The sequence below is a fragment of the Salvelinus alpinus genome, chromosome 21 (genome assembly GCF_045679555.1).
Source record: "Salvelinus alpinus chromosome 21, SLU_Salpinus.1, whole genome shotgun sequence".
In the NCBI taxonomy this organism is placed as follows: domain Eukaryota; kingdom Metazoa; phylum Chordata; class Actinopteri; order Salmoniformes; family Salmonidae; genus Salvelinus; species Salvelinus alpinus.
The window spans coordinates 23,055,520-23,163,077 of NC_092106.1; the positions used below are offsets into that span (position 1 = coordinate 23,055,520).

Here is a 107,558-nt window from a genome sequence, read left to right on the forward strand (position 1 = left end):
CAACTTGTTTGTAAATGAATGAGTCTAAACTTCTCATTTGATAGTGCTAACTACCAAATATTTAGCAGGTGTCTAAAATACATATTTACTGTACATGACAGAAATCAACAAGGTTTCCATAAGACATTTGATTAAGTCGATTTAGTTATTTTGGTCAATCAGTGAGTCACTGAAAGTGAATTTCAATTAGTCTTATCTTTGATGATCACAACGACTCAACCGTTCCCTATAGAAGATTCTATAGGCCTTGCTGTGGATTGTGACTGCTCCCTCCAACACCCAATCCTCCCATTGTCTGACCAACACCATGTCAATATGATAAGAGCTGCTACAGGTTATTATGAACACCACTGGACGGATCCCTGATTATTTCACCATCATTATTTTGTTGCTGCGCTTTAGACAAAAGATGTTGATTTAGTAGGACACTTACCGGGCAGAAGCCTATTCGTGTCTCAGCCAACGCGTGTTGTGGTATTTCAATCACAATAGCAGCTGACAATCTTCTGATCCAGGGTCTTCCTCTTGGTATTATCCAAGTTCAAGATGCTGCTGGCTGCTGTTTCATTAGAGTGGTCAAAGTCACTCGAGGCCTCGGGCCTAGCTTGGTGGAGAGGAGAGAGAGGAGAGGAGGTATTGTCTCTCACTTCCAGGTTCCCATGATGAACTGTTGATAACCTCAGTCACAGTGGTGGGCAGAATGGAACCAGACAAGGATATGGGCCATCTAAGGATCTGTGAGAGAGCTTCGATACATTTTCATAGTATAGTACAATAATATAACATGGGAATACACCATTTTATTAATTCAAATGTTGTTGTTTTGTTTTGGTTGTAAAACACATATTAGTATTTGTACTGAATATCACAGCATAAGAAAAAACAAGACTGTCAGAAAAAGTGGGTTGTTGGGTAGGCCAACATTACATTTCTCACTTCTCTTCCTACTCTGGCTGGTTTGGTTAGGTAGACCTAAAGTACACTTCTCTCTTCCCTCCCCTCTCTTCTCTCTCTGTTTGGATATAACAGTGATCTTCCCAGACAGGGCCTTATCTGAGATGTCAAGCACTCTCCAGAGGCCTGCACTGGACATTTAACTTAAGCTTTTTAAAACACAATTTACCATAATCTGGTGTGCGACAAATCTAAAACATTGAACTCTTAATGAACTGAGAAAGCTTCCAAATTGCTGGTGTAAGCAATGATTGAATTAAGGACTGTGTTTGAGGAGTGCTGAGCTGGAGGGAGGGAGGGAGGGAGGGAGGGAGGGAGGGAGGGAGAGAGAGAGAGAGAGAGGGAGGGAGGGAGGGAGAGAGAGAGAGAGAGAGAGAGAGAGAGAGAGAGAGAGAGAGAGAGAGAGAGAGAGAGAGAGAGAGAGAGAGAGAGAGAGAGAGAGAGAGCGTATGCAGAATACATGGCCACATCCTCCAGGACCACACTTAGGAACCAGACCTGGAGATAAGGCAGGCTGGCTGCAGCAGCTAAACAGCTACAGGCACTGAAAAGTCAGCTGTCACCTTAATCACACACCTCCAAACTTACACTGAGTGTACAAAATATTAGGAACACCTTCCTAATATTGAGTTGCAACCCCTTTTGCTCTCAGAACAGCCTCAATTTGTCAGGGCATGGATTCTACAAGGTGTCAAAAGCGTTTCACAGGGATGCTGGCCCATGTTGACGCCAATGCTTCCCACAGTTGTGTCAAGTTGGCTGGATGTCCTTTGGGTGGTGGACCTTTCTTGATACACATGGGAAAATGTTGAGTGTGAAAAACCCAGCAGCGTTGCAATTCTTGACAGACTCAAGCCTACTACTATACCCCGTTCAAAGACACTTAAATATTTTGTCTTGCTCATTCACCCTCTGAACAAGTAACATCAAGAAGGGATCATGGCTTTCACCTGGATTCACCTGGTCAGTCTATGTCATGGAAAGAGCAGGTGTTCCTAATGTTTGTGCACTCGGTGTATTTACGACTGTGTCAGGGCTGCAATTTTGTGTTTGTGTGTGTGTGTTTTTAGAGCAGGGTTGGATCAACTTGGATGGATGTAGACCCAACATGAGTTAGGATTTTTTTGCAGACAGTTGTGAGGAGTAGATACGAGGGCGCCAGCCCTCCAAGGCTCAGAGCACCTTGTTTCAATTTGCGCTCAGAGTGACTAATAACATTCCAATCAAGTTATTATTGCTCCATTATTGTCTGGCAGGTGGCCTGCTGCAGTCAAGACAGTACAGAGCATAGCAGAGTGGGAGGGACCAGGGGATAGAATGGTTCGCCTGCAGCCATCTTAGCAGTTAGCACCCCACCACCCTACACCAGACACCAAGACCAGATGAAGCTATCGTCACTCTGCTCCCAGTCCAACCTTCCAAGGGTCTTTCTCTCCCACTTTCTCTATTTTTCTCTCTCAGGGCAGTCTGCTCATTCTCTCTCTCTCTCTCTCTCTCTCTCTCTCTCTCTCTCTCTCTCTCTCTCTCTCTCTCTCTCTCTCTCTCTCTCTCTCTCTCTCTCTCTCTCTCTCTCTCTCTCTCTCTCTCTCTCTTTGACCCAGGCTCATCATCCCACTCTCCCTTCTCTCCTGCCCTCCCTGCAGACATGGCCACGGTCCTTATCAAATGCACTCCCCCTGGAGAGCCAACCCTACACCAGAGATTTAACGGTAGGCTCAACATTGAATCACACCCCTCTCTTAAGTCAATGTAATGAGCAGCTTTGCGACAGTTTTAGAGGATAGGCATGCAAGGCATGTCATTTGAATGTCCTGAGCTGTTGTGTGTTGTTTGGTCGCTATTCTAGTTCTGTGGTGAGCAATTATCTTGCCATAAAAAAATTCAGATTAGAAATACTCATGGATGAGTTATGATAATACAAGGATAGTAGGGGATTCACGTCTCAGAGAAATGGCTATGGTAAGAGTAAATTGGTGGCATTGAAATGTCTCTGCAAATCATACTGCAGATGTGTGAAAATGTATGTTTATCATAACATATACGTTTGATACGTTTATCACTCAAGGTGGAAGTGTTGGTTGGGGTAGCTCCAGAGGTGTGCAGCTGCCAGTCCTGTCCCTCAGGGCTGCCCCAGCACCTACAGTTTGTTGGTTCCTGTGGACCATCATGCAGGGGGAGTATATTGGTAATCCCAATGAGTGTGTGTGTGTGTGTGTGTGTGTGTGTGTGTGTGTGTGTGTGTGTGTGTGTGTGTGTGTGTGTGTGTGTGTGTGTGTGTGTGTGTGTGTGTGTGTGTGTGTGTGTGTGTGTGTGTGTGTGTGTGTGTGTGTGTGTGTGTGTGTGTGTGTGTGTGTGTGTGTGTGTGTGTGTGTGTGTGTGTGTGTGTGTGTGTGTGTGAGCAGGCCAGCCTGCTGGGTGTCTGTGGTGCACATGGCTGTCCGCTGAGTGGTCTCTGGTCCTCATTAGCCTCACACAACATAGCCCTTCCCTTCTCACCCCCTCTACCTCTCACCCTCTCCTTCTGACCCCTTCTTCTTCTCCTCCTCTCCTTTTACCTTCCACTATCAGAGCAAACTTTTGTTTTCAGTGTCCTACGCACACCACACACCCGCTCCACCCCTCCTCCTTTTTTCTCCTCTCCTCTCGGCCGACTAAATCTCTTTTCCGGCTTGATACTCGCTGAAAACCATATGGTGTGTGACATCATGAGGGCAGGAAGCAGGGAGAGCTAGCGAGAGCAAGAGGAAAGGGGAGAGCAGAACAGAGCAGGAAAGAGATTGGCTTGCCAGGTCTCTGCTTAGTGATGTCAGCAGATAGGCATTCTGGGAGGCCCGTTGGGGGGTGAGGAGGTTGGAAGTGTTTTTTTTTTTTCACTCCCACCTGGATAATCAGGGAAGAGAGGGGGGAGGGGCATGGACTGGAGGAGGAGAGGGGAGGGAGGGGAGTTGAAGAGGGAGGGCGGAGGGGCATGGACTGGAGGAGGAGGGGGGAGGGAGGGGAGTTGAAGAGGGAGGGCGGAGGGGCATGGACTGGAGGAGGAGGGGGGAGGGAGGGGAGTTGAAGAGGGAGGGCGGAGGGGCATGGACTGGAGGGGGAGGGGGGAGGGAGGGGAGTTGAAGAGGGAGGGCGGAGGGGCATGGACTGGAGGAGGAGGGGGGAGGGAGGGGAGTTGAAGAGGGAGGGCGGAGGGGCATGGACTGGAGGGGGAGGGGGGAGGGAGGGGAGTTGAAGAGGGAGGGCGGAGGGGCATGGACTGGAGGAGCAGAGGGGAGGGAGGGGAGTGAGTTGAACAGGGAGGGCAGAGGGGCATGGACTGGAGGGGGGGGGGGGGAGTTAAACAGGGAGGGCGGAGGGGCATGGACTGGAGGGGGAGGGGGAGGGAGGGAGGGTCTCATGGACTTTGTATGAACTGCTTTCCTTCAGGGAACCGTCCCTGTATAATGATGTCTGTACTTTCTTACCTGTCGTACACACTTGTGTCTTGTCCCTGATTTGCACTCTGCTGCACACACATGAACATTCTCAAAGTGTTCGTGAAAGGTATTTAAAATGTTATGTTGGTCTTGGGCAGAAGAGTCATTCTGAGGATAACAGACAGTCCCATCACTTCTCTGCCTGAAGAATGTGGGTCATGTACATACGGAAAGGCCTGGACCATCTCTGCCTCTGTAGATCATCTAGCTCGTCCTCTGTCTCTCACTGGCAGTCACAATCTGTACACCAGGCTTTTTGTCTGTCAGCCTCCCTCCCTTTCGCTCGCTGGGTGAACTCTTCAGCTTTGTTGGGAGGTCCTGGTCTCTGTACCATCACCCCCATTCCATCCAGCTCTCTATCAGCACACACAAACATACGCATAAACACACACATTCAGCCACATGTGCGCTCACACACACACACACACACACACACACACACACACACACACACACACACACACACACACACACACACACACACACACACACACACACACACACACACACACACACACACACACGCTGAACTACCCCTCACTCCCTGATTAATGGCAGAGCTGGGGAGTGTGCCAGGCCAGTTCCTTACAACGTGAAGGGAAGGGAAAGAGGACAGGAGAGAGAGAGAGAGAGAGAGAGAGAGAGAGAGAGAGAGAGAGAGAGAGAGAGAGAGAGAGAGAGAGAGAGAGAGAGAGAGAGAGAGAGAGAGAGAGAGAGAGAGAGAGAGAGAAGGAAAGACTGCTGCAGCTGTGGTTTTGGAGCCTGTCTCTGCGCCCCCTCGCTGCCCCCTCTCTCCATCTCCTTGCTGGCTCCTCCAGGGACACACGCCTTGGCCAGGCCCCAGGAATCAGGGAGTCAGGACCAGGCTAAGGGGGAGAAAAAAGGGGAACAAGAAAGAGAGGGTTGGATATCATAAAGGAAAGAACAAAATAAAGTGTGAGGTGATAGAAAAGTTTGGGAGAGTATATTCAATCGGGGGGAAATACAGGATTTGTGATAAGATATTGTGATATCTTAATTGTGAGAGTGGTAGTGTGAGGTAAGAGATGTGTCCGGTGTGATCCTCTATCAGCCCTAGTCTGTTATGTTCGCAGTGTTAAAGTGTTGAGGATGGATTGATAATAAGAAAATAGACCGTGTAAGAATGGGTCAGACCACATGTGGGTGGCCTACTTTCTAGCATCGCTGTAACAATTCTGCCATGAGTTCAATACAGAGCTATGGTGTGGCTGAACATTCCCAGTCTACCCACATTATCAAATGATATGTTTCACTGTATGGAGAACCTACCACTGAGGGAACATTACTGATCCATTTGACATAAGAAATCTGTGTCATTACTTAACTGTTTGATGCACTGATAATTTACGAGTTTACTAGGTTTCTAGTGGTCTAAGACTGGGGTTTTCAAACCTTTCTTTCCCAGGGACCCCCGCCCAGGCAAACCGGCGACCCAGGGACTCCCATCATCTGTTATGAAAAAATAATAATACACTGAACAAAAATATAAATGCAACATGCAACAATTTCTAAGTTTACCGAGTAACAGTTCATACAAGGAAATCAGTCAATGTAAATAAATTCATTTGGACCTAATCTATGGATTTCACATGACTGGAAATACAGATATGCATATGTTGGTCACACCTTAAAGAAAAGAAGGGGCGTGGATCAGAACACCAGTCAGTATCTGGTGTGACCATTTGCCTCATGCAGCGTCACATCTCCTTCGCATAGAGTTGATCCGGCTGTTGATTGTGGCCTGTGGAATGTTGTCCCACTCCTCTTCAATGGCTGTGCCAAGTTGCTGGATATTGGCGGGAACTGGAACAAGCTGTCTTACACATCGATCCAAAGCATCCCAAACATGCTCAATGGGTGATATGTCTGGTGAGTATGCAGGCCATGGAAGAACTGGGACATTTTCAGCTTCCATCATCATGCTGAAACACAAGGTGATAGCAGCGAATGAATGGCACGACAATAGGCCTCAGGATCTTGTCACGGTATCTCTGTGCATTCAAATTGCCATCGATAAAATAAAAATTGTGTTTGTTTTCCTTAGCTTATGCCTGCCTATACCGTAACCCTACCGCCACCATGGGGCACTCTGTTCACAACGTTGACATTAGCAAACCGCTCGGCCACACAACGCAATACACGCTGTCTGCCATCTGCCCGGTACAGTTGAAACCGGGATTCATCCGTGAAGAGCACACTTCTCCAGCGTGCCAGTGGTCATCAAAGGTGAGCATTTGGCCACTGAAGTCTATTACGATGCCGAACTGCAGTCAGGTCAAGACCCTGGTGAGAACAACGAGCATGCAGATGAGCTTCCCTGAGACGGTTTCTGACAGAAATTCTTCGGTTGTGCAAACCCACAGTTTCACCAGCTGTCCGGGTGGTTGGTCTCAGACGATCCCGCAGGTGAAGGAGTCGGATGTGGAGGTCCTGGGCTGGCTTGGTTACACAAGGTCTTCGGTTGTGAGGCCGATTGGACGTACCGTATTCTAAAACGACGGCTTATGGTAGAGAAATTAACATTACATTCTCTGGCTATAGCTCTGGTGGACATTCCTGCAGTCGGCATGCCAATTACATGCTCCCTCAAAACTTGAGACATCTGTAGCATTGTGTTGTGTGACAAAACTGCACATTTTAGAGTGGCCTTTTATTGTCCCCAGCACAAGGTGCACCTGTGTAATGATCATACTGTTTAATCAGCTTCTTGATATGCCACACCTGTCAGGTGGATGGATTATCTTGGCAAAGGACAAATGCTCACTAACATGGATGTAAATACATTTGTACAAAACATTTTAGAGAAATATGTTTTTTGAGCTTATGGAACATTTCTGGGATCTTTTATTCTGGGATCATTTTACATGTTGCATTTATATTTTTGTTCAGTATAATTGTGTCTTATCATTAGGTGAATGTCAATGGCAAGTAGAAGTAATCAATATTTTTAAATTAACATTTTTTGTAGATAGTTTCATTATTTTGACGTCTCCAGAGTTCACTCTAACATAGTCTATTTGCTCGAACGGGAAAGGTATCTTGTCGGCGTAGAGAGCATTTTGCTGTTGTAAAGCAAATTTTTGCCAATTCTACAGTTTGGCATGGAGCTGAGAGACAATTTAGCAGTTTTAAAGCTAATTTCCTGCGATTCTATGCATTTTGCCATTCGTAAGGCTATGTTCTTCTGCTCAAACATTATAATAAAATCAATGGGTATGTGGCCTGAATGCCCGTTTAAATTAAACAATTAATTATTATCCCTGACTGTCTAGCTTTTATTTTGATTGTTTGTTCTCAAAGATGGTATTAATAAAAAATATATATAGTTCAATATCTTTTCTGCATGCTTTCTATCTGGTTTTGGTTGTTGAAGTTGACACAAACTGTTTTTCAGTGTCAACTAAATTACCACTTAGACGGCCAGCCTCAGAATTGTCTATACAGAAAAACCCCTGTAATTAATAGCAATAACTGTAATTTCCTCCATATTAAAGGGATAGTTAGAAAATTTGGCAAGGAAGCCCTTTATCTACTTCCTCAGAGTTGGATCAAAGGAATAGCTAGCATGCTAACTTTTCCTGTAAACTCGCAGCCATTGCGCTAACGCTAGTTTGCATTGACTCATGAAACTACCTGTACCGTCCTTCATACTGGACACAGACAAATACAAATTGTATCCACAATGGTATGTATTCTGTTGCAGCTAGCGATATTCATAAAATCACTATTTTCCACTATCGTGGACCCCTTCCTGTACCTCAGGCCAATTTTAACATCCCTGGTCTAAGAGATCATTGTTTTTTCTCAACCTAAGAATGCATAGTGTTTGTGAGTGTGATTTGCTCACCCTCACAGCCTTGGAGTCCCAGGCTGGTGTGTGAGGCCCAGGCAGTCTTCCTTCTCTCCCTATCTTCCCTCTCTGTGTTTTATGGGCTGTGTGCTGCGGTGCAGTGACCTCCCTCTCACCCCGGTGCCACCCAGCCGGTGCGGGATTCAGGCGCGCTCGGCCCCTGCCAAAACCCCACAGCACCACATCTGCTATCCATAAACGCCAGACACTCTCGCTTTCCTTCTCCCTCACCCACACCACCTAGCTCTCCCTCTTCAGCTCTTATTCTAATTTCCCAGTTCTATAGATCCCTTTTGCATTCTCTCTCTCCATCTCTGGTTTTATTCAGTTTGAACACCCCTAGAAGGGTTCTTCCCTTATCTCTCTCTCCTTGACTAGCCCCCCCTCTCTCTTTATATGCATCCAACGGAAAAATCTCACCCATTATATCTTCAGTGGGAGCCAGCTAAGTGTGGTGGCAGTGAACTGGGAACCACAGGACATTCCTGCAGCAAGCAGAGCAGGCCTCAGTCAGTCACGTTAGTTAACTCCTTCTGACCATGCCCAGCACCCAGCAGTACCAAGCACACACTTCACTTATTTTTAGGCTGGATTCCACCGCGTTACCACATCGCCGTTGGTCCCTAAACAACTGCATTTTTATGTTTCAAATTAATAGTGTCGGCGGGAAATTTTGTGTACGCTGTCTATAGACATAGTCCTATTCTTTTACGTGTTACTTTAAGGACATTCTCCATGGCGGGTGGGGATATTGCCCCCCCCCCTGATCATGAACAGCTAGCTAGAACAGCCACACCCCTTCCTTCAGCTTTAAACAAGATGTGTTCAACACATCACTGTTCAGTGCCCTTGCCTCCATCCACACGAGTAAATCAAAAAAAGCTGATAATAAATGGAGTGTTTCAGCAAAACTGTCCAGGGCTCCCGGCGTGCCCCCCAAGGCAATAGAGGCATTACTCGTGCGATTGTTTAATCTTTCTTTTTCAACTTTTTCCACACTGTAATCAAATTCGCAGTATGAAAAAATGTACACAGTGAACTTTTGATCCCCTCCATTTCTTGGATCATGTTCCGCTCCTCCAACCCCAAGTCTTCACCTTCTAGTTTCCCAGACATATTGGCATGCCTCTTTGGTGCAGTCCCAAAAGAGACCCCGGATGAATAATGGGAGCTGCAAGCATGCAAGAGCGCAGTTTTATGATAAATATTACAATTCATAAATCACTGTTTCTCTGAGGAGCACAAAGCATGAGATGAGGATGGGGAGGGATGTAAAACTGTTGAGCGTTGGGGATCCAGAGAGACCAACATGGGGTCACGCGCTCTCTGCTTGAGTCTGACTGGTGATGAAATGGAGTCTTCAGGTCGGGGAGAGACAACCGGGGAGTTGGGGGGGTGCACTGTGTAAAGGTCTGAGACCGTAGCTAGTGTGGAGGATATAAGCAGTCGACCAAGTGTTTAGAATAAACTTTTTCAATCAAATAAATTAATTGAACAGGCAGAAATTGTTTCGTCAGAAATGTACACTATCTACATAAAATAAACAAAAAAACTATTACAATATGGGAATAAAACGTAAAGACCTAAAGGAATGGCAGTGGAAAGAGCTGGAGAAGACTTCCCCAAACAGAGTGAGCACTGGACCTAAATATGAAAGGCAAGCTAGTTCATCCAAAATTGTGATCATTGTTGTTCAGATGATATATTTCTGTGTAATTCATGTGCCAAACATGTTGAAATTGAGAATGGAATCTGTACAACAGTATTATTGATCTGAACATGCTCCCTCTGATTATGCCTCAACATTTTCTTCATGTTTTTTCAAGTTTTTATTGTTTGAGTCCAGGGACATGACAGTGCATGGCTCTCAGATAATCAGTGAGTTTAGTTCCACCCAGTTATCAGTCACTGCAACAAAGAGCCTGTTTCCTCTTACACAATGCTGCCATCTAATGGCCAGGAAACAAACTAACTGGACCACAAGGACGTTTTCTAATGAAATAAAAATAAACAAGTGATTTGGTCTGATTGGTTTTATTTAATACAAATGACAATGCATCTCTTGGAGTGAAAATGTCATCGCCACAGTCCATCAGAACAGACTCCAAAACCCATATAGTACACCTGTATGTGTACATCCCCACTGAGCTGTACATAGACCACTGAGCCACTCGGGAGCGCAGGAGAGATACAGGCTCAAATACAGCTAGAGATACTAATTCAGCCACACATCAGATACACAAACATTTATATGAACACAGAAGCAAAGAATGGCAGTGTGTTCCTCTGGCCTTCCCCATCTTCAAACAGATAGAGACATACTAATTCAGCCAAACATCCCTCTATCCAGGCCCTTACCATCCTCCCTCTGTCTGAAGAGCAGTACCCCAGCGGTGGGGAATGTAATGGGGGCGTATACAGAAACCACCGTGGGGGCTCGAAGGAAACGCTCCAGCTTGTGCTTGTCGGGTGGAGAGAGAGCCAATCACAGGTTAGATACAACACTGAGGCGAACACTGACTGTAGACATGGTTCCATCACTTGCTTTGTTAATGCTAAAGTGCTGAAAGCTAACCAACACACAATACTCCAGTCCCCACAGTGTCAGCATATTTGCCATACTTTTTATTCAATAGATAATTTTGTTCAAGACATAAATGGTGCAGTTTAGCCAGGTCCCCCAACCTGATGTGTGCTGGGAGAAGATGGGGCAGGCCCTGAACCTCCTGAATCCACAGTGGAACACCAGCTCCTCTTTAGACTTGATAGGGTCTGTGTTGCTGGGGTGTCTCCTCACCACAATGTGCATCACTGACATCTAATCACAGAGGATAGAAAGAAACCAAGGGGTAAGGAACTGGAAGAATAGTTTCTGATGAACTATAGTGTTAATAAGACCATAAGCTAGGGTTGTTAGAATTATAACTTCTATCTATCTATATACAGTGCCTTCGGAAAGTATTCAGACCCATTGACTTTTTCCACATTTTATTAAGTTAGCCTTATTCTAAAATGTTTCTCTCATCAATCTACACACAACACCCCATAATGACAAAACAAAAACAGGATTTTAGAAATGTTATCAAATGTTATAAAAAATAAAAAATGAAATATCACATTTACATAAGTATTCAGACCCTTTACTGAGTACTTTGGTGAAGCAACCTTGGCAGAGATTACAGCCTCAAGTCTTCTTTGGTATGACGCTACAAGCTTGGCACACCTGTATTTGGGGAGTTTCTCCCATTCCTCTCTGCAGATCCTCTTAAGCTTTGTCAGGTTGGATGGGGAGCGTTGCTGCACAGCTATTTTCAGGTCTCTCCAGAGATGTTTGATTGGGTTCAAGTCCGTGCTCTGGCTGGGCCACTCGAGGACATTCAGACTTGCCCCAAAGCCACTCCTGCGATGTCTTGGCTGGAGGAGGTTTTCATCAAGGATCTCTCTGTACTTTGCTCCGTTCATCTTTGTCTCAATCCTGACTAGTCTCACAGTCTCTGCCGCTGAAAAACATCCCCACAGCATGATGCTGCCACCACCATACATCACCGTAGGGATGGTGCCAGTTTTCCTCCAGAAGTTGACACTTGGCATTCAGGCCAAATAGTTCAATCTTGGATTCATCAGACCAGAGAATCTTGTTTCTCATGGTCTGACAGTCTTTAGGTGACTTTTGGCGAACTCCAAGCGGGCTGTAACCCTTTTACTGAGGAGTTACAGAGTTACTCTACCATAAAGGCCTGATTGGTGGAGTGCTGCAGAGATGGTTGTCCTTCTGGAAGGTTCTACCATCTCCACAGAGGAGCTCTAGAGCACTGTCAAAGTGACCATCGGGTTCTTGGTCACCTCCTTGACCAAGGCCTTTCTCCCCCGATTGCTCAGTTTGGACTGGCGGGCAGCTCTGGGAAGAGTCTTGGTGGTTCCAAACTTCTTAAATTTAAGAATAATGGAGGCCACGGTGCTCTTGGGAACCTTCAATGCCGCAGAAATGTTTTGGTACCCTTCCCCAGATCTGTGCCTCAACACAATCCTGTCTAGGAGCTCTACGGACAATTCCTTTGAATCATGCCAATCAATTGAATTTACCACAGGTGGACTCCAATCAAGTTGTAGAAACAACAAGGATGATCAATGGAAACAGGATGCACCTGAGCTCAATTGAGTCTCATAGCAAAGGGTCTGAATACTTATGTAAATAATGTATTTCTGTTCTTTACTTTGAATAAATGTACAGAAATGTCTAAAAAACTGTTTTTTTCTTTGTCATTATGGGGTATTGTGTGTAGAAGGCTGAGGATTTTTTATTTAAAATCCATTTTAGAATAAGGCTGTAACGTAACAAAATGTGGAAAAAGTCCAAGGGTCTGAATACTTTCCGAAGGCACTGTACACACGCACAAATACACGCACACACGTTCAATAGTATGTGGACACGTTCTCGTCGAACATCTCATTCCAAAATGATGGGTATTAATATGGAGTTGGTCCCCCCTTTGCTGCTATAACAGCATCCACTCTTCTGGGAAGGCTTTCCACTAGATGTTGGAACATTTCTTTGGGAACTTGCTTCCATTCATCCACAAGAGCATTAGTGAGGTCTGACACTGATGTTGGGCAATTAGGCCTGGCTCGCAGTCGGCGTTCCAATTCATCCCAAAGATGTTTGATGGGAATGAGGTCAGTGCTCTGTGCAGGCTAGTCAAGTTCTTCCACACCGCTCTCGACCAACGATTTCTGTATGGACCTTGCTTTGTGCACGGGGGCATTGTCTTGCTGAAACAGGAAAGGGCCTTCCCCAAACTTTTGCCACATAGTTGAAACCACAGAATCATCTAGAATGTCATTGTATGCTGTTGCATTAAGATTTCCATTCACTGGAACTAAGGGGCCTAGCCCGAACCATGAAAAACAGCCCCAGACCATTATTCCTCCTCCACCAGACTTTACAGTTGGCACTATGCATTCGGGCAGGTAGCGTTCTCCTGGCATCCGCCAAACCCAGATTAGTCAGTTGGACTGCCAGATGGTGAAGCGTGATTTCATCACTCCAGAGAACGCATTTCTACTGCTCCAGAGTCCAATGGTGGCGAGCTTTACACCACTCCAGCCGACGCTTGGTATTGCGCATGGTGATCTTAGGCTTGTGTACGGCTGCTTGGCCATGGAAACCCATTTCATGAAGCTACCGACAAACAGTTATTGTGCTGACGTTGCTTCCAGAGGCCATTTGGAACTCAGTAGTGAGTGTTGCAACCCAAGACAGGCGATTTTTACTACGTACTTCAGCACTTGGTGGTCCTGTTCTGTGAGCTTGTGTGGCCTACCACTTTGCGGCTGAGCCGTTGTTGCTCCTAGACGTTTCCACTTCACAATAACAGCACTTACAGTTGACCGGGGAAGCTCTAGCAGGGCAGAAATGAGACAAACTGACTTTTTGGAAAGGTGGCATCCTATGACGGTGTCATGTTGAAAGTCACTGAGCTCTTCAGTAAGGCCATTCTACTGCCAATGTTTGTCTATGGAGATAGCATGGCTGTGTGCTCGATATTATATACCTGTCAACAACGGGTGGGGCTGAAATAGACACTAATTTGAAGGGGTGTCCACATACTTTTGTATATATAGTGCATATTTATAATATACAAATATATATATTCAGAATTTCTATTATTCTGTAGTTTGTCTACACTTTTAGCAACATATTTTACAGCAGAAATGGGTTACAATTCTTAACTTTCAGACTTAAGACACGTTCATTCAGGAGTATGCCAGTACTGTATACCTTCTGTTCATGTGGCAGTAAGGAGACCAGCACCAGAGGCCTGCCTGTCTGGACACTCTCCATCACCGTGGGGATAACATCCACTACATGGAGGGTCACATACCAGCCCACCTAGAGAGCAGAGCAGGGTTAATGGATGGGGGCGGGGCACAGAGAGGGGACAGGGATGAAACAGAATGTCACACACACGGCAGACTCTTACCATGGCCCCCTCTTCCTCCTGCGCAGCCTCAGCCAGTACGCGGCGGCTTGTGCGCTCAAAGCTCTGGAACTGGAAGATGCGGGAGTAGTCTGCAGGCAGGTTCTCCACGGGGTCCCAGGGGGAGGAGCGCAAACTCTTCAGGCCTCTGTAACGCTGGAACCTGAGCACACAGGAAATTAGCAACGTCAACGTATAGCTAAATAATTACGCTTGGCCAGGACGTCCTGGAAAGTAAAGTTTGGGCGTTAACGGCTCGACGGCATTGTCTACTACATATGACCAGATGTTTCAGACAAGTTTGGTACATTCCTCCCTCCTCAGACTTTCCCTTGAGTGTTGCTAAAGGAAATGTTACATCTTGGAGTGCTTTGACTCTTTGACCAGAGGCCAGGATCAAGTCACTGGCTGGAAATGAGCTGTTCATCAAGGTTATCACATTCTGCTTGACCATTTTTCCAAATGTAAATATAAACTCAACGTACAGGTAACCACCAAAATAACGGAAACACTTGAGTAAATGAGGGACACAAAGTATATTGAAAGCAGGTACTTCCACACAGGTTTGGTTCCTGAGTTAATTAAGCAATTAATATCCCATCATGCTTAAGGTCATGTATAAAAATGCACAAATTGCCATTATTTTGGCTACTATGGCTAGAAGAGATCTCAGGGGTCTCAAAAGAGCATAGAGTTGTTTAAACGGTGTGTGTGTCTCAGTCACCAGATCTCAACCCAATCAAACACTTATAGGAGATTCTGGAGCGCCTGAGACAGTGTTTTCCACCACCATCAACAAAACATCAAATTATGGAACTTCTCGTGAGAATGGTGTCGCATTCCTCCAATAGAGTTCCAGACACTTAGAATATATGCCAAGGTGCACTGAAGCTGTTCTGGCTCATGGCGACCCAACGCCCTATTAAGACACTTTATGTTGGCGTTTCCTTTATTTTGGCAGTTACCTGTATGTGAGCCATGGGTCGACTGTGGATGTTACATGTCTTTTTCATGGATCGTTTGAATGGTTTTGCTTAGACAGCCCCGCTGTGTTGTAGCCTACATTAAGAGCAGAGGGTCCTATACAGTACTGAAGGAAAAGGGGCCACTGTGTATTTGATAGACAATACGATAGTCATGCCCTTACCTGTTCTTAGCCGATTGGTCTAGAGGTGTGTCCACTTCATCTGGGAACCTCTCATTGGCCCGAGCCTCCCAGTAGCGTTTTAACCCCTCCCCTTCCTCTGCCTCGTCCATGTGCTCATCATAGCGCTGGTCTGATCCACCCTTGTTTGATGTGGAATTCAGCTCCTCCTCCTCATCCTCCTCCGAGCCACAACCTGAGGCAGCATCCTAAACAAAATGGAAAAAGACAGGATGTTTCTACTAGGGCTGGGAATTGCCAGGGATCTTATAATACGATATTATCACAATACTTGGGTGCTGATACGATATGTATTGCGATTCTCACAATTCTATATGTATTGCGATTAGATACTGTGATTTTATTGTGATTCGATGTTCCAAACATATTGCTCACTATATGTCTGCTGCAGAAGGACAAGAGAGAGCCATGAGAAAACAAGTTTTGATCAGACATTGAAATAAAAGTGCTGAAAACAAAATTGGCTCCCTATTAAACAAGCTATGAAGTAAATATGCTGGAATTCTGGTGAAAGTACAGCCATCTGGCGCAAAAATAATATTGCGATATTGTCAATACAATATATCGTCAAAAATAATATCCCGACGATATGCAACTGTATCGATCCCCCCATCCCTAGTTTCTACTGTAGAGCTACTGTACATACTACATCATATACATGACTTTTTCCACATTTTGTTAAGTTACAGCCTTATTCTAAAATTGATTAAATTAGTTTTTCTTCAATCTACACACAACACCCCATAACGACAGAGCAAAAACAGGTTTAGAAATGTTTGCTAATTTATAAAAAATATAGAAACTTAAATATCACATTTATATAAGTACTCAGACCCTTTCCTCGGTACTTTGTTGAAGCACCTTTGGCAGCGATTACAGCATCAACTCTTCTTGGGTATGACGCTACAAGCTTGGCACACCTGTATTTGGGGAATTTCTTCCATTCTTCTCTGCAGAGCCTTTCAAGCTCTGTCAGGTTGGATGGGAGCGTTGCTGCACAGCTATTTTCAGGTCTCTCCAGAGATGTTCGGTCGGATTCAAGTCCGGGCTCTGGCTGGGCCACTCAAGGACATTCAGACTTGTCCCATAGCCACTCCTGCGTTGTCTTGGCTGTGTGCTTAGGGTCGTTGTCATGTTGGAAGGTGAACCTTCGCCCCAGTCTGAGGTCCTGAGCGCTCTGGAGCAGATTTTCATCAAGGATCTCTATGTACTTTGCTTTGTTCATCTTTGCCTCGATCCTGACTAGTCTCCCAGTCCCTGCCGCTGAAAAATATCCCCACAACATGATGCTGCCACCACCATGCTTCACCGTAGGGATGGTGGCAGGTTTGCTCCAGACGTGACGCTTAGCATTCAGGCCAAAGAGCTCAATCTTGGTTTCATCAGACCATAGAATCTTGCTTCTCATGATCTAAAAGTCTTTAGTTGCCTTTTGGCAAACCCCAAGCGGGCTGTCATGTGCCTTTTACTGAGGAGTGGCTTCAGTCTGGTCACTCTACCATAAAGGCCTGATTGGTGGAGTGCTGCAGAGATGGTTGTCCTTCTGGAAGGTTCTCCCATCTCCACAGAGGAACTCTAGAGCTCTGTCAGAGTGACAATCGGGTTCTTGGTTACCTCCCTGACCAAGACCCCCGATTGGGAAGGGAAAGGGGATAACTAGCCAGTTGTACAACAGAATGCATTCAAATTAAATGTGTCTTCCGCATTTAACCCAACCCCTCAGAGAGGTGCGGCGGGGCTACCTTAATCTCAGTTTGGCCAGGCTGACAGCTCTAGGAAGAGTCTTGGTGGTTCCAAACTTCTTCCATTTAAGAATGATGGAAGCCATTGTGTTCTTGGGGACCTTCAATTCTGCAGAAATGTTTTGGTACCCTTCCCCAGATCTGTGCCTTGACACAATCCTGTCTCGGAGCTCTACGGGACAATTCCTTCGACCTCATGGCTTGGTTTTTGCTCTGACATGCACTGTCAACTGTGGGACCTTATTTACACCTTATACAGGTGTGTGCCTTTCCAAATCATGTCCAATCAATTGAATTGACCACAGGTGAACTCCAATCAAGTTTTAGAAACATCAAGGATGATGAATGGAAACAGGAGGCACCTGAGCTCAATTTCAAGTCTCATAGCAAAGGGCCTGAATACTTATGTAAATAAGGCATTTCTGTTTTTTCACTTTGTCATTATGGGGTATTGTGTGTAGATTGCTGAGTATTTTGATTTATTTAATCCATTTTAGAATAAGGCTGTAACAAAATGTGGGAAAAGTCAAGGGGTCTGAATACTTTTCGAAGGCACCGTATGTAATGTGAACTACTGGTGTTAATGAGGTTCAAGCCAAGGGCATTATACTACTTATAAACCTAATGGTGTTGGCCCAAGGAAGTTAGAAGAAGTGTACAAGTGGTTCTCACAGAAGTGGCATTACAGTAAGCAAGAGATACATGAGAGGGAAATCCACACTGCATGGGGTCGATTCACAACCTTCAGAACAAATCCAGCTGTAATAATAATAATAATCATGATCATCCCCAGCACCCTTTCCTCCATTGTTAACATCTCCTAGATGTTAAAATCCTGTCCAACCCCAACATCAAACACATTCTAGTAACGATTAAAGAAAATAAATGGAGCTGAACCTTTTCTCCAAAGACGAATTTCCCCCTTTCTTTCAAGCAGGGCTGCTATAAATAAATGGCCGTCCCTCCCTTGGTCCAGACAGGAAGTTGTGTCCGCGGAGCAGGAAGTCAGGTGGCTTCTCTCGGGACCCTTGCTCCAAACACTATTGTTGCCACGGTGAGCAGCCTGGCACTACAGCCCAGAGGCAGACACTGAGAAAACAAACAGTGGTGCTGCGCTGCAGACCAACCACGGGTTACGTATACACTGTTTTGTTCCACCCCCAACCACACACCGTCCGGCGCTGCAACTTTTTTTCTCCACCAATCACTGTCCTGTCTGAGCTGCTTCCCCCTGACGTCTTCCGTATCACCCCACATCAGCTCAGACATCTCAACAATCAACTCAGACTGTAGGATCACCCTCTTCTCCTTACACTACCCTGTCTGCTTACACTTTCCTTTAGTGGTTTCACTATTGCAACAGGCAGAGGGTAAACAAACACGTAAACAAACACCTTAGCAGTGCACCCAATGCCCTGGGACAGGACGAGGTCAGCGTAACAGTTGTCACTCTTTCTTCTGTATTAATGGCTACACCAACTGAGTTGACCTTCACATTCATTTATGCACTGTCTCTATGAACACTCACAGGACTCCACACACTCACACACATAACATGCACACACATTTACACTAACTCTACACACACATAATCTTAATTTACACTGCTACTACTCTGTCATACATCCTGATGCCTAGTCACCCTACCCCTATACATATCTACCTCTATCACTCCAGTATCCCTGCACATTGTAAATATGGTACTGGAACTGACCCTGTATATAGCTTCTTACTTTCTCCTGTTCTTATTTCTAGTGTCTTTGCTCTTCCTTATGTTATTTTTACTATTACATTGTTTTTGAATACTGCATTATTGGGTTTAGAGCTTGCAAGAAAAGCATTTCACTGTACTTGGGCACGTAACAATAAAACTTGAAACTAATGTATGTGCTGGAAAAATACATACATAAGTATTCTTCTGTGCAGACTTTTCAGTTTCCTAGGCTGTGGATTGTATTCTCTACTCACCACCTGAGAGTTAAGGTCCTCTCCATCTATGGATTCGTCCATCATCGCGTCCTCATCCTCCTCATCGTCCGTGCTCACTTCACCCTCCTCGCCATCCTCATCCTCCTCATCCACAATCCACGTGGCCTGGTAGTCTGATGTCCCCTTCGGCACCTTCATAGCACGCTTGCTCTTTCTGGCCTCTGAGGGAAGGACGAGGGAGGAAGGAGAACATTTATTTAAAAAGTTCATTACATTGTAAACCCAAAGACAATAATAAACTCAATGTGTTGACATGAACCAGTTCAAAGTACCCATACAATGGATGCCAACAACAGCACTGCGACCATAAATCTATCATGTAATTCAACGTAACGACCCTCTATAACTCTGTCCACTCTCTCCCTTCACCTTCAGCCTCCAGCAGTTCAGTATCAATGGGCCAGGTCTGCTCTTCATCCATGGGGTCTACCCCTGCCTCGGCCTGCAGACTCTCCCTGCGAGCTGGGTCTGCCTTCATCAGCACCCGCACTGACGCCACCTCATCAACACCACCATCCTGAAAGAGCAGTTAGCACGTACTGCCAACAAGCAGAAGCAGCACTGATAAATGCCTTCACTATAGTTTGTAAATTATTCATTAAATCACTGTCAATTTTCTATGTAATGATATCAGCCCGTGATAAGCTGTGACCATCTTTGTAACATTGCAAAAATCTGAAATGTTGTGCCCAAAAATGCAGAAAAGCTAAACGATGCCTTTGTCAATTCTAGATTAGACTACTGCAATGCTATACTCTCCAGCTAAACTGATAAATAAACTTCAGTTAGTGCTAAATACGGCTGCTAGAATCTTCACTTGAACCAAAAATATTTATCATATTATTCCAGTAATATTACTCACTTCCTGTTAAGGCTGATTTCAAGGTTTTACTGCTAACCTACAAAGCATTACATGGACTTACTCATACCCATCTCTCCGATTTGGTACATAGCTACACGTACGCTACGGTCACAAGACGCAGGCCTCCTTATTGTCCCTAGAATTTCTAAGCAAACAGCTGGAGGCAGGGCTTTCTCCTATAGATCTCAATTTTTATGGAATGGTCTGCCTATCTATGTGAGAGACGCAGACTTGGTCTCGACCTTTAAGTCTTTATTGAAGACTCATCTCTTCAGTAGGTCCTATGATTGAGTGTAGTCTGGCCCAGGAGGAGCGAAGGTGAACAGCAAAGCACTGGAGTGATGAACCGTCCTTGCTGTCTCTGCCTGGCGGACTCCCCTCTCTCCACTGGGATTCTCTGCCTCTGACCATATTACGGGGGCTGAGTCACTGGCTTACTGGTGCTCTTCCATGCCGTCCCTAGGAAGGGAGCGTCACGTCGTGCAACGTGGTAGCTACGTTGCTATACTCAACTTGAGTGGATTGAGTTACTGACGTGATCTTCCTGTCCGGGTTTTGTGCTCCCTCGGGCTATAGATCTTTGAGGGCTATACTCAGCCTCGTCTGAGGGTAGTAAGTTGGTGGTCTGTTGATATCCCTCTAGAGGTGTGGGGGCTGTGCTTTGGCAAAGTGGGTGGGGTTATATCCTGTCTGGTTGGCCCTGTCCGGGGGTATCGTGGGACAGGGCCACAGTGTCCCCCGACCCCCGCGTCTCAGCCTCCAGTATCTATGCTGCAATAGTCTACAGTTGAAGTCGGAAGTTTACATACACCTTAGCCAAATACATTTAAACTCAGTTTTCACAATTCCTGTCATTTAATCCTAGTAAAAATTCCCTGTCTTAGGTCAGTTAGGATCACCACATTATTTTAAGAATGTGAAATGTCAGAATAATAGTAGAGAGAATGATTTATTACAGCTTTTATTTCTTTCATCACATTCCCAGTGGGTCAGAAGTTTACATACACTCAGTTAGTATTTGGTAGCCTTGCCTTTAAATTGTTTAACTTGGTTCAAACATTTTGGGTAGCCTTCCACAAGCTTCCCACAATAAGTTGGGTGAATTTTGGCCCATTCCTCCTGACAGAGCTGGTGTAACGGAGTCAGGTTTGTAGGCCTCCTTGCTCGCACACTTTTTCAGTTTTGCCGACAAATTTTCTATAGGATTGAGTTCAGGGCTTTGTGATGGCCATCCCAATACCTTGACTTGCTTCTACACCTGCATTGCTTGCTGTTTGGGGTTTTAGGCTGGGTTTCTATACAGCACTTTGATATATCAGCTGATGTAAGAAGGGCTATATAAATACATTTGATTTGACTTTGTTGACCTTAAGTCATTTTTCCACAACTTTGGAAGTATGCTTGGGGTCATTGTCCATTTGGAAGACCCATTTGCGACCAAGCTTTAACTTCCTGACTGATGTCTTGAGATGTTGTTTCAATATATCCACATAATTTTCTTTCCTCATGATGCCATCTATTTTGTGAAGTGCACCAGTCCCTCCTGCAGCAAAGCACACTCACAACATGATGCTGCCACCCCCGTGCTTCACGGTTGGGAGGGTGTTCTTCGGCTTGCAAGCCTCCCCCTTTTTCCTCCAAACATAACGATGGTCATTATGGCCAAACAGTTCAATGGCCAATATAGGGCTCGTTTTACTGTGGATATAGATACTTTTGTACCTGTTTCCTCCAGCATCTTCACAAGGTCCTTTGCTGTTTTTCTGGGATTGATGTGCACTTTTCGCACCAAAGTACGTTCATCTCTAGGAGACAGAACACGTCTCCTTCCTGAGCGGTATGACGGCTGCGTGGTCCCATGGTGTTTATACTTGCGTACTATTGTTTGTACAGATGAACATGGTACCTTCAGGCGTTTGGAATTGCTCCCAAGGATGAACCAGATTTGTGGAAGTCTACAATTTGTGTTCTGAGGTCTTGGCTGATTTCTTTTGATTTTCCCATGATGTCAAGCAAAGAGGCACTGAGTTTGAAGGTAGGCCTAGAAATACATCCACAGGTACACCTCCAATTGACTCAAATGATGTCAATTAACCTATCAGAAGATTCTAAAGTGATACAGTGAAGTTATAAGTTAAATAATCTGTCTGTAAACAATTGTTGAAAAAATGACTTGTGTCATGCACAAAGTAGATGTCCTATCCGACTTGCCAAAACTATAGTTTGCTAACAAGAAATTTGTGAAGTGGTTGAAAAACTAGTTTTAATGACTCCAACCTGGGTGTATGTAAACTTCCGACTTCACCTGTATGTGCCGGGAAGCTAGGGTCAGTCTATCCTATCTTTTGTCCTGTGTGAACTTAAATACGTTCCCTCTAATCCTCCCATTTCTCTCCCCTCCCAGAGGACCTGAGCCCTAGGAAAGAGAGAGAGAGAGAGAAACTGACCCACCTGCATGCCTACGTCTCCTTCCTTCCCAGGCTTGGCAGGACGAGCGGTCATAGAGTTGAGGGGAAGGGGGTCTATGGGCGCATCGATCTGACTGAGCTGGAAGTCTCCAAACCCAGAGATGTGCACCAGCCTGTCCACCTGCAGAGGGCAGCCTCGGACATACCCAGACACACGCAGGGTCCCCAGGCCCGTGGGGGCTTCCTCTCTCCCTTTCTCAGAGCTGTTGGGGGTGTAGGAGACCTGCTGGGCCAGGAGGTGAGGCCGACGGGAGCGGAAGCCCAACCTCCTCTGCCTCTGTGTTCCCAGGTGTCTGAGGTCAGTGTGGCATCCTGGTCTGAGTCCAGAGGGAAGAGGCGCGCCCCAGGGAAGCGGATTTCGGATATCTTGGCTAGCACCCGTCATGAGTCCACACGCTTCTTTACTGCCAGGTCTGAAACACCCTTACACACCAGAGCTGGGGGAGAGAGAAGTGGAGGTTATATAGGATAGAGATGACAGTGTATGCAGAGAAAAAAGGGATGGGGTAGTTGAGATTTGGAATAAAGGAATCAGTATAATATCTACAGTATGTCATCTGCTAAACATTTATCTAATCAGCAAGGGGAGAGGACAAGTCGAAAAAAATAAAGTGCACTGTGAGCATCTATTTTGGATAGCTTGTATGGAAGCTCACAATGGGCTGGTAGCCCCTGTGCAAAGAGACAGGAGAGGCAGTAGTCTCCATAACTGTCCCAGCCTTCTGTAGAGTCCAGCACAAACACCAGACTATCTGCTACCTTCACCACATCCAGTAGAGAGTGCATGTCAGATAGAGAGAGAAGGGAGAGGGAGGGAATAGAGTCAGAGATTATGTTGTCGGATTAGTACTAGCGTCAGCATCGAATGACGGCAGGTAGCCTAGCGGTTAAGAGCGTTAGGCCAGTAACCTAAAGGTAGCTGGTTCGAATCCCCAAGCAGACTAGGTGAAATATCTGTCGATGTGCCCTTGAGCAAGGTACTTAACCCTAATTGCTCCTGTAAAGGAGTCAGCATGCTTCAGTTCGGCTGGTGCTTAGCCAAACTCGGCTAGCCGAACCAAACGAGTGCGCTCGCATACTCCCTGAGAAAACCTCTGCTTAAAAAATATAAATATAATGACAATAGTACTGTTTGTCCATTTTGAGACGCCATAGCAAGTATACACTTCCTCAAAATAGTCGAATTTATCTAAGATATCTCAAGAAATCTATAATTAAATGATGTTTTTGCAGAGATCTTAGTAGCGCAATTTAACATCTACCTAAGATATTTGGTGCAGTATTTCTCAATTAAAAAATGTGCATGAAAGTGAGTTGTCTCTCGTTGAATGACAGAGTTTATAGAAGAATCTCTACTGTTGACCAATCACCAACGAAGGAGCGTACACTTCGGCTCCGAACTTCAGCTTGCCCCCAGAAAATGCCCCCTCCCAAGTCCAAAACTAACATAAACGTCATCATAATATATGCACAAACACATCGGATGGGAAGCATGCGGACGCCTTAAGTCGCTCTGTATAAGAGCTTCCGCTAAATGAATAAATATCCAATGTAGATGAATGACTCAGAATGCCCCTTATAAACGTTCAGTACATCCAGACATGGATTACATTTACATAAACTATAGTCAGTATCTATAGAACTTTAGTTTTCACAACATAAACACATTGTTGTAGCCAAGTCAGTGAGCTACCTGTGTCTGGGTGGAGGAAGGTGAACCTCTAAAGCGGGACATGACCAGGCTAAAGCTGTCACTGACCCCATACACACTCTTCTCCTCACGCACCAGCCCGCCAGCCTCACACCGCAGCAGCCTGGTCACAGCCTCAGCATCTACACCTGCATGGAGGGCCACCACAGCCACCAGGTGGGGGGGACCATCCCTGATGCCCAGATGACGTTTCTCTGCCAGGACCTGGACAGGACAGACACGTAGCATTTAAGGTAGACTCAGCAATGTACGAAGTAATAGCAATAACGTGCTGATTTCCAAAACAACTAAGAGTGCATTGATGCTGAACTTCTCATCTATTTTGGTCCCATAGCTACCACGTTGTAGCATATACTCTGTGTGACTGCAAAGTCTTGCATCGCGTTCATCTCAATATGTGCGGTGCTGCTCGTTGCAATGTCATAAAGCTGACTCTACTTTTAACTTGCCTGATTTATACCGCTGTGGTTCCAAAGTGACATTGTGTCAAATGTAAGAGCATCTTACCAGGTCCTTCTTATTTTGCCGCAGCTGGTTGGCTTTGTGTCGTTTGTCCAGCTTTCTCGCCTCTTTCTTCTGTTGTTTGGTAAGAGCCGTCACCGACACTCTACCTGTTTGGGATGACATCATTCAAAGGTGAATGACAGATCAGGATGGAAACACATGAAAGGGCATGGCTACCAACATGTGCACTAGCAGATAGACAATTACAGTTGATGTAAGGGTAATGGACTAAACGCCTCTCCATGGTGAAGGGGGTTTCTGATGATCCACAAAAGGTGTGGAGTAGAGACCAGGCTTTGTGGAATCTAGCTCCTACTACATGGACTTGCCCAAGGTCATTACTTCAAAAATGTAAATTATGAAACGCCTACCATGTACCTATGTTCGTCCTCTGTAGTTCCGTGCCTTTCATTGTTTGCTGAAATCTATACATTTTCAATAAGCGTTCATCAAATACAACCACTGTTTGCTCATTGCTGTTGCTCCTGAGTGGCGTAGCGGTCTAAGCCACTGCATCTCAGTGCAAGAGATGTCACTACAGTCCCTGGTTTGAATCCAGGCTGTAGCACATCCGGCTATGGCTGTATCCATGTGAACATAGCCGGATGTGAACAAAGAACAAATTCTTATTTACAATGACGGCCTACCCCGGCCAACGCTGGGCCAATTGTGCCCCGCCCTATGGGACTCCCAATCATGGCCGGATGTGATGCATCCTGGATTCGAGTAAGTATGCAGTGAGTATGCAGTGATGACCCGTCATTCAGGGCAGGGGGGGGCTCGTTGTTATTTTGTCATTAATACGTGTCACATATCAGTTTGCAAACAAAGTAAAAAAATATATATATACACAGTACCAGTCAAAAGTTTGGACACACCTACTCATCATTCAATGGTTTTTCTTAATTTTTTACTATTTTCTACATTGTAGATGTCACGACTTCCGCCGAAGTCAGCTCCTCTCCTTGTTCGGGCGGCGTTCGGCGGTCGACGTCGCCGGCTTTCTAGCCATCGCCGCTCCATTTTTCCATTTGTTTTATCTTGTTCCCTGCACACCTGGTTTTCAATCCTTAATCACACTGCATGAATTTATTCCTCTGTTCCCCTCCATGTCTTTGTGTGAAATTGTTTTTGTTACATGTTCGTGTGTACGCGCCAGGCTGGGTTTTTCCGTTATTCCGTGGCTTTTCACGAGGGATGTTTATTGTACAACATTTGCTCCCTTTTTGTGACTGTTTCGCGCATAGCACTTTTACCTTTGGCTGGAGGTTTTGACGCAGTGGCGTCTGTCTGTTTTATTTGCCTCTGCCTTAATAAAGTGTGCGCCTGTTCACAACTCTCTGCTCTCCTGCACCTGACTTCTCCACCAGTAACGTACAGCGTGACAGTAGAATAGTCACCAACTTGTCTAAATTGTCCACCCCTCCTTTTGTGGCATTGTAATCCATTATGATTTCTGTTTTTTGATGTTCCTGGCCACAGATTCTCCCATCCCTATGCAGCGTACTCATGACTACCACATTTTTGCCTTTCTTTGGCACGTAGGACACTAGGGATGTGTCGGCCGTGAACACAAACTTAGAGGAATTGATAGGCCTGTTACGTGTATTCAACAGCTAAGGTAGGAGCTCTGGCTTGTTTTTTCGTTCTGTTCCTATCATCGTCAGCTTCCTCTTGAGGAGCTCCTGTCCCAGCTTGTGCGAAGTAAAACATTTATCCCATGTGATGTTGTGGCCTCAGAGTCCCTGTGTCAAGTCCAGGACAACCCACATCCCTTGGTTTTCTCAGGGGCTCCTCTATCTGGCTTCTCTGTATACACTTGCAAGTTCCACGCATATGATGAAGCAGCATCACAGCAGCCCAGATCTTGATTCCATATTTTGCGGGTTTAGACGGTATGTACTGCCTGAAGGGGCAGCGGCCCCTAAGTGGCATAAGGTGTTCATCAACAGTAACGTTGGGCCCAGGGTTGTAAAACAAGGGAAGGCGGACCACCCACTTGTCCCACACTGACCTGATTGCAGCTAGCTTGTATCTCTGCAGCCAAGCAGGTCTGGTGTCTCAGTTATCAAAGCAGATAATCCTGGAAATAATGTGGAATTTTTCCTGAGACATTGTTGGACGGAAAAGTTCTCTGCCAGTTTCTGCATCCCACAGGGATTCTGTTGATTCCCAATTGGATCTTAACACCAGCAAGGAGAAGAACCCCAAAGTATGCATGTAAATTAGTTTGGTCCATCTCCTTCCATGTCTCTCTCCAAAAGCACACCTTCCCTCCAAATTAGTGCAGTCCAGAATGATTTTCTGGATGGTGTCTGGGATGAATAATTCAAAAGAAGACATGAGTAACCGCCATCCGCGTCGGCCCTGGTTGCATCCTTATCATATTGGCAGCCATGCGGGGTGGCTCATTCCTTGGGCAAGAAGACCTTTTCATTTGAGAATTTTTTGATGTCCACATTTCTTCTCCTGCAGGCTGCTGATGAGCTGGTTGCCAACGGGTTGGTCCTGGGCTGGCTGCTGACGGGCTGGCTGAGGGTCAATCTCATCCTCTTCTTCCAACATGAGACATGATCCTCATATTCGGAAAATTCTTCATCTTCCAAAGTGGAAGATGCTCTTTCCACACTAGCTCACACCAGCTCTCTCTGCAAAAATTATTTCTAAGGCCCTCTGAGGAGAGATTACTTTTGCCATACTGATTGATTTTGGTAAGGAGCCACACATGCAAAGCTATATATTTGTTGTGTCCCTCCCCCAATTTGCACCTGGCTAGGGTAGTGTGGGAAAACACAGATTTTTTTTTTACAATGTATCAAAATAATGTACTGTAATAACATTGTGCAGGTTCCCACAAGACATTGTATAGTTTCACACACTACAAAGGGTACAGTGTGCGAGAAAAGCAGGAGACAGGTTATTGGCGATATGTTGAAACAGCAGGCCCAGGGAGGAGGAAGACAGAGTGAAGGCACTCAGCAAACCTTGTTTCATTTTTACTGGTTTTCATCCACACACACACACACACACACACACACACACACACACACACACACACACACACACACACACACACACACACACACACACACACACACACACACACACACACACACACACACACACACACACACACACATAAACACTTTTATTACCCTCAGGTCCACATATGTAATATACATTTGTAGGGGGTGCGCAGTGTGCACTCAATGAAAATGTGTTATTTAACATGTTCTTCCCAGAAAATGAGCAAAGGCCAATGAGTCTCAGGTTGGAAAAATTATTCATTTTATCATTTTTCTTTTAGTAAACATTGAAAATGGGTCCCACGGACCGGAAAACAACCAGGGTTAAGCAAGTCAGCCATATCAGCTGTTTTTTTAAAGGAAGTAAATTAGGCTGAATGAACTGTTTTGCTGCCAGACAAGGCTCTGTTGTTATCCTGGTGCGGCAGTGGTAATGTGTTGGGACTGCTGTTGGGACAGTACGCCCTAACAGTATGTGAGCACCGTTTGTCACCGTCATAGCGCAATTATTATTATTTTTTATTTTTCACCTTTATTTAACCAGGTAGGCCAGTTACAACTGCGACCTGGCCAAGATAAAGCAGTGCGACAAAAACAACAACGCAGAGTTACACATGGGATAAACAAAAGTACAGTCAATAACACAATAGAAAAAAATCTGTACAGTGTGTGCAAATGTAGAAGAGTAGGGAGGTAGGCAATAAATATGCCATATAGGCTAAATAATTACAATTTAGCATTATCACTGGAGGGATAGATGTACAATTAATGTATTGTTTAGTGTTGTGCCTTTGCTGTCATGTATCCCCAAAACATTTTTTGTGTTTGCCCCAACAAGCTGTACATACTAAAATCGACCACTGAAAGTATGGAGTTTCCACATCTGATGATATTAATTTGTCACAGCTAACGTTACGTTCGAAACAGAATTTGAAGCACGTGTTCGGCAGCACAGCAGCAGCACGTCCATGGCTACAACCAGCAACAGAAAGGGACACATTCCTCCGTCACAAACGTACCCTTGTTCTCCCGTTCGATTTCTCCTTTCGTCCGATGCTTGCCACGTTTATGTTTTTTGTTTTTCTGTTTAAAAACTCCGGCTCTGTGGCCCTGTTGTTGTTCTCCACATGACACCAATTTCTCCACGCTCGTGTGACGGCATGCCAACTTTGATGACGTAGTTCACTTGCTATTGAGAAAGGCCGCTGTAGGCAGACCTTGAAGACATGCTATGTGAACACTGCCCACAAAATGAGGGGGAAATTGAGCTGCACTTCCTAACCTCCTGCCAAATGTATGACCATATTAGAGACACATTGTCACGCCCTGACCTTAGAGATCCTTTTTATGTATCTATTTTGGTTTGGTCAGGGTGTGAGTTGGGGTGGGTATTCTATGTTCTATTATTTGTATTTCTATGTTCTATTTCTATGGTTCTCAATCAGGGACAGCTGTCTATCATTGTCTCTGATTGAGAACCATACTTAGGGAGCCCTTTTTCCCACCTGTCTTTGTGGGAAGTTGACTTTGTTTATGGCACTTAGCCTTAAGCTTCACGGTTTGTTTTGTAGTGTTTATTGTTTCGTTCTGCGTCTTTTTCTAATAAAGAGAACATGTACGCCTACGACGCTGCACCTTGGTCCTCTTCCTTCAACAGCCGTGACAGAACTTCCCACCAACAACGGACCAAGCAGCGTGGTAAGGAGGAGCAGCGTGTTCAGGATTCATGGACTTGGGAGGAAATCCTGGATGGTAAGGGACCCTGGAGGCAGGCTGGGGAGTATCGCCGTCCACGGGAGGAACTGGAGGCAGCAAAAGCAGAGCGGCAGCGTTACGAAGGGACACGGCTAGCAAGGAAGCCCGAGAGGCAGCCCCCAAATTGTTTTTGGGGGGGGGGGGGGGGCACACGGGGAGTGTAGCTGAATCAGGTTGGAGACCTGAGCCAACTCCCCGTGCTTACCGTGGCGAGGGTCATACTGGTCAGGCACCGTGTTATGCGGTGGAGCGCATGGTGTCTCCAGTGCGCGTGCACAGCCCGGTGCGCTACCTTTCAGGTCCCCGAATCGGCCGGGCTAGAGCGGGCATGCAGCCAGGTCGGAGGGTGCTGGCTCAGCACATCTGGCCGCCAGTACGTCTCTACGGCCCAGGGTATCCTGCGCCGGTGCTGCGCACTGTGTCTCTGGTACGTCTGCACAGCCCAGTGCGCCCTGTGCCAGCGCCCCGCATTTGTGGGGTGAAGATAACCACCCAGCCAGGACGGGTTGTGCAGGCTCCAAGCTCGAGACCTCCAGTGCGCCTCCACGGCCCAGTGTATCCGGTGCCTCTGCCAAGGACAGGGCCTCCTGTATGTCTCTCCAGCCTGGTGAGCCCTGTGGCAGCTCCACGTACCAGACTGCCCATACGTCTCCTCACTCCAGTGATGATCCATGGCACGAAGCCTCCAGTGATGATCCATGGCACGAAGCCTCCAGTGATGATCCATGGCAAGAAGCCTCCAGTGATGATCCATGGCACGAAGCCTCCAGTGATGATCCATGGCACGAAGCCTCCAACGAAGGCCTCCAGTCCGGAGCCCCCAGAGACAGTCTCCAGTCTGGGGCCCGCAGCGAGGGTGCCCAGTCTGGGGCCCGCAGCGAGGGTGCCCAGTCCGGGGCCCGCAACGAGGGTCCCCAGTCCGGGGCCCGCAACGAGGGTCCCCAGTCCGGGGTCGGCGAAGAGGGTCCCCGCACCAGAGGTGCCACCAAAGTGGGGTGAGCCAGTGGTGGAGTGGGGTCTGCATCCCGCACCTGAGCCGCCACCGCGGATAGATGCCCACCCAGACCCTCCCCTATAGGTTTAGGTTTTGCGGCCAGTGTCTGCACCTTTGGGGGGGGTACTGTCACGCCCTGACCTTAGAGATCCTTTTTATGTATTTATTTTGGTTTGGTCAGGGTGTGAGTTGGGGGTGGGTATTCTATGTTCTATTATTTGTATTTCTATGTTTTGGTCGGGTAGGGTTCTCAATCAGGGACAGCTGTCTATCGTTGTCTCTGATTGAGAACCATACTTAGGGAGCCCTTTTTCCCACCTGTCTTTGTGGAAGGTTGACTTTGTTTATGGCACTTAGCCTTAAGCTTCACGGTTTGTTTTGTAGTGTTTATTGATTTGTTCGGCGTCTTTTTCTAATAAAGAGAACATGTACGCCTACCACGCTGCACCTTGGTCCTCTTCCTTCAACAGCCGTGACACACATATTTCCCTCAGATTACACAGATCCACAAAGAATTCGAAAACAAACTCAATTTTGATAAACTCCCATATCTACTGGGTGAAATACCACAGTGTGCATCACAGCAGCAAGACGTGTGACCTGTTGCCACAATAAAAGGGCAACCAGTGAAGAACAAACACCATTGTAAATGCAACCTATATTTATGTTTATTTATTTTCCCTTTTGCACTTTAACTATTTGCACATCGTTGCAACACTGCATATAGACAGAATATGACTTTGAACTGTGTAATGTTTACTTGTAATTGTTATTGTTTATTTCACTTTCATTTATTATCTACTTCACTTGCTTTGGAAATGTTAACATATGTTTCCCATGCCAATAAAGCCCTTAAATAGGGCAGAGGCAGCCCACTCAGACCTATCTCAGGAAATGCCTAGAGGCAGAGATAGGACGAAGGAAGTTCTAGGCAGGATAGCACTACTGAGCTCACAGTTTTCTTCTTCTTAGCAAACACTTGAACAGCTTTGGGATAGGCTACATCTAGCGCCCTATCATCCAGCCTCTTTCTAAATTGTGTCCTCTTGTAAAAGGGTACATTTAATCGGATTATCTTTCAAAATCCTCTTTATCTTAATCTGGATGCACCTTTCATATACAGCATTGTATTCTTCATGATCACCTTTTTTTCTTTGGCATCAGAATTTTTACTTGCAGTAGCAATACAGCACTTTTGTATCTCCCATTCATGACATGGCCTGAAAGGCTTCCTGTTCATTTGGATAAAGAGATGCTGCAGCCTTATTGGTAGGGCTGGCCATCTGGTTGGGAGCCAATCAAGAGTATAAACTGCTTATCTGGAGCACCGATTGGTTCACTGTAGTTAAGAAGAGAAAGTTGTCCCCAGCTTTTTTTACTGTTTCACATTCCGTATAATCATGAATTAGTCAAAGGTTTTCTTAATGTAGGATCAACTGGATTAGCCTGTAATGCAATTAATTCTAATTTGCTATGGTATAACTAGTGTGATTACAGTGTTATTACACAAGACCCTAATACTCCATTAGGGTGTTTTCTTGTAAAATGTTACAGACATTGACTTCACTTTACAAACCTAATTTGTGAAGGCTGACGTTCAAGGATGGAATAATGTGTTATAATATGTCATATGATCATAACTCATTATAAATTGTTGCAGACATGTATAAACATGATATGCGCTACACATGAAAAAAAAATGCTTCAAGAGCAGCAAACCAAGAAAAAGTCTTACCCTACATCTGATCAAATCAAATTGTATTGGTCACATACACATGGTTAGCAGATGTTAATGCGAGTGTAGCGAAATGCTTGTGCTTCTAGTTCCCGACCGTGCAGTAATATCTAACAAGTAATCTGACAATTTCACAACAACTACCTTATACACACAGGTGTAAAGGAATGAATAAGAATATGTACATATAAATATATGGATGAGCGATGGCCGAACGGCATAGGCAAGATGCAGTAGATGGTATAGAGTACAGTATATTCATATGAGATGAGTAATGTAGGATATGTAAACATCATATAAAGTGTCATTGTTTAAAGTGACTAGTGATACATTTTTTACATAAAATTTTTAATTATTAAAGTGGCTAGAGATTTCAGTCAGTATGTTGGCAGCAGCCACTCAATGTTAGTGATAGTAGTTTGCCCCCGGTGATGCATTGTGCAGACCTCACTACCCTCTGGAGAGCCTTACGGTTGTGGGCGGAGCAGTTGCCTTACCAGGCGGTGATACAGACCAACAGAATGCTCTCGATTGTGCATCTGTAAAAGTTTGTGAGTGTTTTTGGTGACAAGACAAATTTCTTCATCCTCCTGAGGTTGAAGAGGCGCTATTGCGCTTTCTTCACCACGCTGTCTGTGTGGGTGGACCATTTCAGTTTGTCCGTGATGTGTACGCCGAGGAACTTAAAACTTTCCACCTTCTCCACTACTGTCCCGTCGATGTGGATAAGGGGGTGCTCCCTCTACTGTTTCCTGAAATCCTTGATCATCTCCTTTGTTTTGTTGATGTTGAGTGTGAGGTTATTTTCCTGACACCACACTCCGAGGGCCCTCACCTCCTCCCTGTAGGCCGTCTCGTCGTTGTTGGTAATCAAGCCTACCACTGTAGTGTCGTCTGCAAACTTAATGATTGAGTTGGAGGCGTGCATGGCCACTCAGTCATAGGTGAACAGGGAGTAGAGGAGAGGGCTGAGAATGCACCCTTGTGGGGCCCCAGTGTTGAGGATCAGTGAGGTGGAGATGTTGTTTTCTACCCTCACCACCTGGGGGTGGCCCGTCAGAAAGTCCAGGACCCAGTTGCATAGGGCGGGGTCCTGACCCAGGGTCTCGAGCTTAATGACGAGTTTGGCGGGTACTATGGTGTTAAATGCTGAGCTGTAATCGATGAACAGCATTCTTACATAGGTATTCCTCTTGTCCAGATAGGTTAGGGCAGTGTGCAGTATGATTGCAATTGTGCCGTCTGTGGACCTATTGGGGTGGTAAGGAAATTGGACTGGGTCTAGGGTGTCAGGTAGGGTGGAGGTGATATGATCCTTGACTAGTCTCTCAAAGCACTTCATATTAGGCCTACTAATATCACTGATACAATACATTGTCTGTTTTCCTTTTCTTTGGGGTGTCGACATAGAATAGTAGGACTCAAAATTGGACAATCTGTAATAGCCTAGTTATGACCATTGGCATAATTAGTTAGATATTCCAATAATGTTTCTGTCTGAAACTAAATTGCACTAATTGAACCCAACTTCAGTGATGTTCATGGAAATGCTTTGCCCTTAGCGTTGCTCCAACTGCATCGCATTTGGGACCGGTTGTAAACCACCTTTGGTCTGATTGGGTTCTCGAGAGCTATGCTATGGTGTTGTCTTAGGTCTCTTTATGTAGTGTTGTGGTGTCTCTTTTAAAATTTTATTTAACCTTTATTTAACTAGGCAAGTCAGTTAAGAACAAATTCTTATTTACAATGATGGCCTACCAAAAGGAAGTCTCTCTTGTCATTTTTATTTTTAATCCCAGCCCCGTCCCTGCAGGAAGTATTTTGCCTTTTGGTAGGCCGTCATTGTAAATAAGAATTTGTTAAATAAAGATGAAATAAAATAAAAATGTAAAAGAGCTACATCATGCTAAGCAATGCTGGAGAAAAGTTGTAAAAAACAATGTCCATAGCTTCAATAACTTGTTATGCTATATGGGCATGACATTTTATTTTGTCCATAGTAATTAGAGAAACTATTTAGTCTGCAGACCAGTAACTGCATTGTCACCGCTCATTGGGGTTTTGGTAGCTTTGCTGTTCTATGCGTTTAGGTCAGAGTATTGGGTCAGAGCAATGACTGTATAATTATGAATGGGTCAGAGGGAGTTTACAGCGATAGGGCGGAACTGGCGATCCAGGAACAGACTGAATTGAAAGAGGACGGGAGAGAATCCCAACATAAACACTGTGAAATATTGAACATATTCCTACTCTCATTCAAAGAAAAGGCCTCTCCAATTTTCCGACGATATCAAGGGTGCGGTCGCTTTCAGTGTAGTTGTTTTCGTGGTGCTCCCTGAGCGTCCCTCACAATTTCCCCCGCCGTATTTGTCACGGAGGGAGGCGGTGGAAAGCACGGCCGCCATCTTTGGGATCTGCCTGTAGTACGGGATTCGACAATCTGGGCCCCCGTTAGTCCAAGGCAAGGGTGGAGATTTTTTTTGCCAACTCTACACAACCAATCTAAATCAACAAATCGCTTGACAACTTTGAAAAACATCAGAAATCAGTGTAAGGAAAATATAATACAGGAAGAAACACACGTCCAGTACTCTTCCTGTCCACAATTGGTTGAAGCACACGACATTCTCTGCTCGGCTCAAACCAGCCAGGCCCGTCGGAAGGGTGAGTTTAAACTGGCTAGTAGCAGCTAATGATAGCTAGCCTCACATTTTTAACGGGTTAAAATGTGAATGATACGGTGGTAAACAGTACTTGCAACGTAGCCCTAAAATGCACTTATACCTACAACACTTGTCATATCCCCATGTATTGCTTGCACACCACATAAGAAACTAAGTTGGCTTCTATGGCTAGCTAACGTTACTAGTAACATCGTTAGCTAACAGTAGTGCTAGTTAGCTGCTTCACGTTTTCTTGGCTGCATCGACCGAACTACTCGAATGGGGTGTAGGTAACTAGCTACCGGTAACTTCCAGTTTGTTGACATTAGTAAAGCAACTAGCTAGCTGGCTACTAAAGTTGGCTGCATTGTCTCGTAGTAAGTCGCTCTGGATAAGAGCGTCTGCTAAATGACTTAAATGTAAATGTAAATGTAACGTTAAATGTTTTGTCGATTGGATTTTGGGGAGTTCTGACAGAACTTTAAGCAATGTCCTGGTTATAGCTAGCTAGGTATGTGTTAGCTATGCCACTACTAGCATTGGCTGGGCAGCTTGCCAGCGAGCAAGCAAATGGTTAGGGAGTCTAGGGACGTTTCTCAATGATGAGTTTGCCTTGAACGTCAATTTACAATCTTGCTACTGTACTGTCACATTAACTAGGGTACATATTAGGTGTATGTTGCATCTATTGCAAAGATCAGATGGTAAACTGTTTTGTTATGTTATCTGTTTCTTTGATCCACACAAAATGTGTTTACAAATGCTGGGTGTTCCAGTTCTTATGCAATAGGTACACATCATTAATAAGAACAGAACACTACTATATGCATTTGAATAAACCTACAAGTGCACAAGCCTGGCTATTATTATTGTTAAGAATGAGACAGCACTTGGCAACAGCTTGCATTCCCATCCAGCTGCTATTACCCTAGTTTAGACCCCTCTATGATTGGATTTGTTAGCTGTGACATTCATATGCCCCAATCCGTTAACGTTGGCCTAAAAGGCTCCATAAATGCTGGAAGGCACATTAAATATGATGTCCTCCTTGCATATTGATTAATAATTGTCATTTCCCTGGTTCAGTTTGTGTGTGTGTGTGGGGGGGGGGTCAATTAAGTGGGTGCCACTTCACCGTGTGAACTGAAATGAGTTGGCTATGTGTTCATACTCATTTGTTTTGTTTATGGGGCTCTTACATAATCATGAAAACAAAGGGGTTGGGTCAATTCAGTTTTCATATCAGGAAGTTAATTGAATATTGCTAATTGTTTTCTACTATGAGGATTTATCAACTCATGAATTGCATTTCAATTCACTTCAAAAACAGTGTACTGGATACTCCAGAGAGAGACACAAGTAGGTCCCAGGGATAGGCAATAAGGATGGCCATGTTTGTATCCACACCCTTGCATTGTGAATACATGAGTTGATTGATTAGCCTATCACAGACCACATTACACTTACACAGATAATACAATACAGTTTTCCCCTCTAAGAGCTCCAAAGCAACACCATTGCTAGGGCTGTATAAGCTACAATAAAATAGTCTTACTGCCTGAAACAATTCCCAGCAGGGCCTATAGCTGAGCGAACAGGAAATGCTGAGAAGTGCAGTGACAGTATGCAGAGGGAATTCCATCCCTCCAGCTTTGTTGTCCTGTCCGGCTGTATTCTTGCTGCCTCTCTCTCTCTCTGTGTGTGTGTGTGTGTGTGTGTGTGTGTGTGTGTGTGTGTGGCACGCCGAGGTGTTTCATTAAATGTATCAGTTACCATCGCTGTCACTGCTCTCACATGCATCCTGCCGTTCAAAACGTCATCACCATGAAAGATAGGCTACAACAAGGCTCATTCATGAACAACAATGTAGTAAACAACAATGGCAATAAAGCCACAGTCCCATGCCGTTAATGACACTTTATTTCAGGGCTGTGGCTGCATCTGTACAGCAAGGTAGTGAGTGAGTCGTCCAGTGGGACAAAGGATGTCTGGCTGCTGTGCCTGAGGGACTGGAGTCCGGCTGTGCTGTTCCTCCCAGGCCGAGAAGGAAAGGAACAGTCTTGTGACTCTGGCGTCAGAGAGGGAGAGTGTTGCTCAGTGTGTCTGTGTGTAGCTGATCATCTGAGCTGGCTGGGCACAGTCAACCTTCCTCAGATAACTAGTTAGCTATCAACAATTACATCATGTTTAAGAGCCAGCGATAAGTTACATGTTTATTGAGGCATACAGACAGTGACATATTGTGTTACTGCCAGAAATGTTTTTGAATTATATTTTTTTTTTGTCACTGTAGCCTAGTCAATGTTCTGGTGTTGTCGAGGAGTGGCTATGTTACACAGGCAGCTATGCAACCATAGGAGCAACATGTTACTACCACACTTGTTGGTATTCCTCTGGCAATGTTGGAATAGGCCTAGTAAAAAACATAGTTTTTTTTTTTTTTTAGGATGGAAAATACCCCCTAAATATATATTTGAACCAATTGACTGAGGAAATGTGTCTGTCTTGACCGTACAGGTCTAACAACTAGCCAGTTTTATGTTATGGATGGTATGGTGCATAGCTCATATCATCCATTCCTTAGTCACCTACTGTGTTGTAATATTGGGTTTTCTTTGTGTGAGGTTATCAGCTGCAGGGCTATTTTCTTTGTTTTCCCCTTACATCTGTCTGTCTGCATACCTCTGTCTATCAGCCAGGACACAGCCCACTGGCTTTCTTACACTAGTTGCTGTTTCTATGGAAACAGGAGACTGGTCTCTTCCTACTTCGTTTGCCGGAATGGACCGAGAGCTATAACTGGCCACTCACTCTCCAGAGCTCAGCCTGACGTCACTGGCCAGCGTGCCCATCCCTCGCTCCTATTATTAGGCTCTCCTGTGGCAGCCAGGGATGCTCAGAGGGCCATGATCCTACAGTAATGGGCTGGACATGGCAGGCACACTAGTTTCTTTCTCATCGTCTGCCTAAAGCAGCCCATGGCGTGCGTCATATCCGAGGGAGAGAACACTGGACTGAGCCAAAAAGTTGAAAGCACAGCACTGGTGTTTTTTTCTCTCAAACCATTGATGACACAACTGAATTTTTACACCTGAGGAAACCCTTGAGACCGAAGACTGCACACAACTCTGCTACTCGAGGGTGTCTCCTTTGCACTTCCTCTCCCTCATGCAAAAATAGTAATGACATGAACCATGTTTCCATCTACAGTTTTTATGCGAGTAAAGTCATACCATATATATAATGATATATTATTTTTTACGACAGCTGTGATGGGAACTGGAAGTTTCAGTACAATTTTATAAATGTAGACATATTTTGTTTGTTTGACATGGTGGGATCTTTTTGTGTCTGTAAAATATATTATGTGAGAAATGGTGGTGGAAACACCTTTATGGGCAATATTAACCATCATATCGAAGTAATCTTGGAGTTGGGCGATGATATGGTGTTGAGTCGTAGTTTTTATTAGGCTACAGATGAAAAAATGTATGAACTTCACAGGGTCATGAAACTGCACAATGATCTTGATGCTCCTTTCCAATAAGTATCGAGGGTCTGATTCTGGTGAAATGATGATCGATGCATGACTGCAGTTTGACTAATAAATATTCTTGCTCGTATCCATAGTAATCTCATGTAGACTAGCCTACCCGCACTGTATCTGCGAGCTGTTGGTTTAAACACAAGTGACAAGACCAGAGTAACAAAACTATTGGTAGAGTTGAAAATGCGATGGAAACACATTCAACTTTAGATTTTTATCCGGTACGCGAAAACTTAAGCGAAAAAGTACCTTTTGTGTCTATGTCATCACGCACTGATTTTTATCCTCAATAAGTCAGTTTGATGGAGACATCACTGGTGGGAAAATGCATATATTTTCTTTATGCAGATTTTAGAATATTCGCATGAAAATCTGTCGCCAATTGGATGGAAACCTAGCTAGAGACAGTGGTTTTTTTCAGAATAGTGCCTCTTTAGTTATCATGGTTACATGGCCCGATGCTGACTGCAGGAAAAGGGTTGAAAGGAGGCTTATTCTGAGTGTAGGGCTGCCCCGTCCCCCATGTAGGCTTTTCAGCATTAGTTAATCGGTATTAAAAGTCCTATTCACTCTCTGTTTAGGCTGTTGTATCTTCTATGTCACGGAGAATCAATTTCACCATTCACCCCCTCTCAATATCATAACTTGATTGATTTTGGGTCCCAGTTGGTTGAGCATGTTGCAATGCCAGGGTTGTGGGTTCGATTCCCACAGGGAAAAATTATGAAAAATGTATGCACTCACTACTGTAAATCGTTCTGAATAAGACATCTGCTAAATAACTAAAATGGGGGGAAAAGTATGATATTAATGTGCTAGTTCTCGCTCTCTGTCCTCTCCATCCCCCCAGGTGTGTACACGTATGAGGCCACTGTCCTGCAGATGAACCGTCGGTGGGGGCTGTCACGTCGCTGTCGCATATCCAGATAATCCCTGGCCGCGGCGGTGGCGGCACTGGCACGTCCCCCCCTCAGCATGCCCAACACTAGTCGGGCGGGGAGCCTGAAAGACCCCGATGTTGCTGAGCTCTTCTTCAAGGAGGACCCTGAGAAACTGTTCTCAGACCTGCGAGAGATCGGACATGGCAGCTTCGGTGCAGTCTACTTTGTGAGTACTTGGACCCGCCACTCTGTGCTCAGTAACAGAGCTGGACTTACATTCAGAACTGTTTAAGATATAGGGCAGGGTGTTGACTGTATTTTTCTTCAGGCACGAGATGTGCGGACCACTGAGGTGGTGGCCATCAAGAAGATGTCTTACAGTGGAAAACAATCAAATGAGGTAAGAGACTGACTGTGCATCAAATGCCGTTGGTGTTACATCAAACAGTTTTAACCAGTGTTGTACGGTATACCGGTAATATCACTGCACCAAAACGTTATGATACCTCATTTTAGAATACCCTAGTACTGTTTCATATGATACTACTGGTCCAATGATATCCACTTCACTTTCATGCGCATATCACATGTGGCAGCTGTAATCAGCCAGCCACATCCCCTACCAGCCCTGTCATCTGCTTCTCTCCGTCCGCCCTCCATGCACATCTATTCCTCCGTCAGGATTTTAAAATATAATTTAGCCGTGATGGCGAGCGGGGATGCAGACCCAGACCCTGATGAGTCTTCTGTTGTTAGATTTGTACATTTGTTACATTGGAGCAGCGTGCAAAGCGAGCAATGTTGGTACATTATATAATTTCATCGCATGTTATGACCAAGAGCACACAGACCAGTCTGAGTAGACCTTGAAAGTTCACTGTCATGCAGCCTCTGAGTGTCGGAGAGGGGAATGGAGGAGCGCTTCGCCCCAGGCATGCTTGCAGCTTTACAGCAACGAATATGGCTTGTCTCTAGCCTAAACAGTTCAAAAATATCACCCATATTACCAGTTTTTCTTTCTATCAGGATTCACGCGCATTTTAAATTATTTCACAAACCATGTCGCGGGCTGTTAACTAATCCTGGGTTTCTAATTATTGGTTTGATAACAAACAACGTTGTTCAGTCATGTTACCTAGCTAGCTAACAACCTGGTAACTTGACTGTAGGTTTAAGCAAATGTGATTGGCACAGGAAGAAAGGAAAAGGGTCTGCTACTCATGAGGTGTGCTTCAAAGGTAGGATTCATATAGGCCTAATGTAAGAATAAACTATATCAACAATCTATTTCTTTCTGGTGCTCCTTAAATTCTGTTTGGTGCCTAATGTTTTAAAAGTTGGGAGCAGTGTGTCTGGGAGAGAGAGAGAGTGGTGTGTGTTTTGTTTGGGCTTCCAAGTGGCACAGCGGTTTATGGCACTGTATCTCACTACAGACACCCTGGTTCGAATCCAGGCTGTATCACAACTGGCCGTGATTTGGAGTCCCATAGGGCGGCGCACAATTGGCCCAGCGTCGTCCGGGTTTGGTCGGTGTAGGCCGTCATTCTAAATAAGAATTTGTTCTTAACTGACTTGCCTAGTTAAATAAAGGTTAAATAAAAATATAAAACAATTATGAGAGTAAGGGAGAGAGTGTGTGTGTGTTTATGAGAGTGAGGGAGACTGTGAGGAAGGGAGAGAGTGTATGTGTCTGTGTTAACCGAAGAGTAAAGAAGGTTTCATGCAGTGTTTTCCCCTTACTGACACACTGACATGCAGATCATTATGCAGTGTTTTCCCCTTACTGACACACTGACATGCAGATCATTATGCAGTGTTTTCCCCTTACTGACACAATAACATGCAGATCATTATGCAGTGTTTTCCCCTTACTGACACAATAACAAGCAGATCATTATGCAGTGTTTTCCCCTTACTGACACACTGACATGCAGATCATTATGCAGTGTTTTCCCCTTACTGACACACTGACATGCAGATCATTATGCAGTGTTTTCCCCTTACTGACACACTGACATGCAGATCATTATGCAGTGTTTTCCCCTTACTGACACAATAACATGCAGATCATTATGCAGTGTTTTCCCCTTACTGACACAATAACAAGCAGATCATTATGCAGTGTTTTCCCCTTACTGACACACTGACATGCAGATCATTATGCAGTGTTTTCCCCTTACTGACACAATAACAAGCAGATCATTATGCAGTGTTTTCCCCTTACTGACACAATAACATGCAGATCATTATGCAGTGTTTTCCCCTTACTGACACAGTGACATGCAGATCATTATGCAGTGTTTTCCCCTTACTGACACAGTGACATGCAGATCATTATGCAGTGTTTTCCCCTTACTGACACACTGACATGCAGATCATTATGCAGTGTTTTCCCCTTACTGACACACTGACATGCAGATCATTATGCAGTGTTTTCCCCTTACTGACACAATAACAAGCAGATCATTATGCAGTGTTTTCCCCTTACTGACACAATAACATGCAGATCATTATGCAGTGTTTTCCCCTTACTGACACAGTGACATGCAGATCATTATGCAGCGTTTTCCCCTTAGTGACATGCAGATCATTATGCAGCGTTTTCCCCTTACTGACACAGTGACATGCAGATCATTATGCAGCGTTTTCCCCTTACTGACACAGTAACATGCAGATCATTATGCATTTGTATTCCTTCCTCCCATTCCTCCAGACAAATCACAGGTAGGCCTTTGCAAATATGAGCAAATCAGCCAGTCTATGCAGTATTCTATTATACACTGAAAGTGTGACGTTAAATTCAATATGTGTTGTATTGAGTAGAAGTGTGAATTTCAGTGAAAACGTGAACAAAGGGCTGGGGTACAGGGGGAAACGGGATGCTAGGCCACAGATTTTTTTCTCTCCACATGGTATCGTCACAACACTAGTTATAACACAACAGATTCAGCCCAAAATGTCACACTTGTTATCAGTTACCAGGTTCAGCTTACTTTGTTATAGATACAATCCAGCACCTTTCATAATTCTAGTTTTGTTAGTAAGCATCTCTCACTTACTTGCAAATAGCATTATTTTTTCTGAAAAGTACACAGTTAGCTCAAAAATATGTAAATCAGATAATTGTGTGACAATGTCGGCATGGAGTACAAACAATATGATCTATTAATCCCATGACATTTTATTTAATCAGTGGTGTGATGACACATCGTGTTCTCCAGGAAACAGTTGCCTCGTTTTAAAGGTTACCCAACTTCAATGAGTTGAGACAGTGCAGGGCTGTTACAGATGTTTTGTTTGTTGTCTCAATATTGGTTTACAGTGAAAAGACTCAATAGCATCTAATCTAACAAGGCCTATTCCTTCAAGATCCTTTCCTCAGTGAGTTTGGAGCTTTAGGCCTATAGTTTCTCTACATTTTGGTCTTCAAAGGGATTTGTTGTGTTTCTCAGCAGTTTCGAATTAAAACATCTAGCTTATTTGCTTAAAGTAGTGGAACTGCAAATCAGTGGCCTGTTCCCTGAAGCGCAGTCTAAAAACAGTTGATAATCAGATTTGAATCTGTCAAAATGACTGGATTGGGTAATTCATTAACCCAAAGAAGTAGAGTGGAACTCAAAGGGAAGTAACTAAAGTTCCATGTAGAACACATAGTTCCAGCTTGCATCTTTGTCCTTATTGTTTAAAGGGGCAATCTGCAGTTGCTAGATCCATTTTTGGACTTATAAATGAATGATATACCTATTGATTCTTGAAGAATATAACTTTTATAAATACTTAATGAGCTTAGTTTAACTGTCGTACCCCATCAGAACCCCAAATATTACCTTGTTTTACTCCAGTATTTGTAAGCATCGTAATTGTAAACAAACTATAGCGTCAAAACATTCTTAAAACTATAAATGTGATATCTTGGATGGTCAGTCAATGCGATGTAGGTGGTTACATTTCTCCAGGCTGGAGAAATGGGTGACTGCTAATTGCTTCAACTGCAGATTGGCCCTTTTAGAGCTTGTTACGCAAGCATGATGTAATCGTTCCACTGTTTTACTTTACAGAAATGGCAAGACATAATCAAGGAGGTGAAGTTTCTGCAGAGAATACAGCACCCAAACAGCATAGAGTATAAAGGATGCTATCTGCGAGAGCACACTGCCTGGGTAAGAGTGTTATCTGAATGGAAAATATAAACAATAGGTCAAAATGCTATGGTGAATAATCTGAAACAGGTACATTAATTAACCCTGTATAACACTCTCTCTTTCTGTCTCTGTAGCTGGTGATGGAGTACTGTCTAGGCTCTGCCTCTGATGTCCTGGAAGGTAAGATGGGAGTTTTTATGACACAGTGATGATTTATAAGATGAGTTCTTCTTTGTGGTTTTCACCATGATTTGCATCTCTACATCTTCTGTAGTTCACAAGAAACCTCTACAAGAAATGGAAATAGCAGCGATTACCCACGGTGCTCTACAGGGGTTGGCTTACCTTCATTCCCACAACCTGATTCACCGGTGAGTAGTGCTAGTAGCTGTATGTGTGGACGTGCTAGACTGATTTCTTTGTGCCCTTAGGGGGGGAGTGTGCCTGTGCCAGTGGAACAAAGCTCTAATGCCATAATCGCTCTCCTCTGTTTGTCTGTCTGACAGAGATATTAAGGCAGGGAACGTCTTGCTGACAGAGCCTGGCCAGGTGAAACTTGCAGATTTTGGTTCTGCCTCCATTGTCTCTCCAGCCAACTCTTTTGTGGGGACGCCATATTGGTGAGTGGCAGAATTTCAATGTACAAGAAAAATGGATGGTGTTTGAAACATGGGGAAGAATTTAGAAATGGGGCACCCTCTATAGTCTCATTCAATATTTTCCATCAAATCAAAAGCGGTGTAACGGTCATTAAAATGTGTATGTTTCCTCAGGATGGCCCCAGAGGTAATCCTGGCTATGGACGAGGGTCAATATGATGGGAAGATTGACATCTGGTCTTTGGGAATAACTTGCATTGAATTAGGTAAACTCTTTAGTCCATGTACTCTGCTCTGGTTCAACTCTAACTCTCCTGTTGTTTTAATGTTCTCCTTTGTTCATTCCATATCTCAAACCAATATCTGGCCAGTAAAGAAAGTATACCTATTTTTCTTTTTTTCATACTGGTTGAAATAATACATGTGCTAGGTTTTGTCTGTCTTCCTAGTTCTTCTCCTCCCCACTGTCCTCCTTGTTATGTTTGGCTGTTAGTGGATCCTGGTAACCTATTGTTTTCTCTGATCTTTTTTTCTAGCTGAGAGAAAACCTCCACTGTTCAATATGAATGCGATGAGTGCCTTGTATCACATAGCGCAGAATGAAAGCCCCACACTCCAGTCAAGTGAATGGTACGTCATGTAGCTTCATCAGAGTTGACTTATTCTTTAGGAGAAGGCATTTGTCCGCTTTTAAAGTGTGTCATGGTGAGAACGAAACTAACTCTTCCCTCTTTTCCCCATCTCTCACTTCAGGACGGATTACTTCCGAAACTTTGTAGATTCTTGCCTTCAGAAATTCCCCCAAGACAGGCCCAACTCTGAGGAACTTTTAAATGTAAGACCTTTGATATACACTACATGACCAAAAGTATCTGGACACGTGCTCGTCATTCTAAAAATCATGGGCATTAATATGGAGTTGGTCCCCCTTTGCTGCTTTAACAGCCTGCACTCTTCTGGGAAGGCTTTCCACTAGATGTTGGAACATTGCTGCTGGGACTTGCTTCTATTCAGCCACAAGAGCATTAGTGACGTCAGGCACTGATGTTGGGCGATTAGGCTTGGCTCGCAGTCGATTTTCCAATTCATCTAAAAGGTGTTTGATGGGGTTGAGGTCAGGGCTCTGTGCAGGCCAGTCAAGTACTTCCACACCGCTCTCGACAAACCATTTCTGTATGGACCTCGCATTGTGCACAGGGGCATTGTCATGCTGAAACAGGAAACGTCCTTCCACAAACTGTTTCCACAAAGTTGGAAGCACAGAATGGTCTAGAATGTCATTGTATGCTGTAGCGTTAAGATTTCCCTTCGCTGGAACTAAGGAGCCTAGCCCGAACCATTATTCCTCCTCCACCAGACTTTACAGTTGGCACTATGCATTGGGGCTGGTAGCGTTCTCCTGGCATCCGCCAAACCCAGATTAGTCAGTCGGACTGACAAAGAAAGCGTTTCCACTGCTCCAGAGTCCAATGGTGGTGAGCTTTACGCCACTTCAGCCGACGCTTGGCATTGCACATGGGGGATGTTGGGCTTGTGTGCAGCTGTTTGGCCATGGAAACCCATTTCATGAAGCTACCGATTAACAGTTATCGTGCTGACGTTGCTTCCAGAGGCAATTTAGAACTCGGTATTGAGTGTTGCAACCGATGACAGACAATTTTTACGCGCTACAGCACTTGGCAGTCCCGTTATGTGAGCTGTTGTGGCCTACCACTTCGCGGTTGAGTCGCTGTTGCTCCTAGACGTTTCCACTTCACAATAGCTGCACTTATAGTTGACCGGTGCTGCTCTAGTAGGGCGGACATTTTACGAACTGACTTGTTGGAAAGGTAGCATCCTATGTTGGTGCCATGTTGAAAGTCACTGAGCTCTTCAGTGAGGCCATTCTATTGCCAATGTTTGTCTATGAATATTGCATGGCCGTGTGCTCGATTTTTATACACCTGTCAGCAACGAGTGTGTCTGAAATGGCCAAATCCACTAATTTGAAGTGGTGTCCGCATACTTTTGCTTATACAGTGCATTCGGAAACTATTCAGACCCCATGACGTTTTCCAAATTTTGTTACGTTACAACCTTATTCTGAAATGGATTCAATAGTTTTTTTCCCTTACATACATCACCCCATAATGACGAAGTGAAAACAGTTTTTACTAACTTATACAAAATTTAAAACAGAAATCAAATCAAAGTTTATCATATCAAATCAAAGTTTATTTGTCACGTGCGCTGAATACAACAGGTGTAGTAGACCTTACAGTGAAATGCTTACTTACAGGCTCTAACCAATAGTGCAAAAAAGGTATTAGGTGAACAATAGGTAGGTAAAGAAATAAATCAACAGTAAAAAGACAGGCTATATACAGTAGCGAGGCTATAAAAGTAGCGAGGCTACATACAGACACCGGTTAGTCAGGCTGATTGAGGTAGTATGTACATGTGGATATGGTTAAAGGGACTATGCATATATGATGAACAGAGAGTAGCAGTAGTGTAAAAGAGGGGTTGGCGGGTGGTGGGTGGGACACAATTCAGATAGCCCGGTTAGCCACTGTGCGGGAGCACTGGTTGGTCGGCCCAATTGAGGTAGTATGTACATGAATGTATAGTTAAAGTGACTATGCATATATGATAAACAGAGTAGCAGCAGTGTAAAAAGAGGGGTGGGGGGCACACAATGCAAATAGTCCGGGTAGCCATTTGATTACCTGTTCAGGAGTCTTATGGCTTGGGGGTAAAAACTGTTGAAGAAGCCTTTTTGTCCTAGACTTGGCACTCCGGTACCGCTTGCCATGAGAGAACAGTCTATGGCTGGGGTCTTTGACAATTTTTAGGGCCTTCCTCTGACACCGCCTGGTGTAGAGGTCCTGGATGGCAGGCAGCTTAGCCCCAGTGATGTACTGGGCCGTACGCACTACCCTCTGTAGTGCCTTGCGGTTGGAGGCCGAGCAGTTGCCGTACCAGGCAGTGATGCAACCAGTCAGGATGCTCTCGATGTTGCAGCTGTAGAACCTTTTGAGGATCTCAGGACCCATGCCAAATCTTTTTAGTTTCCTGAGGGGGAATAGTCTTTGTCGTGCCCTCTTCACGACTGTCTTGGTGTGTTTGGACCATTCTAGTTTGTTGTTGATGTGGACACCGAGGAACTTGAAGCTCTCAACCTGCTCCACTACAGCCCCGTCGATGAGAATGGGGGCGTGCTCGGTCCTCCTTTTCCTGTAGTCCACAATAATCTCCTTAGTCTTGGTTACGTTGAGGGAGAGGTTGTTATTCTGGCACCACCCGGCCACTTCCTCCCTATAGGCTCGTCGTTGTCGGTGATCAGGCCTACCACTGTTGTGTCGTCTGCAAACTTAATGATGGTGTTGGAGTCGTGCCTGGCCATGCAGTCGTGGGTGAACAGGGAGTACAGGAGGGGACTGAGCACGCACCCCTGGGGAGCTCCAGTGTTGAGGATCAGCGTGGCAGATGTGTTGCTACCTACCCTCACCACTTGGGGGCGGCCCGTCAGGAAGTCCAGGATCCAGTTGCAGAGGGAGGTGTTTAGTCCCAGGATCCTTAGCTTAGGGATGAGCTTTGAGGGTACTATGGTGTTGAACGCTGAGCTGTAGTCAATGAATAGCATTCTCACGTAAGTGTTCCTTTTGTCCAGGTGGGAAAGGGCAGTGTGGAGTGTAATAGAGATTGCATCATCTGTGGATCTGTTTGGGCGGTATGCAAATTGGAGTGGGTCTAAGGTTTCTGGGATAATGGTGTTGATGTGAGCCATTACCAACCTTTCAAAGCACTTCATGGCTACAGACGTGAGTGCTACGGGTCTGTAGTCATTTAGGCAGGTTGCCTTTGCGTTCTTGGGCACAGGGACTATGGAGGTCTGCTTGAAACATGTTGGTATTACATACTTAATTAAGGACATGTTGAAAATGTCAGTGAAGACACCTGCCAGTTGGTCAGCACATGCCCGGAGCACACGTCCTGGTAATCCGTCTGGCCCCGCAGCCATGTGTATGTTGACCTGTTTATTAAAGGTCTTACTCACGTCGGCTACGGAGAGCGTGATCACACAGTTGCCTGGAACAGCTGATGCTCTTATGCATGCCTCAGTGTTGCTTGCCTCGAAGCGAGCATAGAAGTGATTTAGCTCATCTGGTAGGCTCGTGTCACTGAGCAGCTACAAAGGCTGTGCTTGCCTTTGTAGTCTGTAATATTCAGACCCTTTGCTTTGAGTCTATAAACTGAACTCAGGTGCATCCTGTTTCCATTGATCATTTGGGGCGGCAGGTAGCCTAGTGGTTAGAGCATCGGACCAGTAACCGAAAGGTTGCTAGATCGAATCCCCGAGCTGACAAGGTAAGAATCTGTCGTTCTGCCCCTGAACAAGGCAGTTAACCCACTGTTCCTAGGCCGTCATTGTAAATAATAATTTGTTCTGAACTGACTTGTCTAGTTAAATATAGGTAAAAAAAATTAAAAATAATAATTTATTCTTGAGATGTTACTACAACTTGATTCGTCCCCAAGAACCGAATGGTCACTATGACAGAGCTCCAGAATTCCTCTGTGGCGATAGGAGAACCTTCCAGAAGTACAACCATCATCCACCAATCAGGCCTTTATGTTAGAGTGCCCAGATGGAAACCACTCCTCAGTAAAATGACACTCCTCAGGCACATGACAGCCCGCTGATCATGAGAAACAAGATTCTCTGTTCTGATGAAACCAAAATTGAACTTTGGCCTGAATGCCAAGCGTCACATCTGGAGGAAACCTGGCACCATCCCTACGGTGAAACATGGTGGTGGCAGCATCATGCTGTGGGGATGTTTGGAAAGATGAACGGAGCAAGGTACAGAGAGATATTTGGTGAAAACCTGCTCCAGAGCGCTCAGGACCTCAGACTGGGGCGAAGGTTCACCTTCCAACAGGACAACGACCCTAAGCACACAGCCAAGACAACACAGGAGTGACTTCGGGACACGTCTCTGAATGTCCTTGAGTGGCCCAGCCAGAGCCCGGACTTGAACCCCATCGAACATCTCTGGAGAGACCTGAAAATAGCTGTGCATCAACGCCATCCATCCAACCTGACAGAGCTTGAGATGATCTGCAGAGAAGAATGAGAGAAACTCCCCAAATACTGGTGTGCCAAGCTTGTAGTGTAATACCTAAGCAGACTCGAAGCTGTAATAGCTTCCAAAGGTGCCTCACCAAAGCACTGCGTAAAGGGACTGAATTCTTATGTAAATGCAATGTTTTAGTTTTTATTTGTAATAAATTAGCAAAAATTTCTTACCCTGGTTTTTCTTTGTCATTATGGGGCTTTGTGTGTAGATTGATGAGAAAAATATATATTTAATCAATTTTAGAATAAGGCTGTAATGTAACACAATGTGGAAAAGCGGTCTAAATTCTTCCCGAATTCATTGTATAGTGTGTCTATCTTGTTTATGATTATCATGATCTACCAATGCCAAGACAGATACAGAGCTCTGTTCACTTGATTTTGAGTTTACCTTAAATTAACACGAGTCATACCCACCCTCAACTCAAAAGAAAATGATTGGTCCCTCTGCCTCCCTCTTTTTTAGCATGCGTTTGTGCAGCGCGAGCGGCCCGACTCTGTCCTAATGGACCTGATCCTGAGGACCAAGGTTGCGGTGCGGGAGTTGGACAACTTGCAGTACCGCAAGATGAAGAAGATCCTCTTCCAGGAGGCTCACAACGGCCCTGCAGCCGAGGCACAGGACGGAGACGAGGAGGTCAGTCGCCCAATCTGTCTCTGCTCTCCTGTGGAGCTTAGTTTGAGAGCATGGTTTATACCAGAACCATCGTAGTCTTTTGAAAAAAGCCTAGGTAGGAGAATAATTATATTAATAATAATTATATTCAATTTGTAAAAGCGTATTTCTCACACTCAATAAGGTAGAAAACAAGACACAAACAAAATTCATCAACAAAAAGAAGAAAAACCAGGGAAAAAAACAGTCACACCACATCAAACCACTTTAAGCGATCAAACATTAAAAGCTAGCTTGAATAGGTAGGTCTTCTGTTGTTTAAAACAAGGAAATTGTTTAATAGAAGTTTCTCTAAATGCACTCTTAACCTTATAATGTTATGGTTAATTATTATATTAAGGAAGACCTGGTGGGTCTTAAAGATTTGCTCAATATTCAGTTGTTCCTTTTTATCCTCTGCTCATAACCTGCTGTAGTTGACACACTGTCATTCAGAAAGTATTTCACTCACCTGTGTCTTGCTGTTGTTATGGTGTTGTCCCCAGGAACCGGAGAACAGTGGCAGGACAGGCACAGTGAGCAGCGTTGGCAGTAACCAGTCTATCCCCAGTATGTCGATCAGCGCCAGCTCCCAGAGCAGCTCTGTCAACAGCTTGACCGACGCCGGAGATGACAAGAGTGAACTGGACATGATGGAGGGAGACCACACGGTCATGTCCAACAGCTCCGTCATTCACCTCAAACCGGTAGGTAGAGATGATCTTAGAGCTGGACCCGCAGGCAATTTTCCCTCAATTTATCTGGGGTACGAAGCACATTTCTGGTCTGCTGAGCGCAAACTTGAACGTTGTGAAAATTCTGTGCAACTTCTGGCACATGTTTACTGTGAACACTGAGGCTGTACCCGCATTAAGTTACAGTGATGATAGTGACCAATTAGGCTACTGTGGCTGTTTATCATAATGTAGGCCTATCAGAGTGGCCTACCATTAAAAAACAGTCGAGAAAATGCATCTTATAACATTTTAACATGGAAATAGCTGTTCCATCATTCAGCCTACAGTAGCAGCCAATGTGTGGTGTTCAATGTAGGGATTGACAACTTGTTTATCCATTTGTCCTTCACACAAGGAGGTGACTGAAAATGTTGTTGTTTGATGCAAGAAACCACTTTACAAAATAAAATGCATTATAATTCCCATACCATTATTACAGAGAATCAGACAAATTATGCTACCCTCTGTCTATTGGCTACTTAGCTTATTCAAGCCTGTCTCAAAATACAACACTGCCCCTTTAACTCCCGGGTGGCGCAGTGGTCTAAGGCACTGCATCTCAGTGCTAGAGGCGTCACTACAGACCCTGGTTCGATCCCGGGCTGTATCACATCCGGCTGTGATTTGGTCGTCCCATAGGGCGGCGCACAATTGGCCCAGCGTCGTCCGGGTTAGGGGAGGGTTTGGCCGGGGTAGGCCATCATTGTAAATAAGAATTTGTTCTTAACTGACTTGCCTAGTTAAATAAAGGTTAAATACAAATTATTTGCAAATAGGGATACCGCAGCACTGATTGGTTATGGTGCACCGGCCTGTGTAGAGTATCTCTTGCATAGTTTGTTTTGTTTCTGTAATGTTGCGTTGAAAGTGGCTAATGTTGTGTTGATTTGATCACATTTCGCACAATAGAGGGAAACGTTGCTAGTGTTAACTAAAGGGGAACACTAGAAAGTTGAGTGAAGTTCACTCTTGTGCTTCTCGGTGTGGGCTGATATTTCTTCTGCGCTGCAGTCCCAGGGGATCTTAGAGGGAACATTGCTCGCAGGATAACTGGACACTGCGTTAATAATAGTGAGATGATTCAGTGATATACAAGACATAGTGTTTCCTGGTGCCTTTCACAGATTATTTGTAAGCGGTATTTTTCTGCTGTTGATGTGCGGCGTTGTATTTGTTTCTTCAGGAGGAGGAGACGACTTATCGCGAAGAGTCGGAACCTAACAGCCGGCCGCCCACTGAGCCCCAGTCTCCCCCTGCACACACTCCACGGCCAAAACACCACCGCAACCGCGAGCACTTTGCCACAATACGCACAGCCTCCCTGGTAAGAGCCCTAGAAATACAATGATACTGTAGATAACATGATTTTAAAATGGACCCTTAAATGGACCCGGCCAAGTGCAGTCAAAAACATGATTTTTCCTATGAAGATGGAATAATACTGTTAAATTGTAATAATTAGTATAATGCCCTTTTAGTGTAAGAGCTGTTTGAAAAGACTGCCTGACATTTCTGCCTGTTTTGGTGAGATGGAGTTGGCATGCCTGGTGACATAACCAGGCGGTAAATTGATTAATAGACCAATAAGAAAGAGTTCCAAACCTCTCTGCCAATAACAGCTAGTTTTTATTTTTCCTCTCCCTACTCAGACCCTCCCAGACAGTCCTAGCAAAAATCTTGTTTGAGAAATTGCTCTTTGCTAAGAAGCTGTTTATTTTTCTTTTTAAATATTTTAATTGAAAACAATCACGGTAAGGTACTTAATTGTTACCCAGAAATCATTTGATATTGAGATAAAGGCCCAATTCAGCTGTTTTTTAAGTGTCTGCTCCTGTAGGAGATAATAAGCTGAACCTAGAGTTCTATGATAAGCCCTATGTTTCCCCCAGGTGACCCGTCAGATGAAGGAGCATGAGCAGGACAGTGAGCTGAGAGAGCAGATGTCAGGCTATAAGAGGATGAGGAGGCAGCACCAGAAGCACCTGATGGCCCTGGAGAACAAGCTGAAGGCTGAGATGGACGAACACCGGCTCCGTCTGGACAAAGAGCTGGAGAACCAGAGGAACAGCTTTGCCCAGGAGATGGAGAAACTCATTAAGAAGCACCAGGCCGCCATGGAGAAAGATGTACGGTCGTTTGCTCTCTTACGCCATACTTACTTCATAATTCATACTTTGCCTAGATTCTACTACTGTTCCCTAGGTCTCTGTTGAATATTCTTGTTTGAAATGTTTAATTTGTGTCTCTCTGCAGGCGAAGACCTTTTCCAATGATGAGAAGAAGTTCCAGCAGCACATTCAGAGCCAGCAGAAGAAAGAGCTCAACAGCTTCCTAGAGTCCCAGAAACGAGAGTACAAACTCCGCAAGGAGCAGCTCAAAGAGGTAGAGAATCACAGATGAACACACATTATACAAAGGCTTCAATCATTGCTATATCTTTTCAAGAAAAAACACGATATGCACCATTGCTCGCCTACATACTCCTCTCAGCATGTCAGACAGACTCAATGAATGACAAACCTCTACAGAAAATGTGCAAATATGGACAGCAAGCTCCCATGTCGACTTGCTTAAAGCGGCAATCCGCAGTTGAAACGATAACAAAGCATACTCCCACTGAGATTGAGGGATGTGGCTGGAAAAAATGTAACCACACTTAAGTTCATAGACAGAGTTATGGATGCAAGGACTGACCATCCATGATATCTAAATTATAGTTTTAACCATGTTTTGAGGCTATACAGTGTTGTTTACATTGACGGTGTTTGCAAACATTGAAAAAACAAGCTTATATTTTGGCTACTGATGGGGTACGACAGTTGAACTAAACTAATGTCCGCCCTTGTTCTTCCCCCAGGAGTTGAATGAGAACCAGTCGACCCCTAAGAAGGAGAAGCAGGAGTGGCTGTCCAAGCAGAAGGAGAACTTCCAGCACTTCCAAGCTGAGGAGGAGGCCAACCTGCTGAGGAGACAGAGACAATACCTAGAGCTGGAGTGTCGACGCTTCAAGAGGAGGATCCTCATCGCTCGCCACAACGTGGAGCAGGACCTAGTGAGAGAGGTCAGCTGTAATCACTCAGCGCTCCTCATTCATACAGTCCCTTGTTCCTCTCACTCTCCTCAAAGAGGGTCCCCTTGCCTGCTCTCGGTCTTCGTTTTGTAACCATGGCTCAGCTGTGGGTTCTGCTCATTTTCCTACTTCCATACATAGTTCAAACATTCCTTTCGAATACTGCCCTTTGTCTTATAGAATGCAGTTTTCTCCTAACCTGTATGGTTTCTCCTCCCTGTCTGTCTGTCTGTGTGTAGGAGCTGAATAAGCGTCAGACGCAGAAGGACCTGGAGCATGCCATGCTGCTGCGGCACCATGAGTCCATGCAGGAGCTGGAGTTCCGCCAGGTCAACACCATCCAGAAGATGAGGGCTGAGCTGATCCGCCTGCAGCACCAGACAGAACTCACCAACCAGCAGGAGTACAACAAGAGGAGGGAGAGAGAGCTCCGACGCAAACACGTCATGGAGGTCCGACAGCAGCCCAAGAGCCTCAAGGTGAGCACACATTGTATACTAACAGACAAATTGTTGTTTTCTGTTACTGTTAACGACCGTTATGTAAGGAACCTGACCCCTCACTGTTCTGTTTGTCCTCCCTCCTCTGTCCCAGTCCAAAGAGTTCCAGACCTGACCCCTCACTGTTCTGTTTGTCCTCTCTTCCTCCCTCTGTCCCAGTCCAAAGAGCTCCAGACCTGACCCCTCACTGTTCTGTTTGTCCTCCCTCCTCTGTCCCAGTCCAAAGAGTTCCAGACCTGACCCCTCACTGTTCTGTTTGTCCTCCCTCCTCTGTCCCAGTCCAAAGAGTTCCAGACCTGACCCCTCACTGTTCTGTTTGTCCTCCCTCCTCTGTCCCAGTCCAAAGAGCTCCAGACCTGACCCCTCACTGTTCTGTTTGTCCTCCCGCCTCTGTCCCAGTACAAAGAGTTCCAGACCTGACCCCTCACTGTTCTGTTTGTCCTCCCTCCTCTGTCCCAGTCCAAAGAGCTCCAGACCTGACCCCTCACTGTTCTGTTTGTCCTCCCGCCTCTGTCCCAGTACAAAGAGTTCCAGACCTGACCCCTCACTGTTCTGTTTGTCCTCGCTTCCTCCCTCTGTCCCAGTCCAAAGAGTTCCAGACCTGACCCCTCACTGTTCTGTTTGTCCTCCCTCCTCTGTCCCAGTCCAAAGAGCTCCAGACCTGACCCCTCACTGTTCTGTTTGTCCTCTCTTCCTCCCTCTGTCCCAGTCCAAAGAGTTCCAGACCTGACCCCTCACTGTTCTGTTTGTCCTCCCTCCTCTGTCCCAGTCCAAAGAGTTCCAGACCTGACCCCTCACTGTTCTGTTTGTCCTCCCTCCTCTGTCCCAGTCCAAAGAGTTCCAGACCTGACCCCTCACTGTTCTGTTTGTCCTCCCTCCTCTGTCCCAGTCCAAAGAGTTCCAGACCTGACCCCTCACTGTTCTGTTTGTCCTCCCTCCTCTGTCCCAGTCCAAAGAGCTCCAGACCTGACCCCTCACTGTTCTGTTTGTCCTCCCTCCTCTGTCCCAGTCCAAAGAGTTCCAGACCTGACCCCTCACTGTTCTGTTTGTCCTCCCTCCTCTGTCCCAGTCCAAAGAGTTCCAGACCTGACCCCTCACTGTTCTGTTTGTCCTTCCTCCTCTGTCCCAGTCCAAAGAGTTCCAGACCTGACCCCTCACTGTTCTGTTTGTCCTCCCTCCTCTGTCCCAGTCCAAAGAGCTCCAGACCTGACCCCTCACTGTTCTGTTTGTCCTCTCTTCCTCCCTCTGTCCCAGTCCAAAGAGTTCCAGACCTGACCCCTCACTGTTCTGTTTGTCCTTCCTCCTCTGTCCCAGTCCAAAGAGTTCCAGACCTGACCCCTCACTGTTCTGTTTGTCCTCTCTTCCTCCCTCCTCTGTCCCAGTCCAAAGAGCTCCAGATTAAGAAACAGTTCCAAGACACATGTAAGATCCAGACCAGACAGTACAAGGCCTTGAGAAACCACCTACTGGAGAGCACACCAAAGTCTGACCACAAGGCTGTCCTGAAGCGTCTAAAGGAGGAGCAGACCCGCAAGCTGGCCATCCTTGCTGAGCAGTACGACCATTCTATCAACGAGATGCTCTCCACACAGGCTGTGAGTCACACAGAGACCTTGAAAACACTGCAGGGAAGGAGGCAGGAGAGGGATAAGTTTCTAAAAAGCTGACTACTGATGATGGGCCTTTTGGCAATGAGGTCCTTTATCTACTTCCCCAGAGTCATATGAGCTCATGGATAAAAAATGTATGTCTCTGCGTGCAGTTTGAAGGAAGTTGCTAACTAGCACGCTAGCAGATACCCATAGGCTTACAGTCATTGTGCTAATGTTCGTTAGTGAAACTACCTCTATCTTCCTTCATACTGGACACTGAGACAAAAAAATGGTATCCACAAGTTCATCTGACTCTGGGGAAGTAGATACGGGCCTCGTTACCAAAATCCCGAAGTATCCCTTTAACATTGTGCTGACCCCCTGTCTGGCTCCCCTCGTCTCTAGCTGCGTCTGGATGAGGCTCAGGAGGCTCAGTGCCAGGTGCTGAGGATGCAGCTGCAGCAGGAGCTGGAGCTACTCAACGCCTACCAGAGCAAGATCAAGATGCAGACGGACGCCCAGCACGACCGCGAGAGGAAGGACCTTGAGCAGAGAGTGTCGCTCCGGAGGGCCCTACTGGAGCAGAAGGTCTGATCTTCCATACTTGGATTTCTTTTTACATGGTGTGCATCTCAAATGGCACCCTATTCCCTGTATAGTGCACTGTGGTCAAAAGTAGTGTATTTTAAGTGGATAGGATGCCATTTGGGATGTAATAATGGTGTATTAGTAGCAAAAAGCTTCAATTGAAATTTTGGTTTTATTTAATTTCAAGCTCCAGTTTGCTCTTATCATTGCTAAACCAGTGCTATTTTTAAATAAAAATATTATGATACTGAGCAGCTGTATGTATCTTCAGATTGAGGAGGAGATGCTGTCCCTTCAGAACGAGCGTTCGGAGAGGATCCGAAGCCTGCTGGAGCGCCAGGCCAGGGAGATCGAAGCGTTCGACTCAGAGAGCATGCGTCTAGGCTTCAACAACATGGTGCTGTCCAACCTCTCCCCAGAGGCCTTTAGCCACAGCTTCCCTGGGGCCCCAGGCAGCTGGGCCCACCCCCAGACACAGCACCACTCTGGGGGCTCTCAAGGGCCACACTGGGGCAGTGGAGGGTCAGGGCACCAAGGCAGCCATCACCAACACCACTATCACTCTGGTCAAGGAGGGTCCCCCATGCAACAAGCCTGGGGCCAGGGCATGCAGGGAGGCGGGGGTCCTCAGCCGTGGGGCCACCCCTCGGCAGTGCCCCTGGGGGCCAGAGGCAGTGGAGGAGTGCAGAACAGCCCCCAGGCACTGAGCAGGACAGCCTCAGGGGGGCGCAGTGAGCAGGCTATGAGCAGGAGCACCAGCGTCAACTCTCAGATATCCAACGGGTCGCACCTGTCCTACACATAGACTCCCAGTCCCAGAGTCAGAGTAGGATGCTGCCAAGTTCACAGAGCAGAGTGGGACAGTATGGGCTGAGCTCTACTACACCTCCACCTCTCTTTCACACATTTCTCATCCCCTCTCTCCTATTCCTCTCCTGTCCTGTGTACAGATGTGAATGCGTGTGGAAATAAATGTTGCTCAGGTCAAAAGGGCTGAAAGAGGCACACCCCCTCTACACAGCAGTTTATTAGCACACATACAGATCAGTTCTTCTGTTTCTATAGAAACCATTCAGTGTCAACACTAAATACTTATTATTTAGTGTTCTCTTTCTCTTAGAAATCATTTTCATGTACATTTATGTGTTATCCATAGCCACTGCTCTCTTTTTGCACCATTGAGACCACTGTCAAAAAGCCTTTTGAGGTCTGCCAACTGCTTTTAATTTAAAAGTTGCTTAGTGTCTACCAATCACAGCAAACTAAGACAGCCCAGGAAATGCCCCTGCTCCAAATTTGATAATACATTGGCCCATCTATCTATCCAGTTACTTTATTATTATTTATTTGTTTACTCTCCTTATGCTAGCCTGCTTTTATGGTCATTTTAAATCGCAGAGATTGTTTCTTTTTTCCAAATCTGAAGAAAGTTTTGCATTCTAAAATGTCTGAACAGGGAGAGGTTTAATAAACTGCTCAGATACCGTATAGAGCTGCTTGACAATACCTGAAACAAATTAAAGTTGGTTTTACATTATCTTTTAGGTTTGAGATTGTGAGGGACACTGGGACACAATGTTGTTGGCTTGTATTTTGGCCAGCTTCCATAAAACTTGCTTTTGTTGTTGTAACCAAGACTACTTTCAGCCAGGCAGTTGTTATTAAACATCTCACAAACTTATTTACTATCAACCCCTGTTGCAGGAATGTGGTGAAATTTTGTGAATAGGATTTTTTTTTTTACAGTTTTTACATACAAGAATCTGGGGGTTTTGTAGAATTAGATCAATTATATTTTGGCTGTTCTTATTTGTCTGTTTTTTATTAAGAAAGAAAGATAATCGTTTTTTGGAATTGCAGCTGGTAAGAGCAAGAGAAGTTTGTGTTTTTAGCAATGTCATATCATCGAGGTAGGATTTTTGTTGTGAATTTCACAGTTACCCTTGCAGTTTGAAAGTTTTAAATGTTTACATTTAATATATTGAAGAAGCAGTAACAGACAGTGAACCTTTTTATATCAATGAGCATTTTGCCAACATTTAGTGATCTGCATTTTTATTTTATGCCTCCCTGTGGGAGTTTAAGCTGCTAATTTATCCATTTGCCAATAAGAACACTAAAGCAGAATATGAATGTTTTTAGATGCTATTCTTTTTATTTGTCTGTTTCGGATGCAAAGCTAGGGGTCCAGGCTGACCATAGCTTCAACTATGGCCATATTCAGCTGTTCTGTACTACTGTAGTGTGTGGCACTGGCCACTAGGCAGCAGTCTTCAACCGTTCCTTAGGCCATAATAGCCCACCTACGGTAGATCCAAATCTTCACTGTTGTTTAGGGTTTCCAAGTGGGTGGGTGTCTCTCATAGCATTACTACATCAGCCAAAACCAGAGGGACATGGCAGAGCCATAATAAACCATAGGCTTAGCTAACAGCTAAAAGTTTATATGTATGTTAATACTCAGTAAGATGGTGCCTTTGTATGCCCTGATACTGATTATTTATTCTCAGTGTAAAACTGGCATATTTTTTGTTTTAGTTTAGTTTTTAGTTTTGTTTTAGTTCAGCTCAAATTGATTAAATAGTTTACCAAGTTTGTATTACATTTGGCATCATTCAATGAAAATGATGTACTTCAGGAAGAGAGGATCCTAACATCTGTCCTCATGTACCTCTGAAAATGATGTCCATATCAGAAGTTTTGTGAAGTGATCAATTGAACAGAAGTTCTAAAGGTGATAATATCATGCATACAGGTACTTGAGGGCTGGTTCTGGGTGTCTGCTTTGCGGAGGATGACAGATTGTGAGTTCCATCTTAGTTGGCTGAATGATCGAGGAGGGGATCAGTATAATTAATGACGGGCTACATGATTGTCCGATACAAGAGCCAAGACTCTGTAATACCTTTAATAAGAACCCAGACATTTATCAGTTGATTTTATTTTAGTGCCTTTAAATACTGCTGCCTTGTCAAAGAACTTTGTACAGTACATACAATGTATACAGTAAAACAGATGGTAGTTTGACTTTGTTTTAGGCACAGCAACCTGAGGGATGAATATTGTGTGTCTGTATTATGTGGTTCAGGTGGGGAAGTTGAAAAGTTTAGCTAATATTTGACCTTAAAGTCAGATATGTAGTGAGGATTTGAATACCTGGGGTTAATTACAAGTGCATTAGCAGAGTCATACCAGTATGTAGAACTATTTCTATGGCTCTGTGGAGGATTCATGTTGGACAAGAACAAACCAGATTATGGAGTATGGTGACAGGGATAGTTAAAGGACTTCTATTGTATGCTTGTTTAAAAAACGCCTTTTGCACAAAATGTTGCAGGCCAGGTTTAACATGAATTAAGTGGGCACAGTAGAGCAGAGCTTCCATAAGTAGGAAAAAAATATATGATTTCAGAATGTGTTTGAAAGGGAAAGATTTAATCTCAATGTAATGGCTGTTTTTGACCATGACAGCAGGCTTGGCAAGGAGTACATGTTGTGGGAGCTGGTTAATGTAATGCAGTCTAAGTTTTTTAAATGATAATGGTCCACAACTTGAGCAACACTAAAAGCTCTGCAATCAGGAAAAACGAGACCATCTCATCACCCTTAAAGTAACAATGGCAGGTAAATGAAGCGCATATACTTGTTAGTTACTGGTGTTCGGCATGTAAATATAACACTCGCACTAAATGATCATTCTACACTTATGTTGGTGAGTGTTTAAAAAGTGGTTAAAGCTGGAATCGTTCATGGTGAAACTGCCACGTCCGTTTGGGATGTTACAACAACAGAAGTTACTGCAAACAACGAACACTGTTTTTTTCCTATCGGACATCAATGCACGCGCTATTTTTTTTACCACACTGCTCAACGCACCTCTCAGTTTCGTCCACAAATGAATAACCAAGGTGCTGGGGCGGACAGTGGCACTTCCCCCTAATGCGGATTCCATCTTTTAAAGGTGGCAAAGCACTTATGTAGTTATTTACTCGGACACACACAGTGGGTTCTATACGTGAGCGCGTTCTCTCACCCATGAAATTGCTTCTTTCATGGGTGAGTTTATGCCATTGTGGTTCCCCTCTTTATTTTCTCACCCTCCATTCCCTCAATCACCAAGTCTGCATTTACTATGAGGGTAACTCTGTATGGAAATCTGAAACACTTTAAAAACATATATATTGAAAAGGCCACAAGGCTTAAAAATACCTAATGTTGCAGATATCTTAGGATATTAAAGTCGGGTGAAATGTTAATATTGTGTATATCTACAATTTAAGAGATTAAACGTTTTAACTAAACTTGAGTTGTGACGAAGAACATTTTTTTTTAAATTATCTATAAGACTAACATTATTTAACTTTACAGACACTAACCAAATATTAAACAACGTTGAGATTGGTATGGAGGTCTGTAAAAGTAACTGATGAAAAGTGAGCTTGGTTGTGTGTACACTGACTCTTACTGCTTCCTGTGCATGCATAGCCTACACTGTCATTTTCCTTTACTGTCACACACTTTGTTAGTCATTGCACCTTTCATGACGCCTGTCATTGCAGTGAGTCTGTACTTCCTGTGTTTCCTTCTACTCCACCCTCTCTACATTCACATCCACCAGAGTAGTACCTATTCTGATGTTTGTTCTTGTTGAATGTGATACTACAATTGTGCAGCAAAAACTTGTTAGATTTTAGGGGCACAAAGAGGTGCAGGAGAAGTTTGTTTTAAATGGTTGCAGACTCTAATCCCCCAATACAATTCTCCAATATCTGCCTCAGAATCATATCCAACTGTCCTTTCCAAAAAGCAGGCATGGGTTTCATTACGTTACAGTACATAGGGCTGTAAGTGTGTCCCAATACTCTCCAAAACCTTCCACCTCATGTTTCCTTTCATTTGTTACCACAGAGAGTTGAAACGCCTCAATAGGTTAATTTACCACTATAATGCTTATACCCACTAAGTCTTCTATGATCAGTGGTCAGGGGAAAAAAGGTATTTCTGATTATTGGGACCTAGCCCATGTTACAGCTTCTTAGGTCAATGGTTCATTCACATGTCAGGCCAATGAAAGGTCCTTGCTATCCATGGTCCTTGGGACGTCCCTACTCCATTGGAGTTGACATTTTAAAATACTTAGGGTTCAGGGTAGGGATGCCTCAAGGATCCCGGATAGCACTAACCGCCAATGAAACCTCATCTCATACGAGATCGATTGCCAACCCGTCACACCTTTTTGTTCATGTTTTTAAAATATTTTTTTGTGAGGGAGACTACTTAGATATTTTTATTCATTTTTGTTTTAATGATGTACAAGGCTTCTCCACCAACCTGGATAATGTTTTTAATTATAATTTAGCATTGATGGTGTCAACTTTTGTTCTACTGACAAAGTATGGGATACTGAGTAAGAAACAGGCTAAAGAAAAATGGAGGTCCTCCCTCTGGTCAAACACTGTGCCATCCCAGAGCTGTCAAGCCCAGACACCACTGCATTGTTTCATCTCCAGAGTTCCCTTTGGCTTGGGCTGATGGCATGACATTTTTTAAAATAGCATGATGTGAGCCATTTGGTTCTGGTCAGATGGCCAATGTAGAGGCTTGAAAAGATTGAGTGGTGATAGGCTACTTATGAAAACAGAGGGTCCATTTCTATGAGGATGTCAGTATTCTTCCTTGGCACAGCATTACCACTACAACTCATATATAACCTGTATTAAAATGTATAAATTGTGAAACCTGTTATTGAATGTCTGAAAGATTATGAAGATTATACATACATTTTCACCAAAACAATATACAAAAAAGTGAATTGAAATGTGTAAAAAGATTCATGAAACAGAAGAATAAAACTAGGATCAAATGTACTATTTTGTTTGTATTATAATGACTATTGTGCTGGCAGAGGGATATTGAACAGAAATCAGCTGTAATAAAGTAATTTTAGTATATAACTTGTGTCCTGTCTTTTCAATTTGGAGCATAAGAAATTTGAACATTGTGTTAGAAAATGTTCACTTTGTACATAATCATTGAGCCTGGTTGCCATTCTTTGTTCAGTTATTACATTCCACTACCTGTCCTGTCATTTGCCAAATTTGGAATATGTATGGTGCAATTTCAGTGCCAACAGACATTGTATTTTAATTCCATAATTTTTGAATTTATATTATATATATATATACACTATATATACAAAAGTATGTGGACACCCCTTCAAATGAGTGGATTTGTTTATTTCAGCCACACACGTTGCTGACAGGTGTATAAAATTGACCACACCGCCATGCAATCTCCATAGACAAACATTGGCAGTAGAATGGCCTTATTGAATAACGCAGTGACTTTAAACATAGCACCGTCATTGGATGCCACCTTTCCAACAAATCAGTTTGTCAAATTTCTGCCCTGCTAGAGCTGTTCTTGTCAACTGTAAGGGCTGTTATTGTGAAGTGGAAACGTCTAGGAGCAACAATGGCTCAGCCGCAAAGTGGTAGGCCTCACAAGCGCACAGAATGGGAGTACTGAAGCACATAGCGTTTAAAAATCTTCTGTCCTTGGTTGGAGCAGTGGAAACGTGTACTCTGGAGTGATGAATCACGCTTCACCATCTGGCGGTCCGACAATACGAATTTGGATTTGGCGGATGCCAGGAGAATCCTCCTCCCTGCTAATATCCTTAATTTTGTGGTTAAATTTAAATACTTCCTGCGGCACACATCAGAGTCAAATACTTTCTATAGAACAAACTTCACATCAGCATAGGCAACCGAAATGAACAATTAATGTATGTGTGTTATATTAAAGATAGAGGAGGGAGTAAAATGTAGGCAAGCAATAAACATTTCAGAACAACTACTAGTCGAATAAAACATGGGAGAGATTACGAATTTTGGCAAAGAGATTTATTTATAGACTAATACACTTGAAACAAATTGCCAAACCAAAAACTGCAGACATTACTAGTGCCTCCTCGCGATCAAACCGTCATAAAAAAAATACATGAAACGCTGCCTAAAACGTGATCAGAAATCTCAACTAACAAGCAAGTCGCAGCAATGAAGAGTGCGTGCGCGTTCACGCGAAGGGGGGATTTTCGGCACAACACCGGAAACTCAACTCACTGGTAACTTTGCTGGTGCATGCAGGCAAGCAGGCCAAGCTGCCCCTGAACAATGAAAACATGCATGTTAGCTGGCTAAATAGCTATACAATGTTATATTTGATCAAGTAAAATCATATTAACTTCTCAAATAAGTTATTAAGCAAGCTAGCTAAGTGTTCTAGCTTGTCAACAATAAAAAAAAAACTCAGTCAGCTGGTGCTAATTGCTATCTAGCTGTAGCATTGCGTATAGCTAACGTTAGCTAGCTAGACCAACCTAGTTTAGCTAAACATCTTGCCTCCATGAATGTTATTGATATTCACGGACTTGGATACCATTAAATCTGCTCCCATCACGATTAAAAGGTAAGATACTTTATTTCCAATATTTCTTGTTAGCTGGCAATGATGTATGTCACCAAGATTGAGAGTTAGCTAGCAGCTAGCTACCCTCTCACTGAACACAGCTGATCAACGTTCCTCCCTACTTAGCTAGGACATCTGCTAGTTTGCAAAGACCAACATACTGCTTGTTTGGTTTGGGCTTGAGTTCATGTGCTAGTGTTGATAATCCCTGAAATGTCCTTGCTTTCAACCAAAAAACAAACCGTGTTTGCAATCAAGATATAAAATTGGCATTGCTTAAATATTGTTATCTTTCTTCAGGACTAGCAGTTCTCATGTTGCTCCCACCAGTACCGTCACTATTTGTCTGTATAGGACTGTAGTGTTGGTATGTTCCCCTATGGTTTAACTCTGCTCTGCTCTGTCTCATTGTAGAAGCCCCAGGATGGTGTGTGAGCTGCTAGTCTCCTCACTATGGTTCCTTTTTGTAATATTTTGGGTGGAGACCATAAGCGTGTGGCTGTTCCTATGTATCTTTTACCAGGACCAGGCATTTTATCACTGGGGAGATGGGTATGAGTATCTAATCATATTTTACACACAGGCAACTTGCTGATTTTCAATCGTCTTTTCAATCGTCTTTTCAATATCCAGGTGAAGTATCAAACAGACCTTCCTTTCTCATTGTGTTACTACAGGGTATTTGCAGATGACCCTGGCCAAATGCTGTACATGTTGAGCAGGTGAGTACTCATTTAGATTTCAATCTGTTCTTAGGTGTGATCAGATTAAATGCAGTACTATAACTTGTATCTGAAATGGGAAACTATACTGTTGTTAATAGTTATTACCATGTAGCATGTCACAATAATGTGTTTACAGATACTGACAAGTGAATAGGCATGATCCCATGATCCGGTTGAGTTTTTGACACTTTCATGAATAAAGTCTCCATTGTTCTCTTTCCACAGGGTGGATCCCTCTGGACAGATGCAGACCTGAGATAGGGAAAGAATATGAGGAACAGCACATCATGGATTGTTGGATGGATCTCATGGATCTCCCCAGATATAAAATGATGGGAGCTGTATGTTTGAGCCACTCCTATAAAATAATGAGAACAAGTAGTCGTTTTCTACCTCCCTGCTACTGGTTCCCTCTTAGCTTTAGCGCATGGTCTTTGTCAACATGAACACACTGCATTGAATGCAGTTAGATTGTTGTTGGATATGGGTAGAGACACCCAGCTTGGCAGGAAGAACCAGGGAGGTGGTCCTGCAGTAACTGGAATTGATGCATAGTGAGGCTGCTAAGTGTTCCCCACCAAAGCATGAACCATCATACATATGTTCTATTTCTATTGTCTGTGTTAATATGTGATATAGGTCAAACAATGTGAAAAACACTTGGCAGATGCTTTGATTGTTTTTTTAAAACTAAGGTTTAGTCCATAGTCAATGTCATTTTTGTGTATTTTGGCAGACTTGCACATTATCATGGTTGTACATGTTTGTTTTCACAAATCTCTATATACATAATCTGCTTCAGTCTGGGCACTTACATGACAGTGTCACTGGATTGTTTTGTTATGTAAAACACTAACATTATTGACATGACACACATATTTAATGAAAAGCTTTACTCTTGGAAATGTTACAACATTATGAAATAATAATTTGCACTCATCAGTATTTTGCAAGTTTTGTAATTTGCGCTCAAACTAAAATGTTGAATGTAGCTTTTTTTGATGAAGACCACAGATCTGGGTTTCCTTGTTTTTTTGTTGCTGTTGTAAAGCTCACACCTCAATAATAATGTCATGAATGCTCTAATAGCAAATGAGGAAAATTATTAGAATCCATAGATTAATTCCACATTTCGATTTGTACCTGTTCATAACATGTAAATTGTCTTAATTGAACGATTGTCCTTCTGTAATGTCAGGCATAGCCTAACACAAGTATTGTCTTTAATGTCGACTTCTTGTTTAGGAAAGTGACATGTCAGGTGTTAAACTGAGCAATCAATCAATTTTATTTTATATAGTCCTTCGTACATCAGCTAATATCTCGAAGTGCTGTACAGAAACCCAGCCTAAAACCCCAAACAGCTAGTAATGCAGGTGTAGAAGCACGCAATGACATCAATGGTACGTTTGTTTTTATTTCTTTGCATCCGAAGACGGAATAAATTCAAACATTTTCCAAGCTTGTTGTTCCACTTATATTTCAAACAGTTTTTTGCTACAGATTGGTTGTCAGTATGTCATACAGTAGAGGGCGATGATATTTTATTTTTGTAGCTTGCTTTCCGACGTAGAATCGTATAAATTGATACTGTCCAGTTTAAGGTACGGCCTACCACAAATCCACATACGATATATAGCAAATACTGACGGTAGATCTGCTACGCAATTATATTCAGGCCGCTCCGAAGCTACCCATGAAAATATTAGGGGTCCTACTAGTAGTAAGATGCCGCCAGCCAAGACAGAAAAGCAAAAAGAGCGCAAGCTCTGAGTACTTTGGAGTAAATAGCTAGCTAGGTAGTCAACGGAGTTTCTTATTCTTTCAGGTATAGTGTTTTAGTAAGGAGTTTCTTGATCGGTTGTCTGAATTTACGTGAAGCTGTGCTTCCAGTCGTGATCATTATTTTAAGAGAATGGCTCCAACTATACAAACACAAGCCCAGCGAGACTCAGACGGTCACAGGTAAATCTTTTCTCCGATGTATTTGCTTTGCCGCAACCTAGCTAATGACGGCATGGCTAGTTAGCGATCATCATAATTTACATATGTTCTGACTGTGCCATCATAAGTTACTATTGACATGGGGACTGTGTTACTGCCTTTTTATTCAGTCTCAGCTGAGTGTGTAGCTAACAACACTTGCTTTTTCTATCAACATGTCTAGGAGTTCATCACACAGAACTGTTCCAGAGAGGTATGCTTGCAGTTTGATGTTTCAACAAAAGATATTCAGTTACAATTCAATAAGTATTTTTTAAATGCAAAGGGGGTTGGAGATCTCTATTTTTTTTAACCTTTATTTAACTAGGCAAGTCATTTAAGAACAAATTCTTATTTACAATGACTGCCTACCAGGGAACAGTGGGTTAACTTCCTTGTTCAGGGGCAGAACGACAGATTTTTACCTTGTAAGCTTGGGGATTCGATCCAGCAACCTTTTGGTTACTGCTCTAACCTCTAGGCTGCCTGCCGCCCGCCCCGTCATTGACAGATCAAAACCCATATGACCATTAGGTGGTTATCTTTAGATTATGAGGATATGTGGCATCAGTGGTTAATAGAACATGTATTTGATGATGACTTCTTCTCTGTACATTTTTTAGATGTGTGCTTCCATGTTTGTCCCAACCATTCTCCCAGGTCCGGCGTGGTCTGTCGGGTAAAGTACTGCAATAGCCTGCCTGACATCCCATTTGATCCCAAATTCATCACATATCCATTTGACCAGCACAGGTAAACACCCTTGTTACTACCAAGTTCCTTCTGCTATAAAGGTCAGTCCAGATTTTGCTGTCTATTAAATGTATTGTTGTTGGAGCCACAGTGTGCAGCTTTTCTTTTCTAAGCCTTCTCCCATAAATACCGATCTGCCACTGACTCTGATGTGACTGGATGTTGCTCTGTCTGGTGTTGACAGGTTTGTGCAGTACAAGGCTACATCGTTAGAGAAGCAACACAAACATGAGCTGCTGACTGAGCCTGACCTTGGCGTCACCATCGACCTCATTAACCCAGACACCTACCGTGTCGACCCCAGCAGTACGTTTCTGAACGACATACACACTGTTATACCACACAGTCAGTATATTTTTGTGGTGGTTACTTGAAGCTTGTGTAGTATTGAATTAGAATCATCCCATCCTTATTTTTCTAGTTCTTCTGGATCCAGCTGATGAGAAGTTATTGGAGGAAGACATCACAGCTCCATCCAGCTCGAAAAGGTTTGGATACAGACTGTGTACCAGTCAATACAGTATATGTGTGACAAATGTAAACTATAATGTTAAGAATGACTTGGAATCTGTGTTATGAGCTCTTTGTTTGTTTTCCTGTAGATCTCAGCAGCACGCCAAGGTGGTCCCGTGGATGAGGAAGACTGAGTACATCTCTACAGAGTTCAATAGATATGGTGTCTCCAATGAGAAGGTGGAAGTCAAGTAAGTGTGACCTAACAAGCTAGCTAACCACCACATTCAGCATATACACTTACCATTTTGTAGTGTTTTCGCTGTTTGTCCCACCCCTTCTATAACCTATGTGTCCTGTCCTTAGGATCGGTGTGTCTGTCAAACAGCAGTTCACAGAGGAGGAGATATACAAGGATCGGGACAGCCAGATTGCTGCTATTGAAAAGACCTTTGAGGATGCCCAGAAACCGGTGAGAGTGCCCCGTGTTTGGCTCTGCACAATTTACTGTGCAATATTCAGTCCAAATAGGTCTTTCAGTAACAACTTCAAAGTCAATGTCCAGCTACACAGAGATGACACAGTTCATTGTATGCTCCTTCTAGTATGATTCATTCCATCACAAACAAAGTTAATGTCGGATCTTATTTGTACCTAAATTGTCGCAGCAAAATAATCCTGCAGCAACAGGATTTTAATGTTTAGTCCATAATGTTGTTTGATTGGTGGTTAGGCTATTAGTTGGTCAAAATGAGGCTACATGAAAAGTGGTACACTGTTAATATAGCTGTATAATATAACAGGAAAATTCTCAGCAACAAAAGTGATCAAATTAAGATCCTAGTATCTGTACATCACACGCTGTGTTCCTCCTCTTTCCCCAGATTGCTCAGCACTACAGTAAACCCAGAGTCACTCCTGTGGAGGTGATGCCTGTGTTCCCTGACTTCAAGGTGAGCATCCATAGCACTCAACAGGACATACAGTATCATTGTGCTGGTCTTGGCTTCCTATCTGCATTATGCCCATGGTCTTTGTTCCTGGGGAGTCATTGGTTCCTGTATCTGTTTCAAGCTGGATGTGTTTCACTGTTGTTGTCTTGCCCTAGTGTGTTGTGGTAAAGAGTAAGCATTTGAATGTTCTGTTTTCTTCTCCCCAGATGTGGATCAACCCGTGTGCTCAGGTAATCTTCGACTCTGATCCTGCGCCTAAAGACATGTCAGCACCCCAGGGTGTGGAGATGATGTCACAGGCCATGATTAGGTGAGGAGAAAACATTGCCACATTGTGTGCGTGTGTCTGTGATTTTCTGTGACCGTCCTGCACTATGACAATTTACATCATGTTCTGAATTGCTTATTGTTGTGACCTGCAGAGGTATGATGGATGAGGAAGGAAACCAGTTTGTGGCCTACTTCCTGCCCAATGAGGAAACGATTCGCAAGCGCAAGAGAGACGTGGATGAGGAGCTGGACTACATGCCTGATGATCTGTGAGTAATCCAAAAAGCATTTACACACTTGAGTAGACAGGACACCAACAATTCTACTGATATGTTAACTATACTATCCCAATAATATTCAGTTTTCACATTGTCATTGTCTACTTCCTCACACCTACTTGGTTCACCTTGTCCAAGTACAGAACCTTTATGGTGTTGGAATCTCTGAAACACATTTAATGTAACATTGAACTAGATGTGATGAGGATGGTTTCTTTGTATTTTCTAGGTATGACTATAAGATAGCCAGGGAGTACAATTGGAACGTGAAGAACAAAGCCAGCAAGGGCTATGAGGAGAACTACTTCTTTATCTTCAGAGACGGAGATGGAGTCTACTACAATGAACTGGAGACCAGGTAACCACTGGCTGGAGTGGGGGATCTCAAAGTGGGGGTCTGTTGGGTTTACTGTAACAGGAGGTGACGTGGGTTTCTCTTGGAAGAATCACATGATTCTGGTAGATTTGTATTTTCTAGGGTGGGTTTAGTTAGTTTGTTTTGGCCTGAGGACACCACCTGTGAAGGTTGTTGTTCTGACTGTGTTGTCCTGGATTGCAGAGTGAGGCTGAGTAAGAGGAGAGCTAAGGCTGGAGCCCAGTCTACTACAAACGCTGTGCTGGTGTGTAAGCACAGAGACATGAACGACAAGGAGCTGGAAGCACAGGTGAAACTGCTAGTCAGGCCCTCCTTTGGGGGGGGGTCACCTTCCTTTGATTACTTTTGTTTTCTACACTGAGCATTACTTTCAATCTGTGGAAACTACTGTGTTTACTTAATAAGTGGACCTCAACGCTGATAGAGATGAACAGGTAGTGCTGGACATAAGCAGAAAAGTGTACATTTGCGAACATCTAAATAATCAGAGTAATAACGACATCTGTCTTTGTGTCTTAGGACGCGCGTAAGGCTCAGCTGGAGAACCATGAACCAGAGGATGAAGAAGAGGACATGGACTTGGGTAAACTGCAGGACTCTGGTCAGTCTCCCCCCTCTCTGTCCTCCCCAATGTTTACTACTGTGTCTGCAGAGTCTCTGTTTACGACTGCCTCTTAGATCCATATGAACTAATTGTCTGTATCTCTTTGTCTCCAATCCCAGGTGATGAGAAGGAGAAAGGCAGCGAGAGTGAGGCAGACAACTCTGACAGTGACTCTGACAGGGAGGATGAGGATCGAAAGCGGAGTGGAGCTGAGAATGATGATGACGAGGAGGGAGCGAAACGGAGGAGGAAGGCCAGTGGTAGCGGCAGTGAGAGTGGCGAGGAGGAGGTCAAGCTGGCAGATGAGGTGGAGATCTTCGGTAGCGATGACGACAGTGATAACGATGATAACGAGCCCAAGAATGGAGCAGCCCGGAGCAGTGGGGAGGAGGGCAGTGGGAGCGAGGAGGAGGAGAAGGAGAGCCATAGGGAAAGGAGTAGGAGTGGCAGCGTGTCTCCGGCCCACAGTAGCGGTAGTGACCACTCAGAGGGTGGCCGTGCCCAGAGCGGGAGTGGCAGTGAGCAGGCCTCAGATTCCAGCGATGGCAGTGACAGTGAATAAGAGCCTAGGCCTTCTTACCGTGACAACGCTGGCACTCTATGCCTTACCCCCGAGCTCCAGCCAGCCCAGACTCACGAGTCCCACCCTCAGAACAGCCCTGTCTTTACAGAGGCCAGCATCTCATTCCTGTTGAGAGTTAGTCTGCTACTTTTTTTAGGAGAGACACAATCTCTAAGGGACTACTACAAAGCTTTTGGGTACCTGTAAATGCCAGTTACTCAAATGTCAGACTTTTGCTCATAGATATAGTTGGAGCCACTATCTTAGTAGTTTTGTGTACAGGACATGCTTCATTGAACACAATTATTTCCTACCAACAACATATTTAGTGTGTTCTTTTAAGCCTGAGTTTCTTTTCTTTTTTGTCTCACTCAATATGAGGCACTTAGTGGTGTGAAGCAAATTAAATAAAATAAAAAATATTCTGTAGACTTTTCTTGTGCATAAATCTATTAAATGTAGTTTTTTTGTCCTTAGCGTTTGAGGATTCAATGCATTATAAATGTAATTGGAACAGCCAATAAAATGTGGGATAGTTTTGTAAGGAAAAGTAATAAAAAAAATAAAAAAAATGTTTATGAGTTAACTTTCAAAAGAACATTATTTTTCTGCCCATTTCTTGTTTCCCACTCAAACTACTACAATGAACCTGTATAAGTTCAGTTGTGACGGAAACTTCTTAACATTTAGACATTGTAAATAAATGGTAGTAGCTGACTTGACAACATTTATGCCTGTATGTTTCTTATACTGCTAACAGTTACCCTCTCCAAAGTCCCCTGTTTTTAGATGAACATGTATTCCTGGAAACATTTTCCTTCTGACATAGTAATAATGTAGCCTGGTCCTAGATCTGTTTGGCCTATTAGCAACTCTTTGTCACTCATTGGCATGACAATTCCACGAGGAGTTAAGAGAGCAGAAACTGGCAACCAGGCTAGTAGTAATGGTTTGAGTATAACTAAGGAATAAGAATGCAATAACATAAGTGACAATAAAAGCAATTTATTGCAAACTGGTAATGAAGATCATGTTGCACTTTTGCCAACATGAACACACGTGTCTGTTCAGCGAAAGAAAGACAGTTTGTTTATCAGCCACTCTTCAGACAAGTCATCTATGTTTCGTGTCTCAAAAACCTATTGAGAATAAAGGGGTAGGAGGATCAGGCTTAACATGCTTATTTTCTGAACATTTTCTATTATAACTTCTCTATTTTGTGAGTTTAGGGTTGGGCTTATGTTCAGATCATTATTATCAGTCAATACTCGAAACGGACAATAGTCCTGACCTTTGTGAGCTCTGCTGCGGAGACTAGTTGGTTCTTGCTTCCTGCGTACATCATTTGCTGCTCAGGCTTGCACCCTGTTGAGATGAGGAGGGTGCATAAGCTACAGATGTCTGTCCACTGAACCTTTTTGATCTCCATATGGTAAACACTGATTGAATCTCATTTCTACTTTCAATTATCAACCCTTACTACCTTCAAAAAGTTATTTTGTGCAAAGGGATGTTGCAGTACAGTAATGCTAATCCTTCACTCAATTGGCTGTTCACTGAATTAGGGTGGTTTACTCACCAACTGGACTTGAGAATATGAAACACAGCGGGTAGGACACCCTGCCATCTGTATGGGCGTATTTGTAGCTGTAAACAATGAATGTACACTATATTGTCAAGGAGATCCAATCACTGGTCAATGATGCAACTGTAACACTGGCAGTTCTGGTGAATATGAGGTTAACAGATTTCTGCTGTATCATTCTGACATGTTATAAAAGGATATCTTGGCTGCCGTTCGGGAAGTTCGTTCCTCAGGTCATCCAGGGAGATGTCCTGAAATGTGAGAGCATGTTTTGAGTTTAACTGGTATTGATACAGGTGTGGATGGATTTGAGTAATTATTAACTCAGTATGGGATATTCAACATCTCAGGTAGACATTGTGACTTGCCTCATACTCTTCCTCCAGGATCACAAGCTGTTTTGCCATGTCAATTTTCACTGAGGAAATAGGATAAGTATTCTATATTGAGTCTTTAACATGTGTTTTTCTGTTTCTGGGTTTATTATGTTTTTTTTTAATTAGGTGAAACATGACAATTGGAACACGCTTTCGATTAAGTCTTACTCAAGATGGCTGCATTGTTGGTCTCTTTTCGAAATCTGAACTTCTTCAGTTTTTCTTTCAGACTCTCATCCACCTCGCACACAACCAGAGAGCTTGACTAGAATGTAAATGTGAAACAAGTTCATCAACCGTGGGAAGTTTTGACACATTGTAATTGTATATGTTGGTCATATTGCTACTGTCAGGCTACATCATTGAAAGTTCTGTCATATTTCACTCAGTGAGAGAGAGAGAGAGAGAGAGAGAGAGAGAGAGAGAGAGAGAGAGAATAGGGACAGGGGAGAGAGAAAGAGGGAGGGAACCAGAGAAAGAGGTTTTTGAGCAACTTGTTTTGAGATCTGAAGTGCAAGATTCCATGAACACATAGCTCATAACAAAATCTTTAAGTGACATATTGAGGCCAGGAAGTGCTTTTGTTGCATCATGGAACGACACAGCTTCCTGTGTCAAGATGGTATGGGGGGAAGGGAGGGAAGTAGCAAAAATACATTTACGGCAGCCTAAAAACCTTTACAACATAAACTAGGACATCACCGTCCATGCCGAAATACATTTTCCAGGTAAAGTGCAATATCGTAAAAATAAACGGTCTCCCATACCATTCTAGAAGAGGTCTTGTTTTGGTTTCTTGTCTGCAAAGATATTGTCTTCTTGTTGAGGTAGTTACTCTTCTGCCAACTGCTTGTGACAGGATGCTGTCTTACACTCAAGATCCTCCTTTTATGTAGTAGCACATACAGTAGGGGAGGGCAGACATGTACACATATGAGCATCCCCAGTACCCCCTCCCCGCACTGTGTTAGATCTAGCCTTCTTGTTAGGGATATCGTTAGTTCTATCTGCAATCCTTTGTCGCTGTATCCGACAGCAAATCGTGCCTTTTTAATAATACAATGTTGTATACAGGGCGGCAGGTAGCCTAGTGGTTAGAGCGTTGGGCTTGTAATCAAGTTGTTAGATCAAATCCCTTAGCTGACAAGGTAAAAGTCTGTCGTTTTTCCCCTGAACAAGGCAGTTAACCCACTGTTCCTAGGCCATCACTGTAAATAAAAATGTGTTCTTAACTGACTTGCCTAGTTAAATAAAGGTTAAATAAAAAATAACCAGAATACTTAGTGTTGCAACAAGATAAAATAACAAAGTGATATTCTCTTTTCACATTTGTTTAATGGGTGCAGTCAGAGAAAGCTGAGCATTCTTTGATATTGTGATTAGTTCTACATTAGTGTTTTCAGCCTTTATTTCAAGAAACGGCAAATTTGCCAAGTTTCTTGTCTGTGTCTTTTGTCATGTCTATCTTCATTCCTCAAACGTTAATCTAACAGATCAAATGCAATCAATCCAAATATGTTTGAGACCAAGGAGTTGAATTTGAATGAACAGGGTGCTTGGTTTGACAGCAGCTGTGCATCATATCAAAGAGGAAGAGAAGAAGCGAGAGGGATAATGGGCCCAAAATCTCTCTTCTCCCGCAGGTGGTGTTTTTGTATGTGGTCATGAGGGTGTTGAATTTGGGCAACAAACATTGCATGGTTTATTTGCTACGTGTGGCTTATTTGATCAAATATAAGTTTCGTAATGCTTAGGTTGTTACAACTGTACTGATATAAGTAGGACACGTGATATGCCGGCAACTTTGAGAAAAAACACTTTATGTCGGAGTTGTGGCTGTTGTTCACACGCGTCTGCCCTCTCATTGGCTAGAATCGTCCCACCTGATCTTGCCTCCTCCCGACTGCCTTCCATTTTTTAAGACATTTATTTTCATTGTTAGAGTGGCCACTTGAGTATCTGGTCAATATAATGGATACTCTGTGATCATATCGATCAACTTCAGTTTAGTAGTGGTGTGGGTGTTTGCGTTTAATCCACTAGATGGGGTACTTTTCTCTTTGTTTACCCCGCCCAAACGCCATTACGTTGGTCTCCGACGTTGCGTCAACTCTGAATCGAAGTTGGCTAGCTAGAGTGAGCCAAGCGTACTTTCCCTATTCTCTGTGTTCAAATAAACATGTTGTACATAGCTAGACTGTTTTAAATGTTATCTTTGAAATAATCAGAAAATCATTATTTTCAAAGCAACCAACGACAACTGTTGGATCGAAATCTTCGTCTCATCCAGCGTTTATAAATGAAGCAATAGCTGCCTGCTACGTTAGCTAGCTAACAAGTGACAATTTACAAAGAAGGTAAACAAACCAACCGCTAGAGGTTGGAGAGTGGGATGTGGATATAATGTATGTAATCTGACGTGTTTTTTGCTAAATGGACCATGGAGGACCTTTGCCACGCGAGGACTCAAATGTCGTTTAACGAGATGAAAAATAGAGAGACATTCCAACAGCAACGTCGCTACTGAAAAACAGTAACGTTACCATTCCTGAATCCCTCATCAATTTACACGGTGAAGGCCTGATGCTAGTTTTTAGCTAGCTAACTGCCCCCTAGCCCATCAAATCCACCCTGGCAACAGCCGTTCCCTGGAAACGTCACCGTTGTCACACAGGTTTGTTTTTACGTTTTCTGACCAACTAGCTTAGCTAACTACATGTATGACCTGGTCAAACGTAGCTAGCAAGCTAACTTGCATAGGTAAGGCTGCGAGTTAACGTTAGCTAGCTACGTTTGACATAGTTACGGGCAAACTTGCTACGTCTACCAACAAACTAGCTAACGTAGATGAGTAACGTTAGCTCTGTAGATAGGCCCTTGTTTCTGGACTGTCTTACGCGAACGTTAGCCTAGTTAGAATAACATACCCCTCCTATTTGTTAGCTAGTTACTACTAATACATACCATCCTGTCCAGAATTTAGCTACTAACGTTACGTTCTGTTTTTTAGAACTTGGACAAATATCTATCTGGCTGGTCTCAGAGCGTTTCGTATTATTCTGTACGTAAATCAGAGACACTCCATTTAGTATGATATGTCACGTTTTGTATGGTATGTATTAATTTGTGGATGTCCAACACCTATTTCGTATGATACGTTACGAATTACAATTCGTATATATACGTTACGAATTTGCAAAAACGTACAATATGTTATGAATTCTGGTTAGGTGGCTAACGTTAGCTAGGGGTTAGGGTTAAGTTTAGGAGTTAGGTTAAAGGGTTAAGGTTAGGGGAAGGGTTAGCTAAAGTAGCTAAAAATAATTTTTTTGAAAAGTGACTTAGTTGTCCGAGAATAAATTCCAACGCGCAACCTTTGGGTTGCTAGACGTTCTCGTTATACGACCACCACCCTACTTTCGTTTTTACCATAAGTTAACATCTGTGTTGTGTAACCATACCAAACATAACATATTATGCTAGTTTGAGTGCCCAGATTTACATTTACTATGTTACGTCTAGCCTATGAGACCAGGCTGGTTCTATTTATGTAAATGAAACATAACAACTAGGCATTGCAAGTTCTATACCCACAACTCAGGTGGTCATTGCAATACTGGGAGGGTTGGATGACTGTTTCAGATTTGATTGATCATGTCATGGCCTATTGGCAACCTGTGACACCATTACTTTACCCTGTAACAAGGTGTATTGCAAGTCATCACATAGTATTTATTGTTCTAAGAATACATGACAGCCATGTAGATTGCATGGAGATAATGTAGTCTTTGTTTTTTGCTTCAAGTCAAACAAACTCATGCATTGACTGGGCAGTTAGGCCTAGATGTTGGCTGTATCAAACATTCACAGATGTTGGCTGAATGGTCAATAGAAATGTGCATGCATACTGCATGGAAGTAATCTGTGTTGATGATGCTGGCAATAATGTGCTCTACTTTCACTGCACCATGAAGCTGATTATCCTGCATTATGATTAGCTGGCCTAAATATTAGCGTGTTGTACAGAGACCATTTTTACTCTGGCAATTCCACCGTAACAGAGTGACACTAGCTAGGTTTCCATCCAATTGGCAAAAGTTTCATGTGAATATTCTAAAATGAGCATTAAAACTATATGCACATTTTACCAGAGATGTTTCCATCAAATTGACTTGTTGCAGATTAAAAGCAGTACGTGATGAGGTAGTGCACATAATTTTACCACAAAAGGTATTTTTTTTTCATGTAAGGAATAAAAAATACAAGATAAATGGGTTTCCATCATATTTTCAACTCTACTGATTATTTTCCTCACAAATTTGTTATGCTTTATATAGCATGTGCCCACTCTGGTATTGGCACGTGCACTCTAGCTAATAGCGCCTTCGGCGAGCTGTTGGCTAGAGCACACGTGTAGCCTAGATTAGGGATGGGCAACTGGTGCGCATGGCCCCCCTGTTTGTCGGCCTGCAGACCAATAATAAAAATACAATTTAAAAAAAAGTTAGTTACTCAGTCGGGGTCTCAAATTTCTGTTGGAAGAATAATATAATGCACAAGGTGCAATTTAGAAATTTGGTTGTGCGTCAGCAGTCACTCAATTAGCCCGCCGATGTCAACAAAATGTTTGTAGATTGGTAAATTAGTCTAGCGGCTAGCTATCTAAACTTGTAGTAAGCGTTGTCGAAATACCGACCGGGGTAGGGCCCATTAGTTATCATATTAAAAACAGCAAACATTTGCCTCCACCTTATGGCAACATGTTTAGAATTGCAGTGAGTTAGTTGTACAACTGCACATTTTTCTCTCTGCCCTAAGACAAAATAAGTAGAATTGCATGACACGAGTTATAAGTTATAAAATTGCTAAACCTTCTTTGTGCCCCATGGCAAAATGTGTAGGATTGCAACAAACGTGCTTTAAAATGGCATCTTTTTCTCTATGCCCCATGGAAAAATGTACAGAATTGCAGGAAATGTACTTTTCAACTTCTTTCTTTTTTTATCTTCACTGTCACGAGAGGGCCGCAATTTCTTTTGATGAAGAACCGTGCATATGCAAAATTTGTTAACATAATGACTGTTTGTGCCGTCATTCTATTCTTCAAGTAAATGTGTTTTAGTAAAATTTTCTGTTGAAATTGTTAACAGATGGTTTGTTTTACTTTGCAATCATTGTTTTTTGTTTGACATACATTTTAAAGTGAACAGTAGCTAGGCTTCCATCCAATTTGTGACAGATTTTCATGCAAATATTATAAATTATGCATAAAAATATGCACTTTTTCCCACCAGTTTGTTTCCATCAAAACTGACTTGTGGATGAAAGGCTGTGCGTGATGACTTAGTGTACATGAACACTTTTGTGCAAAAATTCTCATGTACTGAATTTAAAAAAAACAACATACATTTAATGTTTTTCCATTGCATTTTACACTCTATCAATGGTTTATTTTAAGTAATAATAATTTTAAAAAGTTTGTCACACAAGCAAACTGTAACGATAAATGGCAAATTTGCCCAAACTTGTTTCCGTGCATGCTTTCTTAACAACAGTTTGCTGATAAATTGAACTGGTTAGGTTATATTATGAGAGGGGAATGAGCAAGATCATTCTTATTTGTTAATTGGTAGCTAAGCGCCGATCATTATTTCACAGCATACACTACCGGTCAAAAGTTTTAGAACACCTACTCATTCAAGGGGTTTTCTTTATTTTTAGTATTTTCTACATTGTAGAAAAATAGTGAAGACATCAAAACTATGAAATCATGTAGTACGCAAAAAGGTTTTAAACAAATCAAAATATGTTTGAGATTCTTCAAATAGCCACACTTTGCCTTGATGACAGCTTTGCACACTCTTGGCATTCTCTCAACCAGCTTCACCTGGAATGCTTTTCCAACAGGGTTCCCACATATGCTGAGCACTTGTTGGCTGCTTTTCCTTCACTCTGCGTTCCGACTCATCCCAAACCATCTCAATTTGGTTGAGGTCGGAGGATTGTTGAGGCCAGATCATCTGATGCAACACTCAATCACTCTCCTTCTCGGTAAAATAGCTCTTACCCAGCCTGGAGGTGTGTTGGGTCAATGTTCTGTTGAAAAACAAATGATAGTCCCACTAACCCCAAATCAGCTGGGATGGCGTATCGCTGCAGAATGCTGTGGTAGCCGTGCCGGTTAAGTGTGCCTTGAATTCGAAATTAATCACAGACAGTGTCACGAGCAAAGCACCCCCACACCATAACACCACCTCCATGCTTTATGGTGGGAAATACACATGCAGAGATTATCCGTTCACCCACATGCGTCTTAGAAAGACACGGTAGTTGGAACCAAAATTCTCCAATTTGAACAAATTTCCACCGGTCTAATGTTCATTGCTCGTGTTTCTTGGCCCAAGCAAGTCTCTTCTTATTATTGGTGTCCTTTAGTAGTGGTTTCTTTGCAGTAATTTGACCATGAAGGCCTGATTCACACAGTCTTCTCTGAACAATTGATGTTGAGATGCGTCTGTTACTTGAACTCTGTGAAGCATTTATTTGGGCTGAAGTTTCTGAGGCTGGCATCTCTAATGAACTTATCCTCTGCAGCAGAGTTAACCCTGGGTCTTCCATTCCTATGGTGGTCTTCATGAGAGCCAGTTTCATCATAGCGCTTGATGGTTTTTGCGATTGCATTTGAAGAAACTTTCAAAGTTCATGAAATTTTACAGATTGACTAACCTTCATGTCTTAAAGTAATGATGGAATGTCATTTCTCTTTGCTTATTTGAGCTGTACTTGCCATAATATGGACTTGGTATTTTACCAAATAGGGCTATCTTCTGTATACCACCCCTACCTTGTCACAACACAACTGATTGGCTCAAATGCATTAAGAAAGAAAGAAATTCCACAAATTAACTTTGAACAAGGCACACCTGTTAATTGAAATGCATTCCAGGTGACCACCTCATGAGGCTGGTTGAGAGAATGCCAAGAGTGTGCAAAGCTGTCATCAAGGCAAAGGGTGGCTACTTTAAAGTATCTCAAATATAAAATATAATTTGATTTAACACTTTTTTTTGGTTACTACATGATTCCATATGTGTTATTTCATAGTTTTGATGTCTTCACTGTTATTGTATAATGTAGAAAATAGTAAAAATAAAGAAAAACCCTTGAATGAGTAGTTCTAAAACTTTGGACCGGTAGTGTACAAATGAAGACCCTCAATATTTATTGAAAAGGAGCGTCAAGCTCACCACCGTGCACTTTCACCACCCTGTTAAGTTCATTATAACTTATTGCATCTTATAGCCTAATTAACTGAATGCTTTTTTAAGTAGTAGTGGGAAGACCACACAACATAGCATCGTGTGACTGCAAATATACCTCGACATGGTTGTTTAATCAACATATGCGCAATAAATCGTTTCCACCGCAATTTGTCCCATCATTAATTTTACTGACACAGAAAGATCCTACCCATGCCGAACAAACATTCTGTCAACATTTCTGAAACTGGATGGAAACGTGGTTAGTGTCAGATTTCGTGATTGGCCCCTGTTGTAAGTTTGTTTGTCTCACATTATGGTTATTATATTGGAGCCACACTATATTGAAATAACCACAAAAAATGTGTTTTGTAGAATGCCCTGACTTAAGCCTGTGGTCTGTGGTAGTCATGCCACCATGTTGATATTGGTTAGTTCAATTTATTGCATGAACATCATTTCTGGTATTGGGATTTCATCGTCATGATCAGGGTTCAGTACTAGCATCAAATTCCTAGTTAAATTATACTGAACAAAAATAGAAACGCAACATGCAACTTCTAAGATTTTACTGAGTTACAGTTCATATGAGGAAATCAGTTCATTGAAATACAATTACTAGGCTCTAATCTATGGATTTCACATGACTGCCAATTTAGCTGGGCATCTGTTGGTCACAGATACCTTTAAAAAAAAACAAATGGGCATCAGGATCTCATTACTGTATTCTTTTAGCATTATGTTCATTGTCTGTAGCTAATGCCAGCCCATACCATAACCCCACCACCACGAGGCACTCTGTTCACAATGTTGACATCAGCAAACCGCTTGCCCACAAGACACCATACATGTGGTCTGCAGGTTTGAGGCTGGTTGGACGTACTGCCAAATTCTCTAAAACAACGTTGGAGGCGGCTTATGGTAGAGAAATTAACATTCAATTCTCTGGCACCAACAGCGCTGGTAGACATTCCTGCAGTCCGCATGTCAATCAACTTGAGACATCTGTGGCATTGTGTTGTGACAACTGCACATTTTTAGTGGCCTTTCATTCTCCCCAGCACAAGGTGCACCTGTGTAATGATCATGCTGTTTAATCAGCTTCTTGATATGCCACACCTGTCAGGTGGGTGGATTATGTTGGCAAAGGACAAATGCTCACTAACAGGAATGTAAACAAATTTGTGCACAAATTTGTGCACAATCTGAGAGAAATACTCTTTTTGTGAGTATGAACAATTTCTGGGATCTTTTATTTCAGCTCATGAAACATGGGACCAACATTTTACATGTTTATATTTTTGTTCAGTGTATCTTAAGTAGTTTTCCTTTCCGTTGATTTGTTAGGATTTGGATGATGCTGATACTGATGCACCTGAGAGAGAACCCTCCTGTCTAAGACACAACCAGCTGGATTTAAAACACCCTCTCCCAGCCCTCCCCTCAGCACCCCCATCTCCTGCACCTGAACCATGTGAGGGCCCCTCGCTCTACTTTGAGGGGATCCCAGGACTGTTGTGTAAAAGCAGCCGTTGAGCGGGGCCAGAGTGAACCTGTGTGCGAGCAAGCAGTCTTCCCCCTAACCCCCACCCACATATTCCCGCCCCCTTCCCGTTGGGAACGCGCCATGATGTTCCGAGACCAGGTGGGCATCCTGACGGACTGGTTCAAGGGCTGGAACGAGTGTGAGCAGACGGTGGCGCTGTTGTCCCTGCTGAAGAGAGCATCTCGTACCCAGGCCCGCTTCCTGCACATCTGCCTGGAGCACTGGCTGGCAGACTGCACTGAGATCCACATCCTGGAGGCTGAGGCCAACAATGCAGGTAGCTAATAACTGCAGATTTCTGAAGAACACATTTGAAACCCTATTGGATTAGTCATATTGTATTACCGGTACACCCTATCTTATGGTGTAAAAACCATGTAACAGATAGACCTACAACCTGTAAAAATGTATTTTACTTGTAAACAATTGCCCCTCTGTCCTTCATCTCTCCAGACATTGTGAGCCAGTGGCACCTGGAGCCCATGGAAAAGGCGGTGTCCCTGCTGCTGTCCCACCTGCCCCTGCTGCAGCCCCGCAACAGCGAGGCCAAGTGTGAGTACATGAAGCTGCTGCAGAAGGTGCTGAGTTACACCATCGAGAGCAGTCTGTTTGTGGAAGAGAGCAGACAGCTGCTGTCCTATGCCCTCATCCACCCGGCCACCACCCTGGACGACCGCACCTCGCTGGCCATGTGGCTCAACCACCTGGAGGAGCACCTCTCCAGCGGCTACCCAGCGCCCTCCCGGCCCCCCTCTGGCCCCTACCACCCCCGCCAGGGCTCAGATGAGTGGCCGGGCTCCGCAGAGGTCCTGGACCCTGGCCATGGCTGGCTGGACAAGCCCCCCTCCTCTAGCTCCTCCCCTGCAGGGCAGAACGGACACATGTCATTCCAGGGTGGGATGCCCTCGCCCATCAACAGCAACAACGCAGGTCAGTGGCTCACATCTCCTACCAAGACAGACTGAGGGAGAGCAAGGACGTGTTGTTGCAGGGAATAGGAATATGCTAAACATAACCGAGATACAATACAACCTTTTCTTCATGTGGTTATGTAATCATGCTATTCATCAACTATTTAGTCTGTGATCTTTGTACTGATTGTCACATCTAAAGTCTCTCTGTTTAGGCCTAGCCTTCATTAAAGGGATGGTTTACTGTGATTGTCTCTAACATCCTGACCCTACTGTGTCCCCTGCCAGGCATGGGTCAGATGGACCAGCCCAGTCCTCTGAAGAGGTCCTCGTCCCTAATCCCCTCCAGTACCCAGGTCTGTGGCGCAGATTGGCTGAACCAGGACGACCTGGGTGGGCGACAGGCCTTTGACCACGCCCCCCTGTCCCCCCAGAGTAGTGTGGCATCCTCAGGCAGCGAGCAGACTGAGGACCAGGGCTCCAGAAACACCTTCCAGGAGGATGGCAGTGGTATGAAAGGTCAGGAGGTCAACCATAATACGCCAGGGATTCAAAGCCAACAACAGGCCAGGGTTGGTCACATTGTTGTTGGTATTTCACTCTGGCAAAAGCCATGACATGCCAACGGCGACTGCACTTGGCGATGGTTGAATTGCCCAGTCAGTGGGATGTTATTTTTTTTGTCTCCCCTCGTGTTTCAGTTTTTTTTGTTTGCGTGTGCTCCAGATGTCCATGAAAATTAAGTAGGACAGCGTTCTCCAACTAATAGATCTGAAGTGTTTATTTTGACATGCACTGCACGGATACGTCAAGCATTCCAGAGCAGTATCTATTTAAGTGATAATACCTGAGAAGCCGGTGTTTGGAGGATATATTGGCACAGGTGTTGTTAGTCTCCAAACACCGGCTTCGAGGGCATTATCACTTTTATACAACGTGTTACCAACATATTCAAATTATGACTGACATATTTTCATGAAAAACATTATTTTGATTAATTTATTCATAATTTTTCATCCTTCCACAATATATAGTCCCGACACAAATCTATGGTTGCTGAAGACGCGACCCAGTCATTCAGTCTTTTTGTTCTGTATCAATGGACGCGACCCAGTCGTTTGTTCTAAATGTTCCATTGCCATACTGGCTGGCAACGTACTTATCCCTTGCTTGCTAGCTATCCAACTATGGCTAACGTAGTCAGCCAGAATAACTGCAAAGTATTTGCATTTGTTTAAGCTGTTTAATAGTGACATTTATTTGGATACATCCATAACAATGAGCTAATGAGGCGCAATTTCGCCTGGCATAGAAAATGTGCTCATTCGTCAGGACACTGTTGTTCAGAGGAGCTAGCCAACAACACAGCTACAGTAACACAATCACTTCAAACGGAAGCTGGAAAGACTGCAAATTAGCTGCGTTTTGTTTTACCTTTTTTCAATTGACCTTTTTTTGTATATATCCATAAAAATGATGCCAGCTAATTCATAATTTCGACTGGCTGAGAAACTCTGCCTGCCTGTCTGTCTCGTCGACTCCCGACTCGTTCATTACTATGGGACAACAGGAGATTCAATTTGAATATTGAAACAATGTTGCAAATGTCGGAGAGACCGACAGACAGCAAGGTTTATACAAATCTCCGCTGTGGAAAACTACATGTTAGTCTTAAAGAAATGTGAGATAAGGTCTTGATGCTTTTTATAGTGGAGATCAAGTTTCTAAGTTGCTTGGCTGGGCTGATGACACAGTGGATTAGTCAGGTGGAACAGAGTAAATAGGCATTTTTATGTCATAGATTTTAGCCGGTGGCGACTTGTGGAATAGACACCGTCTGGAATGCGGTTTTAACCAATCAGCATTCAGGATTAGACCCACCTGTTGTATAATATTAGTTAGCGTTCTATCCTTCTCATTGTTCATGGACTAGAGTTACAAGGACTCAGCAGGAGAAGAATAACAACTTCTGAGCATGTTGTTTTTCTACTTTCTGTTTCAGATGTGCCCATGTGGCTGAAGAGCCTCCGTCTTCATAAGTACGCAGCACTTTTCTCCCAGATGACTTATGAGGAGATGATGATTCTGACAGAGCACCACCTGGAGTCACAGGTTTGTCATCGTTTGTCACAGGTTGGTCAGCTTCTCTCGTTAGTCCTCTCTTTCCCCTGCCCTCCTCATCAGTGTTGAATAGATACGGCCAGCTTTTTGTCCAGCATAGTGATACCTCAATGAGCCATGAAATTAATCATCGCTGCACCCTACAGTTATACACAGCATCCCCAGCACAGATAAACGTCTTTGCTCTGCTCCGTAGCTTTAATGATCAGATGGTAATCAGAAGTGTTGTTTAGTAACTGGATATCTGTATGTCCATGTTTCTGTGAGCAATGATTCCTCCTTTTGTTAACTCTTCGCCGTCTTCCGTCTTCTTCCAGAATGTGACCAAAGGTGCGCGGCACAAGATAGCCCTGAGTGTCCAGAAGCTACGAGAGAGGCCAAGCGTTCTCAAGTCTTTAGAGAAGGTAAATCACATGCTGTCATCACTATTATTTTAAAAGCATTTCAGATTCATTTTTATCTCATGATAGGCATGCTGTTCTGAACAACTTAACTGTTAGTTTCCATTTGGATCCCTGTGGCTTATATGGAGAAATCCAATTAAATGTCAATGAACATATCCACAATAATAACCAATATTTTAGATATGATACGACTCACATTTTCTTTCAATTAAAAGTTAACCAGCAAGTTCCGCGAAAATTTCCTGTCACACTTCAAGACCGCTTTGCTAATAAGATAATGCTATGATTGATCCAACAGGATATATTGGAGGGGGGCAACCTGCGTAACGCCCTACAGGAACTACAGCAGATTATCATCACCCCTATCAAGGTCTACAGCTACAGCCCTCCCAGTGTTTCCCACAGAGATATGGAGGGGAGTGGATCCCCCTCAGACCACACCAACCTTGGGGAGGACAAGGACCTGGCCCAGGAGGGCTTCCAGCACCACCACACCCCTCCCTGCGACGGAGAGTCCTCAGCCACACCCATCTCAGACGGCGACATTGCTGGCCAGTTCACGCGTGTCATGGGTAAAGGTAAGAGAGGACAAGGCTTTTACAGGGCTGAGTACGTGTACATGTACAGTCGTGGCCAAAAGTTTAGAGAATGACACAAATATTAATTTCCACAACGTTTGCTGCTTCAGTGTCTTTAGATATTTTCGTCAGATGTTACTATGGATACTGAAGTATAATTACAAGCATTTCGTAAGTGTCAAAGGCTTTTATTGACAATTACATGAAGTTGATGCAAAGAGTCAATATTTACAGTGTTGACCCTTCTTTTTCAAGACCTCTGCATTCCGCCCTGGCATGCTGTCAATTAACTTCTGGGCCACATCCTGACTGATGGCAGCCCATTCTTGCATAATCAATGCTGGGAGTTTGTCAGAATTTGTGGGGTTTTGTTTTTCCACCTGCCTCTTGAGGATTGAGCACAAGTTCTCAATGGGATTAAGGTCTGGGGAGTTTCCTGGCCATGGACCCAAAATATCGATGTTTTGTTCCCCGAGCCACTTAGTTATCACTTTTGCCTTATGGCAAGGTGCTCCATCGTGCTGGAAAAGGCATTGTTCGTCCCCAAACTGTTCCTGGATGGTTGGGAGAAGTTGCTCTCGGAGGATGTGTTGGTACCATTCTTTATTCATGGCTGTGTTCTTAGGCAAAATTGTGAGTGAGCCCACTCCCTTGGCTGAGAAGCAACCCCACACATGAATGGTCTCAGGATGCTTTACTGTTGGCATGACACAGGACTGATAGTAGCGCTCACCTTGTCTTCTCCGGACAAGCTTTTTTCCGGATGCCCCGAACAATCGGAAAGGAGATTCATCAGAGAAAATGACTTTACCCCAGTCCTCAGCAGTCCAATCCCTGTACCTTTTGCATAATATCAGTCTGTCCCTGGTGTTTTTCCTGGAGATACGTGGCTTCTTTGCTGCCCTTCTTGACACCAGGCCATCCTCCAAAAGTCTTCGCCTCACTGTGCGTGCAGATGCACTCACACCTGCCTGCTGCCACTCCTGAGCAAGCTCTGTACTGGTGGTGCCCCGATCCCGCAGCTGAATCAACTTTAGGAGACGGTCCTGGTGCTTGCTGGACTTTCTTGGGCGCCCTGAAGCCGTCTTCACAACAATTGAACCGCTCTCCTTGAAGTTCTTGATGATCCGATAAATAGTTGTTTTAGGTGCAATCTTACTGGCAGCAATATCCTTGCCTGTGAAGCCCTTTTTGTTCAAAGCAATGATGACGGCACGTGTTTCCTTGCAGGTAACCATGGTTGACAGAGGAAGAACAGTGATTCCAAGCACCACCCTCCTTTTTGAAGCTTCCAGTCTGTTATTCGAACCCAATCAGCATGACAGAGTGATCTCCAGCCTTGTCCTCGTCAACACCCACACCTATGTTAACGAGAGAATCACTGACATGATGTCAGCTGGTCCTTTTGTGGCAGGGCTGAAATGCAGTGGAAATGTTTTTTGGGGATTCAGTTCATTTGCATGACAAAGAGGGACTTTGCAATTACAGTGATCCCTCGCCACTTCGCGGTTCACTTATCGCGGATTCGCTATTTCGCGGATTTTCATAATGCATTTTTTTTTTTTTTTTGGTGCATTGTGCTCTGCATTCTGATTCGCTAAAAACTCACTCCCGCTTCTTGTATCAAAACATGCTACGAATTGTGCTATCATTTTGTCGTCTCGTGCAGTTATGTGTACGTACATAAAACAGCTTGGCAAATTTACATTAAGTTGGCCAAATTATCTTGTAATTTCGAACATCTCCTAAACCCATAATGTCGACGAAACGGCCTACACGTGAGTCACTGTATTTGTATACATGTAATAGTTGCTAATTGTAAAAAAAAAAAAAAGTTTTCTATTTCGCGGATTTCACTTATCGCGGGTCATTTTCGGAACGTAACCCCCGCGATAAACGAGGGATTACTGTAATTGCAATTCATCTGATCACTCTTCATAACATTCTGGCGTATATGCAAATTGCCATCATACAAACTGAGGCAGCAGACCTTGTGAAAATTTATATTTGTGTCATTCTCAACTTTTCCCACGACTGTACAGTGCATTCAGAAAGTATTCAGACACCTTGACTGTTCGACATTTTGTTACGTTACATCCATATTCTAAAATTGATTAAATAAAAATGTTCCTCATCAATCTACACACAATACCCCAAAGCGAAAATAGTTTTTTATAAGTTTTAGCAAATGTATAAAAAAAAACATATACCTTATTTATATAAGTATCCAGACCCTTTGTTATGAGAGTCGAAATTGAGCTCAGGTGCATCCTGTTGCCATTGATCATCCTTGATGTTTCTACAGCTTGATTGCAGTCGACCTATGGTAAATTTAATTGATTGAACATGATTTGGAAAGGCACACACCTGTCTATATAAGGTCCCACAGTTGAGAGTGCATGTCAGAGCAAAAACTAAGCCATGAGGTTGAAGGAATTGTCCATAGAGCTCTGAGACAGGATTGTTTTGAGGCACAGATCTGAAGAAGGGTTCCAAAAAATGTCTGCAGCATTGAAGGTCCCCAAGAACACATTGGCTTCCATCATTCTTAAATGGAAGAAGTGTAGAACAACCAAGACTCTTCCTAGAGCTGGCAGCCTGGCCAAACTGAGCAATCGGGGGAGAAGGGCCTTGGTCAGGGAGGTGACCAAGAACCCGATGGTCAGTTTGACAGAGCTCCTCTGTTGAGATGGGAGAACTTTCCAAAAGGACAACCATCTCTGCACCACTCCACCAATCAGGCCTTTATGGTTGAGTGGCCAGACGGAAGCCACTCCTCAGTAAAAGGCACATGACAGCCCGCTTTGAGTTTGCCAAAAGGCACCTACAGGACTCTGACCATGAGAAACAAGATACTCTGGTCTGATGAAACCAAGATTGAACTCTTTGTCCTGAATGCCACGTGTCACATCTGGAGGAAACCAGGCACCATCCCTATGGTGAAGCATGGTGGTGGCAGCATCATGCTGTGGCAATGTTTTTCTGTGGCAGGGACTGGGATACTAGTCAGGATTGAGGGGAAAAATGAACGGAGCAAAGTACAGAGATCCTTGATGAAAACCTGATCCAGAGCGCTCAAGACCTCAGACTGGGGCGAAGGTTCACCTTCCAACAGGACAACAACCCTAAGCACACAGCCAAGACAACGCAGGAGTGGCTTCGGGACAAGTCTCTGAATGTCCTTGAGTGGCCCAGCCAGAACCCGGACTTGTACCCGATCGAACATCTCTGGAGAGACCTGAAAATAGCTTTGCAGCAACGCTTCCCGTCCAACCTGACAGAGCTTGAGAGGATCTCCAGAGAAGAATGGAAGAAACTCCCCAAATACAGGTGTGCCAAGCTTGTAGCGTCATACCCAAGAAGACTCGAGGCTGTAATCGCTGCCAAAGGTGCTTCAACAAAGTACTGAGGAAAGGGTCTGACTACTTACAGTTGAAGTCGGAAGTTTACATACACCTTGGCCAAATACATTTAAACTCAGTTTTCACAATTCCTGTCATTTAATCCTAGTAAAAATTCCCTGTCTTAGGTCAGCTAGGATCACCACATTATTTTAAGAATGTGAAATGTCAGAATAATAGTAGAGAATGATTTATTTCAGCTTTTATTTTTTTCATCACATTCCCAGTGGGTCAGAAGTTTACATACACTCAATTAGTATTTGGTAGCATTGCCTTTAAATTGTTTACTTCGATCAGATGTTTCGGGTAGCTTTCCACAAGCTTCCCACAATAAGTTGGGTGAATTTTGGCCCATTCCTCCTGACAGAGCTGGTGTAACTGAGTCAGGTTTGTAGGCCTCCTTGCTCACAAGCGCTTTTTCAGTTCTGCCCACAAATCTTCTATAGGATTGAGTTCAGGGCTTTGTGATGGCCACCCCTATACCTTGACTTTGTTGTCCTTAAGCCATTTTGCCATCATTTTGTGAGTATTCTTGGGATCATTGTCCATTTGGAAGAACAATTTGCGACCAAGCTTTAACTTCCTGAGTCATGTCTTGAGGTGTTTCTTCAATAAATCCACATAATTTTCTTTCCTCATGATGCCATCTATTTTGTGATGTGTACCAGTCCCTCCTGCAGCAAAGCACCCCCACAACATGATGCTGCAACCCCCGTGCTTCACGGTTGGGAGGGTATTCCTCGGCTTGCAAGTCCCCCTTTTTCCTCCAAACATAACGATGGTCATTATGACCAAACAGTTCTATTTTTGTTTCATCAGACCAGAGGACATTACTCCAAAAAGTACAATCTTCATCCCCATGTGCAGTTTCAAACCGTAGTCTGGCTTTTTTATGGCGGTTTTGGAGCAGTGGCTTCTTCCTTGCTGAGCAGCCTTTCATCTTATGTCGATATAGGACCCGTTTTACTGTGGATATAGATAATTTTGTACCGGTTCCCTCCAGCATTGTCACAAGGTCTCTTGCTGTTGTTCTGGGATTGATTTGCACTTTTCGCACCACAGTACGTTCATCTCTAGGAGACAGAAGGCGTCTCCTTCCTGAGCGGTGTGACGGCTGCGTGATGCCATGGTGTTTATACTTGCGCACTATTGTTTGTACAGATGAACATGGTACCTTCAGGCGTTTGGAAATTGCTCCCAAGGATGAACCAGACTTGTTTTTTCTGAGGTCTTGGCTGATTTCTTTTGATTTTCCCATGATGTCAAGCAAAGAGGCACTGAGTTTGAAGGTAGGCCTTGAAATCATCCACAGGTTCACCTCCAATTGACTCAAATTATGTCAATTAGCTTATCAGAAGCTTCTAAAGCCATGACATCCTTTTCTGGAATTTTCCAAGCTGTTTAAAGGCACAGTCAACTTAGTGTATTTAAACTTCTAACCCCCTGGAATTGTGATACAGTGAAATAATTTGTCTGTAAACAATTGTTTGAAAAATGACTTGTCATGCACAAAGTAGATGTCCTAACCGACTTGCCAAAACTATAGTTCGTTAACAATAAATTTGTGGAGTGGTTGAAAAACAAGTTTTATTGACTCTAACCTAAGTGTATGTAAACTTCCTACTTCAACTATATGTAAAGGTAATATATATAATATCACAATTTTGCAAAAATTTCTAAACCTGTTTTTGCTCTGTCATTATGGGGTATTTTGTTTAGATTGAGGGGGGGAAAAACATGTAAGCCATTTTAGAATAAGGCTGTAACGTAACAAAATGTGGAAAAAGTCAAGGAGTCTGAATACTTTCCGAATGCACTGTATATCGTGCATTTGGACAATTGTTGCTCTTGGTTGATGTGTGCTGGTGTGTTTTGTTTGGATTGAGTTTTGGAGTGTTTGTGTGTGTTGGTGTTGTGTAGCATTGTGTGAACCTCCTGTCTGTCCATGTGTTGCAGTATGCACTCAGCTACTGGTGTCCAGGCCGGACGAAGAGAATATCAGCTGTTACCTGCAGCTCATTGAGAAATGTCTGACACATGAGGTGAGACCGCGCAAAACCACATCTATAAAATAAATACATTTAAACTTTTTCACATTCAGCCAGCTGGTGGTTTAAAATGTGACAAGGCTGCATAATGCTCCTCTCAACGGTATGTTGTAAAGATAACTTTCACTGCACTAAGAAAGTAATGGAATGGGTTTTTTGTTTTGTTTTTTGCTGCTATGTGCTCTCTCTACTGCTCACTCTCTCTTACCTCTCCCTCTTTTACCTCTCTCTCTCTCACTCACCATCTCTCACCCTCTCTCTCACTATCTCTCTGTCTCTTACCATTTTCTCTTGTCTCTCAGGCTTTCACAGAGACTCAGAGGAAGAGGCTGGTCTCCTGGAAGCAGCAGGTTCTCAAGCTGCTCCGCTTGTTCCCAAGGAAAGCCATGCTGGACATGCCTGTGTACCGACAGAAAGGGTAAGACCACTGAACTTCTCATTTTGATCGATCACTCTCCTGTCATGGCAGCTGAGTTTTTGTGCCATGCTCTCTCTGCTACTTTAGTATGCAGTTTGTCCAGGTTCTCTCTCTCTGCCTCCTCTAGCTGGATTTCCCCCAGGGCTCTGTCTGACGACTGTTCTCTCTGCCTCCTCTAGCTGGGCATATGGTTCCAACTCCCTCCCCACAGCAGGCTCTGTGAGTGCTGGGGGTCTGGCACGTAGGGGGCAGAGGGCATTCCAGATGCCCCCTCGTCTCCCTGCCGGGCGCATGGGGCTCCTGAGTCCAGGTGGCATCGGGGTTGCCTCCCCACGCCACACCCTCACCAGCCCCACACTGCCAGGCCAGGGCAGACAGGTCAGTCATAGGATGGGATCATATGTCATATAGCCTGTTGGCATGGGATACACCCACTGAAGTTCATTTATAGGAAAGTCAGATTCGTTCACAATAAATTATTTTCTAAGAAGTCTTTTTCATTGAGGGTTACAGCTAGTTAGCCAACATTAGATTTAACATTATTCTATTGATCTACACATTATTATACCCACAGGGTGATGAACTATCCTTAGACAACATTTGTTTTGACAGATTAACAAGTGCAACCACAGAAAGTGCTGACAGGTTAATCAATGCAATACCCAGGGCAACACATGGGTTAGGCACTGCATTTTGATATGCATTGGTTCATTATCATAGCTGGAAGAGTCTCTTTGTAGTCATCGTGCTGGGAAGACTAACACGGTGTAGAACATATAGGATGAGTGGTATGTTTGTGATGAGAGATGTTCTGTTGTCCCTGTAGAACCTGTGGTTTGCCAACCCTGGGGGCAGCAACAGCATGCCAAGCCAGAGTCGCAGCTCCGTGCAACGGACCCACTCACTCCCTGTCCACACCTCCCCGCAAACCATGCTCCTGTTCCAGCAGCAAGGTAGGATCCTAGCACCCCCTTCCCCCAAACATTACCCCAACCTCTTCTAAACATCATATACACTGTCTTACACATACCATCCACACCTTGCTCCAATCTCTATTCCCACTGTCTTTTTACACATACCATCCACACCTTGCTCCAATCTCTATTCCCACTGTCTTTTTACACATACCATCCACACCTTGCTCCAATCTCTATTCCCACTGTCTTTTTACACATACCATCCACACCTTGCTCCAATCTCTATTCCCACTGTCCTTATACACATACCATCCACACCTTGCTCCAATCTCTATTCCCACTGTCCTTATACACATACCATCCACACCTTGCTTCAATCTCTATTCCCACTGTCTTTTTACACATACCATCCACACCTTGCTTCAATCTCTATTCCCACTGTCTTTTTACACATACCATCCACACCTTGCTTCAATCTCTATTCCCACTGTCTTTTTACACATGTATGTCTCACTACAACCTTCATTCACATTTCCTTTTATATCCCAGCGATATCTCCTTCCAAACCCAATCATACATGGTCTTTATGCATTTCACCCACATAGCCGTCTAAACCCAATTTTACGGCAGCTTACACATCCCACACACATCGCCCTACAAACCACATTCACACGGCTCCATATCTAATGCATCTGTCAGTTTTTTAAAGTGTGATTTATGGTCCAGATATAGTACACACACAAGCGGGATAACTGAGTGACCTGTGTCTCGTCTCCCAGAATGCCAAGTTCCAGGTGCAGACCTGGAGATCAACCCCACGCTGGAGTCACTGTGCCTCAGTATGACAGAGCATGCCTTAGGAGGTGAGTCAAAACACACGCCTTGCACTCCCACATCCAACTTCTTGGAAGTGTTAGGACACTGATATTTAAAACCACATTTAGGTTAACTGGAATTTTCTGACGTTGTTGAATAGTTTAATTTGTATTTGGCAGAGAGTGAAATAAATTTACGATATGAAATCAAGATGAAAAAATAATAAATGTTGTATTTATTATAAATTTCTTCCCAATCCTTCTTCCTGTAGATGGAATTGACCGAACATCAACAATTTGAAAATAAAAGCAGTGAAAAGAAGAAACCAAACCGACACTTCACTTCAACTGAGGCCTGTTCAGTTTCTCTTGCCCAGCACAAAAATATATGCTTAAAAAACAAAGCAAAATGGTCACTACAAAACGACAACTGTATATGTTCTCTGATATTTTTCTACTTTATTATACTTAACTAAGTTTATTATAAATGGAATACAGATGACTATTATATTACAGGAGGGAGAAGAGGTTACTTGTGCAACATGCTCAATGTCTTCTGCAGGACTGTGACATTAAAATGAGCAGAATGAGGCTCAGATTGTTGAGATTTGAGAGGAAAATGGAGGATTGGTGCTGTCTTAAGGGTGTTCTATCTTACATGTTTCTCCCCTTTTCCTCCCAGAAACACGCAGAGCCACGCCTCTCACCCCCAGATACTGTAACTGTACCGCCAGGGTCTCCCAACCAGGAGTAAGGCACTTGGCCTCCCACACACTCTGTGGAATTGGGAACTAGAACAGCGATTAATCACACACGACCAGCCTGTAGCGCTGTTCTGATCCTAAAACACAACTACAGCTGTCTACACAACCACCCTACCCAGCTACAGCCAGAGCTAGTTAGGCCCTATACGTAGAGACACCCAACACCCTGGCTCATTCCCCTCACGTACCCAGCATGGGTTTACCCCCAACATGGGTATTACCGGCTCTGACACCTCTCCACTTCTACTAGGCCAAAGAGAAGGGCTCTCTGTGAATCCCTATGCTAGAATGATTTTTGGAGTGGCCAATGTGACAGTATGCATGGTAATTGTTAAAAGAATGGCGGTTTGAAGGTAACGTGTCGGCTGGAACTTGCATTGATATTTTGTTCCCTACTACAAAAATGATGATGAATCTCATTTGCAAGTTAAGCGCCGAGGCAAACCCCACAGGGTTGAATAAGGGCTGATGAGGTTTGTTCTGTGGGGCCTGAGTGAGAAATTGCATTGGTAAAGAAAATGGAAAAAACAATTCCAAGAGGGGAGCTGTTGGTTCATCTGTTTTCAAGTAGTTACCTCACTATGTTATGCTTTGTGAGGAACCTTAATGAATTCCGTTTCTACCCTGAGGTCCCATTTATGATTGGCTCTGAAAAATGCAAAGGAAGCGCTGTCTCTGCCTCTCAGAATGAACCAGTACCCACCTCCTCACCCTGCCCTCTACTCAACATGGCCAGTGTAGAGATTTGATGAATCATATTTTTTAAGTAGCCAGAATAGATTCTACCCTACGCTTACTTACAGTTTAAGATTACAGATTAAGACATCGCGGAGACGGCGTGAGCTATGGATCGGAGAACGTACCTCAATCCAGGGATGAGAAATGCGTTTGTAGAATATTGAACAACTGATAGTTTTTAAGTAAACTGCCGTTTTCACCCTCAGTAGCCACAACAGCCATTATGGACTGGCATGTCGCGTTGAACAACAATGGAGCTGATTGGCTGACACTGCCATTCCAAAATGGCTGCTGTGGCTTCTGCTACTTACCACGAGGACGAAACTAGCAGTCGTTCAATATTCTCGGTGTAACAGTTGGGATAATGGGACAATTCGGTGTACAACGCATTTCTCACCCCTGGATTGAGGTACGTTTTCCGAGCAACATCTCACACCGACTCCGCAGTGTCTTAATCTAAACAGGAAGCCTGTCTGACCCCAGTGCAGCTGTAAGAAAGCGTAGGGTGGGAATCTATTCTGGCTAACTTTTTAAGGTGCTTGAAATATGTCCTGTTTGGATCTCTTTGTGTTCCAATTGTAAAACCCTAACATTTATTTAGTGGTATCAGTGTTGAATCAGAAACTCCTATACAACCTCTGTCTTTGAATGTGGCAGAGCGGAGGTGCATGTATGTATATGGTCTTAACGTTTGGATCACCGTTTGGTTGCATCACGAGGCAGGGATATCCATTCGCATTTTATTTCTGCAGAGCCATGGCTGGTCTGTTTCTTTAGTAAACATGGTTATTTACAAGCTTGACTTTTCAACTTTTTTTTACTACTCTCCCTTAATATTAATAACTTGTCCATTTTTCCTATAATTGCATGTTTTCCCCCACACTTATTGAACGATTGTTGTAGATATTGAGAGAGGGCAGTGTTGCACAGTCACAGTAGTGCTCAATGTCTACAAATCCTCCAGAGAGCAGAGATGATGGGACTGGAGTTCAATGTTGATACCTCCTAATAGCACTGTTTACCTCCCTCTGGGAGTGCCCATTTCATGTTCTGTGATGTGTAATGATGGGTCTGAAAATGACTGTTGGCACTTCCGTGCTCATTAATATACTGTCTCTTCAATATGTAAGGCCTAAAGCGCGTAGCTAAGCCTTCTAACACGTGAGCTAGCTGGGTAGAGAATGACAGATGCCTTTTACCACCTCAGCTGCTTATCTACTTGCTGTAATCATCATTCTCACTAGACTAGATACTGTCTATTGAGTGAGACCTGTATGAGGGTATGTTGTTGTACCCTCTGCTCTGTGCTCCTGAAGTTTTTGAGTGACAAGAGAAGACTGACATTGCCTGGCCTTGTGTGTTTGAACTGTCAGATGCAGCAGGCTGATAGACCGTTGATATCACCTGAAATGCAGTGACAGCTTCCTCTCTCTCTCTCTGATTGGCTATTGAGCCAGAGTAGTGTCCTAGTTGTCATGGTTTTCCTCTGAGCTGGCTCTTGGATAGATCTGACTTTATGAATAGATTCATGCTCACTAAGAGAGTCGAATGGTTTAAAAAATGTTCACAAATTTCAGATTCAGATAGGCAACTAATGATCTCAATCTAAGCTATTAAACTGATAATACATTCATACTAGCATGACATGTAATATGGCTCAGGTTGTAATTTCTCTCAATGCATACAATGGCACCTGAAGTAAGTCATGTAGGAGGTAGCCAGTCAACTTGTAGAAAAGGCTTAGTTCTTTAGGCCAGGCTAAATTGAGTCTGTTCATGCCAGGGGTTTGGGATGCAGAGAGGGATGAAATGGCCAATCTGAGCCATAATATGTGAGTTTGAGTCTAGCCTAACACTAACAACTGGCCAAGGAATATGTTTACCCCATGTTTACATTCCAGTGAAATGGGTTAGAAAGTGCACTTCATGAGTCTGGCTTTATTTTCACATGCCAAGCAGAATTATGAGGTACATAGCCAGCCTGTCATACATGAGACTCCTTCTCTCCAGTGGTCTTTCAGATGTGGTCAATGTCCCTGCCTGGCATAATAAATAAGCAGTACGTTGTAGGCTTTTTTTTGCGTCTCTGTCTTGTACAATTTATATTTAATTCTGACTCTCCCAAAAAAATTCTAATGTTTTATGAATGAACATTTTGCATCCCATGCTTACACACTCTACTTTTTTACTGTCACACATTGTTTGAATAATCTGAAATACAGCATTGATCAGATAGACAGTCCAAATAAAGGAGTTACATTGTTTTGCTACGTGACTCATGTTTGTGGTATCAGTGTTTTCTTTTATTCACAGTTGTGTGTGTATATATATTACACATACAGTTGAAGTTTACATACACTTAGGTCAGAGTCATTAAAATTCATTTTTCAACCACTCCACAAATTTCTTAAACTGTATCAAAAGAAATCAGCCAAGACCTCAGAAAAAAATGTAGACCTCCACAAATCTGGTCCATCCTTGGGAGCAATTTCCAAACGCCTGAAGGTACCATGTTCATCTGTACAAACAATAGTTTGCAAGTATAAACACCATGGGACCACGCAGCCATCATACCGCTCAGGAAGGAGACGCGTTCTGTCTTATAGATGAATGTACTTTGGTGTGAAAATCAATCCCAGAACAACAGCAAAGGACCTTGTGAAGATGCTGGAGGAAACGGGTACAAAAGTATCTATATCCACAGTAAAACGAGTCCTATATTGACATAACCTGAGAGGCCGCTCAGCAAGGAAGAAGCCACTGGTCCAAAACCGCCATAAAAAAGCCCGACTACGGTTTGCAACTGCACATGGGGACGAAGATTGTACTTTTTGGAGAAATGTCCTCTGGTCTGATTAAACAAAAATAGAACTGTTTGGCCATAATGACCATCGTTATGTTTGGAGGAAAAAGGGGGATGCTTGCAAGCTGAAGAACACCATCCCAACCGTGAAGCACGGGGGTGGCAGCATCATGTTGTGAGTGTGCTTTGCTGCAGGAGGGACTGGTGCACTTCACAAAATAGATGGCATCATGAGGGAGGAAAATTATGTGGATATATTGAAGCAACATCTCAAAGACATCAGTCAGGAAGTTAAAGCTTGGTCGTAAATGGGTCTTCCAAATGGACAATGACCTCAAGCATACTTCCAAAGTTGTGGCAAAATGGCTTAAGGACAACAAAGTCAAGGTATTGGGGTGGCCATCACAAAGCCCTGACCTCAATCCTATAGAAAATGTTTGGGCAGAACTGAAAAAGCGTGTGCGAGCAAGGAGGCCTACAAATGTGACTCAGTTACACCAGCTCTGTCAGGAGGAATGAACCAAAATTCACCCAACTTATTGTGGGAAGCGTGTGGAAGGCTACCCGAAACATTTGACCCAAGTTAAACAATTTAAAGGCAATGCTACCAAATACTAATTGAGTGTATGTAAACTTCTGACCCACTGGGAATGTGATGAAATAAATAAAAGCTGAAATAAATCATTCTCTCTACTATTATTCTGACATTTCACATTCTTAAAATAAAGTGGTGATCCTAGCTGACCTAAGACAGGGAATTTTTACTAGGATTAAATGTCAGGAATTGTGAAAAACTGAGTTTAAATGTATTTGGCTAAGGTGTATGTAAACTTCTGACTTCAACTGTATTATATAAGAAACTTTGCAACAGTTACATACAGCCTTATCATAGGTCATTCTGATTTATCATACCTATGAGTATGGATTACAAGTGTGTATGTTTTGCATGTAATGGTGCCATCAGTACATTCCATTCCAGTACACTACATGCCTAGTCAGTTAGTCAACAACATCAGGAGACTCAGTAAGTCAATATTTACAAACTACAATATATGAACTGCCTGTACATTCATACATTTCGTCTGGATAATACACCGATCCATTTTCAATACGTTTGCTTTGAAATGTCCTGTGTTATAGATTACATTGAGTTACTTTGATTTTTGTTTTTACTTCCGGGTTGTGAACTTTTCCTTTTCCTGGTTTTATTCGCTAGCTTTTTGGAGAGAGCAACAACGAAGTTTTTATGGTAAGTAAATTGATCTGATCAAAATTATATCACATTTTCATTACAGTATAACAGTACGGTCAAATAAGGAGAGACTTCACGAAAATTCCTGTGTAATACTTTTGAGTGACAACCTTTTTTTCCCCTTGATGTTGCCTTCTGTGTTAGCTCAACTAGCAAACTTGCTTCCGTTATCATGAACTATTTTAGTTAGTTTTTAGCACATTGACAAAGGGTTTTTGTTATGAAACAAATATATGATATTGTTTTTGTCTAAGGTTTAAGTAAGCTAACGCATCTTGCTAAAGAAAAGAGTGAATCCTGAGACGTTTCAGAAGATGCTAGGCTAATGCTTATATAGCCATTTAGCTAACTAACGTTAACTGGCTAGCCAGGGGCACCGCTTCAATCGCATCCAGCGTTATCAAGGAAGGAAGGGAGTAAGTCAGTTATCTACTTGGGTTCTCAAGCATTTTGGAGCCGGGAACCCCATTTGTGATAGCAAATTCATCAGGAACCGCCAAATAATCAACACAACTGGAGTGAGAAAAAATAGCATACAATGAGATTTACTTTGACTTTGGCATTTCATGTTCGGACGAACCAAGTCTCGGCCCCTGGGAAGGAACTTTTTTTGCAGTTTAATTTTTTTAAATTAACACATTTTCCAGGCTTAAAGCACATTTTCTGCAATTCTACATATTTTGTCATGGAGCGGAGCGACTTTTTGTTGTTGCAGCTTTAAACCTCAAATACAGAAATTCTACACATTTTGCCAGGAGGCAGTCTCAAGGCAAAATTTGCAGTTTTAAAGCTTGAATTACAATGAACATTTTATTGGTCACATACACATATTTAGCAGATGTTATTGCAGGTGTAGTGAAATGCTTCTGTTCCTAGCTCCAACAGTGTAGTAGTATCTAACAATACACATAAATCTAAAAGTAAAATAATGGAATTAAGAAATATATAAATATTAGGATGAGCAATTGACATTGACTAAAATACAGTATATACATATGAAATTAGTAAAACAGAATGTAAACATTATTAAAGTGATAAGTGATTCCATGTCTATGTACATAGGGCAGCAGCCTCTAAGGTGCAGTGTTGAGTAATTGGGTGGCAGCTGGCTATTGATGGCTATTTAACAGTCTGATGGCCTTGAGATAGAAGCTGTTTTTCATTTTTTCTGTCTCAGCTTTGATGCACCTATATGGACCTCGCCTTTGGATGATAGCGGGTGAACAGGCCGTGGCTCGGTGGTTGATGTCCTTGATGATCTTTGTGGCCTTCCTTTGATATCGGGTGCTGTAGGTGTCCTAGAGGGCAGGCAGTGTGCCCCCGGGGATGCGTTGGGCAGACCGCACCACCCGCTGGAGAGCCCTGCGGTTGCAGGCGGTGCAGTTGCCGTACGTATACAGCCCGACAGGATGCTCTCAATTGTTCACCTATAAAAGTTTGTGAGGGTCTTAGGAGCCAAGCTTAATATCTTCAGCCTCCTAAGGTTGAAGAAGCACTATTGTGCCTTCTTCACCACACTATTTCAGATTGTCAGTGATGTGTACGCAGAGGAACTTGAAGCATTTCACCTGCGGTCTCGTCGATCTGGATAGGGGTGTGCTCCCTCTGCTGTCTCCTGAAGTCCACGATCAGCTCCTTCGTTTTGTTGAGGGAGAGATTATTTTCCTGGCACAACTCCGTCAGGGCCCTTACCTCCTCCCTGTAGGCTGTCTCGTCATTGTTGATAATCGGGCAACTACTGTTGTCGTCTGCAAAGTTGATCAGCAGTGGAGGTGTTGTTTCCTAACTTTACCACCTGGGGGCAGCCCGTCAGGAAGTCCAGGACCCAGTTGCACAGGGCGGGGGTCAGACCCAGGACCCGAGCTTAATGATGAGCTTGGAGGGTACATTGGTGTTGAAGGCTGAGCTATAGTCAAAGAACAGCATTTTTACATAGGTATTCCTCTTGTCCAGATGGGATAGGGCAGTACGATGGCGATTGCATCATCTGTGGCTCTATTGGGGTGCAAATTGAAGTGGGTCTAGGGTGTCAGGTAAAGTTGAGGTCAAATTATCCTTAGCTAGTCTCTCAAAGCACTTCATGATGACAGATGTGACTGCTACAATGCGATAGTTATTTAGGTCAGTTACCTTTGCTTTCTTGGGTACAGGAACAATGGTGGACATCTTAAAGCAAGTGGGGACAGCAGACTGCGATAGGGAGAGATTGAATATGTTCATAAACACTCCACCCAGCTGGTCTGCGCATGCTCTGAGGACGTGGCTAGGGATTCCGTCTGGGCCGGGAGCCTTGCAAGGGTTAACGCTTAAATGTCTTACTCACGTTGGCCACGGAGAACGAGAGCCCACAGTCCTTGGGAGTGGGTCGCGTCGGTGGCACTGTGTTATCCTCAATGCAGGCGTGATTGCTTTACAGAGGGGATAACTACACTGTTTGTATTCAACCATATTCCCAGCACCTTGCCGTGGTTAAATGCAGTGGTTCGCGTTTGCGCGAATGCTGCCATCTATATACGTTTTTTGGTTCCGGTAGGTTTTAATAGTCACTGTGGGAACAACATCCCCTATACACTTCTAGATGAACTCGGTGTCCGTGTATACCTCAATGTTATTCTCAGAGGCAACCCGGAACATATCCCAGTCCACGGTTGCATGACGTCGGTGTCCGCGACGTGGCTGGTTTTCCCTTTGTAATCCGTGATTGTCTGTAGACCCTGCCACTTATGTCTCATGTCTGAGCCGTTGAAATGCGACTCCACTTTGTCTCTGTTCTGACGTTTTGCCTGTTTGATTGCCTTACAGAGGGAATAACCACACTGTTTGTATTTATTTATTTTTTAAATGGTGGAGTACTGTGGATACCAATATCCCTGTGAGCCTTCCAGGCCCATGTTGCCCAGCGTTAAGAACATAAATTGTAGATTAAAGGAGCTAAATGTAAACATTTTGAATTGTAATTCCAGGAAATGACCTGATACTATATCTACAGTAATAGTGGAATTAAATTACAAATTAATCTGTGAGTAATATTCATTTCAGATCTGGTCCCGTTCCCCACTTTGAGAACCCCTGATCTACTAGATGGGTTATTGACAATGAATATAGTTTATTGACTGTACCAACCGATAGTCTTTGCTGTCAGGGTGCAGCAAAAATACTTTTTCAATGTTTCATGTTTTGTTAATTTAAAGACATTTTATGAATTTGATCCAAGTTTATTTTTTATTACATCCCCTCATTCTTGTAGAAATCAGTTTACAAGTCTCGTGTGATAAAATAATTGTGTTGTATAATGTTGTCTTATGGTTTATTATTCTCTATATAATGTATTTTTTTCTGGCATGCTTAAAAGAAATCTTGCTTATAGGCCTTAGTTATATTTAATGTATATATGATCGTTTGCCCCTAATTGCTGCAGCTAAGAGAAACTCTGTTTTTTGTTTCTCTTGTAGCCCCAAGTGACTGTGACAGTGATTCATGGGACATGCTATTGACAGCCTTTGGGAAGATTCTGAATGGGAGGGCTTGCTGCTGAGAACTGACTACAGCCACAAATCACCTTTTCCCTGCAGCTGACCCCGACTGCAACTACCATTATCCCAGCCCATAATTAACCTGTCATGTCTGAACCGAAGGAGTCGGGTGATCGTGGGAAAGACAGGGAGCGGGGCGCCCGTCCCAAGGTGAGACAGAGCCGGTCTGAGGAGAGAAGAGATGCCGGCGGGGGGCAAAAGGCAGGAAGAGGAAAAAAGAAAGGGCAGACGTCCCGTGAGCAAGCTGGGGAGCGGCCTGTCAGCGATGGGTTTGAGTATGGGGACCTGCTGACTGGTCTGGAGCCCAGGGACCGCTGCTCCTCCTCTCCACTGAAGGAGTGCAGGAGATGGCAGGGCCTGGAGGGGGTCACTTCACTCAGCCAGGACAGGGGGACAGCCAGGCTGGCACAGGGGACAGCTGAGCCACCAATCAGTGAGGCTGAGGGCAGGGGGGCAGGTGGCAGTCGCACACTCCGCCAAAAGATCCAGGATGCCATGGGGCAGTGTTTCCCCATAAAGACCAACACTCCATCGTCGTCCAGTTCGACTCAGCAGGTCTTTATGCCACACGCTGCAGCTGCTGCAGGGGCTGCCTCCTCGCGCCGCAAGATCCACCTTACTGAACTCATGCTGGATGACTGTCCCTTCGCTGCAGGCACCGAGCTGGCTCAGAAGTGGTACCTCATCAAGCAGCACACAGCCCCCATCTCCACACCTCCCGTAGTGGACACCTTGGTGGTCAGCGCTAGTGGCTCTGCCTCAAACATGGCCGCCGTGGTGGAGGATGTGGATGACCGGTTGCGAGAGCGCAGGCGCATCAGCATCGAGCAAGGCGTGGAGCCGCCGCCCAACGCAGAGATCCACACGTTTGAGGTGATGGCCCAGATCAACCCTCTGTACAAGCTGGGGCCCAAACTGGCCCATGGTATGAATGAGCTTGCAGGGGACGACAGAGCTACCATTCACCAGCAACAGCAGCTACTTCTCCAGAGGCAACAGCAGCACCAGCTCTTGCTGCAGAGCTGTCTAGACACTCTGGATGAGGTGGTGGCCGTGGCCTCCTCCTCTTCTGCCTCAGCATCTGCCTTGGTCCCTGTCTGTGAAGCTGCTTCTGTGCCTGACCCCATTGTTGACCCTGAGGTCACAGCCAGCCTCCAGCCAACCAGAGCTGCCGTCCCCCAGGCTGAGGGTCCCCCTACTCAGGACGGCTATCGCATCCACACCCAGATCGACTACATCCACTGTCTGGTGCCTGACCTGCTGCAGATCACTAACCTACCCTGCTACTGGGGTGTGATGGACCGCTATGAGGCTGAGACTCTGCTGGAGGGTAAGCAAGAGGGCACCTTCCTCCTCCGCGACTCAGCCCAGGAAGACTACCTCTTCTCCGTCAGCTTCCGCCGCTACGGGCGCTCGCTGCACTCCCGCATCGAGCAGTGGAACCACAACTTCAGCTTCGACGTGCACGACCCCAGTGTTTTCCATGCACCCACCGTCACAGGGCTGCTGGAGCACTACAAGGACCCCAACTCCTGCATGTTCTTCGAGCCTCTGCTGTCCAACCCCATCCACCGCACCCTGCCCTTCAGCCTGCAGCACGTGTGCAGGGCGGTGATCAGCAGCTGCACCACCTATGACGGCATCAACGTGCTGCCCATCCCCAACACCCTGAAGAAACACCTGAAGGAGTACCATTACAAGCAGAGGGTGAGGGTACGGAGGATGGACACCTGGTGGGAGTAACAAAGACCTTCTGGTGGAAGTGAACCACAACTAGGCTACTAACTTAACACTATGGAGGCAGGCCTCACTCAGTGGACAACCAGTTGACTCACTCCATTTTCTTCCATTTGTCTTTATTAACATATACCTACCTACTGCATTCACTGTATACCTAGCTACCTGTTTTATCTATTTATAATTTACGGTATAAGACCAATGTCTTAAACTCTTTGGATACTATGTTAATTCAATTCTGATGCACATTCACACATTCTTCTCTGCTCACAATAAACTTCAGATTCATCGTAATGATACACCATGTGTGTAGAGATGTATCAATTCTTTGGGTTGAAGTGAACAGAGTCAAGGCTGGTTTGGTGGATGTTGTATGGAACACGTACAGGTTTAATAATGGGTCAATGAATTACCATTGCCAAATGTAGGCTACTGGAGACGAACAGATGTGACTTCTAGTAGATAATGTGGCTGGCAACCTGCTGGCAAGCTGCTGAGGACCTAGCTGGTGGTATAAACCATTTGTAAATTCATTTTTTATATATTTTGTGTCATTCCTTTGAAGGCGAAAGAAAGGTACTTGAAAGGGAATTTTTGACTCGTCCTAATTACTTGAGTAATCCAATACTTCCCTGTATAGCCTATAGTTTTCAGAGATAAACTAAAACTATGGGGTGTAAGGCAGGTAAATGTCTCAAGCTTCTATCCATGTGAGATTTTACCGTTGTGTTACTTCCTATCAAATTAGAGAACATTGAAGCCATTGCTGAATGCCTAACACAAAAGGAATCCAATTGCATGCGAGTTGAAGCCGTTTGTCAGTGTTAGAGCAAACAGACAGTGAGTGATGATAATAGAGCAGTTTTTTTATGGTGCTGAGAACAGAACATGAAGCAGCACCTGCTGAGAAGAGCTCTATCTCTGTCTAGCTTTGGTCTATTGATCTTCTCAGCCTACCACTGAGCCTGTGTTGGAATCAGAGTAATGATGATGGAAGCACATTTAGGCTACCCTTACGTTTTGATTATTGAGTCATTGTGCCTTGTGCTTCGAGGCTATTGCTGTAGCCTGGTCCAATATACACATTTTCCAGCATGATGGTGATTTTCAGAAGGCCTCCATTTTGTATTGCGAAGTGATCTCAATATCATGTTTCAGTACTGGCTATATCAAAGGGAGCATTGTATTATCAATGAGCTTTAAAAAATAAAACTCCCTTTTTAGTACCTTGTCCTCACATGACCTGAAAACCTTACCAAGCTGTTGTTGAATTGATCTCTTTGTCGATGATGTTTGGGCCTGGAAGGCTGAGGAAAAGATACAGTTATTTGTACATTTCCACATCCCTTCTGCTGGGACTAAAAGCAGATCTGGAACACTTCAATAAAGCAGACCTCTAACGTGACAAACAGGACATTGTATTTGCATATATAAATAGAAACTATCCCTTTAGTAAATTAAAGAAATACATTTTTGTATTTATTTAACCTTTATTTAACTAGGCAAATTAAAGAAATGAATGCCTTTGTAAATGTTCCCAAACAAGACAGAGGACAAACAACATTTAATGTAAGAACTTTCATTTGACGGTTATTTTGGCGAACCATTCATGGATTAATTGCATAATTTACCTATGCAGTGAAGTGATTGACCACTTTGTGTGAACACAATTTGGTATTAATGGAAACACACAAAGAGAGGCCTCTGTGCTAATTGATGTGTGCAGCGTGCAATAATTACAGTGGACAGCCGTCCTGATATTAATGAGTGAGCATGGAGAATGCATCACTTCTGTCAGCAGCCATCTTAGGAATCCTCACTGTGGTATGTCTTCAGATGGATGCTTTGATTTAATCTAGAGCATTTATTTTATTATGCTACTGTTTGTATTTAACCTTTTATCCACTAAGGAGGATGTCACCATACTTGATGAAAAGTTCCATGGCAGCACTCAGCACTGTTAGGGAGCCATCCCACTGGGCACAGACTTCATTTCAACGACTAGTTTTGATTTATATTTGGTTGTTGTCAACTAACGTAAAACCCACAAAAAATATCATGTAATTGGATTTAGGTTAAAAGTTGGGTGAAAAAATGACAAAATTCCCTTATGTTTATGGCTTTTTTCAAATCCAGTCAGTTTTCCACATTGATTCAACATCACATAGAATTTCTTTGTTGACATGATGTGGAAACAATGTTGATTCAAGCAGTTCTTGCTCAGTGGGATGGCCTTGTTTCCATAAGTCTAATGTTAAAATGGTTTCTATGTTGGAGGACACATTTAACCTACAAAAGCATTATTGGGCACATATAACTATTAAAGTGTAGTGTTGTAAAGTAACAATGGATGTGCTCGTCTTGACGTAATGGTGTCTACAACATGTATGCCTTTGCCTGGCTAGAGATTCCTCCAGCTTCATATGCATACAGTAAACTCATTCAACATTCAACTTTAGATTTTTTTTCTTGAGTATTCTCTCTGTAGCTCTCCTCTAGAGTTGATCAACGTTGGCTATAGGGGGCTCCAGTGTTAGGCATTGCCCACCCAAAATGTCATGTTGCCCCCCAATGGATTATGCCTGAGTTAATGTTAAACATATACATTTGCAGTAAGCAAGCTTTGAAACAGCCAAAAGATTTCTGACTGTCCACTAAGGCATAATCTTAGAACTTGCCCTGGAGTTGATCTCCAAGTCCTGTATGTCTTACTATCTTTGCCCTTCCTCTGACTTGTTACGTTTTCCACCAACTGTTTTTATGATGTGTGATTGATATAATCCGTTTCCACAGTGGGAACTACAGTATCACATCACGCTATTAGGGAGGGATGATTGCTCACTGTGCTGCTGTGAAGAAGAGCATTGCTTTCCATTGGGATAACTATCTTGTTTGGCTGAGTACCAACTATGTTTTTGCATGGTACATTTTTTATTCAGATATCTGTCCAAACAACCTTAATTGGATTTAGAGTGCTGAACAAAGAGTGCTGTTCTGGTTGATTAGGTTTAGATGTTGTTGTGGGAAACTGGGAATACTTTCATTGAGTTTTGCAGAATCAGCAATCCTCCCAGACACGGTAACAATTGCCTTTGTACCAAAAATACACTAAAGTGGACACATCAATGGTTTCAAATGAGTGAGGAAAGTAACACTTTTTGGTTTATGACCGGGTCTAAAATTAGTCACCATACTATGTTTAGCTTCAGTCTAATTAGAATCATCCCATCTGCCATAGTGTTTATTAGATGCCTCAATCAACTCCTACGATTGCAATCTCTCATGTTGTTCTAAACATCACTCTCAGTACAACCCACAGAGCAGAGGATCAGTAGTAACGCTGCTGTACAGTCAGGAATGCAGTAGGTGGCTCTAAAGAGCTTCAGCAGACTGTGTGTGTGCGCAGTAGATGGGAGGGTGGTTGGGGGTGGGGTGCTGCGGGGGGAGTGTGACTGCTGCAGCTGCCAGCGCCCTGGCTCTCATCATGCAGGTATTACAGGCGTCGAGGGAGAAGGAGGACTTCACTGCGCCTGGATCAACGTGCCCAGAGGGACACAAGGCACAGCAAGGCACAAAGTTGATTGGCCACACATACTTAGTCT

At 43.8% G+C, this 107,558-nt stretch overlaps 5 protein-coding genes and 1 pseudogene across 9 annotated transcripts; 4 read left to right on the forward strand and 2 right to left on the reverse strand.

The window, feature by feature from the left end:
• Window positions 1-10,374: 10,374 nt before the first annotated feature.
• On the reverse strand, window positions 10,375-33,401 carry LOC139548468 (pre-rRNA-processing protein TSR1 homolog; annotated as a pseudogene).
• Window positions 33,402-34,367: 966 nt separating this feature from the next.
• Window positions 34,368-62,277, forward strand: LOC139548071 (serine/threonine-protein kinase TAO1). The gene is made up of 20 exons (XM_071357390.1): window positions 34,368-34,891; window positions 39,288-39,544; window positions 39,647-39,718; window positions 43,377-43,478; window positions 43,595-43,640; window positions 43,735-43,831; window positions 43,967-44,080; window positions 44,234-44,325; window positions 44,596-44,689; window positions 44,813-44,894; window positions 49,648-49,818; window positions 50,343-50,543; window positions 51,757-51,897; window positions 52,463-52,699; window positions 52,827-52,955; window positions 53,431-53,634; window positions 53,883-54,122; window positions 55,526-55,738; window positions 56,141-56,323; window positions 56,595-62,277. Exons 2-20 carry the CDS (start codon window positions 39,413-39,415, stop codon window positions 57,126-57,128), a joined length of 3,084 nt encoding a protein of 1,027 aa, XP_071213491.1. The 5' UTR covers window positions 34,368-34,891; window positions 39,288-39,412; the 3' UTR covers window positions 57,129-62,277.
• A 3,849-nt stretch (window positions 62,278-66,126) lies between these two features.
• On the forward strand, window positions 66,127-71,477 carry LOC139548073 (RNA polymerase II-associated factor 1 homolog). 2 transcript variants are annotated; one of them, XM_071357393.1, is made up of 14 exons: window positions 66,127-66,483; window positions 66,680-66,715; window positions 67,162-67,254; window positions 67,439-67,560; window positions 67,676-67,742; window positions 67,857-67,958; window positions 68,074-68,179; window positions 68,592-68,660; window positions 68,867-68,970; window positions 69,083-69,199; window positions 69,438-69,566; window positions 69,768-69,873; window positions 70,104-70,185; window positions 70,308-71,477. In XM_071357393.1, exons 1-14 carry the CDS (start codon window positions 66,434-66,436, stop codon window positions 70,748-70,750), a joined length of 1,626 nt encoding a protein of 541 aa, XP_071213494.1. In that variant the 5' UTR covers window positions 66,127-66,433; the 3' UTR covers window positions 70,751-71,477. The 2 variants fall into 2 exon arrangements, with proteins under 2 accessions (XP_071213494.1, XP_071213495.1); XM_071357394.1 differs by having other exon boundaries at window positions 66,132-66,483; window positions 66,686-66,715.
• A 262-nt stretch (window positions 71,478-71,739) lies between these two features.
• LOC139548074 (glia maturation factor gamma-like) lies at window positions 71,740-75,749 on the reverse strand. The gene is made up of 8 exons (XM_071357395.1): window positions 75,677-75,749; window positions 73,480-73,597; window positions 72,881-72,977; window positions 72,704-72,753; window positions 72,535-72,586; window positions 72,330-72,410; window positions 72,042-72,115; window positions 71,740-71,889 (listed from the first exon to the last, which is right to left on the reverse strand). Exons 2-8 carry the CDS (start codon window positions 73,480-73,482, stop codon window positions 71,818-71,820), a joined length of 429 nt encoding a protein of 142 aa, XP_071213496.1. The 5' UTR covers window positions 73,483-73,597; window positions 75,677-75,749; the 3' UTR covers window positions 71,740-71,817.
• LOC139548072 (protein Smaug homolog 2-like) lies at window positions 74,631-96,906 on the forward strand. Of its 2 annotated transcripts, none has more exons than XM_071357391.1 (13): window positions 74,631-75,386; window positions 81,319-81,794; window positions 81,971-82,447; window positions 82,717-82,947; window positions 84,431-84,561; window positions 84,867-84,953; window positions 85,252-85,531; window positions 90,889-90,974; window positions 91,283-91,398; window positions 91,578-91,776; window positions 92,225-92,351; window positions 93,095-93,178; window positions 93,403-96,906. In XM_071357391.1, exons 2-13 carry the CDS (start codon window positions 81,599-81,601, stop codon window positions 93,429-93,431), a joined length of 2,043 nt encoding a protein of 680 aa, XP_071213492.1. In that variant the 5' UTR covers window positions 74,631-75,386; window positions 81,319-81,598; the 3' UTR covers window positions 93,432-96,906. The 2 variants fall into 2 exon arrangements, with proteins under 2 accessions (XP_071213492.1, XP_071213493.1); XM_071357392.1 differs by having other exon boundaries at window positions 84,431-84,540.
• Window positions 96,907-98,516: 1,610 nt separating this feature from the next.
• Window positions 98,517-104,255, forward strand: LOC139548075 (suppressor of cytokine signaling 5-like). 3 transcript variants are annotated; one of them, XM_071357397.1, is made up of 3 exons: window positions 98,517-98,683; window positions 99,864-100,074; window positions 102,139-104,255. In XM_071357397.1, the coding sequence occupies exon 3, from the start codon at window positions 102,307-102,309 to the stop codon at window positions 103,960-103,962; it is 1,656 nt and encodes a 551-aa protein (XP_071213498.1). In that variant the 5' UTR covers window positions 98,517-98,683; window positions 99,864-100,074; window positions 102,139-102,306; the 3' UTR covers window positions 103,963-104,255. The 3 variants fall into 3 exon arrangements, with proteins under 3 accessions (XP_071213498.1, XP_071213497.1, XP_071213499.1); XM_071357396.1 differs by lacking the exon at window positions 99,864-100,074; XM_071357398.1 differs by lacking the exons at window positions 98,517-98,683; window positions 99,864-100,074 and adding an exon at window positions 98,809-99,102.
• Window positions 104,256-107,558: the final 3,303 nt, after the last annotated feature.

Coding starts and splice junctions, on each gene's coding strand:
- LOC139548073 (XM_071357393.1), top strand. CDS start 66,434: ATGGCTCCAACTATACAAACACAAGCCCAGCGAGACTCAGACGGTCAC. Junction 67,743..67,856: donor GCTCCATCCAGCTCGAAAAG/GTTTGGATACAG, acceptor GTTTTCCTGTAG/ATCTCAGCAGCACGCCAAGG. Junction 68,180..68,591: donor TTGAGGATGCCCAGAAACCG/GTGAGAGTGCCC, acceptor CTCTTTCCCCAG/ATTGCTCAGCACTACAGTAA.
- LOC139548071 (XM_071357390.1), top strand. CDS start 39,413: ATGCCCAACACTAGTCGGGCGGGGAGCCTGAAAGACCCCGATGTTGCT. Junction 54,123..55,525: donor AGCAGCCCAAGAGCCTCAAG/GTGAGCACACAT, acceptor CCTCTGTCCCAG/TCCAAAGAGCTCCAGATTAA. Junction 56,324..56,594: donor GGGCCCTACTGGAGCAGAAG/GTCTGATCTTCC, acceptor ATGTATCTTCAG/ATTGAGGAGGAGATGCTGTC.
- LOC139548072 (XM_071357391.1), top strand. CDS start 81,599: ATGATGTTCCGAGACCAGGTGGGCATCCTGACGGACTGGTTCAAGGGC. Junction 81,795..81,970: donor GGCTGAGGCCAACAATGCAG/GTAGCTAATAAC, acceptor TCATCTCTCCAG/ACATTGTGAGCCAGTGGCAC. Junction 91,399..91,577: donor CCTGTGTACCGACAGAAAGG/GTAAGACCACTG, acceptor TGCCTCCTCTAG/CTGGGCATATGGTTCCAACT.
- LOC139548074 (XM_071357395.1), bottom strand. Junction 72,754..72,880: donor CAACAATGCAGCCATCTTGA/GTAAGACTTAAT, acceptor CTATTTCCTCAG/TGAAAATTGACATGGCAAAA. Junction 72,587..72,703: donor TCCTGGAGGAAGAGTATGAG/GCAAGTCACAAT, acceptor CTCACATTTCAG/GACATCTCCCTGGATGACCT.
- LOC139548075 (XM_071357397.1), top strand. CDS start 102,307: ATGTCTGAACCGAAGGAGTCGGGTGATCGTGGGAAAGACAGGGAGCGG.